Raw genomic sequence first — 144,179 nt, forward strand, 5'->3', positions numbered from 1 at the left:
TTCGTGCTGGATCTTCGCAATGGTGTCAAAAAGGTGACCTTCGTGCTGGATCTTCATCTTCAGGAAGATTTCCACACGAGCCAAATCTGGTGAGTAGGGAGAGTGCGGAATCAGCTGAAACGACACCCAGGAACATCTGATATTGCTTTACTGTATATTTCATAGTGTACATCATACAGTCAGATAGATACTTACCAATGGGATTATACAGTAGGAGAGCACTGAAAGATCACTTAGTATGCTTTTGTATACAGTACGCTATGTACATATTCCTTCTTAGAGGCCTTTTAAGGTTGTAGGCCACGCCTTAAATTAAAGGCGTGGCCTACAGAAATAGTAGTAGCAGTAGTGGTGGTAGTAACGTCTGTGGTCACTGTCTGTGTGGAGTTTCATATGTTTTCCTTGTGTTCATTGGATTTCTTCCTGGTTTTCCAGTTTCTATCCACGTCCCAAAAAAAGGACAGCACATTTTTAGTAGACAGTCGACAGTGGACCATGACTGGTATAAAACACTACTACTACTGCTACAAATAATAATAATAAATATAGCTACAAGCAGCGATAAGTAGGGTTCAAGAAACTGAGGTACCGAAGGTCATAAGAAAAAAAAAGACATCAGGAACATCCCCACACCGAGTTTTTTGTAATATGGTAACGTTGTCTAACAGGAGCTCACAGATAATTGGCAGATGGCGGCCTTGTTTTTTAAGATACGCAAAAATACTCATAAAACCCTATGGCACATTTAACAGAAACACTAAGCGCCAAGTATCAAGTCGATCGGATGAACGGTTGCGTAGTTATAGCTATTTATAAATTTTTTCCTTGTTTAGCGCCACCAAGTGGCAAAGCTGTGCATTTTTTTATTTATATGAAAATTATGTGTGTGAAAAATCGTGCAATATACAAATATTTATACACTTGAAAAACACGACACCCCTATTGACTGATGTTCAAAATTCTAGGACCATGGGTCGAAGATGCCTACAGAGTTTCGTTTTGATCGGCCTCTATTAACCTTGTCTAACAGGTGGCCAAATGTCATTGGTAGATGGTGACCATGTTTTTTGAGTTACGCAATTGTCTACATAAACCCTTATGGCAGATTGGACAGAGACTTTACATGCAAAGTTTCAGGTCAATCGGACGAACGGTTGCATAGTTATAGCCATTTCCCCCCCTTGTTTAGCGCCACCAAGTGGCAAAGCTATGCATTTTTTTTCTTTTACCAAAGATTGAGCATACAGACATATTTTTGTGAGTATCTCATTCCGTTCATAAGTTATAGCCATTTTCGTAAAAGTGGGCCGACTACTTCGAACGTTTGGCAAGCCTTTGCGATGGTGAGTTGAAAGTTACATTTTTTTTTATCATTATTAACAATTCCTGTCTAGTGAACATTGCTACACTGGTTTCGATCCAATGGCATGAAAAACCTATGACTAGTTCGCAAAGTTTTTTTTAAATAACTAATTAATAATTTTCTTTGTTTTTTACCCATTAATATTATTTATAATTAATAATTAATAATAATAATAAGACAGACGCCAGGGGGCGCTAACTACAACCCTCACCTCACATACAATACACTACACACAATAATAAAGGCACATAGTGTTGCCAGGTGTTTGTTTATCCTGCATCTTTACATTTTTGCCCCTTTATCAAAAGTGTGAAAATTAAAAGGGTTTTCTGCATATTAAAGCAGGAGTTTTTTTTTTTACTGAACTTCTAAATAGGTGGCACCTATGAGTCATAAATATATAAATTCTGTCAAATCAGTTAATCTTTTATTTGGGTGTGTCAGTGTTTGTAATAACACAATAATATTTAGGATTTAAATGATTTTTAAAATACCTTTAAGGCACCAGTTGAATGGTTTGTGTGATTGATGAGTCTGGGTGTGATTTGTATGTGATTTGACTCTGAATGCTGTTGTACTTCCCTTTTACAGCAGGAAGTGTGTGTGTGCATGTTTAAGGAAAGGTGACTGATTTACACAAAGACAAAAAGGACTTGCCACACACCCTGCCAAATGAAGAAAGTATTCTTTATTTGCATTCTAGTTTGTTGCATAGAATCAAAAGGAGTATGCATGTATCTAGAACAACATAAGAGACTAGATGTTTCCACACGTTATATACACTCTATACATGCACAAATAATCCAGTTGGACTGTAATAGTCTCTGGGCCCTGCTATGTATCTTTCAAACGGATTTGGCAACCCTGACTCAGCGTGTATTGACAGGGATGATGTTTTTGGACTCAGGACGAAGCCGGAGCTGTCATCTCGATACACACATTGAAGTGAAACACTGATTGTTTTCTCTCGTTGTTTCCAAGATGAATAATATCTGTAAATTAAATGCTCGTCTATAATCAATATGAGGTAAGATCTGGAGCACGTATGCATTGGTGTCTGCTAATTAGCCCCTGGCGCTAGCTAGCAAGCTGTATAGCTAACACTGCAAAAAAAAACATTTTAATATATATAATATTTATGGAGAAAGATTTGATAAACTGCAAATGATGTTATCGGATTATGATCTAGATCAGATTTGGCGCGATCTCAGATTACTGTGTACAAGATAATGATTTATCACACGTGTGGTAAAAAAAAAAAAAAAAAGACTGGAAATTGTTGTTATTATAATATAAATGTTCTGTTTGGCCAAATCTGTCGAAATCGAAAGGCGAAAACCTGTAGATATGTGAAATCGCGTCGCTTTAACTCGTTTTATTGTGTATTTATTGAACATTGATCCGATTCTAACGTCCTTAGGGAAAGAGTCGACACCGAGTTGACACCGAGCCGACACCGAGTCGATACATTTGAGGCGTGAAACTGACATACATTTATAGCAGACTGATGCTGATACTCTTATGCTAAAACATCTTCAGTAAGAACTTTATCTTCCTAATGAAGATGTAACACCTAATACGATATTTCGTGAATCAGACACCAGTCTATCACAAGGCATCATCACACACACACACACACACACACACACACACACACACACACACACACACACACACAGTACAATATCAGAATTGAAATCTACTTGTTTCAGTTCTCATATTTGAGTATGAGTTAAATACAATTATTGTGTGTGTGTGTGTTTGGATGATGTGTGTGTATAAAAGCAGGTTTAAGCAGCGATATGGAATACGATGAGAGACTCGCACGCTTTCGCCAAGGTCACGTCAACCCGTTCGACAGGACTGAAAGTGATGGCACCTCAGACAGGAAGGATCCCCCAAAACAGGGTGAGTCTTCAGATAGGTGACTCACAAGGTCAACGGACAAAGGCACAGCGCGTTGGAGACCATAATTCAATTCTGACTGCTGTTCACCTTGCACCATGAGTCAGATCTGATTAATCACAGATAAGTGCACACTTACTTTTCTGGTCCCGCCCCTAATTTTTAACAAAGCCCCACCCAAAGGTATGTCCAAATACTTTTGGCCATATAATATATTCCCCAGCCCATTGTTATGTACAAGCTATCTCGTAGAAATCTGTCTGTGTTGTAGTTACCAAATCTGTTATACATATGACTGTTAAAGTAGTGAAGCGGATTATGAGTGTATGGGAGTCTGTAAGATGTGAGAGAAGGATATTGCAATGAAACAGGAACAGTGTGATAAAAAACAGGAAGAGCAGTGCTTCCCTCAGCTGTTTCTTTCGCCTGGTTAGACATGTGGCTTATATAAAGACCGTTCCAGACGATTAAATTAACTAGAGCTGCTAAATTAACTGGATTTACTGCGGTACTGTCGAGATCTACAACCATGCTGTGCTGCGACGTCTACGCAGGTACTAATTCACCTCTGACTAATAAACGATACATTTTTGTAGCTGTATAGAAAGGCATAGCAAATCAAATTCAGTGCTTTTAACCTGATTTTGTATTTTCAGTAACCGCTACAGATGCGGAGGGACTGAGATCAGAATATTTGTCATGACCATTGTATTATTTTGTCATATTCATCCACATTTTTCTCACAACTTATTGTTCATGATATTTTCATTTATGGATTAGCAAATGGCCAGACTTTTCGGCTTCTTTTTTTTTTAATGCATAAAATTAGTTTTATTCTTCCTGTACTACAGCCATTTACTATTTCTGAAAGAAAATGATGCCATACTTTCTTTATCCAGTAATAGTCAGATATAGTATGCCTATTTAAATAAAAAACTTCTAGTTCCTCTTCTGTTCTTATGTTATAGAAGTCCACTTATAAACCAGTCATTCTGTCACCAGCATCTGTTGAATTGTATTTAAAAAATTAAATTAAAAAAACTTTCACATCTGTCCTGAAGACATTTATGTGGAGGAAAACATACAGAGCAGTGACACTGAAGACTTCTATTAATGAGATGTTACTACAGGAACTATGTTGGAATGAATGCTATAGTATAAATCTATGCATTAAAACATTTACACATTTAGACGATTTTATAGCCCTGTTAGTTTTTAGCACACGTCCACGTCTTTTTTTGAGTTATCGCTCTCATTCCTGCTGCTGCTGCCGAGCTTAATCATTAAATCACGTCATTGTCACATGCTCCGGGTTTGTGCTTGAGATTTATGTAAGAGGCTGTGTTGATTAAGATACGGAGAGCTCTGCTGCAATAGCCATTGATTCCTGCAGCTGAAGAATGAACACAGGATTAGTCAGCGTTAGTCCAGGATTTAATCTAACATTTTTCTCCTACAGAGGTGAGACCGGAGCTCTTCTTCACAGAGACCAAACACCAAATCTCTGACCGGACCATGGACCTGGGGCTGGCCGAGGACCATTTCTCACGACCTGTGGTGAAGTTCTTTTTATTTTAATCATCATGTTGCTTGCATGCTTGCAGTATTGTCCTGAATTAGATCTTATGACCTCATGTTCTGCTTTCATGCATTTTTTTTTGTACATGTGATTTTCTTGGTTTGTGTCATAGTTCATTTAGCTGGTTTAAAGCTTAAAGCTTGTTTTTGTGTTTTATAGATTTACTTCTTAATTATCAATATGATATATATATATATATATATATATATATATATATATATATATATATATATATATATATAGATATATAGATAAGTAAGTAATAGTTAGTTGGTAGTAGTTAGTATCTACTGTAACGGCCTGAGCAATGTGATTTGGCCAAATATGACTCTTATAGTGTTGATCGCATAATGCAATTTTTTTAGGCACAATGTGACACAAATGCAATATAAAACACAAAAGCTTTTTCATGATAGAGAGAAGGACTGGATTCATCTAAAATTCTAGTCATTTGTTGCCTCTCAGTGTCCTAAATTCACTTCAGCGCAATTAAATTCAGAAAAACTTCCTGAGATGGTATGAGAAAGAAACCTAGTGAGGAACCAGACTCAAACCCATCCTCATCTGGGTCACACCAAATTTCCATTCATTACAGTTCCATTATTGTTGAGGGTATCAATTGGTCACTGAAAGCCAAACTGTTCATGGCAATTGTAGACCTAAACCATGTCTGGAGAATTTACTAGAGACTAATGTTTAATGTGCATTTAAAATCTGGATAACGTGTACATGCATCAGCAAGTTTTCTGTTAGAAGATGTTATATTTAATTTATGGAAGGAGTCTTTATATAGGAACAAAAGTAATAACTGGAAGTCTGTTTTTTTGTTCCACACTATTAAATGTAACTTAAAATAGATACAGAAAAAATACTATATGTTTTCTTTTATGCATTATTGCAATAGTAACAGAAATAAACCTCTGTGGTGTTATTGATTGAATGTGGTAACAGTAATTATACTTATAATTATTTTCCCATAACTCCATCCGTGTAGTGTGATATTGCGTCCTGATTTCTCTCTAGCATTTAGAAACTAGTGATTATAGGTTCAGGTCTCAGTAGATTTGATGTCTCAATGTTGATTTAAACCAATGAGCCGTTCACAAAACCCTTCATATTTCTATTACTACTCAGGGTTCCTTTGTAGCGTCAGACATCGAGCAGCTGGAGCAGACTATAGAGGAGTATAAAAAACAGATCTTAGAGCTGCCGGAACATTCTGAGAGACAGAAGGACACCGTTGCCAAACTCATCCACCTGCGCCTCAAACTCCAGGAACTGAAGGTGTGTTTCAGCATGGTTTTAAATGGTCTAATACGGTATTATTTATTCATCATAGTAAAAATTATTGCTATTAAAATTATTATGACATGTCGTGTCATGTGATAGGACCCGGAGGAGGATGAACCAAATCTGCGTGTTTTGTTGGAGCATCGCTTTTCTAAGGAGAAGAGCAAGAGCGTCAAACAGACGTGTGACAAGTGCAGCACCATCATCTGGGGTCTTATTCAGACCTGGTACACATGCACAGGTCTCAGAGTTTCCAGATCTTTTTATAGTCTATATTTAAGATGTATTTGATACATTCTCAGTGTATAACGAAGTACTGGATGATCTGGTGGGTTTTTTCCAGATGTTTACATGACGCGATCCCGAGATCCCGCGTTATCTACATGATATATATATGATCTACTTGAGTGATCTAGATCTTTCCTCATATTTATTTATACATACATGCATACATTATATAACCAATAGTATGTTTACCCCCTATTTAATTTCCCTTTTAACCCTTTGTATAACAGCTGCATAAAATCACATATTATAAATTCACTGCTTTTTTTGTCTTAAATGACTGAAAAGAACGATATAGCCTCTTTATACGTTATAGAATCCTGAAGAGCCTCCGAGCAGCGGTTGCTAGGCTTCAGAACCATTCAGTTGCATGTTTTTTCCCTTTTTTCATATTACCACCTTTATTCAGGAGGCAGTCTCTTTAATTGAACTTTTATTATCCATGTTTGAAATAACTTCTTGCATTCACAGGTTGTTACTACCGTTGCCATAGTAAGTGCATGAATCTCATCACAAAGCCGTGCGTGAGGTCGAAAGTGAGCCACCAGTCGGAGTACGAACTGAACATCTGCCCAGAGATCGGCCTGGACAAACAGGATTACAGATGTGCCGAGTGCCGAGCCCAGATCTCTCTTAGTAAGTGTTCATAGGAATCACATAATCATGAGATTTTCTTAAATATAGTCATCTGGAAGAAACTCATATATATATATATATATATATATATATAAATATATATATATATATATATATATATATATATATATATATATATATATATATATATATACAGTGAGGAAAATAAGTATTTGAACACCCTGCTATTTTGCAAGTTCTCCCACTTAGAAATCATGGAGGGGTCTGAAATTGTCATCGTAGGTGCATGTCCACTGTGAGAGACATAATCTAAAAAAAAAAATCCACAAATCACAATGTATGATTTTTTAACTATTTATTTGTATGATGCAGCTGCAAATAAGTATTTGAACACCTGAGAAAGTCAATGTTAATATTTGGTACAGGAGCCTTTGTTTGCAATTACAGAGGTCAAATGTTCCCTGTAGTTTTTCACCAGGTTTGCACACACTGCAGGAGGGATTTTGGCCCACTCCTCCACACAGATCTTCTCTAGATCAGTCAGGTTTCTGGCCTGTCGTTGAGAAACATGGAGTTTGAGCTCCCTCCAAAGATTCTCTATTGGGTTTAGGTCTGGAGACTGGACACCAGAACCTTGAAATGCTTCTTACAGAGCCACTCCTTGGTTATCCTAGCTGTGTGCTTCAGGTCATTGTCATGTTGGAAGACCCATCCTCGACCCATCTTCAATGCTCTAACTGAGGGAAGTAGGTTGTTCCCCAAAATCTCGCAATACATGGCCCTGGTCATCCTCTCCTTAATACAGTGCAGTCGCCCTGTCCCATGTGCAGAAAAACACCCCCAAAGCATGATGCTACCACCCCCATGCTTCACACTAGGGATGGTGTTCTTGGGATGGTACTCATCATTCTTCTTCCTCCAAACACATTTAGTGGAATTATGACCCAAAAGTTCTATTTTGGTCTCATTTGACCACATGACTTTCTCCCATGACTCCTCTGGATCATCCAAATGTTCATTGGCAAACGTAAGATGTGCCTGGACATGTGCTGGTTTAAGCAGGGGAACCTTCAGTGCCATGCATGATTTCAAACCATGACGTCTTAGTGTATTACCAACAGTAACCTTGGAAACGGTGGTCCCAGCTCTTTTCAGGTCATTGACCAGCTCCTCCCGTGTAGTTCTGGGCTGATTCCTCACCTTCCTTAGGATCATTGAGACCCCACGAGGTGAGATCTTGCATGGAGCCCCAGTCCGAGGGAGATTGACAGTCATTTTAGCAGAAGACAGTTTAGCTTCTTCCATTTTCTAATGATTGCTCCAACAGTGGACCTTTTTTCACCAAGCTGCTTGGCAATTTCCCCGTAGCCCTTTCCAGCCTTGTGGAGCTGTACAATTTTGTCTCTAGTGTCTTTGGACAGCTCTTTGGTCTTGGCCATGTTAGTAGTTGAATTCAGCTGTATCATACAAATAAATAGTTTAAAAATCATACATTGTGATTTCTGGATTTTTTTTTTTAGATTATGTCTCTCACAGTAGACATGCACCTACGATGACAATTTCAGACCCCTCCATGATTTCTAAGTGGGAGAACTTGCAAAATAGCAGGGTGTTCAAATACTTATTTTCCTCACTGTATATATATATATATATATATATATATATATATATATATATATATATATATATATATATATATATATATATATATATATATATATATATTGCCAAAAGTATTGGTTCACCTGCTCATAAGTATGGTTCCACATTTAGTCTCAATTTGCTATTGTAATTCCCTCCACTCTTCACACACTATATTTCCTAAAATATGAGGTCACCTGACCTTTCCTGTGTGTGTGTATAGAAATAAATATTTATATACACACACTATATTTCCCAAAGTATTGGTTTACCTGACCTTTCCTGTGTGTGTATATGAATATATATACACACACACACACACACACACACACACACACACACACACACACACACACACACACACACACACACACACTATATTGGGTCACCTGACCTTTTCTGCTATATGTGGTTCTTTTCCAAACTGTTACCACAAAGCTGAAGCACACTACAAAATCTAGTGGAACATCTTCTCAGGAGAGTGGAGGGAATTATAGGAGCAAATTGGGACTAAATGTGGAATGCAATGCTCAGAAATCACATACCATACTTATGGCCAGGTGACCCAATACTTTTGCCAATGTAGTGTGCGTATGTATATTTCGATCTTTCAATGACAATAGCGATACAATAAAAATGTACAAATATTTAAAACAATAATAATATATATTTTAGTTTGTGAGGGTATTACCAACTGAATTTTGTGGTGTGTTTTATCCTGTAGGAGGCGTCCCGAGCGAGGCGAGGCAGTGTGATTATACGGGTCAGTATTACTGCAGCAGCTGCCACTGGAACGACACCGCCATCATTCCTGCCCGAGTTATTCACAACTGGGAGTTTGAGCCCAAAAAGGTGACATTCTCTAAAACAGTTTTACTTTGGATCAGGACGATCTGCGCATGAAACTCCTTCATGCGATCCTCATATACCACAGCAATTTGGCGTGTGTTATATGTGGCGTGTGTGCTTGACTGTGCTTAAAAACAAGCCTCGCTTTGCTGTGTGTAGGTGTGCCGCTCATCCATGCGATATCTGACTCTTATGATCTCCCGACCTGTCTTGAAACTAAAGGAGATAAACCCGCTGCTTTTTAACTTTGTAGAAGAACTGGTAGAAATCAGGGTGAGATTTCTGCTGTTATTTTGTTTTATTTATTTTGTATTCATTACTGGAGATCTGTTTCGGACTTGATGTTCTCTCTCCATTTACAGAAGCTGCGTCAGGATATATTACTCATGAAGCCCTACTTCATCACCTGTAAAGAGGCCATGGAAGCCAGGCTGCTGCTGCAGGTACGACTTGACTGCAGTCAGTGCTGCAGATCTAAGACTAAGATGATAATCAGCAGTTGACACCTGAAAGCAAGGTAAAAAAATGTTCAGCCACATTCATACTGATCGAGTACGTTTCTCGGCATGTTCCTCTTTCAGGTGTCGACTCGTTCACTGTTTTATTCCATAAACCATGAGTCAGGAGAAATTAGGAAAATGGCTTTTAGAAAATTGCAAGCAGTGTAAGCCCTACTCTGGCTTGTGGTTGAAACTGGAGGCTGAAAGCATAGTTTTCCAGAAAGTGTTGTCCATGTAAAGAAACGTTCTTTATTTGCCCATTGTTCATTCTTTTGTATTGTATCGTTAAAAACTAAATCGTAAATTGCATCGTTTTTTTTTTTTTTTTTTATACTTACTTTATTTTACTATATATATATATATATATATATATATATATATATATATATATATATATATATATATATATATATATAATTTTTTTATTTGTATTTTTTTTATTTATTTTTTTTTTTTTTTCTTCTTCAAAAAACAGAATTTTCCTCCTGTATGACGTTCCTGAGAGCATGGAAAGCCATTTATAGGTGCTGAAAGGAAGTGAATGAAGGGGGTATACTTAGGCTTTCACTTTGTTCATAAAGGCTTTTTTTCTCCTGTTACAGCTTCAAGAGCGGCAGCACTTTGTGGAGAACGATGACATGTACAGTCTACAGGACCTGATCGACATCTTCAATGGTCGTCTCAGCTGTTCTCTAACTGAGATACACACCACCTTCGCCAAGCACATTAAACTGGACTGTGAGGTGAGATTGTGTGAATTTGTCTCGCTTACTAATCCGAAATAATGGCATTAATGTACATCAAAATGGTTAATTGAAGGTCTTTCTAATTATGTTTATGACGTTCAAGCATTTACACACATCAAATATGAGGAAAGCACCACATTCTTCTTAAATATAATTTTTATCATAGATATCATATATACACACACACACACACACACACACACACACACACACACACACACACACACATACATATATATATATATATATAATTATTATATTTAAAAGATAAAAATTATATTTAAGATGTGGTATATATATATATATATATATATATATATATATATATATATATATATATATATATATATATATATATATATATATATGGTTGATTGCTGGAACTACTGGCTATCGAAAAAAAATCAGTAATGACAGTTTTTCCAGGGTGCTGAGAAGCTCTGCTGTGATTTTACAGTACGACAGCGACCTCTGGAGGCGAATCGCTAACACCACATGCTGTTTAAGCATTGAAATAACATTTTAATTGGAGTGTTGTTTGTATGTTCCAGTATCTATTTTATCGGTTATCAGCAAGTACGATCCAAATTGGTTATTGGTAAAATCGGGCGAACTCTATTTTACACGTTTTTCATTGAGCCATGGATGATATGATCATCAATTATTATCAATTATTAACTTATTAAGAAATCACAGATCAGCGCTCAAAGACGACCACATTAACAGAATGACACTCTTCCTTTCAGCGATGCCAAGCTAAAGGTTTCGTGTGTGAGCTCTGTAAGGAGGGGGATATTCTCTTCCCGTTCGACAGCCACACCTCAGTGTGCCACGACTGCTCTGCAGTTTTCCACAGGTCAGGCTCATTTACATGATCAGCCAAACAATAACATTCAAAAGTTTTTTGTTTTTTTTACCAGTGAGTCATTCTGAAAAAATTGTACATTCTTTCAGGCGGTCATTTCCCGCACACTACATTTAGCATACATCCTTATCCAGGGCAACTTACATTTATGTCATTTATACATCTGAGCAGTTGAGGGTTAAGGACCTTGTTTAATAATCCAGTAGTGGAAGCATGGTGGTGCTGGGATTTAAACTCACAACCCTGCATTCTGAAGATCAACAGCTTAAACACTAATGCACCGCTTTCCAGAAAGTAAACTTACATTTACAGCATTTGGCAGACACCTTTTGTTTAGAGTAACATATCATTGTAATTCAGGCTTAAACAAAAGTAAGCAATGGCAGCGTGGAGATGTTGGGTTTCGAACTTTGGACTTTCTGACATAACCATAAATGTCATACCATTACTACTGAGCTACCACTTTTTTCTTCTCGCTCTCTTGACGAAATTCTGTCTTCCAGCGATTCAAAAACTAGAGTTTTGACACTTGTAACTCCTTCCCTACATGCTACATAGTAAATTAATCAAGACTTTCTGACCAATTAGAATTGAGAATTAAGCAATTCTTGTATAAATCAGTCTAAAAACGTGTACGTTTATTTTAGTTCATTCACTTGGTTTATATCATCAAATTTGTACATTTTAGCCTACACACAAATATGTGTGTATAAATAATACACTTGTTTCTTCTGTCGCTCATCAGGGACTGTTACTATGACAACTCTACGACGTGCCCACGATGCGCCCGGATGACCGACCGGAAGCAGGAAGAGCTGGAGGAGCTGGCAGAGCTTTAGAGACGTGAAACACAGGGGGACGATGTGTTTTAACAGACTCTTTCACTGTGACAGCACTAGAGTCAGTGCTCAAACTTGGCATTGTGTGCATGCTTTTACGTTTACAGGATAATGCCACGTTCTTAGCACTCGTGGTCCCATATTGCTTCTCTGTTTCTCTTTCTTATCCTCGTGTTTTCTTCTTGTCCTGCTCACTTCTCTGTAACACTACGAGAAGACAGGAGAGGCACAATGAGAGTGTGATACGGGGGAACCGGTGTTTCATTGCCCCATACTGCATTCGCAACGAGCCCTGCGAAAACCAGGGACCGGAAACAGAACACTGCTATTAAGTGTTTAAAGATTTTAACAGGTTTAATGCTTAAAACTCCCCCATAATCGAGCCTTGTTGATGAGATCTTACTGTTTTAAGGTGCATTCACATTTTTTTTTTTAGGTTTGACGTTCAGGTTGTTTGTAGAGAATTTTAGTTGTGTACTAGTAACCATCCAAAAAATATAGTCTTATTTTTAGTTACATATAAGGACCATTATTATTTATTTTTATTTCGAACACTGTATTTCATTAGCAGGTGTTTTTTCCTTTTTTTTTTTTATTTATTTATTTTTTTTATTGAATATTCGATTTTCTGATTCGTTGAGCGAATATGTTCTCCTATGCTAATTTAGGTTTCCTGCCCCACAACTTGCAAGCTGATTGGTCAGAAGGCACCAAAGCACTTTTACTTTGCTCTTCATCTTTACATAAAATGTTGCATGGGCACATGGTTCTCTCTTTTCATGCTTGTTTCCCTGAGCATAAAAAAAAATTTGTGAAAGCACCTCTATATGTAAAAGTCGTTACTACAGTATAATACATTTTTGTATTTATCTTTGCATTGTAGTGTCAAAGTCCGGGGCAGTGTGTAATGTGCAAGCAAATTGCCAAAATGGAACATTGACCTTTTCCATGCAGCCTATTTAAAGATGAAATTAAACAATAGTCTGCCAATGAAACTGAAGGAAAAGAAGTACAGGAGGAGTAAAGCTCTGTACACAAGCATACTCGTAAACAGTATGCTATCATTTTGAGGCGCATTAGAATGTAATGTTTAAATGCACTCTTTATTATTTGTTCTAAAATAATATACAATTATGCTGTGCTACCTTTCAGCATGCCACTTGTTTGTTAGATGTTTTTTGTTTTCGTGCTGTGACATGACCGACGTCGTGGTGTCCAGTGTTGTGACGCTATTCTCGTCCGTGCGTGACGCTTACGAAGAACACGAGTAAAAGGAATAACTCTACGCTGTCTGGAATCGCATTTACTGAAGTTTTACAACATTCAACAATCATTCTGAAAGAAATCTCAGTGATGTTCGTAAGCTGAGGTCAACCATGATACAGCAACCCTGGAGCACTGAGGGTTAAGGGTTTTGCTCAGAGGCCCCAAGAGCAGCAGTTTGGTGTTACCAGGGCTTGAAATCATGACCTTCTGATCAGTAACCTAGAGCCTTAAGCACTAAGCTTCAACCTCCCCGTTGATAATTGTAGATAGAAAAGAAAACAAGAAAGATATGAGGAGGGAGGGACTTATCAGCACCTCGCAAGAAATTCCGGACACATTTATTATTTTTCCACATTTTCCCTCAAAAACAAAAATTATTTTTTTGTTTTGTTTGTTTTTTTACCTTTTGAAATACTTTTTGACGAATATAAGTTAAACACATTCAACCCTTTTTTAGGGCATTACTACGATTAAAAGCCTTTCAATACACAACAAAAAGAGGCGGCTTGGTGTTCTCGGTTATTCCGAATAAGGAAGGGATTTATTGACACGTGTGCTCCCACAAACAAATAATGGCTCTCAGAAGGTTCCAGATAGAACAAAATTCTAGATATTTATACGATATGTACCTTGTATGTATAACGGTACAAAACATATACACCATGTAAATGTAGATAAAAAGTGTTTAAGGATATGCTGTGAACAATTATATACAGTTATACAGAAATAATGTCTTTTTCTGTATATAATGATACAGAATATACAGGTTAGAGTGGAAGTGTACAATAATAGTAGTAGGAGAATAAATATACATGCTAATTCATGATGATCATTTTGACTGAACTGTTTACATGTATATTGAATATTATTGTTTGGAAATAATCAAATCAGTTATGTCTGTTTTTCTCGATTTTAACTAGAAAAGGTCATGTAAGGTATTTTATAGCAAAATTGTTTAAAAACAAGGTTTATGTTTATTAATTCATTTTAATAAAAGTTGGTAAAGTGTTTAAAATCGGAGTTATAAAAACACATCATGCCTTGAATAAATAAATGGGATTTGGACACGTGACCAAACAGGCGAACAAAATGGCTGCTTTTTTTTTTCCCTTTCTTTCTTTTTTTGTATACTGAAAACATTGAACATTCATAGCATAATAAAACATTACAAACACAATATTGACTTTTTTGAATGAAAGAAAAAATAAGGAAACCATAAATAAATTGTAGAAATTAGATAACAGGAGGGGTATACATATAATAACAATTTAAAAAAAAAGTAATTTAGATCTTTGTGTATATCCAAAGTTCTGGTTGCTTTCCGACTTGAAAGTCTTAGTAAAAGTTATAAATAAACAGAAAATGTAAACACAAAAGGTTGTGCACAGCAACAGCAGCAGTCAATTAGATGAACAATTTCTGTTTATTTACAAGTACACTCCTGTATACAGTTCTCTTTTGCACATTGTACTGTATAACATACAGTAGGTTTACTGGTGGTGCTGTTTTCTGTGTATGTCCTACACTGTCTTCTATTGTCTGGAGCACTGTCTGGTTTTGTACACGATGAACTTTATGACAATTTACTTCAGTCTTTAGCTTTTTGTCTGTCTGTAGCTCTATGATGTTTTATGTATATATACAGTACAGACCAAAAGTTTGGACACACCTTCTCATTCAAAGAGTTTTCTTTATTTTCATGACTATGAAAATTGTAGATTCACACTGAAGGCATCAAAACTATGAATTAACACGTAGAATTATATATGGAATTATATACATAACAAAAAAGTGTGAAAAAACTGAAAAATGTCATATTGTAGGTTCTTCAAAGTAGCCACCTTTTGCTTTGATTACTGCTTTGCACACTCTTGGCATTCTCTTGATGAGCTTCAAGAGGTAGTCACCTGAAATGGTCTTCCAACAGTCTTGAAGGAGTTCCCCGAGAGATGCTTGGCACTTGTTGGCCCTTTTGCCTTCACTCTGTGGTCCAGCTCACCCCTAAACCATCTCGATTGGGTTCAGGTCCGGTGACTGTGGAGGCCAGGTCATCTGGCGCAGCACCCCATCACTCTCCTTCTTGGTCAAGTAGCTCTTGATGCCTTCAGTGTGACTCTACAATTTACATAGTCATGAAAATAAAGAAAACTCTTTGAATGAGAAGGTGTGTCCAAACTTTTGGTCTGTACTGTGTATATATATATATAAAAAGCTTAAAATTAATTATATATCTGAAGACCCCAAAAAATCTGCTTTTGTTCAAGAATTTTATATGAAGAAGAAAAAAACTATACTCTGAATGCAACAGTAGTCAAAGTTTACATTTTCTTTCTTATATTAAAAAATATTGCATTATATATATATATATATATATATATATATATATATATATATATATATATATATATATATATATATTTTTTTTTTTTTTTTTTTAATTATTAAAGTATTTGGAATTCCTTTTATCTTTTCATCATGTTTTATCCATTTCTATCCGGACAACAGCCACATTTGAATAGACATTACCTAATTCAGATTGTAATTTAATTAACTGATTGCGTTTGCTCAGGCTTTTTTTTTATAAATATAAATTATTTCCTCGACTATTTCTTTACACAATCTTATTTGCTTAGATAATTAACTTAAATTTGTGCGATATATTTAATCTTTGTTATCTATTGTCAGATTACACGTTTATCACTATTAACGCGTTCATTCGATTCTAAAGGACCTCAGGTGTCTATTTATCCGCCTGAACAAAATACATATTTATGGGCAATAAAAAATACAATTCTCTTTTGTATTTAATTCACTATACGACCGTGTTATTAACCTGTAACATGTGCTTTATTTGATATGATTAAAACGGTTTTTATTTGTATTAATTTTTTTTGCAGTGTAATTGTGAAAAGCGGTATGTTTTGATCAGGCAGCACGGGCACCCGGGACCTGCTGTTTACTCGAGTCAGCTACTTTTATCTATTTTGAGTTTCCTCGTCGTTTGGAGGAGACTTTTTTATTTTTGTAGCTGTAAAATGAGTCGGATATTGCGGTTGATGTGTGCAGACTGCTGTAAGTCAGGATTGGAGAGCTGGAGAAGAGGATACAGCGGATTTCACTCGAATTCAGTCAAAGTTTTAAAGTTCAGGGTAAGCAGTTTGGTTTGTTTTTGTTGGCGTTGGCTCCGCCCACTTTCCGGTCTCTATCAAATACCATTCTGAATATTGTACAAATTCAATTTCTCAGATTTTAAGATTTGAATGTTTTCTTGGGTATAATCTGAATATTTTTGTAATAATTTTAATGTGATTTGTAGAGTAATTTGTATTGAGTTAGTAATCTCAGATTGTTGCTCTCAGATTGTGGCCCTGGTTTTGTACAGTTGCTTGTAAAATGTAAATAAAATAAATAAGTGAAAGATGATTTCATGTCACAGGTCATACACCATGGCAAGACTGAGCAGCTGTGTGTGTGTATATATTATATATAATGCCTGGTGTAATACATCATTAAGTACCCTAATCATCCTATTAAATACCTGTTCAGTTTGCTAACATCACGTTTTTTTTTTGTTTTCCTACAAGCTCTCAGACTTCTTAATGCAAGCATGAACTTCTAAACCATAAGTCTCTCAGGCTCAGTTCTTCTGTTAATGTTTTTGGTTTGTTATTGTTATACCTCATTACATTTAATACAATTTCCTCTTGCACATCTGAAGGGGGAGGGGGGGTGTTTAAGGCATTGGATCTGAAGATTATCAGTTTAAATTCTTTAAAGTTTACATGTATAATTAATACATTTGGCATAGATTGGGGTTAATATTGTGTCACGTGTAGTATTTATAGTTCGTATTTAATCAGTTATACCAAGCAGAAACAGCTGTATGAAATGTATTTGTGTGTGTGTGTGTGTGTGTGTGTGTGTGTGTGTGTGTGTGTGTGTATATATATATATATATATATATATATATATATATATATATATATATATATATATATATATATATATATATAATATATATATATACACACACAGTGAGGAAAATAAGTATTTGAACACCCAGCTATTTTGCAAGTTCTCCCACTTAGAAATCATGGAGGGGTCTGAAATTGTCATCGTAGGTGCATGTCCACTGTGAGAGACATAATCTAAAAAAAAAATCCAGAAATCACAATGTATGATTTTTAAACTATTTATTTGTATGATACAGCTGCAAAAAAGTATTTGAACACCTGTCTATCAGCTAGAATTCTGACCCTCAAAGACCTGTTAGTCTGCCTTTAAAATGTCCACCTCCACTACATTTATTATCCTAAATTAGATGCACCTGTTTGAGGTTGTTAGCTGCATAAAGACACCTGTCCACCCCATACAATCAGTAAGAATCCAATTACTAACATGGCCAAGACCAAAGAGCTGTCCAAAGACACTAGAGACAAAATTGTACAGCTCCACAAGGCTGGAAAGGGCTACGGGGAAATTGCCAAGCAGCTTGGTGAAAAAAGGTCCACTGTTGGAGCAATCATTAGAAAATGGAAGAAGCTAAACATGACTGTCAATCTCCCTCGGACTGGGGCTCCATGCAAGATCTCAACTCGTGGGGTCTCAATGATCCTAAGGAAGGTGAGAAATCAGCCCAGAACTACACGGGAGTAGCTGGTCAATGACCTGAAAAGAGCTGGGACCACCGTTTCCAAGGTTACTGTTGGTAATATACTAAGACGTCATGGTTTGAAATCATGCATGGCACGGAAGGTTCCCCTGCTTAAACCAGCACATGTCCAGGCACATCTTAAGTTTGCCAATGACCATTTGGATGATCCAGAGGAGTCATGGGAGAAAGTCATGTGGTCAGATGAGACCAAAATAGAACATTTGGGTCATAATTCCACTAAATGTGTTTGGAGGAAGAAGAATGATAAGTACCATCCCAAGAACACCATCCCTACTGTGAAGCATGGGGGTGGTAGCATCATGCTTTGCGGGTGTTTTTTTGCACATGGGACAGCGCGACTGCACTGTATTAAGGAGAGGATGACCGGGGCCATGCTGCTCAGATTCTGCATCTCACTCAGTGCATTCCAATGAGCTAACATTAGTAGTTTTAGATCTGACTCTATATGCAGAAAATATAATTTGATTTGTTTTTTTGTCAGTTTTTATTGAACAAGAACGGGTAAAATCATTAAAAAAACGTAACATTTCTTGACAGAATTCTTCTTCACATCGAGCAGAAATACGATTAGGACGGGAAGCTTTGTTGCTGTCACAATCACGTGTTTTCTCCACCAAACCACCGAAAGGTATTTATGTTATTTACATGTTATTTATATTAAAAAATATATTACATATTAATCATTTAGTAATCTTATTGCAAATGTGTTTTGACATTTGCACAGGATTTGAGAAGTTTTTCCCGAAGAGATCGTCCTCAGAAACCGGAGGTAAATGATTCCAAAACTTTACCTGAAAGATTAAAACAGACTGTAACCCAAAACATGGTTTGTTGAATAGCGAATCATGTTGATGGAAGGAGTCTCCAGTAATTTTTAGGACAATCAAATTTAGGCTTTTTTTCTTACTTCATGAGAATTAAATATGTTTATAAACAAGCATAAAAACTAGGGATGCACTGAAATGAAAATTATTGGCCGAAACCGAAAAAGAGGAAAGCAAGGCCGAAAACCGAAACACATTGCATTTATGGCTATGACTGTGTACTAAACTTACTAAAATCAAGGCATTTCAATTGCATAAATTAATATTAAAGTTTTAAAGAATAACTCAATTACAAATTATGAAAATATTTATTTATAGCACATTGCAACAATCCACAGGATAAAATAAATTAAAATTCAAACCTAAATGTTTAACTTAAATGCACTCATGTGTACATTAATTAATGTACAGGCCCTCTGGCCTGCTGAAAGGTTGTACAATTAAATATGTTCTTTCATAAAAACAAAGTGCATTCAGAACAAGTGCAACTGCTCAAAGATACAACAATATCACTGGGAAACTTCCTGCCTTTTCAAAAAGGTCCGCCACAGACGGAGTGCGCGTGCTCGGAGGGGTTTTGCTTTTCTGTGCCGCGTTCCTCTCATATTCAGCATAGCGATCGGGATGTTTGGATTTCAGGTGATAAATTAAACCCGACGTGGAGAAAGTCTTTGCAGACGCACAACCTTTCGAAATTTCGGCATTACATGTTTTGCACATCACTATCCGTGGGTCTTTCTCAGATATACTGAAATATAATATCCGCAGACATGTTGCTTCAGACAAGCACGTGCAGGCCGCGGTTTCTGTTTGCGTCATCACAACAAACTGTTTCGGCCGTGTTGTTTCGGTGATCAAAGTCTTTTTCGGTGGCCGAATATTCGGTGCATCCCTAATAAAAACAGTACCTGCATGAATTGCTTTATACCTTTATGTCGATTGTTTTCTTGTATATGTGAGTTTTAGGCGCAAATTAATGCACGTTGTACCATTACAGAAAAACCAAGTGGACCCAAGTCCCAAAAAAGCCGAGGTGGAGCAGGAGACGATGAGAAAAAGGAAGATGGCAGTTGGTGGTCTCGCATCTTACGAGTAAATATCCCCGTAATTGTTTTAATCACTTGTTTTATCTCTGTTAATGTTAATAACATGGAAAACCCATTGTTTTTAACGTATTTGCATCAGTAAAAAAACTGATTTATTTATATGTAATTGTTAGTATGTGCATTAAACTTGATTAATTTGTGACCAATATTTTATTTTGATTCCTCCTCGCTAAACTGTTTCTCGAGCACATTCTCAGCACGTGAATACGACCTTTCGCATCACTACAGAGACCGAGGCGTGTCCTGAGAGTCACATAGAATACAGATTAACATGGCAGAGGTAGAGCTGCATCTTCCTGGCGACAGAACATGGATTTATTTAATCTTTTAAAATTTAATCTGTCTGAACCAAAGAAATAAAAGCAAACTATCTGCAGCATATTGAATTGCACAGCATCATATTTTTTTTTTTGCATCGTACTGCATTGAATCGGATTTTGAATCGGATCACATCGCATTGGTTGCTGCTTCATATGTATCTGTAATGTATTGTGTTGTTTGCTATGCTTCGAGATGTGATATGTAAATCGCATCGGCCTCCGTTATGGAGATGCACATTCCTACTGACCGGCATCGGAAGCTTTAGAAGCAGAAAAAGTAAATTTTTTTGAGTCTCTCATTTCAGAAAGCTAGTGTATGTCATGAAAGACTCGTTAACTGTTACTATAGAAACGGTAACGAGTGAGATAATCCTGCGATTTCCAGTGAGCTGCTGTTACAGAAAATTGATCAACTATCTGAAAAGAGATTTCAACAGCACTGTGGTGCTCATGATGATGATTTACGGAACAGAGAATATAAAGAGACTCAATGTGACGCTCATCAGCTTTGCTAGCTCGGCCTCCGAGCGAACTTCCTGTTTGTGAATATTTGTTATAGTAGGTAAATCTGATAAACCTCATATCTTCCGCTTGTGTAACAGAGAGACATCCCATGGGATGAAAAGAGTTCCTGGAACGTCTTCTTCACAGGAGCTGGGCTGCTGGCGACTTTTCTTTATTTATACCTCAGAGATAAAGGACGAGAGATCTCCTGGAGGGATTTTGTTAATCACTACCTCGCTCGAGGCCTGGTAAGAGACGATTTATTCCGAATTCAAATCAAGGAATGAGTGCTGAAACTATTGACACCCTTCAAATCAGATGATTAGAATCTATATTTCCTAAAGAACCATTTTCCAATATAACTTTTATTTACAGAATATGGCAAAAGTATTGAAGCCCCTTGGGAAAAAAAAAACGAAAACGAGTTTGAATAGACTTTGAGACCCCATGAGATCCCTGAAAGTACCTAAAGTATTGAAAGTATTGATGAAGCCAGTAAAGTTTTGCAAGATCTTGCCGTAGAAAAGCCATACAGCACATTCATATGTTTTAGCTCAGAAGATCATTTTGTATGTGTCATGTAACAAGTCAGGCAGGTGCAAGTGCTGGTGAAAGGTGTTTTATTAAGACAGAAGGCAGACAGATCCTTCAGTATAGCCTTTTGGGGTTTTTATCCATTTTTTGTTACATCTGATTCACACTTTTTTATAAAAAAAAAAAAAAAAAAAACTTTTTTTTTTTTTTTTTGTAGATATCGTTAGAATAGTTTGAAAGTACACTATATGGACGAAAGTATTGGGACACCTGATTCTTCTTGCCATGTGTGTTCCTTTCTCAAGTTGTTTGCACAGAGGTGGAGGCACACAATCGTATATAATGTCTCTGCGTTTATTATTATAGAAGGCAGTCAAATCCTAATTGGCAGGCGGATGCATTAATGTAAAAGAGGTCAGGCAGATTTTTCCGGTGTCAGTATTTTACTTCACTGTTTATTTTTCTGACTTTTTTTTAACTTCCCCTTATTAAAATCTTTACACAAATATCTGTACTTTCCACTTCTTACATTTTCACAACAGACTCGTTACTTTAGTTTTAATCAATTTGGTGATCAATTCTTTTCATTGCGCAGCTTATTTCAATATACCACTGGTGTATCATTTCCAGGCTCTCACGCACAACAGACTAGTTTCTGAAGCTCACAATGAGCAGAGCAGAAGGCAGTAAGAAGTCTGGAGTTAACGTGGATGAGACAGAGGGAGTCAGTGATGTAAACATGACTGAGACATGAGAGACATTCCTGATCCCCTGATCATCATCAGCTTTTCTCTTATAGTTTTTTTATATGGTGGATGTTCATCCTGGATACATTAATTAGATAACAAAATGTTAAATGCTTTAATATTCATATATTAATATGATGTGAGGTATAGTTACCAGCGTGACACTAAAACAGGTAGTAATAATCACTTCTTTTTACTGAAGCATATGTCAGAGCCCTTCTTCTTTACCTTGAGTGAAAAATTTTAGTCAATACTTCAACTTTTACCAGAAACACGAGTTTCTGTACTTCTACTTGAGTGAAGGATGCGTGTACTTTTGCCACCTTTGTCGGGCGATGAGCTAACGACTGAAAGAAGGCGGTATGAAAACATGAACGTGAAGAATCAACATTTGAAAAAAGGGTGCCAATAATTTTGGGGCCGACTGTGAAACCGGAATTTGACCGCTCACCTACAACATTTGGTTTATTGACGGATTATAAAGAAAGCGATTTGTTTTTTTTGTGAAGGTCGAGAGGCTGGAGGTGATCAATAAACAGTACGTCAGAGTGATTCCTGCTCGCGACCTCAACGCATCAGACGTGGTGAGTTATTGGCTGTGCAAAAGTTTGTACACCTTCAGGACACTACATAGACGAAACATAAGGAATGAAACACTGTCAAATATTAACGATTAAACAAAACGCGCTCGGAATGAAGACAATGAATCACCAAACGGATGATAAAAATATATATTTTTTGATCGATTGTGTTCTGGTTGTGTAATGCATCTATGTTTCATGTTTCAAAGGAGATAAAGAAATAACAGCATTTTTATCCTTTTTGTTGTTACATCTAATTTCCAAAGCCTAGTTCATTAGACGAATATGTGATATTCACATTATTATAATACAGCATATCAAAGTACATTATATGGGCAAAAGTATTGAGACACCAAACTTTTCAGAATCAGAATACCTTATTGATCTTCTATGGAAATTGTTAAATTAAATAAAAATAAAAAAAAATGTGTCCACAAATGTTTCTCTATATAGTGAGTAACACTAAGAGTTAAACACCGGGTTGTATTTGTTGGTTTTTTTTTCTCTTCATTTCTTTAAAAAACTATACATATTACATTTTCACACCATTTTACAGATTAAACATTCCTCACACATTTTCCTATCAGATGCTTGAGTTTTAATCTTGACCATTTTTTTTTTTATCTTGCAGAGTCACGTCTGGTTCAATATTGGTACCGTGGACACATTTGAGAGGAATTTGGAGCAAGCACAACAAGAGCTGGGTTTGGAGCATTCACACAAGTTGTCGGTCTTGTACAGCACAGAGAGAGATTGGTGAGTTTGGCCAGTTTATTAGGTACGAGGCAGTACAGTTGCCTGTCAGCTGATATCTCTTATTGCTTCATATCAAAATCGATTTGTCCTTGTATTCTTTGCTAAAAAAAAAATCACACTTGCATATGCAATGAATGCTTGGCATCCTGTTTTAGGAAAACGTGACCTGATGTAAATCAGGACACATATGAGCTCATTATTTTCCTTTTTTTTTTTTTTTTAAGAATTGCATTTATTTATTTTTTTAATTAAAGGATGACATAATGTATTTTTTTTTTTTTTTTAAATCAGTTTACAGTTGCATTTAATGTTGTGAGACATGTTGATTAGAAACTGTAAAAGTGCAATGTATTATCCTTATATTATGGACAAAAATATGGGGACACCTGACCATAAGATTGCTATGTGCTTCATTTTGAGCATCCCTCGCCACATTGAGTCCTCATTTGCTGCTGGAAGAACCTCTACTCTTCTGGGAAGATGTTCCAATAGATGTTGGACTGTGCTTGTGGAGATCTGTGTGAGATTCGTTCAGCTACAAGGGTGTTAGTAAAGTCAGGTACGGGTACTGGGGTTCAGTCAGCGCTCAAATTCATCCCAAATGATTACAATAGCTCTGTAGAAGAAGGTCTTCCACATCTTTCAGCCCAAGTAAAGCATATCTTCATGGAGCTGGCTTTGTGCACAGGGTCATTGTCATGCTGGAACAGGTTTGGCTCTCCTATTTCAAGTAAAGGGAAACTTCCAGGCTACCACATCCAATATATCATTTACACTTGTGTGCCTCCTTTTATGTGGTAACAGTTTGGGGAAGAACCACATATGGCTGGAAAGTCAGGTGTCCCAATACTTTTGGCTTTATAGTGCAGATTATATAAAATTTCAGAAGAAAATGATACACTTTTTCTGCGAATTTTGCAAATATTATTAAATAACTTGGCACATCTCTTTTCAACTGCTCTGCTTGTCCAGGTCGATCCTCGCAATCTTACTCCCAGTCATCGCAGTCTTCGGTTTGCTCGTATTCAGCTCGAAGCAGTGGAAGCCTGGAGGATGGCAGCGCAGGAGAGGAAACAACATCTTCAGGATGACCGAATCCAAAGCTAAGCTAGTCAGAGACAGCATTAATGTCAGGCTGAAGGACGTTGCTGGCTGCGAAGAGGCCAAGCTGGAGATTTTGGAGTTTGTGAACTTCCTGAAGAAGCCCAAACAGTACCAGAAACTTGGTGCTAGGATCCCGCAGGTATGGTATTATGTGAAATAATGTTTAATGAGTCATTTTGACCTCATATACAGTGGTGTGAAAAAGTGTTTGCCCGCTTCCTTTTTTTTTTTTTTGCATTTTTGTGACACTTTAATGTTTCAGATCATCAAACTAATATCAATATTAGTAAAAAAAACAAAAACAAAACACAAGTGAACACAACATGCAGTTTTTAAATGAAGGTTTACTTTTATGTATATAAAAAATAAAATTGCATGGCCCTGTGTGGCAGTAATTAGGCCTGGGTGTGCCGAGAGAAATTGAACTCGGGTGTGATTAACCACAGTTTTAACAGGGGGGCAAACACCTTTTCACACAGGGCCATGTAGTTTTGGATTTTGTTTTCCCTCAATTATAAAAACCTTCATTTTATTGCATGTTGTGTTCACTTGTGTTATCTTTTACTAATATTTAAATTAGTTTGATGATCTGAAACATTGAAATATGACAAACATGCAAAAAAATCAGGAAGGGAGCAAACACTTTTTCACACCACTGTATGTGTGTGAAATGGGTCTTGACTTGGCAGTACAACTACTTCCGTGTTTCTTTTCTTTGTTTCGGATTCCTGAATGTGTTTCCAAACAAGCAGCAGAAGCTTTATGGAGAAACTGCTGGAAAAACTATGCGATAGAAGATCATTAGAAGTTCTTTATTAGTGCTAACTGTGGTTGAAAACCTTCTTACAGGGTGCAGTGTTATCAGGTCCACCTGGCACTGGAAAGACCCTGCTGGCCAAAGCAACTGCTGGTGAAGCAGGAGTTCCTTTCATAACCGTCAATGGCTCAGAGTTTCAGGAGATGTTCGTCGGAGTTGGAGCAGCCCGGGTGAGAGCTGTCCCTTTTTTATTTTTTATTATTTGAAATTTTACTTTATATTTAACTTCTTGCAGCCATATAAAAGTCATATATTCGTCATTCATATCAACAACTTAATTGATGTCGATTTGAGTTTATATATAAACCACAGTCAAACGATTATTAAAGTAAACAATAAATAATTAATGTTATAGGAAAACTATGAATTTATTAATTAGTCATTTAAAATAACGTCAGGTCCTTTTAAAGCACTGTTATTTTAACCTTTCTTCTTTCTCTCGCGCTCTCAAGTTATTAAAAGGCAACTTCTTGCAAAGAAACTGCACTTTGTCCTTGAGACTTTCTCCTATTGCTAAACTGCTTCTGTAACAAAATGCTGACACTGGAGACTCCTTCCATTAAGAAAACTTCCCCATGATGTTAATGCATTCAAATAAATCCATTATTTTAAACTTGTCCTATATTATTGTCCTGCAATATATATATTTTTTTATGATATCATCTTCAAAAACTCGATATTGAGTATTTGTGCTCGTCGAAGCTTTCGAGTGGAAGGTTCACTTATATATCCTTTTGTTTCGTTAAATGCTGTAGGTGAGGGACACATTTGCGCTGGCCAGAAGACACGCCCCCTGTATTCTCTTCATTGATGAGATCGATGCGATAGGCAGGAAGAGGGGCCAAGGACACTTCAGCGGGCAGAGCGAGCAGGAGAACACACTTAACCAGCTGCTGGTGGAAATGGACGGTATGTTTAAACTGATTTTAAAGAAGCACCAGTGACCTCTCCTGGTCACTGGGTGAACTGCAGTTCTAATGACACATGCTTTCTTTTTCTTTTTCATTCTGTACCTGTAACAGAGTCTCTCGATTTCATCCATCTCTCTATCAATACCACTGTGTTTCACTCGCTTCTCCAACTACTGTCTGCGAATCAGTAAATTATCTATGTTAGCTAGCAAGCACTCACTGTTTTTAATGATGACATTATTGAACGTAGGTTTTTTTTTTTCCCCACTCTCTAGGCTTTAACAGCAGCACTAACGTCGTGGTCCTGGCTGCCACGAACCGCGTCGACATTTTAGATCCGGCACTTTTGAGACCTGGACGATTCGACAGGCACATATACATAGGTACAAAATCTTTCTCTTTACTTTTCACACCTTTTTTGCGAGATTACACCCTGAATTTTACCACACAAATCAGTTTTTTTTAACGATATATTTAAACAATATTGAGTTTTTGAACATTCCATTTTACATTCAGTCCCCATTTTCTGTTATAATAACTCCGCTCTTCTGGGAAGATGTTCCAGTAGATTTTGTAGTGTGCTTGTGTAGATTTTTGCTCATTCAGTCATAAAGGTGTAAGTAAAGTCTGGTACTGATGTAGGTGAGTGTGGGTTGTGCTCAGAGCTCTCTTGCTGGAGATCTTCCACTCCAACCCATGTAAAGCATATCTTCATGAAGCTGGTTTGGGGCACAGTCATGCTGGAACAGGTTTGGGTTTCCTAGTTTCCTAGAAAATTTCATGCTGTCACCTCCAAAGATATTATACAATGTGTTTCACCAACTTTGTGGTAACAATTTGAGGAAGAACCACACAGCTGGAAATATATATAATATATATATAATAATTTAGATTGATTTGTCAAAATTAAGATCGGTTACCATGGCAGCTTCGCATCACATGATGTAGAGTTAAGCTCCATGCAATTAAATGGTAAATATAAGGCATAAATTTTATGATAATAATAATAATAATAATAATAATAATAATAATAATAATAATAATAATGATTAACAAGTAAATAAAAAAAAAGGATAGAATACAAAGTAGATTGAAGATTATGAGATTAGTTTATGTAATAAATCTAATATTTAAAAAATAATAAAATAAAAAATAAGGAGCATACGAATATTAAAAAATGCATGAATTTTTTTAAATAATTTTTTATTGTATTTATTTAAAAAGCCATGACTGATTTTCAGAAATTGATTAGAAAATAATTGCTTTAACTTTTTTTCCATGACTTCACTCAGTCAGAGATTTGATTGTGTATTTATAATATGCCTTTTTTTTCAAATTGGAATCTGCATTCAGGGGATTTGCTTTATTTAACTCTGGCCTGAGTTTAGGATTTTGCAAGCCGTGTTTCTGAGAACTGACTCGTTCACTTAAGATACGTTTATAAAGACAGTAATAACTTTCGGCTTCACCCAGAAACACTCGTTCTCTGTGTGTGTGAGTTTTCCTGGCAAGCTTCCTCCCTCCATCATTCATGTACAACTGATTTAAAGAGCAATGCGCTACAGCTGTATTATGTCAGCAGGGATTGCTGTGGTGTCGCGGTGTTAGAACTGATTTATCTCTCGCTGCCGAGAGCTTTTTCTCCACTTCGGCACAGCTGGCTCGGTGGAACATTCCTGTTACGGACATGGAAAAATGGAGGGAGAGTGTGTGAGAGAATAAAGGGAGAGAGAGTGCGGGAGGTAGTGAAAGTACATCTGCTATTCCTGGAGGGGTTTTTGTAAACACCGGGGCTCTTGTGCGCTTCGGAGCGAATGCTTCTCATCATCTTCATCTGGGTGGTATAAATTTTCCTCGCTCCTTGTCTTTTTTTTTTTTTCTCTCCAATTTCATTATTCTTCTCTCCTCCTCTCTGCCTCTTCTGCGTCTCTTTCCATTCGCAGGACCGCCTGATATTAAAGGCAGGGCTTCGGTCTTTAAAGTGCACATGAGGCCACTGAAGCTGGATTCCAGTTTGACCTCAGAGAATTTGGCGAGGAAACTGGCTGCTCTCACACCTGGTTTCACAGGTAAGAATACAACACACAGCTTTTATTTACTCCACATTCCACATGCTCATGAAACAGATAGATTCTTTGTCATATATATATATTTTTTTCATATTCAATATGTATATATATGATATTCATCAATACTATGTAGCATTATTACTGAATACCTTTTTTAACTTATTTGTTTATTACCATTCATACACCTTTAGAAATAGACATTATAGTTTATAGGCACGTGTATAATTTAATTAATAACATTACCGATAGGAGAGTTTAATAATAAATATATTTATTATTATATAGTACATATTGATGCTCAGGGGTGCGCTATAACCATTTATAAAGCATTATTCAGGGTTTTATCTAATTCGAGCAATTTTTAAGCAAATCTTATTAGTATTAATATAGTAATATTATTATGTGTAATTGAAACCTAAGTACAATGAAGATCTTTACGGAGAAACACGATTTCCATGTCTCCATGTTCATGTCAATTTCTTTCCGTTTCATTCGCTCGATGTATTAAAAAATAAATAAATCAATAAAAAATACTTGCTGGAAAAAAATAAAAAAAAAGAAAAGTTTATATAGTTTCAAAAAATATAAATGGATTTCTTTAAATAAATTAGCACATATAATCTAAAATATATTTAATTAGAGCTTGTCGTTTTTATGATCAAACTGCACAAATTAAGTGAATAAATGTTCCGAATGTTTGGAAGGTTATAGTTATAATTGTTATGAATGTAAATACTATCATTTATGAAGTAAAGTTTTTATGAATGACGACCAAAACCAGTCTATACAGTGCATCATATACAGTCTTAAACGTGTGAAGGAATTCTGTAAAGCATCAATGCTTTTAAAAGTGATATACTAAAATATTTCTACATATAAAAATACAAAATATTCTTATTTATATTTATACAGTAGAATTTCTTCGAGTTTTTTTTTTTTTTCCAAAATTATATATTTGTGTTTATGTTTTTAAAACTTGATGTAAAGGTATCCAGTGTATAGAAATAAAGAACATTCCTGATGTCAGGTGGAGAGACTTTTGTTCTTCACAGCTCATGTAGGATTCGTTTTTTTTGAGTATTAACGCCTGTTTTCAGGAGCCGATATCGCAAACGTCTGTAACGAGGCAGCTCTCATCGCGGCACGGCACCTCGGCCCGGCCGTGACCTCCAGACACTTTGAGCAAGCTGTGGAGCGGGTGATCGGAGGGCTGGAAAAGAAGACGAGGGTTCTGCAGCCTGCTGAGAAAACCACCGTAGCGTACCACGAGGCCGGTCATGCTGTCGTAGGCTGGTTCCTGGAGCACGCCGACCCGCTGCTGAAGGTACACGCGGACTGTATGAAGCTCTGGTTCAGTCACATGTTGAATTCAGGGCATGCAAACAGTGTAGTTAGTGCTTTGCATAATATATAATAGTTTCCCCAGTGCAGTATGTTGTAGTCCAAAATTACTATATACTATACAGACCTTAAATAATAATATAATTCATAATAAATTAATTAACATATACATTTAAATATGTAATGCATTAAGGTGAACATCTTTATGGCCCTTAATTAAGAATCGTTTCAGTATAAATTTTTTAATGTAAATAAATAAAGAAACTGTAAAATCTATATGCAAACACTGGAATAAAGACCTGCAAATTTGACTTTGTCCTTATCCAGAGCAAAATACAAATATCTTTTTAACAAAAATTTATGTATTTATTCATCTAACTTCAATACACAGAGCAGTGAAGGGTTAAGGGTCTTATCAGGGGCCTTGCTCAGGGGCCCAGCAGTGACAACTTGATGATACTGGAATTTAAACTCACGAAAGCTCCATCTTTCCTCTTATTTTACAGTTATCCATCATACCTCGAGGTAAAGGTCTGGGCTACGCTCAGTACCAGCCCACGGAGCAGTACCTGTTCACACGCGAGCAGCTTTTTGACAGGATGTGTGTGATGCTCGGAGGACGCGTGGCGGAGCAGGTGTTTTTCGGCAAAATCACCACAGGTGCTCAGGACGACCTGAGAAAAGTCACCCAGTCTGCGTATGCTCAGGTAACTTCTCGTTTAGCATGCCCGGCTACTCAATAATTAGATTTTTTTTTTCTCAGCACCGTTTTTTCTTTTTTCTTTCACCATACACACAGATCATGCAGTTTGGAATGAGCGAGTCGGTGGGTCAGATGGTGTTCGATGTGCCGCAGCAGGGCGAGCTGGTGTTGGAGAAACCTTACAGCGAGGCCACAGCCGAACTCATAGATGAGGAAGTGCGCTCTCTCATCAGCAAGGCCTTCGAGAGAACGCACCAACTCGTCACCGAGAAACGAGAGCTGGTGGAGAAGGTACGACCGTGAACATCTCTGCAAACTCAATTATCAGTAATCTATAAATGTGAATTTACAGGGTGGGCCACGGAAAAGTAGCCTGAATCCATGACACCCGTATTGGAGGCTACTTTTCTGTTGTATATTAATAATTAAATAGATGAAGATATATTTATATATATTTATTACATTTCAGCTACTATTTTAGTATCTTCTAAAGATGCAATACTATAGAAATAAAGATTTTGATATATTTTAGAGGAGTCAATGTGCAGCTTGTGTGGCAGTACAGATTCAGTGTCCTCTAAAAATAGTTTAAAAACTGGCAACAAAAGTAAGTGGACCCCAAGTAAACATGTCAAAACGGACCAAAGTATCAATAGCTCAACAGGTTGCACATTGACTCCTCTAAGATATATCCAAGTTTTATTTCTAAAGTATTGTCCCTTGAGAAGGTACTAAAATGGTTGCTGAAATGTGAATGGTGCACAAATGTGAGATACTGTACATTCAAATCAGAAAATTCTGATTTATATAATCACAATCAGACATCAATCATAATGTCCTCACTCCTGTCTCAGGTGGGGAAGCGTCTTCTGCAGAACGAAGTCCTCGACAAAGCGGACATGGTGGAACTGTTGGGCCCGAGGGCGTTTGGAGAGAAATGCACCTATGAGGAGTTTGTGGAGGGGACCGGCAGCATTGACGAGGACACTAGTCTACCCGAGGGTCTGAAGGACTGGGACAAGGACGGCGACAATGCAGCACAAGGAGTTTATATACCTGTAGCATGAACAGTGCTCCAGGGAGCTGGAAAAGACAAAAACGCACGAAGGAGCATGATCACAGCCGAGCGCAAGGAGCGCATTCACTTTAATTTCTTCTTCTGTTTTTGATTTTCTATGTTAGGGAGAAGGAAGTGTTTTCTGGACTGAGACAAGGACCCGAGAAGGAGGTCCAAGCTCAAACGTCAAAGCATTAAAGGAGATGCAGGGACCGGGATCTTCTCAGACTCGGCACGAGACATCTTTACCTTCATGTGGTCAGAGGTGAAGATTTTAGAAACACTGAAAGATGACTAGCTTGACCACCAAAAATCACACATGAGAAACCTTCTATACGTGAACTAACTTCTGGTGAATTTTCATATGTAAGTTCGTTCACTCCGATAACGTTTTTGCACACGTTAGAGTCGTATGCTATGGTGTCCACCAGGTGCCCAAAAGCTCCAATGTTCTTCCCAGTCCCATGTTTTTGGTTCTGCCAAAATCTTTTTTCTGGGCGAATAGCGAGAGTGATGGAATAACATATCTACTAGCAGTTATCTAGCTTTGAATTAATACAGATTAAGGGAAATAAACGTGTTTTGGTTCTTTTCTTTAAGCAGGTTCTAATGTAGCACAAGATTTGCGTGAACTTGTTTTTGCTTTACTTATAACAGAACGTCACTGCTTTGCCAGCACGCACCAGACGTGGTGATCTACCATTATCCAGATCGCATTTTTAAAGTTTTATTTACGAGTAGGTATTTTTTTCTGCTAGTAACCCAGGTGCAAAATCACTTCAGAGAGCCGGGCTACTTTTTTTTTTTATTTTTTTTTTTTTATTTTTATAAAACATGATTCAGGTCAAAAAGAGTAGGTCATCATTACTCCTCAGGATCCTTTTCAGTAAAGTGATAAGATATTCTGTCTAGCTCATTTCTCAATATAAGTAATATACAATATATGAACAAAAGTATTTTGATAAGTGACTTTTCCAGCCATATGTGGTTCCTTCTCAAACTCAGAGGCACACAATTGTACAGGACGACTTTTGGATGCTTTAGCCTCAAAATTTGCCTTCACTTGAACTTAAAAACTGTTCATGCATGCTCTTCTGGGAAGAATGGAGCTCATTATAACAGAAAATAGGGATTAAATGTGAAATGGGATGTTCAAAATGCACATACCAAACTTTTGGTCAGGTGTCCACAAATTTTTGTCCATATAGTGTATTTTGCATCTGATAGCTGCTTACCCTTTTGGTGCTTTTTCTATTTCATACAAGTCTCTAAAATCAGACCAAGTGACCAACATCTCCTGAGTGAAATTTGGCGGACGTTTTTTGCCGCTTTTGTGAGAATCGTGACGTGAAATCAGAAGCGTCAGGAAATTAAACACTGGGTTTGTTTTTGAAAAACTGTGTTGTGATTGGTAATTTTTATTGACAATTTAGAATCAGGATTTAGCCTTTTAAGGGAGTAACCTGCCTCAGGATCGCTCCAGAAAGGATCATCTAACGATCTCCAATTCCCAGTCAAATAGCATTTGTGCAATACGGTTATTCTGAATGTACAAGGCTGCAATTCGGATACAAATCCATCATATTATGTCATAATTGGACAAGACATGAATCTTCCTCCGAGTTGCTCTGTTTTCTCCCACCTTTTAGAAATATGATGTTTCAGGATTGACTGCACTACATTTCCTGGTACGTGTGTGTGTGTGTGTGTGTGTGTGTGTGTGTGTGTGTGTGTGTGTGTGTGTGTGTGTGTGTGTGTGTGTGTGTGTGTGTGTGTGTGTGTGTGTGTGTGTGTGTGTGTGTGTGTGTGTGTGTGTGTGTGTGTGTGTGTGTGTGTGTGTGTGTGTTTCAGGGATGCAAACCTTTTGGTCTGGTGGTGTAACATTTAGGTTGCATATTGCAATAAAAGGTTATTTAGTTTTGTAAATAGATTAATACAAAATCAAAATTTTTGCACTCGGCCGTATCCTTCGACATTTTTGTCGTTTATAGACTTTATGTCGGATTTTGCCGAAACACTGAAGTAAATGCAGATGTTTTATTTAGGAGCGGATTGCGGAACACAGCTTCTCGCTGTTGTGACCTGTTTGTTTGTGCTGTGACCTACATGCTGTATTTTTTTGTTTTATTATTCGTTATTTTTTTTCTAAACGATGATGCATATTGTACCGAATAAAATTTAACATCCATTATGGAGCTCTGCAGCTCCTCTGGATTAAACTGTATCTGGAAATGACTGTTTCTGCACCACAATCTGCCATTTTTTTCTTAATTTCCCTGACGAGCAATTTTCACAAATATTTGATTTGTAAATGGATAAATAAATGGATTTAAGTTTTATTGTTTATTTTTTTGTGTGAATGATATGTGACAGAAAATCGCCTTGTTACTGACTTCCTGAAACAGCAGGAGTATTACACAGATGTTAAGACACATTGAACATGTACAGGGTCGTTGATGAGATTTGAAGAAAGTGGTGCATTTAATTCATGTGACTAATTAAGAAAAGACCTTTTATTTTTGAAGTTAAACTTAAAGCTGAATATTAGTACATTGCGACTAACATGTATATTACTGCTGCACATACAGGTACATTCAATACTGTATATCTTGTCCGTGCCATCAGGAATGAATGCCCCTGTGCACAAAGCCACACATGAAGATGTTCTTTACGTGAGCTGGAGTGGAAGATCTCCTGCTATAGAGCAATAACCTCCACCCTCAACCTTTGGGATGAATGTGAACTCGGACTGCAACCCAGTACCTGGCTTTACTAACACACTTATGGCAGAATGAATCTCACACAAATCTTCACAAACACATTCCAAAATCTAGTGGAACATCTTCCCAGAAGATTGTAGGTTATTATACCAACAAATGGGGACTAAATTGTTGAATAAGATGTTCAAAAAACACAAAATCTTATAGTCAGTTGTCCACAAACCTTTTTTCATATAGTGTATCTACTCAAAGATAGAAGGTAGTAGTGATCAGATCAAACCTAAATCAGATTTTCAGTCTGATTTCAAATTGGTAAGATGATGAAGCATTGATTTTATTTTGTAAAGGTTAAGACATGTCTGTAGTACACAGTGTTTTAAAAACGTTTCTTGGCATCTCACACTTGGGAGATTGTGTGTGTGTGGTTGTGTGTGTGTGTGTGTGTGTGTGAGAGAGACACCGTCATTAATATACAGGCCTTTCTGCCTTGCTTGATTACGTATTATATTACACTCGCTTCACAGCATCTCTCTGACTCCTGACCCGTTTGTTCCCGTCCCACTGAAACCTTATCTCCAGTATAAACTTTTTTTTAAATGAACCCAGAGAAACGAAAGCCCTCCAGAAGACTCGTTAAGTTGACCTCGTTAGAGCTGTTTGTGTTGCTTTGTATTGCTGCCATAATCTTCTCCCTGCAGGATAAAAACATTAGATCACATTTTATTGTCTTTAGCACCACAGGGTCTGTGTGTTAACGTGGCTCAGCTGTGTGTATCTGTGTGTGTATCCTGGCTGCGTTTCTCTCAAGGTTTTTTGGGCCGTTCAGGTTTGTGATCAGACTCGGTGCTGTCTGAATCGCTGTGGTGCTTTCGGTCGTGTGACTGCCCCAGCTTACTGCAGCGTGACCATGAGGGAGAGCGCAGGTAGCTTCTGCTTAGGTGGTGGTGAAAACCTAAACATACACACACACACACACACACACACACACACACACACACACACACACACACACACACACACACACACACACAAATAGTCAGACTCTAGCTTTCCATCCCGAGATACAACATGGGGTTGTTTCAGAGTGTATTATGAGCATGACCAAGATGTACAAACAATATGTTTCTTACATCAATAGATTTCTGTGATAACAGTACAGGCCTGTAAATGAACATGAATGCATTATATATAATATCAAATGAATACAAAGCGAATAAACAGTGTACTAGTGTTTAAAGAAGGCTTGGACTTTTAAAAAATATATAATTCCATGCTTGTGCAAGCATTGATTGAAATTTAGATATGAAACTTAAAAATATATAAAGGCTACTTTGTGTGATGCATTTACACAATTTTATTGACATTAATTTTTTAAAATCCTTCCCGTTCAGGCCACACACCAGATACAGAGTTTCTGTCATGACTGGGTATTACCACAAGATGTCGCTGTATACAAATAAATTGACAATTTCAGGCTGGAAATTATTTCATTTCTTTTCCTTTTTAACAATAACCAATTAGACACAAAATATTATTTTAATTATAAATTTGATTGAAACCCCCCCCCCTTTACATTCCCACTTATTGCATTGCATTGTGGGATTTCACAAACATAAATATTCTTTTTTTTTTTACTGTCGAAAGAAAAAGGTTTTTCAGGTTGTGGTTCAATTCAGATCCACTGTTTATGTCCATCAAAAAAAAAGAAAGGCGAAAATCCTCTATGTAACATCTAGAAAAATGGCCTAGTTATAATTTTAATGGAATTAAAGTATTGTTGTAGAGTGATGGGAAAAAAACCCTATCTGTGGAAAATATGTAAATAAAAAAAATAACCTCCTAGCTATGGGAAATTGTAAATAAAAAATTATAATAAAAGGTAAATATATTTAATTATAATATGATAGCTGTGAATGTTTTTGTGTGCATGTGGCAGACTCACAGGCTTCACTTTTTGGCCTTGTTGTGCATTGCACTTCACAATATCATGTGCAGATAATTGTTTAGGTAACAACTGGAATTCTGATCCTCTTCGACTTCATTTAAGTATGCGGATGCTGAGACATTAAAGTGAAAGCTCATAAATAGGGATGCTTTAACGTGTTTTTTATTCTCTTTCTCTGGGACTGTTTTATTGTCTCACCATCTTACTGTCTTTCTGTCTCAATTTTGTGACATGATTAAATCTCCAAGATCAAGATTTGCATGTATTATAGCTAGTTTTATGGTTAAATGCAAACTGAATAATAAACAAACCTTTATTTTACAGTTAATTTCAGTGTTTACCTAATTTATAATTTGTATTATTTTATCAACAAGCATCACCTTATTATAGTCAATAATCTCTTCAACTCAGCCTAAAGCTTAAAGACACTCGTTACATGTATAAAACACTTGTTTTGTTGTTATAATTAACGAAGGGGTAATATCCTGCGGTGCTAAACAGATCAGTGTTTATAGTGAACATTCTAAAGTTGCATGTTATTCTTATTACACGAGCGCAGTTTTACCACTAATTACAATTTGATATTAATTACAGAATTTAAATATTTTTAAAGTTTTAAAGTAATTATAATGTTTTAAATTACATAAATCAGGATACCAACTTTTGCTATGTTTCCACACGGACGGTTGTAATTGACGGATGTGTGCATCGTGCTTGATTTGAGATTTGGTAAGACTTATATATATGAGTAAAGAATAAAGGTGTGTTGCGTTGTTTACATTTTTTATTTTGCCTAATTTATATTTATTAATGTATACTTTGCATTAAACGCCTGTTAATGAAATTAGTGCCATAAAAGTTGTGTTAACGCATTTAAAAATATAAATTATTGCTATTTAGACTTATGATCAAAACATCTAAATAGTCAATTCTGAAAATCCCTTGCCCTGTATGTTTAAATTTAACATAATATCCTTCAATATTTTTTCTTTTAATATTTACGACAAAGCACCTTCAGTTGCTTAAAGGCTTCTGCTAAATGCTGGAAAATGCAACAGGAACTTATTTCTATTTCTTCCTGGCATTTAAAGCATCACTCACAGGACCAGCCTCATGACTGTGATGCCATTTCGGCTCTTAAGAAAAACGTACGCAATAAAATCTGTTCTTGTGTTTGATTCGAATGCCATTTAATCTGTCAGAAAGAGCGATGAGTCAGACTTCCAAATGATCCCAAACACTCATCGTACAGTGTGTTGTCAGTGTCTCCTCTGCTTTGTCCCATATGACGGCCGTTAGACAGCCTGAACGCTTCAGCTGATGCGTAGGATTAGAAAATGCTGCCGTAGTGATGGACACACCCGCGCTCAGCTCTAAAAAGAGGAATGACATGACTACAAGTGTATATTTCCACTTTTCATAACACTGCTGAGTAGGAAACAAGATGGCGTCCTCATGTGTATAAAAACAGATGTATAAAACACCTATATTTTATATTAGCTTAAGAATAGGGACGGTAAATTTTAGCTACGTTCAAAATTAGCAAAGAAAACAGGATAGCTTGGTTAAATATAGCAAGTGCTTAAAGCATTATGCTAAGAAAATGATCCCACCTGTACCATAGCTGTGTTTAATACATCTGTTTTTATACATCCGAGAACCCCCTCTTGTTTTCTACTCAGTAGTGTTAAAATAATGGGGGGAAATGGAAGTAAAGAAAATTGTATTAGATTCCAACACAATTCTAGTCATGTAGATTGTTCTTCATTCTCTAGATTAGGCAGTAAATAATTTGAGAAAACATACTGAGGGCATCATGCTAGCACTTGTTATGTTTACTTAGCTAGCCTGTTTTCTTTGCTAATTCCAAGATCTAACAGAGTAGCTAAAATAATAAGCTAGTGTTAGCAAGTCACCTTCTGGGAGATAATGATAAATATTGGTTATATTACATGATATTTTACTTTTAACTTATTGGTCAAATATGCGCATCAGTCCTACAGGGAGTGAATTATATTTTCAGGCAGAATGGCTGAGAGTAATTTTTGACATAAGCGCATTACATACGCTTCATTTAATCTATTTAAACATTTACTCGTATTTTTGTATGCTACATTTAAAAACAGCATATTTTTTCTGCATATTATCAGTACTATAATTATATTCAGCTTCAACCCCCCCCCCCCCCCAAATTACAAACAGCCTCTGTCTGACATTATGTTAGAATAAAATCTTTATCTTTAGATACTAATACATTGAGATTGGCAAGACAAAATATATATATATATATATATTTTCTTCCAACAGCATCCTGAGGTTTTTATACTGTACTCCTTATACAATTATTCTAAGTTTATCTTTACATATAATTCCATGGACATCTGCAAATATAGCTGAGATATAGCAGCTATACACAGTGTGTCTTTTCCTTGCTAGGCTCTTTTTTTGGCCTCCTTCTATAAAAGTATTATAATCGTCTCCTTAGTGCAAATATCACCACCTATATGTAGTCCGTGTGAACGAGTTGTTACTATAGAAACGATAATGTATTAGAGCTAATATCAGCGAGTGTTTTCCATACCTACGTTTCACCATCAGTTTTTTGTTTCTCTACAATGAATATGAACAGATTGAAGCCTCTGAAAAGAAAAAAAAAACATCAATAGTGTGACATGATGATGGTCACATGTTTGGATGACTGACAATGGGTCTGGACTGGGTCTGAAGTGATAGAGTGGTTATTCACACACGTCTGTGTCCTAGACAAGGTCACATTCATGGTGCGACACTCGACGGAAAGATGCTTGATGTTGACGTACTCGTTGCTGTCCACTTAATCCCATTATCCATGTGTAAAAACTTATATATACCAGACAAGCGGCTAGACAGTGGCCTGGCAGACTATCACTGTTCTAATAAAACCATCTGAAATGCACAGTGTGTAGGTGATGTTTGGCTTCATTTGCCCACTTCCTCCTCCCTCTCCTCCTCTTCTGCAAATGCACCTGTGCGGTCAGGAACTGCCACATTTCTCTAGGCTCATTATAGATGCATCTGGTTTCTCATGAAGGGAGGAAACACGCTACATTAGTGTCAGTGTTTAGTCTGGAGACGGAGGTGAAGAAATTTAAGCACGAGTGAGTACTGATAAAATCAGGATTATTATTCATTTTATATAAAGAAGACATGCGCCTGTTTTATTTATTTATTTTTTTATTTTTTTATTTTTTTATTCATTCTCCCTTCAAGAGAGTCTCGACGGAAATTTTTACCTTTTGCACATAAATCTTACAAAATTGTCAAAATTAAAATAGTGGATAATAAAAACTGCTAAATTGTGAATATTGACGTAATCCCAGAAGTAGTTTATGGACCACACTGTATATATAGATGTCCAGTATATATTGCATCACTCAACAATAACACGCCACTATTGCATTTTATTGCTAATCCTGCATGTGCTAATAAACTGGCCTGTTTCCAGAAGCTGACAGGATGATGCACGGCTAACTCTAATAGCTAGCGAGGGTGCTGTGTAATTAGGCGAGGATAAAACCCCTCTTCATTGAGCCTCACTACTGTGAAGTGTCTCTCTGACTGGTTTTTCTCTCCTATGCACCCATTTTAACCCACTCCACATGTCACAATCGGACCCCGTGCTGGGCAATGAAGCTGTTTATACTTCCACTGCATGCTGCGTGCTGAAAAACCTTCATTATTAGCAGCCAGAAAAAAAAGAGACAGACAGAGAGAGAGAGAGAGAGAGAGACAGCAATTTGTGTGACTGATTATAAAAAAATGCAGCACACACTATAGTCGAAAAAGTCCTTAAAATGAGCTCAGTGTTCATTATATTTTCATTGTAATCCCAAATTTAGGCTTGAAGGAAATCCTCTATGTACTTGGCTAACTGAATAGCATCATTTTGCATTTGATAATGCATACTGAGACATGATTTACCACATGCATTGTTTAGTCCCTGACTGTGGCACAGAGGATGATAATTATCTGGTAATAATTGCCGTAAGCGGCATTTTGAGAAAATAATTTCATGCAGAAATTCTTCATATCAGTTAATAGTTTGCCTTGGATCCTTGAAATAATTTTATTGTGGGTTGAACAATTTATTTTCTCAAATTAAAAAGACAAAAATGTAAAAATGCAAACAAATCTGTCTGAATTTTTATTTTTGCCATGCATTATCTACTTCTTGTGTTTTTGCCTTTTACCGAGTTTGTTGCATAGAAACAAACAGAACATGCATATGTCTCAAAAAGCATCAAAGACTACGAGGTGATGTCAAAACGTTTCGAGACTAGCTCTGTTTACATTATTTATCTACATCTTTTGATTTTCTGAAGTGATTTCAGCGAAAGTGATTTTCCGGCGGGAAACTCGCATGTAAGGAAAGCTCGGTGATAAGGTGCATTGTCTTTGTGAAGCAACCAGTTTTTCACACGCCATGATGTAATCGCAGACCTGGTAATGCATGTGGTCAGAAAAGCACTAGTGACACAGCTCTTAAAGTACACAGGACGCACTTGTGGTGCACTGACTTATGAAGGTTGGTGCTTCCTGTGACTGTGCGTGCAGCCTTGTGCTGCCACCTGTTGGCGTGTTACAAAAATCAGTGTGACTCAAAAACACTGCACACCGCAACACTGCATTTGGCATTTTATATTTATGGAAATCATTTTGCTGCCAATATTATTGCTATACCTCTGAAATCTACAGTTCAGGGACATAACACTTTCTGATTGTTTTGTGTATTCTCTTGTACTTGTCCTCGAGAAACCACATTCCATTCCAAATTGCGTAAAATAATGACACTTATAAACGCCACTGGACTTGATTTACATTTGACCACGGACACAAAACTCCACCAAAGCAAACAACTGATTTCACAGTAAGCTGAAAATGACACAGTGGCTGTTAAACAATAAACAAACACTTCTCAAATACGGTGTAAGATCAATCTTTTTTCTTTCTTTCTATAAACACATGAACTCTTCCTCATTTTATAGGGTGCCATTACTTTTGTTGTAGTTGACTGGCTAGTTTTATTGGTCTTATTAGTAAATGTACTGACGATTTTGTGTAGTTTATTTCGTGTAGTGCTTTTGTCTTGTGACAGTAAGCATTTCAAAACACTATTACAGACAAATTTATTGGACACACACACACACACACACACACACACACACACACACACACACACACACACACACACACACACACACACACACACACATGGGACAGATGGCTGCTCTTAGTGCTGTGTGTTTGCTGCAAAGCTGTCATATTTTATCAGACACAGGAGGGAGTTATCTAGAGTTTCCAGATTGGACAGCTTCCAATCCAATCACTATTTAAAATATTCTGTAATAACAAACCATGTGCCTCAAACGACACACAAACATCAGTATTTGGAGGCACACAATTATATATATATAGGGTGTCTAAATGCATTAGCTAGAAATTCTTGAAATTCCTTTATTAGAACTAGGAGACAGGGCATCCAGCGTAAAAACATGTGCCAAATCGAACATGCGGATCACGAATACGGATGATCCTCTGTGGCGACCCCTAATGGGAGAAGCCGAGGGAAAGTTTTTTATTGGAACTAGGAGACCCAAACTAGCTCAAGCATGACAATACCCCTAAACCAGCTCCATGAACGTATGCTTTACATGAGGTTGGAGTGGAGGATCTTCTGCTATAGACCTACATAACACCTTTGGGGTGTTCTAATTGATCACCCTTCACAAGACAATAGAAACATTACTGAATAAACACAAAATTAAATGGAAGGATTAAAATAAATATTGAAAAAAATAATAAATATGACTTTTTGAGGAGGAAAAATAAAACACTGACTCTAGTGAGGGAGATTTACAGGAGGAATTGTTTTCTTTTTGCACACCGGTGAGATTGTTTAAAAGCATGATGTGTGTCCTTGTGATTAATATAAATTATGCTATATTTATTTATATTTCATTACACTGAACTACCAGCTAATTCGAATGCTCCTGTTCAGCTATATTTAAATCTAATGTTTCTGGGCTGTATAAGATTTCCTACACTCTAACATACAATTATTAAAAATGGGTGATGTTACACAAAAAAACTTAAGAGTGTGTAAATGTAGAATATGAGATACTCACTTGCAGGTGATTCTGGGCTTTCTTCATCGGAATCGACGAAAACCTCAGCAAGCTCCTGGTCGGACATGTCTGTGAGCTCTGTCAGGTCAAGCATGTCGAAGTGAACCTCGAGCGAGGAAACGCTGCTCAGAGGCTCTGCAACACAACAGTACCAGGCAATAGTTATGTTTTCTTCTTTAAAAAAAATGACATTATACATTTTTCGATTTATAGTTCCGTTTATGGTTATGGTTATAGTTCCGTATGATGTTGAGGCAAATCTGCAAAACAAATTTGTTGGTCACTTATGTTCTAGCAGCTATAAAACATTGTTCTCTCACTAAGACAAAGTACTAAAGTGTTGTGTTACAAAGAAACAAACTGCTTTTTTATTATTTCTGTTAATATTTATATAAATAATGTAAAAACGATTATAAAAAACATTTAACCAATCAGAATCAAGAGGTTGATCATTTTTTTGTTAGCTAATTTGTGTTTTCGGAGCCTTTCCAGAATCCTGCTGAAAACATTTGCGTATTTTTACCGAATTCTTTCTTGTAGTAGGTTTCTGCATAATAACTGCTTTGAAGCTGCTATCGTTCTCCATCCTGTCTTAAAGTCTTGAAGCTTTTCATGTTGTGTGGGTAAAAAAAGAAGACAAGAAGACAGGTATGGAAACAGACAGACTCCCGAGGCTTTGAAGTTTCCTAATGAGTTTTCATTCCCTGGGGGTGAACCAGACACAGAAGATGAGCTATTGGAAAAAATCTTATGCTTCTAGAAGCTCTCTTTCTTCACAAGCATGCATATGGAATGTGTTCACAGTTAAGGTCGGTCTTAATGAAGCCCAGACTGTTCGATTAGCAGAAGGTGGACAGCTGGCTGTCCTTTTAATGATTGTAGGTGAAGATTGGAAGTCAGTCAATGAGACACATGCTTTGCTCCAAATGTTTAATCAGCTCCATACTTCAGTTTTTTTTTCATATATATCCTGGTAATGATCATGTTGAAGCACATACTGTCTATTTCAAGAAACGCACATTTGTCTTATTTTTTTATCGCAGTATATCCTACAGTCTATTCCTTTTTTCATTTAAAATCTGCAAGACAAGTAAATTCCTGGTACCACTTACAGTATGTATGTTACAGCAGCTCTACACACATAGCAGACATTTTTTTTTTCTCTGGAGAACCTATTAAGATAAAAAAAATAAAAATAAACAGGCTGCCATGTTACTAGGAAACCACACAGCGTAAACCCCTGTCCTTGTTGAAAAACTTCCTCTGTTACTGTTTAGTTCTGACACTGGATACTCGTTTCACACATTATAACTAAACTAAATGTAGTACAAATTTCACTATAAAAAATGTCAACTCATACATATACTATATACACAGATCAGGCATACCACTGTTCACTGCTGGTCCATCCTTGGACCACTTCTGATAGATACTGACCACTGCAGACAAAAAGCGGAAGAAAAGCTCTTTTGTCTAGACGTCACAATTTGTCAAACTCGCTCAAATCCTTACACTTGCCCATTTTTCCTGCTTCTAACATCAACTTTGAGGGGAAAAAATTTCACTTACTGCCAAATATATCCAACCCACTAACAGGTGAAGAGATAATCAGTGTTATTTACTAATTATTACATTACTATGACATTATTACTTATATTTTATAATATACATTAATTGGTATTTGATCGAGTGACAAGTATGTAATCCTGTACCAACCAGCAAGAATCCTTACCACCACAGACCCAAATTAGTCTTGTCCCTTTAAGAAAGAACTCCTAATATCAACTCATTATGTGTATAACAGAGGCTCATCACAGAATCAACCTCTTCCATTCAAACCTCTCCACCACCATGGGCAAGACCAAAGAGCTGCCAAAGGATGCCAGGGACAATATTGTAGACCTGCACAAGGCTGAAAAGTGCTACAAGACCATCAGATATTTATATATATATATGTAGAGAGAGAGAGAGAGAGAGAGAGAGAGAGAGAGAGAAAGAGCAGAACTCCCAGGGGGTGCCCACCCACGCCTGTCTTTCGCTAAACCCCCTGAAGAGATGAGAAAAGTGGTGGGAAAATGATGATCAAGTGAGCTGAAATACAGAAATATAAAAATCACATAAAATGATCTAGCCTGAGAATTCAATTAAGGGAGAATTTGGATTTATGCAGTGGACTTCATCCCATCTTCATCTTTCCCTCTACATTTTAAACAGATTTTGCAGCTTTAACCACACTGCTAACATTTGTTTAAAACACACACACACACACACACACACACACACACACACACACACACACACACACACACACACACACACACACACACCCCTCGTTATCTTCCCTCTCCCCTGCTAACTCACCGGGCTTCTGCTTGAATAATTGATTGCTAACACTTTTTTCCTTTTCAGCAATCTCTAATTTGGAAGAGATGAGGAATGAAGGCTGTTCCTTTCAGAAAATATTATTACATTTCGAAAACAAAAAAAGGGCAAAATACAGTGTGCACACACACAATGATCAAATTTAGCCAAATCATATAAAACATACAAATGGACCTAATTACACCAAGCTTCATTTCTGGAAACTCCTGCTGATGTTGGCAGTCTCAATAATGTACCTATATTCTCGATAGAATCTAATGATGATGAGACTCAGATGTGTTCAATTTATTAAATTGAGAGTCTCATCAGATATTTGTTCTGCCTGTCTGTCTGTCTGTCTGTCTGTCTGTCTGTCTGTCTGTCTGTCTGTCTATCTGTCTATCTATCTATCTATCTATCTATCTATCTATCTATCTATCTATCTATCTATCTATCTATCTATCTATCTATCTTTCTTTCTTTCTTTCTTTAGTGCGTGTGTGGACGTGTGGGTACCAATGAGCCGCAGTACAGATGGAATTGCATGGTGTTGAAGTATGGAATGGTGGCCATGTTGGTTCTTTTCACCCTGAATAAGTCTCCAACCATCCCTACTCCAAAGCAACCCCAAACCATTGAAATTCCATTTGATGGTAGATGTAAGGCAGTCTGATAACATCTTCTTTTCTTTGTCTTACAGAATTTCTTCTGTTAAAGGCAGAAAATGTCAGATTTCTTCCACTCATTCACTGTCCAATGCTCGGGTGTTTTTGCCTTTTACCGATATTGTTGCATAGAAACAAAGGGGAAAATGCACGTGTCGTAAAAAACATTCAAGACTCCGTGTTTCCAAACAGATTAGGCAACAGTGGACCATATTCATAAATATTGGAGGGGCAAGAAGACATTAATTAAAGACAACCATAAACAAATTCAGAGAGTCAAAAGGGTATCACGCATATGGTATAGGCAACAATGTTTTCAACAGACAAATACATCTCACAGTTATAAAAGTGCACTGGTTGTACCGTTGGTGTGAGACAAACACAGAAGAGTTAATTAACCAGAGTATCAGGTTTTAGCTAAATTTCTACCACTTTCATCCCTATAATATCAAATATTAGTAAAAGGGAAACACTTTTTTACAAAAAGGAATAATTCATTTTTAGACTTATCACCAGATTTACAGAGACTTGATAAAGAGAAGCAATAAGTCACTGTTAAAATAAAATTAAGCTCTTTTTAGAGTTAATAGAATCAAGGTAGCTGTGTTTTGAGGTCTGGTTGAAGCTCTGGATGCATCATTACAGAACAGGACTGTGCAACGGAGATCACAGTAAAGATAATAAACAATAATGAGACTCGGGTAGAGCTGAAAGGTCATCATCAGGGCAAACACCGAAACAAGAAAGACACAGGATGAGCTTTAATACTACAGACATTACCCTGGAATTGATATGTGTATATAAGTAGCATAATGTGTTGAATGAAAGTTAGCCACTAGCTTCAGTTTCTCAGTAAAAACAATAAAAGCCACTTAATATGTCAATGTATTGATGATCACGGTTTGTCCTGTGAATGATCTGTATGAGCTAAATGCTACTAAATTTATCAGTTGGTGTATGAGCTCAGATGATTTCGCATGGTTTCTGTGTTCTCTAATAGAACATGTACAACATGTAAGTTTATCTAACAGCTTAGTTGAAAAAGTAAACATTAGCCATGTCACTAGCTAGCTAAGTTATCTGATTACATAGCATCACCGGTTAACTGTGGAGCATTACATGGAATTGTTACTGCCATAAAACCTCAATAACAAGTTATGGACTGGCTAAAGCTGCTAACAAATCAAAATGAATGTGGAAATATGGCTTGTTTCTTTGCTTAAATAGGAATTATTTGTGGTTTAAACCCTTGGCACTTCCTCTCTTATGTCGGTGCATGGCAGGTGCTGGTGCCGACTCGCTTGGGACTGGACGAGTAGATAAAGCCGGGCTTGTTAGTGTTTTTCAATTGCTGTATGTATCACAGCATTAGAGCTTGTGCTTCTTCTGTAGTCGTACAATAGCTCCTTTTAGCCTTGGGCTTTGGATGACCCAGACACTGTGGATAGTGTGTACAAATTTGGCTCAAGTGTGTGAAGGCTTGAGGCAGTTTTCTCTTTCACTTTTACTCCAACCTGCTTTATATCTTAGCGTAGAAAAGAAGATTGAGGATAAAACCAAGGAATGTTAGTGTATGTGTATGTGTATGTGTTCCCTGGCAATGCTTTTCATTACATTTTGGGACGTGCATATATAGGGATTATTGACCAAGGTCAGGGCTCTGTGATTGTGTATTTTCTTCCTGTTTTATTTTAAATCAAATTACTCAATGTCACTCATGTAACTCAATTCTATTTATCCTAATCTAGCCTAGCAAGCTAATGAGTCTAAAATGGCTAGCTACTGTTTGCAGAGAAAAATAGCTAGCTAGATAGTCAATATAATTAATATAATAAAAATAAAGCATCTTTGAGTAAACTATTTATATATGCACAAACTAACACAATGTCTATACGCCTAAACTAACATCTCTGAAATTACAAGAAAGAAAATCCCATCTTTCCGTTATTTACCCCGGAAATCACGCCGTCTGTCAGTGACATGCAGCAGGCTTGGGGTGTGTCCGGGAATCACTCGGTCCTCCTCAGAACCCAGGGAATGATGGGAAGGCTCTTTTGACAGTTCTTCAGACGATGAGGGCTTCAGCAGCTTCTGGCCTTTTTTAGTCTCATCTAAAAAAAAAAATGATATTAAAATGTTTTGCTTAAGTACTACAATTTTTCTGCATGTTAGAAAATGTGCTGTTCGTCACTATTCTGAAGAGAGAACATAAAGAGCATTAAAGGATGAGATGTCTGGGAGCACTGGTGTAACCATGTGGTTCTGCTGAGAGTGTGTATGGAGTAAGAGCTCTGTCATTGTGTGTGTGTGTGTGTGTGAGTGTGTGAAACTATAGATATCATTCTCGGTATAAAGGTCTGATATGCAGGAGAATGGAACCCTGACCTGCACGAGTTCTCCTACATCATTACTGTTACTGTTTATACTGAAGTACATTCAGAAGTGAGAACTTTTGTACTTTTGAAATGTGAAAGAAGTAGGTTTACTCTTTGAAATAGTACTTTTACTCAGTGAATAATCTACTCCAGCCATAAGTGTAAATCAGCTTGCAAAAAGGCATGCATATAAGAGTAAGGCATTTGAAAAGCTTTTTAGGATGCATTGCTGGATGTACAGTTCAGTTCATATATATTCCGTACCGGATTCAGTATTCGAAACTCTTCCTACTCACTTTACATGTGGATAAAAAGAATAGACTGCAAACAAATCTAAAATCCGTACACGCTTCTCTATCACATGTCAGTTTGGCAGAAACAGAAAGATCCCAGGCTGGGATGTGTGTATCGTGTTTGTAGGTTGTGGTGTGTGAGCTGCACTCTTCACACATGACTGAACCTGAATCAGACCTCCCAGTAGCCGCAGTCAGCGGGTTCACCGCATCCAAAACACCATTATACACAAGCTTAACTTCTCTACTATAGAACTAAAGCTACTTTCCTGATCGATCATGTGCAAGCATATTTTTTTAGCCATGTTTTAAATCAAGTAGCCGGGGAAAATCTGAAAAATATTATAGAAAATTCATAATGTGCATTTTTTAAGGAATAAAACATTGCCGGTTTGTCTTTGTAGGAAACTAATCAAGGGCATTGTGTTGTCATTTGGTCCAGTATTAAGCCAAATTTCTACAATCAAACCAAAAAATTTATTTCTCAGAAACCTCTGCATTAAAAAAGACATCAGTCCAGACAACAATCTGCTTCAAGAAAATGCTTCAAGACTTTTTTTTATTAATTTACGGCTGCTGTTGCATTGGATGTTCTCATTTATATGTCGTAATATAAGACGATATATTTATTTTAATTGATTATTCTACTGTTTAATAATCTACAATTATATTGTCTTCTGTGTTTATATGCATATTGATGTTTGTATTCTTTTTTTTTTTTTACAGACAGAACCACACACATCCACAAACAATAAAGGAGTCAAGATTGTAGCTTTGGCATTGATGTGTCACTTCCACAGGTAATTCATCATATGTTATAACATGTTATAGCAGTCTTTCCTTTACCAAATTTTTTTTCTCTCTTGAAATGCAGACTAAAATATGCATACTTTTTACAGGGAAATTTGGAAAAAACTCATATGGCAAAATTTTTCAACAAATGTTTACAAATAGATATTATTAATAGATATTTTCTGTATTACAAATAAGTATCTTCCAACAGATCGCTTCACCGTAGTTACATAGTTAGAGGATTACATTCTTAATAGTAATCCAGTGTCTTTTACAGTAAAAAAAAATTAACATAATATTACAAAATGAAAAAGAAATCAAGGTATTTTCTGATTTATGTGTTTCAGCCCAGAAAGTGTGACGAGGGCAACAATGGCATTTAAATGCTTATTTTTAGCTGAGGGTGTTGGTAAATGAGTTAGTAAAACATTTCCCAACATTTGGTTTGCCCTGGAAACCCATTTAACAAAATCAATGCAGCTAAAATCACTATTTTATTCATTTATTTCATAAAAAATAATTCGAGATTATTTCAAGTTCCAAGTTGATCCCATCTTATAGTAAAATAACACTTTATTTCACTTTACTTTAAATCAGATTTTTCAATTATCAAAACCTGTTGTAATAATGAAGACATTTCTGAAGGATGCTGGTCAACATCACATAAAATAATCCACATCATCCACATAGGATGAAAAGGCTGGAAGGTGTATTTCTATCCTGCAAGACTATAAACATGAGTATATCCTTTTCTGTATATCTGAAAAAGCCTTGACACAAGTTTAGCAAACATCTAGAATGGAGAGATGCCCCTTACCTGGGCTCCCTGCCCCTCCCTGAGCCTCCATCCAGAACACTGAGAGTCTGATGAGTCTAGAGCAGCTGAATGTGTATGTGTGCAAACGGCAAGAGATAATAAGCATCGACTCCCACTGGATTATTACAGTGAAAAGCCACAATCTCTGTTTTCTCCTCCTCCTGTACGCCTACTGGTCCTCCTTTAAACTGCGCTCGCAGCCATTCAGCAATCGGAGGGGGTGGGGGGATGAAGAGGGGGAGAAAGAGAGGGAGAGAGAGAGAGAGAGAGAGAGAGAGAGAGAGAGAGAGAGAGAGAGATTCATTTGTTTATTATATATATATATATATATACAGTGGGTACGGAAAGTATTCAGACCCCCTTAAATTTTTCACTCTTTTTTATTTTGCAGCCATTTGCTAAAATCATTTAAGTTCATTTATTTTCCTCATGAATGTACACATAGCACCCCATACTGACAGAAAAACACAGAATTGTTGACACTGTTGCAGATTTATTAAAAAAGAAAAACTAAAATATCACATGGTCCTAAGTATTCAGACCCTTTGCTCAGTATTTAGTAGAAGCCCCCTTTTGATCTAATACAGCCAGGAGTTTTTGGGAAAGATGCAACAAGTCTTTCACACCTGGATTTGGGGATCCTCTGCCATTCCTCCTTGCAGGTCCTCTCCAGTTCTGTCAGGTTGGACGGTAAACGTTGGTGGACAGCTATTTTTAGGTCTCTCCAGAGATGCTCAATTGGGTTTAAGTCAGGGCTCTGGCTGGGCCATTCAAGAACAGTCACGGAGTTGTTGTGAAGCCACTTCATCGTTATTTTAGCTGTGTGCTTAGGGTCATTGTCTTGTTGGAAGGTAAACCTTCAGCCCAGTCTGAGGTCCAAAGCACTCTGGAGAAGGTTTTCGTCCAGGATATCCCTGTGCTTGGCCGCATTCATCTTTCCCTTGATTGCAACCAGTCGTCCTGTCCCTGCAGCTGAAAAACACCCCTACAGCATGATGCTGCCACCACCATGCTTCATTGTTGAGACTGTACTGGACAGGTGATGAGAAGTGCCTGGTTTTCTCCACACATACCGCTTAGAATTAAGGCCAAAAAGTTCTATCTTGGTCTCATCAGACCAGAGAATCTTATTTCTCACCATCTTGGAGAACTCCATGCGGGCTTTCATGTGTCTTACACTGAGGAGAGGCTTCCGTCGGGCCACTCTGCCATAAAGCCCCGAATGGTGGAGGGCTGCAGTGATGGTTGACTTTCTACAACTTTCTCCCATCTCCCGACTGCATCTCTGGAGCTCAGCCACAGTGATCTTTGGGTTCTTCTTTACCTCTCTCACCAAGGCTCTTCTCCCCCGATAGCTCAGTTTGGCCGGTCGGCCAGCTCTAGGAATGGTTCTGGTCGTCCCAAACGTCTTCCATTTGAGGATTATGGAGGCCACTGTGCTCTTAGGAACTTTAAGTGCAGCAAAAAATTTTTTGGAACCTTGGCCAGATCTGTGCCTTGCCACAATTCTGTCTCTGAGCTCTTCAGGCAGTTCCTTTGACCTTAATGATTCTCATTTGCTCTGACATGCATTGTGATCTGTAAGGTCTTATATAAACAGGTGTGTGGCTTTCCTAATCAAGTCCAATCAGTATCATCAAACATTTCTGGACTCAAATGAAGGTGTAGAACCATCTCAAGGATGATCAGAAGAAATGGAGAGCACCTGAGTCAAATATATGAGTGTCACAGCAAAGGGTCTGAATACTTAGGACCATGTGATATTTCAGTTTTTCTTTTTTAATAAATCTGCAAAAAGGTCAACAATTCTGTGTTTTTCTGTCAGTATGGGGTGCTATGTCTACATTCATGAGGAAAAGAAATGAACTTAAATGATTTTAGCAAATGGCTGCAATATAACAAAAAGTGAAAAATTTAAGGGGGTCTGAATACTTTCCGTACCCACTGTATATATATATATATATATATATATATATATATATATATATATATATATATATATATATATATATATATATATATATATAAATTAGGCCTATGAGACAATGGACCACTATAAATTAAATAACAAATTAAAGATCAAAACTTAAATCTTTAAAATCTTTATAAAAAGTGACCCAGGATGGGTTTATTTAGCAGTAAAATATTATTTAAGTTTATTTTATTTACATAATCTTCATTCAAAATATACTGCTTGTCCAAAAAAACAAAAAAATCACCACCTGGATTTGACTGAGCAAATAGATAAGAGCCTCCCATTGGTTAATTACTGCATCGTTAATTATGTTTTAACTGGCAACAAGTTATTTAACCCTAACTGATGCAGTGAGTAGCTTCTTGTTTCTTAAACAACCATGTCAGAAGACATGTCCTGTGGTCGTGGAAAAGATGTTAATCTGTTTCAGAAGGGTCACATTATTGGCATGCATCAAGCAAAGAAAACATCTAAGGAGATCACTGTAACTACTACAGCTGGATTAAGAACTGCATCAGAACATCATCTTCGAGGAAGAAATGTGGACGAAAAAAAAATGGAATGATCGTGATCGGCGATCACTTAAACGTTTGGTGAAATCAGATCGTAAAAAAACAACAGTGGAACTCATGGCTATGAATAATAGTGAAAGTAAGAGCATTTCCACACGTACAATGTGAAGGAAACTCAAGGGATTGAGACTAAACAGCTGTGTAGTCTTAAGAAAACCACTTATCAGTGAGGATAATCGTGGAAAAAAAGGATTAAATTTGCTAGGGGGCATGAAGATTGGACTCTGATGCAATGGATGAAGGTCATGTGGTCTGATTAGTCCAGATTTACCCTGTTCCAGAGTCATAGGCACATCAGGGTTAAGAAAAGAGGCGGATAAACTGATGCACCAATCATGCCTAGTGCCAACTGTACAAACATGTGGGGGCAGTGCGATGATCTGGGGATGCTGCAGTTGGTCAGGTCTCGGTTCAGCAACGTTATGTGCCCAAAGAATGACCAGGAAGTTCCATCAATGGATTTTTTTTTCTTCTTTGAAGGCATGAGCATATTCCACAGTGAAAGAGTAAATGAGTGGTTCAGTGAGCATGAGACATTATTTTCACACATGGATTGGCCACCAAAGAGTCCAGACCTTAACAACATTTAGAATCTTTGGGATGTGCTTGAGAAGACTTTGCTCACATCATCAATACAAGATCTCAACTCTGGACGGGGATACATGATGTGACATTGCGTGCTGTAATCACATTAGTGTGTGACTTTTTTTTTTTTTTGGACACATTCCGATCCAGTAGGTGGCGCTGGTTTGCCATAAAACTGGTTTGCCTAACCTCTAATAACACCAGAAGAAGAAACGATGACGCGCAATAAGAGCGTCTGTTGTCATGACAACGTGTTGCCTTACTCACAAACAGTGCTGCACGGGGAAACAGCATTGTTACTTCTAGTGATTTAATTTTGCGAATTACAGCAACATAAATCATGGTACGTATAAATAGACTTTTTAGAGTCGAATATTTGATCAAGTTATAAAGTTAAATGTGAAACAAAAGCGTTAAAAATGCAAATGTAGCGTTTTTAGCTAACAGGCTATCTAGCCAGATCTAGCTCTAACAGTCGGTTTGTTAGCCATATAATGTGAAAGTCTAGTTTTTTTTGTTTGTTGAATGAATGTTTAAGGTTTAAATATGGAGTTAGGGTTAACTTCTCTCTCTCTCTCTCTCTCTCTCTCTCTCTCTCTCTCTCTCTCTCTCTCTCTCTCTCTCTATATATATATATATATATATATATATATATATAAATATTCATCTATATGTTTTTATGCTTCAGCCTCCTAAAAAAAAGAAAGCCCCAAAGGCTGCGAAGGAAAAGAGCAGAAAAGTGGTAGATGCACTTCCCACTGAGGAGATGTCCAAGGAGCAGGTAAACTGTCCTACATGTGCAGATTTCCCTTTAGTATAGATCAAAACTGCCACCTTAAACTTTTTTTATTTTTTATATGTTTACATATTTTTTCAGTGAAATGTTAGTTGCTGTTATCGCTAACAATAGGAGCTATAAAAAGTAGTTCTTTGTGTTTAAGAAAAAAAATAACGTTTTTCTTCTTAACTCTCCATTCTCCATCAGCTGGAAGAACACATTGCGCGCCTGCGTGAGGAACTGGACCGGGAGCGCGAAGAGCGCAATTACTTCCAGCTGGAGCGAGATAAGATACACACCTTTTGGGAGATCTCCAAAAAACAACTAGAAGAGAAGAAAGCTGACTTGAGGAACAGAGACCGAGAGATGGAAGAAGCTGAAGAGAACCATCAAACTGAAATAAGGGTATCTAAAATAACGAGCAGCTTCCTTTAGTGACTCAGAGGACGTGTCTAAAAAGGCTTTTCTCATTTATTTATTTTTTTTGTTATTTTTCAGGTGTACAAGCAGAAGGTCAAACACTTGCTGTATGAACAGCAAAACAGCATCACTGAACTTAAGTCAGAGGGAGTGGTTGCCATCAAACTCCTGGAGAAGGACCAGGCAGACAAGGAGAACGAGCTGTGGAAAGGATTGCGCAGCCTGAAAATTGATCTGAGGGAAAAAGAGCTCTCCAATGAGAACCACATCAAGAACTTGAAACTGGTGCGTGCAGGCTGAGGCTCTGTGACACGATGCATGCACAATGCACAAACCATGTAGTTGAGTTGCAACACTAGATTGCAACTCAACTACTGTTTAAGTAGAGATGAAACACTCAGTAAAATTTGACTTCAGTAAAAGTGTCCCTTTAAACTTTGAGTAAAAGTACAAACGTTTTTGCCTTCAAATGTACTGAAGTATCCAAAATACTGATTTATTATAACTATAATGTTCCTGTTATCATAATTGTCACAAGACTTTTTTACTTAATCAACTCAGATGATGTGTAAAGACTCGAATGTGACTCTCAGCACACTGATCTATTAATAGAATGATATTAATGACTCAAACGCTGATTGATTTCTATTACAGTTTGATGAGCACAAAACCTACAAGAAAATTGAGCAAATGAGGTCACGTGTGTTTGAGTCTGGAGTTTCTTCATCATTTATTCCTCTCTAAATGTTCCGCTTGATGTTGAACTGATGCTGAACTGTATGTTGGTGATCAGTAGATGCACCGAGCGCCGATCAGAACACGTGTAAAACAGAGCGTGCGCTCGATCCTGATTGGTGACTCGCTGCGTGTTTCACCAGTTACGTTTTTATCGATATGTAGTGAAGTTAAAGTTTCCCCAAATTGAAATACTTCAGTAAAGTACAGATACGCATAAAAAAAACCTACTGAAGTAGTGAATGCATCTGCGATGGCCATTAGTGTAATTGTGTGATTGGCTACTAATCCCAAAATAGATCCTCTAGTGTGAAGACCAACAAAAAAGTACCAGAGGGACATGAGGGACTTAACGCATACTTTTAGAAATATTTTTAAAACATATACATGTCTATAAAATAAGATTATCTTCTAGGCATAATTATAGGTCAATGTATTCAATAGAATAGATACTAATATGCTTAAAAGTGAACAGGTTTAGATATAGAGAAGAAGTTTCTCCTGTTGTCGGCCCATAAGTTTAAGGGGTGGAGTCTGATCCAGGTCATTGTACCAGGAGCCTTTGCTGCAGAAGCAGATGTCCAGAGGGTGGGGTCTGAACCTGATCCAGGTCCTCCTGCCTAGACAGAGTTGAACTAAAAGTCCAGTGGGTTGGATAAATATGTCCGATAGTTTGAGTTGACTTATAGGACAGGTTGGATCAGGTCTCTGTCCAACCCCTGGACTTTTGCTTGTGCAGCAAGGATCATTATGGTCTGTATTAGACTGCTATACATGCTAGACCTCACCATGTTCATATCCACCCCTTTATTTTTATCACAGAGCCACGATGAGCAAATCACCAAGCTGAGAAGTGAATTTGAGGAAAGATTACGAGGTACTGTGTTTAAGACTCAGACGAAATCTGAAGTGGATGTGGAACACTGTAGCACATCTCAACGCTCTGATGTTTGTCTACAGAAATCGAGGCTGCGTATGAGAAGAAAATGCAAACACAGCGACAGGAACAAGACCTGAGGCGCAAGACCGAAATCCATGAGCTCGAGCAAAGGAAAAGCATCCATGTTAACACAATGATCAAGAACCACGAGAAAGCGTTCAGTGATATCAAGAACTATTACAGTGATGTCACTCTCGGGAACATGAACCAAATCAACATGCTAAAGGTACGCTGCCGAGATCTCATCTCCTGCTGGTTTGCTTTACATCTTATAATATATCTAGAGTTCAGAAGACTTTCTTTTTTTTTTTTGGAGTCGCACAAATTTATAATTGTTTCGCAAAATTCCTATTTTGATTGAAGCATGTGTTGTAGCACGTAACAATTTCATAGAAACTTCAATAGAAGTGCTGTACAATCATTTAGTCATCTACAGTCTATACACAATATAGTCAGATGTCCAAAAACATTTGTCTATAAGGTTCTTATGTTTTTTTTAAACATTCCATTACTCATTTAATCCCCATTTGCTGTTATAATAACCTCCACTCCTCTTGGAAGATGTTCCACTAGATTTTGGAGTGTAGAGATTTGTGCTTATTCAGCCTGTTTAGTAAAGTCAGGTAGGTGAAATGAGGAGGTCTGGGGTGCAGTCACTGTTCCAAATCATCCCAAAGTGTTCAATATGGTTTAGAGCTCTATACTAGGCCACTCAAGATGTTCCACTCCAGTCCATGTAAACCAATCTATCGATCAAGCATTTATGTTTGTATGAACTATGCTTGATTCTGATCCCTGCGTATCATTTAAGCTTTTTTATTCTCTCTCTGGCTGTGAATGTGCAGGATCAACTGGCTGACATGAAGAAGAGGGAGGAGAGGTTGGAGAACGAGATGGCCACAGTGGTTCATCAGAACAAGCTTTTGAAGGAGCCGCTACAGAAAGCCAGTCAGGAAGTGTCTGAGCTGCAGAAACAGCTCACCAACTATAAGAAGGACAAAAACTTACTGGCGGTAGGTCTATGTGGCTTTTGAATCGTGGTCTGCAATGAAGAAGTGCATCCTCACTTTCTACTTAGTGACACTTGGTTGTGTTATGTGATTAATAACACCATATTACTGGCACCATGAGAAACTTGCCAAGCATTACATTGCTTTGATTTAATAAAGACCTATACATGAAGTTTAAACATCTCATTCAACATTTAGGCTCGTTTTGCTCATATAACGTCCACTCTACTGGGAAGATGTTCCACTAGATTTTGGAGGGTGAGATTTGTGCTCATTCAGACACTTAGGTACTGATGTAGGTGGGGTGAGAAAGACTGATGTGCAGTCAGTTTTCCAGTTAATCCCAAAGGTTCAATACGGTTGATGTCAGATCTTTTTTTTTTTTTTATAGCAGATCTTCCACTCCAACTCATGTAAAGCATATCTTCATGGAGCTGGTTTTATCATTTTATTATCATGCTGGAACAGGTTTTGGTCTCCTGTTAAAGTGAAGATAAAAAAAAAAAAAGAATCTAAATTGAATTTAGAACATAATCAACGTTTTTGGACCAATCAGAATTGACAGTAGTGTAAATATTCCTGAGATATCATGATATGGTGTGTGTTTTAAAGAGGTACTGTGTGTAAGCACTAAGCAGACCACAATTTCTAATCGATCCTGTTTCATTCTTCTGTCAGGGGTTGAAAGCACGTCTCAAAGTAGTAGAACAAGAGCAGAAAGACCTGAAATGGGAGCATGAAGTCTTGGAGCAAAGATTCAGTAAGGTAAGATGAGAAGAGTTATTTAAGGCATAACTTCTAAAAAAAAAAAAAAAAAATCGTTCTCCAATCTCTCTTTATCTTTCATTTTCTGGTCATCAGGTGCAGCAGGAGCGTGATGAACTATACCAGAAGTTCACCAAGGCTGTTCTGGAGGTCCAGCAGAGAAGCGGATTTAAGAACTTGCTTCTGGAGAGGAAACTGGATGCTCTTACAGACGTCCTGGAGAAGAAAGAGGCACAGCTTAACGAGGTCCTTGCTGCCTCTAATTTAGAGCCCAGTGCTCTAAATGTGCTGACTCGCAAACTGGAGGTACTGCTGATTACTACAGCACTTGACTTTAGTCTTAAGTTTGTTCTGTGAAGAAAAAAAAAAAAAATTATATACATTGTCCATGCAAAGTAGCAGTTACGCAGAATTACAAATACAGACGGTCCACAAGTTACAATGGTTCGACTTGCGATTTTCCCATCTTCCAATAACGATAGCAATAAACTAAAAATTTGGTCAAAATATTGACTTTTTTGTGCGCCATTTAAACTTCCGTATGAGATGCTTTACTCTCGCCAGGGGTCTGGAGTTCAGTCGTCTCGGGGTTTTTGTTGGTTTCAAAGCCCAGTTTGAACTCTTCTCTATCCTTTATAAAACTGAGTGCGTGTGGCTCCGCCCTCCACTCGCGAAATCAGCTTACACATGATAATCGATTATACATTACGGTAGCTTAAATTGCTCTGTTTTGCTAAATGATGTACTGTAATTTGTAAAATTATTAACAAATTACAGTAAACTACCTCATTCTGATCACCAATTCTTTAAGACAGTGTTCGGCTAGACCACGTCTCAACTTATGATATTTTTAAGTTACGATGGGGTCATCAGAACGCATCTCCATCGTGACCTTTTTTTTTTTTTTAGGATTTCTGTTGGATATAAGCCTCCGGTCTAAATCTCCAAATCTTATTATGATTTCTGACAAAACCTTTGTGCACATTTCAGAGTTATTCCTTTATCAGGTTTCTGATTCATTTTTTTTTCATTTTTGTTTATAGGACGTTTTGGACTCGAAAAATGTTGCCATTAAAGATCTTCAGTATGAACTGGCTCGTATGTGTAAGGTAGGTCCATCAGCAACACTCATATATTCTGATATATTCTTTACATTTATCAACGGTAAACTTTTACAGAAATATATTAATACATTTCAATATTTAATCTTTCATTTATTTTTATTTATTCAATATAATTGAACTCGCAGCCAATCCAGAGATTTGATCAATTTCAGCTTCCTAATCATTTATAATAAAAATGTAATGAAAGCTGTTTTTGGAGGGTAGAATATAAAACAAACCTCTGCACACTCACAAGGGACAAAGTGAAAGTGTAATTCAGTGTGTGTTTGCATCATGAAGCCGTGAATCCGGCAACATGCAGCATTTTATTTCAGGTTATTTGCTATTTATGTAATGAGTTCAAAGGTATATTAGGATCCACATTTTTTCTGAATCCCAGGACCTTTTTTTTGTGCCTTTTCTTAAATCCCAGGAAGTTTAGGCAGAGTGTCAGAAATAAAGGTACCAACAGCAACAGGTACTTTACTATGTTGCTGGGGTAGAACTAAAAAAAAGGTCCCGTATTTATTATGTATCTGCTAGCTGAAATTAATAAATAGTGTTGATAAAAAAAAATAAAAAAAAAACGAATCCTGATGAAACAGAGAATTTCATAGATTTGTTTAATAAGCGTTATTCTTCACGATACTAAATTCAAAATAGTTTGTAGGTACAGTTCGGCTTAAATAGAACTGGAAAGAAAAAAAAAATGGATGAATAAGTCACACCCAAAAAACACACACACACACATGAGACAAACAGGAAATGAAATGACCTCAGTGATTTGCTGGTGTAGATTTGTACATGTAGTAAAAATGGTAGAATCTGCTCAATTCTTTCTTACATACCTTCTGCTTGTTTTCTCCCCCAGGCGCATAACGACCTGCTGAGGACATACAAGGTGAAACTGCAGGCTTTTGGCATCCCAATAGAGGAACTTGGCTTTAAACCACTGGAAAGCAACTTGATGAAACAGAGCCTTGGTCAAGGACCAGCCGGCCTGGTGTCCTCCCCTCTCTAACCTCACTTCTTTAACATGGACCTTCCCTTCATCATATACAGCCCTGAAGCTCTGAACCCGAACCTGGAACTAATATTCTTCCTCCGGCAGAAAATTACTGCTAACTCTCGGTCACTTCCTTTATTATATAAGAACATTTTAAACAGTTTCAGTAAAACGTTTGGAGGACGAGATATTTTGTCTGGTCACCTTCGTTTACCAATTTGTTTGTAAGTCATGGGATCGGCACGCTGCTAGAGTAGTATTAAGTGATTCAGTGTAGGCTAAAAAAAAAAAGCATTCCACACACCAATAAAAACCCCCACCAGTTTAAACTGTTCATGTTGATCGTAATTCATCCCTGAAATACAGACTTAATTGCAAGGTAATATGAAGCTGAAATAATTGATGGCTCTATGATATTTGTAGGTTTTACCTGAGCGTGCATGTGACTCGGGGTAAAGTACTATTCAAGTCCTCTTGGTTTCTGGTTTTCTTTTTTTTTTTTTTTATAATTACACAACAGGGTTTGTATAGGATAGTTTCTTTAAAGCATTTGTAGTAGTTTAGACATAAAATCTGTCTGAATCAAAATTTCTGCTTCAGAAAAACATAATTATATCATCCTAATGGATAAATACTATATATTGATGTATATTAATCAACTTAATAAATTCGTTTGTTGAGGTGTTTAATGCTCACGGATTTAGCTTGGTTTTTGGCGCCACCTGGTGGCCACATTTTTCTTGAACCTCCATTCACCCCTAAATTATTCTAATTCTTAAAAATTGTGTTTAATTGTTAAAATTGAATATGATGGGTTATGGGTACATTTAAGGATGTATTTTATATTTTGGTTTATTGATTTTTCCTCATTGATGCATTAAAAAAAAAAAACAACCAACAACAAAAAAACCTTCCCTCCTTGATGACAAAGTTGTGATTATTTCCTGTGATTGTGGGGACAATTGGTGATATATTAACATTGAGACACCAAACAGAGAAACTAAACGATAGCGAAAAACGCTTTGCAATGTGGCTACTAAAATCTCAGACTTCTTACTTGCATCAGCATCTTACATATATCCAATATACACTATATGGACAAAAGTATTGGGACACCTGCATGTCCCAGCCTTATACGGTTCTTCCCAAAACTGTTTTTACAAAGCTGAAGGCACACAATTGTACAGGGTGTCTTTGGGTGCAGTAGCATGAAATGTTCCCTTCACAGACCCGAACCTGTTCCAGCATGACGATGCACCTGTGCACAAAGCAAACTGCATAAAGATCTGCTTTGCCTGGGTTGGAGTGAAAGATCTGCTGCTATTGAGCTTTAAACCCTGTTGAACACCTTTGGGATGAATGTAAACATTGACTGCACATCAGGCCTCCTCACCTTCTCACCTACATCAGGACCTGACTTTACTAACACCCTTGTGTCTTCCAAGAAGATTGGAGGGATTTATAAGAGCAAATTGGGACTAAATGTGGAACGCGTTGCTCAAAAAAGCACATACCACACATATGAAAATGTTTCAAAATATGTTTATGTAGTGTATATGTAAACAAATAAAACTTGAATGAAAAACGAAAACGCACTTGACCTTTATAGGACACCGTAGCGAACCCGGAAGTGCGCTTTGTTTTGATAGGCAGCAGCAGCTGGAGTCAGTGACATGCTTCATGCAGGAGTGTTCTTCATTTCAATTTAAAGCCTATTAAAGCTTCTTAATTATGGAAGCCGCTATAATTATTCCTAAAGGTACATGAAAATATATTGTGTGCTCTATTTTGTGTTCTTTAACCCGAGCTTGAGCATTTCTGTGTTTTAATACTGCATCCTCTCCCAATGTGTAGAAGCGACGAAATGGGAAATTCGCCAGAAAGTGTGGGATTACCTCGAGGCGAAAGATCTGGCCAAGTTCCCCCGACCTGTGCACCACAGAATCCCAAACTTCAAGGTCACGTGACGCTCTAATGACCACCTAAGTACAATTACATTGCTTTGGTTGATACGAGCATCAAATGCACTCTGAAAGTGTACAAGCAATGCATTTTTTGTTAAGCCTAATGCATTACATTTGTGTCTCAAAGGCAGACACGTGTCCATGTCACATGACCAAGCCCCTGGTCAGTTCATAAACCTGTACTTGTGAGGTGGTATCAAAAATTTAAAAGAAAATTATTTATTTACATTATTTATCTACACACTATCACCTTCAAAATAGTCCCCTTGCACAGCAATACATCGCTCCCAGCGTTCCTGCCAACTTCTGGATTGTCTTCTTTTTCAAACTGCTGGACTCCCATTGCCTTGTCCTAATGTGTGTGTGTGTGTGTGTGTGTGTGTGTGTGTGTGTGTGTGACAGTCCGCGACAGCAGCCTGTGACAGGCTTCCTGTTCTGCAGGTGTTTCAATCCAGCAGCGTTGTCAAAGTGAACCCGGATAAGCCACAGGAGCGAGCTCGCTTCCACACTCTGCATGTAAGTAACTCGTCTCTTGTTTTAATTTGTTTTCTGTCTCTTCAGGGAGCTCCTGGGGCGTGCGGGATGATCAAAGGCTTCGAGTTCTTCACCGAATCTCATGAGGTCAAAGTGGATCCTGATAAACCACTTGAAGGGGCTCGATTAGCAGCTCTGCAGGTGATGTTATGATAAGCGATATGCAAAAAATTAAACACACCAGGAAATTAGCGAAGGAGCGATGTGATGTGATGTGATGTGCTGTGATGGTGAAGCCTGAGTGAAGCAAAGTTGTGCCAAAGTGTCGTGTTCTACTTTGTCCATAGTTACTAATATATGAACAAAAGCACTGATATAAATCTGATAATTTGCAGCAGCAATTTTTTCTCTGAGCTTCTGTTATTAAAAATTAATCAACACCATCTGACCAATCAGATTTCCTTTTACTTGTTCTTGCAAACTTCTCTCACCTTAAATGTGCTATATATTTTACTTCAGGCCGGAAAAACACTGCTAGTCCCGACGCCTCGTCTACGGACAGGATTGTTTAACAAAATCATTCCTCCACCAGGGGCCACCAAGGAGGATCTTCGTGTATGCTCTATGTCCCAGGTGACTCGCACGCTCTCGTACCTCATACTTTTTGTGAGAGTTGTAATTAAATGATGATGGTGGGTTTTTGTGTGTTTAAGGGTGTGAAGGAGTTCAGTGTCCCAGTGGGTTTAGATGCAAGTGTTCACGTGGACCTGGTTGTGGTTGGATCGGTTGCTGTATCGGAGAAAGGTGAACTGCTGCATAATACATGAAATTATTATCTATTTGCTTATTTGTTTACATGTCCATCTATTTTTAGGTTACAGAATTGGAAAAGGTGAAGGATATTCAGACATGGAATATGCCATGATGGTCTCAATGGGAGCTGTGAATGAATCCACGGTGGTTGTGACTGTTGTTCATGACTGCCAGGTCAGAAATCCTTTCCAATACCTCTGCACTGTTGAATTCTCGATCCTGATTGGTCAGGACGTGTTTGTTAATGTTTTATAATATCTTTTGATTTGATTTGATTGAGTAGTTTTTACACAGGTTTATAAAAAAGTACTTCATTTAATACATGATCATTTTTATAGAAACTGCTATACAGCTGTTGTACAGCCCAGTTGTTGCTATGTGTGTGTGTGTGTGTGTGTGTGTGTGTGTGTGTGTGTGTGTGTGTGTGTGTGTGTATATATATATATATATATATATATATATATATATATATATATATATATATATATATATAAATAAAAAAATAAAAGCTGGTGAGTTTATAGTAGAGGTCGAGCGTTTCACCGGTTTTGCAGATTATTCAGCACAATAGTTGATTGATGGAACTATCGGCTCTCTGCACAAACCCATACCGATAGTTTTTCCGGGTTGCGCCTGTTGCCGGAGAGGCTAAAAAGCTATGCTGTTATTACGAGAGCGGCCTCTAGAGGTGACTCACTGACGCCACATTCTGTTTGTTTTGACACATGAGACTGCGCGCTGCCTGGAGAGAGCACAGATGCACAGAGGGCACTATATATTTTTTATTACTTATTATTTATCATTTATATATTTAGATTTATTATTATAACGAAAATATTCATGTTTATTTCATTTAGCACATTTTCATCCTTCAGTACAGTTTTATTTTTCATTATTTTAATGAAGTTCACAATTTTACATGGTTTTTTCTTTTTTTTCTTTTTTCAATCCAGTATCCATTAGAAAAATCAGATGATTAATTGGTTATCAGCAATCGGTATCGGTAAAATCCACTCGGTCGACCTATATTTTATAGCTGCTATTCATTTTTCTCATCAATGTTTTTAAATATTTAATGCAACTATAAAATGGTAAAATGTGACATAAAAAGACAGTCACCTGGACAGCTGTTGATTTATTTTAATCTAAATTGAGATCAGGTGAAAATCTGTCTGAATCTTCTCTTTGAGAGTTCCACAAACATCCTAACATGTCCATCACAAGAACGATCCAAATCTCTTCTCCAGTTCTTGTGTAAAAAAAAAAGAAAAAATAGCAAGATTCCTAAACACTTTTTTGAAACATGCACATGTTCAGTTCAGTGTACTTTGTGTCCAGGTTGTGGACATTCCAGAGGGACTTATGGAAAGTCATGATCTAACCGTGGACTACATCTTTACACCGAGCAGGATGATCAGGACTGAGTGTAAGATTCCTAAACCAAAGGGCATCATGTGGTCAAAGGTAAATCTGAACACACAGAGCACCAACACAGCTTTATTATTATATTCTTAAGTACATAGGATTGCATCTCTGAAGGGCCTGATGTACAGAACTGAGAATTACAAACATCTAAACTCACACAGGATTTACTCTGTTTCCTGTAAGCTACGTTTAAACAAGCAGCATGTTGGTTAAAGCTGTTCATCTTTTCATTTTCGTGCAGAATTAGAAATTAAATTAATTATTTGATTGATTAATTGTTTGTCAGTTAAATACTAAATCAGTTTATTGCTATAGTAATTCATATACTAATACGCAAACATGCAGTAATTATATAAACAATAGGAATGGATAAAATGTGGGGAAAATTTAACTTATTATAAAAACTCTACTTAATCAAATATTCAGGGAAATTTGATGTAGTTTTCCCCTCCCATTGGGGTGTTTTTGCCTTGCAAATCTGGCAACCCTAATCAGGGGGACGACACTGTACTTTATAAACACATGCTTAATTTTCTAACAAATCTCTTATACAGGACGAATTGAATTGATTTCACACACTTAATCACACTTAACTAAATCTTTCATCTTTCATCGTTATTGATCTAATCGACATTTTCCCCTCGTTCCAATACACTGGTTTCTACTCCCAAGAAGAACACCAACATCTCCAGAACAATCTCTCTAACTTATTATTTTCACAAAAAACTACTCAAAGCCTTTGTTTTTTCCACCTTTTGTTTTCGAGGTAACCAAGTCAGACATATTTATATGGACATCCTTATATGGCGCATTTGCTTATGTTGAGTTAATTAGCGGTTGTGTTTGTTATTCGTATCTCTGAGTCACTCGATTCAGCCAGAATCCACAACTATGTGAAGTTTATGACTGATGTTCAGAAGATAAATGTTCTGGCCTTCATAAATGTTCTGTTGTACGTGAAGAAAACGGAGTAGTCTGCTGTGAGCGTATGATTTGTAGAAATATAACGTGAGCAAAAACATCAAATGTAAAGGTGATAAAACTGCATGCAGCTGGAGTTTATGTTCGGTTATTAAGTGTTTGTTTTTTACACTCTAATATAGAAACCCGACAAGAAAAGGGTTCATGTATATTTTTGTAAGTATTCAATCTAGTGTTTTTGGAGGTAATGTATAATACAGGCCAATCAGGATTTAGGTTCATATTGAAAAAAATTTTTGAACCTGTGGGTGTGTGTGACAACCAAACTACTCAAACTCCAGATTATTAATTATTAATTAAAAACAAAAATCAACATAGACTGACTTGTTACACTATTGAAGAAAAGATCTCAATTGTTTATCAACCTCACTGTAAATTTTGACCAGACATAATATCCACATCCATTTTTTTCCATGGACAATGGTTAGTAGAGCATTAGCTTAGCATTAACATCCTATTTTACAGTTTGAACATCTGATTTTAGTCCCAATTTTGGTTTTATAGTAAACTTCTCTAGGAAGATTTTGGAGTGTGTTTGTGGAGATTTGTGCTCCTTAGTAAAGTCGGGTGCTGATGTAGGTGATGTGCGGAGATCTGGGGTGCAGTCAGCGTTCACATTCATCTCAAAGGTGTTCATTAGGTTTTTCCACACTTCCAATCCATGCAAATCATATCCTTCATGGATCTGGATTTGTGCATGGGTGCATTGTCGTCCTGGAACAGATTTGGGTCTCCTAGTTCAAATAAAGGGAACGTTTCATGCTGCCAAAATCCAAAGATGTCCTACACGATTATGTGCCTCCAACTTTGTGGTTAAAAGTCATGTGTCCCAACACATTTGTCCATATAATGTACCATTTATATTGAAAGATAATTTGAATTAAGACAAACATTTAATTCACATTAGATTTAAACAGGTTAATGCTGAGTTAAATAGGTATTATAAAAAAAATCATAATCTATAGGGATTTATAAGATTATGCTTTTTTCCTCTCTTCTCAAAAAATAGAGTTTCTAGAGTTTTCTCTCAAAAGCTGCATTTTCATGTGTGCAGCTTGACGCGGAAATGCTGGGGAAAATTCCCATCCTGAAAAAACTGCGAGACTTGGAGCAGAAGGGCGGAAAGGACGTAACTTTAAAAATGTCCCAGACTGCTATTGTGAAGACCAAACAGATGCATAAACCAAAACCCAGTCCTGATCCAAAACATGACCTGAGGCATGATCTTCCCACTCCAAGGCGAGATCATACACCTGCGTTTATCGGCTCGGGTGAAGAAGCTGAACGTTCTTCGGCTCCTGTTAACACACTTTATGTAGGCGGCCTCCCAGCTGGACTGCGTGTGAGTGAGTTGAAGGGTTTCCTGAAGGATCGAGATGCTGTACCAGTTCGGCTCACATGGCAGGGGGCAGAGCACCGGGCGTTCCTCCAGTACATTGACGAGCGAGCTTCGGATCAGGCTCTGGACGCCCTGCAGGGGCTCTGCATCAACGGCCAGACGCTGCACGTAGAGCGAGCCAAAGGGCAAAACAGCTTCCGTAAACCTGGTGCCACCAAAAGACAGAGTAAGAGTTAACTCAAGGAAACATCTCAAGTCAGGTGGGTTCAGACTACAACATCCACCACAAGCAGTGTCTCAAAAGAGGGGTTGGAGAAAAAAAAATCCAGAAACCTGTCTTACAAAACAATTGATTCTGGATGTAAAAATGAAAAGCGCTTAAGATCCCTGTCATGTTTATTTAAATATTGCTTATTAAATTATTAATATTCATATAATAGTAAACAAAAAAGACCCAATAAAACACAACCGAAGAAGCTGCTATAGGAACTTAATCAAAGATCCTGAAGTGTTTTGTTATTCTCAAACCACACCACTGATTACCTTCATATATTTTATTAAAAAACTATACAATTTACCCTGTTTTTTATTTGTATTTAATGTCTGGGAAAGATGACAAGTCCCGGTTCTTGCTTATATATAAAGACAAAATTATTATTATTATTTATGTATTTTATTTTTTGGAAAACAAAGTTCCAGTAAACTTGTTATAAAACAGTGACTGTTAAAAAAAAAAATAAATAAAAAATGCTGACACTGGAGATTTCACTCTTGTAAAAAAAAAAAAAAAAAAAAATATATATATATATATATATATATATATATATATATATATATATATATATATATATATATATATATATATATATATATATATATAATGTTTTTATAAAAAAAAAAAATATATATATTAAAAATAAAACGATCAGTGCTTTGGAAAAAATGCTCTTAATTCTTTTTATTTAGCAACTAACTTATTTAATTATAACTTTTTTTTATTTAACAGATAACTTTTATTTTTTTGGAAGAAAAAATTTGGAATAATAATAATTAGTTTTTGAATATATTGGGTTCATCTGCACCAGGGTGACCTCACAGCTACAAGGTCTACAGCTTGATCCTGAGCTCGGGATACAGTCTGTGTTGAGTCCCACATGTTCTCCTTCTGTTTTCTCAGGGTTCTCCAGTTTCCTCTAATAAACATGTATGTACTGTGTATGTACAGTATGTGTGAGTGGTACTTTGTGATCTTGTGTGTATTCCTGCCTCACTCATGGTCTGTAATCCTTGAATACATACTGTATTTAAAGACTTTCTATGAGTAGTGTTTTTCTTATCATATATAATTGTCAGGATTTGGGGGCTCCTGCTAGGTTTCTGCTTTAGCTTTTTCCCCCTGTGTTTCCATGTTTTCACCGCCAGATGTCACCATTGTGTCCCTGTTCCCTTAATTAGATACCTATTTTTTCCACCTGAATCCTTTGATTAGCCCTGTGTCTATAAAGTTCCCCTTTTGTCTCTGTTTCTGTGAAGTTTGGTTTCCCCCCATATTTCCCTGTGTAAGTCCTTGGTCCTGAGTTTGCATTTTGCCTTTCTATGTTTTGTAAGGACTTTTTTTATTTATTTATTTTTTGCTACAGCTCCAGAGAAAGACTTTGCATGTTGTTTTTTGAGTTCTGAGAAGACTTTTTCCTTCTTGAATTGTGAACTGATTTTTTGCTCTGTCAATCTGTTGTACTTTTTGGGACCTGATATTGTGGGTTAGATTATTAATATTATTTTTTGCCATTTTCTATTTTTGGGTTTTTGGACTTTCTTTTAAATTTCCAGCTTCGGCTCTGACAGAAAAATGCTGGTGAAATCTGATTTGAGTACCAACATGTTCTTATTGTGTTTTTATTATGCCTTCAAAACAAGTCATGTACTAAAGAAAAAATCTGTTCCACTGGATTACGTCTTGATCTCATTCTCTGGTCTGTTTTACCCATGCCTGCTGTTTGAGAGGGTTTGAGCTTCGACTTGCAGATCCTCCCTCGGGGCCTGCGATGTTCTATCCTTTATACCACACTGAAACTTCAGCTGCCTTTAAAAAAAATCTCACTTCTGTTCTTGAAACTTTATTACTAATGGGCAAATCCTCAAAAAAATCCTATTTTTTTTTCCTTTTCAATAACTCTTGAATTTAGCATGTTGAGAAACAAAATATTTTTCTGGCCAAGGTGAAACTATTTTTATTGTTGTACTTTTTCTAATATGCTTTCGTGCTTCACTGAAAATGCAGTTATGGCCATTTATGAAACTGGATTGTTGAAGGTTTTAAGTGTAGAAGGTCAGAAAAAGACTCGTCTGGTGCCGGTGTAATGAAACGAGTAATGGAAGGATAAGTTGGAGAAGCTGATAGCAAACAGTTTAGTGTTGTGGCTATTTCTTATATACGTTGTCCTTGTAGCTTTAGTGTAAATCTGAACGTCACTAAAAAGCCTGAATTATTAATTGTAGAAATATTTACTATTACTCTTTTTTTTTTTTTTTATATAAATATTCTCTCCATTCTAGTTAAGGGAAAAATTAAATACCATACAATTGTAAATTCTTTGCTATAAATGCAACTTGTTTTTTAGTAGACACCACTTTTGTGTATATATATATATAATGTATATACAAAAGTTTATTTATAGGCTCTAATCTGACTGGATTAGATTTACATCGTCTTCTACAGGTGCCTGATTGAGATTTTGGCAGCATCTGTTTTTTTCCTTCATGTCCGATTCCAGAAAACTTCACCTAAACGTACCTGCTGTTTTTCAAGAATATAACGATTTTCTTTACACTAGTAAAATACGGCAGGTTGATTTTTTTTTTATTTAAAAAATGGAAATAAAACAGGTTTTAGAATTGTGGAATATTGAGCAAATAAAATCACTTGTGTGACACTGAGCATAACTGCTATCGTGTCTAATCTTTTTCCATGTGTGTAATGAAAGTCAGGGTTTGGACAAACTCATGGAGTCTCTGTGAGTCTTCATTAAAGCAAAAAAAGAAAATAAACCAAGTAGACTCACAAATGCATGTCAGTATATCTAGGATTTTATAATCTGTAACTAACAAAATGTATAATTAAATTAGAACGTGGAAATGAGAAAGGACCGCACTATAGATAAAATATAAAGTGATTCTATTTGAAAAGAAAAACTGCTCATTCTGCACTAATTATTATTTGTTTTTTTGCATTATAGAATTATTATGCAGGTATTTAATCAGGCCTGCGGGCTCCATCCTAAAAGACAAATACTTTCCAAGATTTGCTTTGCTTTTTAAATGAATCGGTACAATAACATGATTCATAATGTGCTTCGCTGCTTTTCATGGTATTGAGTGAATCAGGCAGGAATTTGATTCAGCTCTGTTTAACATCAGCAGCAGATTAATGTGTGGTCCGGAGGCAACGTGCCCCAGCTGCCCTGCTGAACGTTAACCTATAAGGGTGTTAGTCCGTCAATTTCACTCTGCAAAATAGGCTTGAAAAATGACAAAGATAACGCAGGGAGATGATATGAGGAGCTTGTTGGCTTTTCTTCTCTCTCTCTCTCTCTCTCTCTCTCTCTCTCTCTCTCTCTCTCTCTCTCTCTCTCTCTCTCTCTCCCTCTCTCTCTTTTTCTCTCTCTCTCTCAGCTGGACTCCAGGGACATCTGGGCCCACTGCATTTTTTTTTTTCGATCAACACTAAGCTCCAAGGTGCCTCATGAACCCAAAATGATTTTTTTTTTCTTTTATTCGCTTCTAGTGCAACTTAATGGCTTGTAACAGCTGCTGTTGGATGAAAAAAAGGGAAATGTTGAGCTTCTTCTGTTTCCAGATTTATGATGTCCATTCGTTGCAGTCCATAAAACCATATGAACACGGATTATGGATTTTAGTTGTCCACACTGACTAAATATGTAGTTTACCCCTGGTTATCCATGCTAGATTAATAGCCTGCTTTTTTAATTGTTTGTTTTATTTAAAAAAAAAAAAAAAGCACAGTAGATTTTGGCTGATGTCTAAATACAATGAAATAAGATATAAATATAAAACATCTGATTTACATTACAGCACTGAATTCTTCTTATTATTATTATTACTGGACACAGGTTTCAACTTTGTCTTGTTTAAGGATTCATTATGTTTTTAGATTCTTATTTTTGCATGGATTTAACTTTACTGATTTTTTTTTTCAATTTGATTATTTGTATTATTATTTGTTATTATTTTTACGATTATTACTATTTAATTCTTTTTTTACTTGTGTTCTAAATCACGGTGAAGTAAATCAGTGGCCTTTCAGCACTTAGCCATTAGGTGGTGCACACACTCCAGCAAAATAATTGACGCTTATTTATTTATTTATTTTGCCATTTTATGTCAAAATGTATTAAAATGTGAACGGATCATCAAAGTAAAAAATAAGAAGCATATTTTTGGAAAAAAAGAAAATATGTTGATTAACGTTTCAATGCTGCGTCTCAGATCTTTAAATGTTTTGAATATATATATATTTATAAATTGACGATTTGTTTAAAGTTAAACAAAACAATCAATTGATATAAAACAAGTCCTGGTGCTATCATGTATGTGCAGCTAAAGATGTGTGGGCTAAAATAGGTTAATTACAACAAGAAGAGTGGGAACTCGGTGACCACTTGCGTTATATTGCATCATTTTTTCCGACATTTTATCCGAAACTAAAAAAGGCAGATTGCTGTTTTCACTTTAATAACTTCAGAGCCAAGTAGGATATCTGCAAAAAATACAAACTGTACACATGTGGCACACACTCGCTTTCTTTCTTTGCGTTTGTATTTTTCTTTCTGACTTACAAAAGTTCATCTTTTATAAAAAAAATAATAAAATAAAAACGTGATTAATTTTTTTTAGATGCACTGATTAGACCTTTTTTCTAGGCACAAAACAAATCTTCAAAAATTAATTTTCATAAAGAAAAAAAATTTCTATTCCCTTCTTGATGTTTTATTTATTTATATCTCTGACTACTGAGAAATGTATAAATAATTATCTCGGAAAACCTGCAAATTTGATGCGTGTAGTTTTGAACAGTTTAATTTCAACTGCATGCCATTGTTTTTTTGTTGTTTTTTTTTTACACAATTCTTTATACATAATGGTGCGTAGATGACCTAATGTCTAAAAGACACGAAAATAGAAAGTAAAAGATGCCTACTAAAAAAAGATATTACCTACAACATATACAATTTTACAGTGCTGGAAAATGACTCGTGTCAATACGGATATACAAAAAAAAATAAAGAGATTAAAATAAAAATAAACAAAAACAAAAAACACCAAACCAACGATTTAACAGTGCTTACATTAAAACCTTCATTTTTTTGTTTACACTGAATAAAAACAGCGTCTTGGCAAATATTGCCGATAAAGCGTTCAATAATGTGGCTATAATTATACAATCTAAATATAAACAGAATAAATAAAAGTTGCGCTTTACGGTTTTTAAAAAAGTGCCTTTGTTTTTCCACGTGATCACCTAATGATCTTTAACACTTTGCACTGATTTCAGACAGAATTTGACTTAGGATCAGAGAGCGAACAGCTTGTCCTGAATGAAAATAATATTTATATAGGCCTATATTAAAAATAAACATCAATAGTTTTACCATTTTTACTGAACAAAAAGAAAACTAAAATCGATCCTGATTACTCGGAATGACAACACGGAAAGTCACTACACTCAAGTGGTATCCATCCGCCAGCAGAGTTAGTACCAAGCGGGTTTTTTTTTATTCTTCCTTTATTTCATTTCTTGGGTTTTTTTTGCCATTGAGATGCAGATTAGTTAAAATTTGTTCGCAGTCTTGTTTGGAAATAGCTTAGAATAAAAAAAAATGGCACACATCACCTTAAAGGCTGTTTGTAAAATGTTTAAGGTACCCGGCTTTTCTTCTGTTCATGGTTTTTGTACCGAGTTTGGATCATTTCGCATTTTTTATATAGTTGCAGCCTTTCATTCTGAGTTTCTTTCCATCCATGACCCCTTCCAGTCCTCTCTTCTTCTTCTTCTTCTTCTTCTTCTTCTTCTTCTTCTTCTTCTTCTTGTTTGTGTGTCTGCATTTTTGTTTTCCCACCGCAAAGGCTCAGTGGCTCCTTTATCAGTGTTGAGTCCTTCATCAGTCTTTAATTCATGACCAGTGCTGTCACATCACACAAGGCTTGATGTCCTGATAGGCGACCTGTTGGTGATGATAATAAGAGCCGCTTCCAGGTGAATGCATGGATGAAGATGTCATGGCGTTGAAAGAGAAGACGAACTCTTTACGGTCGCACATGCTGGGAGACTGGGAATGATATCTGGGAATACCTACAGGGGAAAAAAACAAGGAAATCTTTAAAAAAAAAATGTTTTAATGTATAAAATGATCACAGTAAATCTTCTAAATTAGACTTAAATCTTTACATTGTTCATTTTATTATTTTACATTTATTACTTTACGTACAATAGAGCATTAGAGTACATTAGATTTTATTTCTATTCTTTTATATTACCTGAAATGTATTATTATTATTATGATGATGATTATTATTATTATTATTATTATTATTATTATTATTATTATTATTATTATTATTATTTTGATTATTATTATTGTTTTGATTATTATTATTATTATTATTATTATTATTATTATTACCACCGACATTTTCCATCAACTTCAACGTTCTTGGAATATTTTTTTAAGTAATCAAAACTTGTTGTAACGCGAATAAAACCAGCATGCGCGAACTTTAAACTGGTCCCCGTGCTGACGGTGGATGTGCGATTCTAAAGCCGCGGGTTTCACGTAGCATTTTAATGACACCCGTATCTATTTTGGAGCGGCTGATTACACCGCCTGCAGGCAGTAAGTGTGTGTGTGTGTGTGTGTGTGTGTGTGTGTGTGTGTGTGTGTGTGTGTGTGTGTGTGTGTGTGTGTGGAAGGGCTGGATACTTCAGGGTGGGAGAGCTTTCTCCTAATTGACAGCGCCGTGCTCGCACGCGATTCCCACCGGACCCGGTGCCGCGCGCCCTGCTGCAATTTCTGTAAATTGGCACCTGAGTCCAGGAGGAAAGAGAAGCTACAGGATGCCTTCTTTCTCCTAATTACTACCCACCCTCAAGAAATCACATGCAAAAGAATGTGTATTATCCGATAGATAATTTGCAAAATCCTACGCGATAAATCATTAATTTTTAAAACTTGATTCCAGAATGAATCTGCTTTCATGGATCTGTTTTTTAAAGAATGTTTGGAGTTTTTTTTTTTTATATATAAGTTTTGCTACATGGTCTAAAAGATCCTAATGATTTGCATGCTGTATTTATTAATTTACGCATTTACTTTTCGATCAGTAAAATTTACCTTGAAGGTCGGTCGTGCTGTGTCCGTTCTGGTGCAGATATGACTGGTCCAGAGAGTGTGTTGGTAAGCTGGGCTGTAACGGGTTTGCCCCGGGGTTGCACGGAGACAGCGGCTGCTGCTTAATGTAAGACGCTCCGTTATTAAGCGACGCGGACGGCGCGGGCGCCCAAGCCGAGGTCGTGCTCGAGTAGACGGGATGCGGCTCCATGACTCCGCCGCCGGACAACAAGGGCGAGGCTGAGTTGTCGTGATGGGGATACTCGCTCCCCGTGGACCCCGTACAGTTTCCCATGTAGGAATGTCCACCGTTGGCCGACAGATGAGACATGGAGTGTCCAGCCAGGCCCATTCCTTCCATGTTTCCTGCCAAATGTCCGTTCATCATCCCAATCCCGCTCTCTAAGGACAAACTATTTGGCGGGCAAGACAGGCCTCCGCCGCTCCCCTGGAAATTGTAAGACTCGGGTAAGTGGTTAAACCCGAGGCCGTTCATCATGCTGTACATGGAAGGCTTGAGCGCCTGACATTTGCGCCGGAATCCGCGTGGTCTGCGCCGAAAAGAGCCCTCCTCGAACATGAACTCGCTTGCAGGGTCAATGGTCCAGTAGTGTCCTTTCCCTGGCCGCCCGAGCCCCTTGGGCAGCTTAATAAAGCACTCGTTTAAGGACAGGTTGTGGCGCACGGAGTTTTTCCAGCCCTGGTAAGAGCCGCGGAAGAACGGGAAGCGGCTCTGGAGGAACTGGTAGATCTCACTGAGCGTCAGACGCTTCGTCGGTGAGCTCTGGATGGCCATGACGATGAGCGCGATGTACGAGTAGGGCGGTTTCTCAGGACGCCTGATGCCGGCGTTGGTCTTTTTGGCTTTGGTGGTGGAGGAGGCCGCGTCCATGGCCGCCGATTGAGCGTGCGTTTTGTCGGGCGCGGACATCGGGCTGCTTTGGGCAGGAGGCTGCACGGAAGGCTGCTGGACCTCGGCCGTCATCGGTTCTTTGCGCGCGACACGGCTTTGTTATTTTATTTATTTATTTGTTGTTTTTTTTTTTATATAAGGAAAATCCTCCACCTGTAGCGAGATCGCTGAAACTTCGGAATCCAACAGTCAACCAGATTTTATCATGACCCAAAAAACGCGTCAAAAGATCCTGAAAAAAAGCAAAAAGAAAAGGAAAAAACCCGCAAACACACAGTGGACGTTTTGTTCGGTAGCTTCACTGTCCTCGAGTTGGAAAAGTCCTGCAATGGTTCTGTCCACAATCAACACAAAAAAACGGATCTTCTTATGCGGCTTCGGTTCCGTCTGGTCTCATTCGCTTTGCTGATCGCCCTTTACTTATCTGTGGCCATCAGCGCCTAGCCAAGCTCCTGACCATCACGAAGACGTCATGAAGCGCGTAAGGAACCGCCCAGTCTCCTCCCAGTTTCTTCCCCACGCCACGGGGTGGACTCACACCAACATCTGGCGTCTCTGCGTGAAGTTTTCTACTGTTAGAAATCCGCTTGTCTGTTCGCATTTAAATAATGGCATAAAATAAAGAATGTTACAATTATCACTCAGAAATATTATTTTTAAGGTTTTGCTTTGCGTTATGAAGGAATTCAAAACCTACAAATAACACACGTGCAATATTTTAACATTTTAAATTTAAATATTTCTCTCCTTTAGATTAACCTTGCTTTTATAAATATGATCTATATTTATATTTTTGAATTAAAGTATTATTTTGTTGCTCGTTATAACAGCGTCTCATCACACGTAACACATTTGCATATATTGCAACTTTGTCTAACAATAAATATGTATATATACACAGTATAAAAAAGTTTAATATGCATAAAATATTTATTATATATATATATATATATATATATATATATATATATATATATATATATATAAAAATAAAAAATTCTAAATATTACCCATATTCACAAGAGCACGCGGTCCGATTTCTTTTTAAGACAGACAGGAACATGGGCAGGATGTTTATACTGTCAAATGTAAACATTTTCTCTGGCCTTCTTTAAATAAAAAATCAAGCAAAAAGCCGCACAAGAGCCGCTAATACGCGTTCTGAGGCAATGCGTCCGTTTTATGAGGCGCAAACTATTTGTGAATCTTTGTGTTGTTGTTTTTTTTATATATAAATGTGGAATTGAAGCCGTAGATCATTCTGCCTGAAGAACATTTGTAAAAAGCCGGAATTCGGATCTGCACTTGCTTTGAGAAACTTTGCAATATGAAGACGGATAAGCGGTGAGTCAGTTTCACTTGTCACCTGAATTCGGGCTCAAATGTAGACTTGAGTTTATTCGTTTATCTAAATATGAAAATTTGTATTAAAGGCAAATTTTTAAAAAAATAAAATGCAGTGATGCAGATAAAAAATATTTAATAATAATAATAATAATAATAATAATAATAATAATAATAATAATAATAATAATAATAATAAATAAGATTGTTTTTTATATATAATTTTTAACATGGATATGTTGAGAGAAACCTTTAAGTTATTTATTTTTCCTGCTGTATATATTAAAATCAATCTGGGTAAAAACTGATCTTAGTTTCGGCACAAAAAACCCCCAGCAAAAACCTTTACCCTTGCACAAAATGAACAAAATAAAGAAATATGGATTTATAAATAAAATAAGAGAATTTTAATATATTTGCGGCACCGTTGTTTTTTTTTTCTAATCCAGATTATTGATTTTATAGTTATATATCATTTACATATTATTGCAGACTTGCCACGAACCCTTTTCTTTTTTCTCGGTAAACGGGTGCCTTTTTTTTTTAGCTACTTGCAATCTCTTTGCTCATTTTACATCGTGCATGACGTGATCTACTGACCCTCGATTATGATGTAGGGTTACATATAAATATACACCCCTTTGTCCAGCGACGACAGGCCATTAGGGCTGAACTGAGCCTTGGGGCTGGTTGTAGTGACCGAAACCCAAGTAACGGAGTGTATATTGATAGAACCGAACTTCACGTCCTCAGCGCAAAAGACCATTTATCAGCGCGCAGGACCACCCAGTGTGTACAACCGGGAAAGAGGGAGAGAGAGAGAGACAGAAAGAAAGAGAGAGGGAGAGAGAGAGAGAGACCCGTTCGTTCGCTTCCCCGCTGCGTTTAATTAAGGTTGATGACTTCATTCCTTGAGGAACCCTCTGGTTTCTGCTCTGCATCCAGGACTTAGCACGTTCTTATCACGAAATATCACATCAAAACTGCCTCACGTGCCCTAATATTCGTCTCTAATGTTCACACACACACACACACACACACACACACACACACACACACACACACACACACACACACACACACACACACACACACACACACCACACAGGTTGCCAATAATGTCAACCAATCAATTCATTTCTTAATTTAAACATTGCACCTGCAAATAAATATTTATTTGTTATAATCACTGCTGGGCAAAAAAGAGAAGCGTTTAATGGTCCAAACAAGAAAATTAGCAGGAATTAAACAAATGCATTCCTGAGACCCCGTGTGTCATCATTTACTCGTTTACTTTTGCTGTTTGGGGAAAAGCGAGAAACATTTCACTTTCACACTCACTTCTAGATTCTTCTGGTGCGCAGAGAAAAATTCACGATCATGAAGTATATCCTTTATGACAAAAACATAATTCTAATGTTACATCAACACGTTTGTTCTGCTGTTCCTGATTGAAATTCTTCAACACTGGACGGAACAGTAACAATTATTTCTGTAAAAAACAAACAACAACAAAAAACGCTGTTTAAAGATCTTATCTCAAACATATTTCATTACTTTTTTCATTATTGATCATTGCTTTACAGACCAGTGATTTCCTGTAGAGATTATGGAAAAGCGTTATAATATAATAATATGATAATATAATAATATAATAATATCATATTATAATATTTTGCCTATTTACTTTCGAGAAATTTGCTTCTGCTGTATACAATAATAATATCAGATTTTGCATTAGAGGATCAACCTGTAGCTTCTACATATCAATTATCCTTCTAAATATATATCTTCTCAATATAGCTGTCTAATATTATATATATATATATATTTAATAGATTCTGTATACGAAAAAGTTACAGTAATATTGTTTTATATAAACAATCTTTTGATTATGTTTAAAGATGTTATTGTTATTATGATGCTTACAAATCTATTGAAAACGGATCACACGCGTTGATTATAATAATAATAATAATAATAATAATAATAATAATAATAATAATAATAATAATAATAATAATAATAATAATAAGTGTTTTTTGGTATCTCCATGCGCTTTGGATCAGGCGCACACCCACTTTATCCAGAGCGCGCACATTTTCCATGACGTTCTCTAGTGAAATATTTGACAGCACTTGGAGATTCACCTCATGCTCACTCTGGAGTTCTTCGTGCTCGCCTACTCAGTTTCTGAGCAACCACAAGTTACGCAATTCAGACGCGAAATTCCGCGTGCATCAACCAAACAGCTCAAATACCTGCATGATTCTTCAATCATTCAAGTTTCAACAAGATCTTTTGCCTGGATGATTTTTTCGGCAATGATTCTAATGTCACCACAAAACCTTATGCGCCGTTTATTACCCCCAAAACAACCCGGGGGTAAATTACAACGCGTTATAAACTACATGCGTGTAATACAGCGTATTATTCATCATTCAGAGGAGAACATGCACCTGAACCGTGTACCTGGAACTAAAAGTAGGATTTGAATCATAACTATATAAAATGATATAGATTCTAGATTATAGTCTAATCTTTCTTCCAGATTATAGTCTAATCCTGCTTCCAGTTTATAGTCTAATCTTTCTTCCAGATTATAGTCTAATCTTTCCTCCAGATTATAGTCTAATCTTTCTTCCAGATTATAGTCAAATCTTTTTTTCAGAGAATAGTCTAAACTTTCCTCCAGATTATAGTCTAATCTTTTTTCCTAATTATAGTCTAATCTTTCTTCCAGATTATAGTCTAATCCTGCTTTCAGATTATAGTCTAATCATTCTTCCATATTATACTCGAATCTTTCTTCCAGTTCATAGTCTAATCTTTCCTCCAGATTATCTTTCTTCCAGTCACGTTGTAAGTGCAGCAAAATTCTGATGTCAATCCAAACTTTGTGTTTTTGTTTTTTTGGTGTGTTTTAGACAGTTTGGTTTATACCAGTTTAAACTGGATAGATAGATAGATAGATAGATAGATAGATAGATAGATAGATAGATAGATAGATAGATAGATAGATAGATAGATAGATAGATAGATAGATAGATAGATAGATAGATGGATGGATGGATGGATGGATGGATGCATGGGTCTAAGCAGCACTTGCAATCTACTTCTACTACAATAATTAAATTATAGCAAAATCCTAGTAAAAGTGGGAGAAAAAAATTAAATTGAAAGAAACGTCAGAAAGAAAAGGAGAGATGTCGAGCGCGCGCTCGGAGGCCGTGAGGTTCACCAAAAGGGTGCAATGGAAATGTTTGAAAAGTCCCATGACAGACTGATCCGTCAAATGAATGTCTGCTTGCTGGGCCACAAGTTCACTCTTTGACATTGTGCCCAAATTCAAAACGCGCAAAATGCAGCCGATGCACGCAAAGTAAAAAATAACTAATAGATGTTTTTAAAAAATTATTATTATTATTATTTGAAGCTTCTGAAACGAAACAAATCATAAAACGTTTTCTTAAATATGTCATCAAGACAATTCAGGCGTGTGCATGTAAAACGCTCAATCATGATGTAACATTTAGATATTTTGCATTATAGGTTTGGAGATTTCGCGCAATATTCACGCAGTATAAATTTCGCACGTGATGACGCGCAGATTGCAAATGCCAATATTTGTTTCTCCGAGTTGCTTCACTGTCCATCACTGAGGTGAAATCAGAAAGGAGCTGAGGCAGAAGGTGCCCACTCCTCCTCCTCCTCCACCTCCACCACCTCCTTCTCACTTTCCCTGGCGCAGTAGGTGGCCGTGTATATTTTCGTTCAAGCGGTGTTTATGTGAATGAAAGAAAGAAAGAGAAAAAAGAGGGCGGAATTGCACGCGCGCGCGGCTGATTGCGCGTATTGGGCGGCTGGACTGATGTGAAGAGCTGCTCCACCCATCCGAGCAATCAGCAGCTCAGCCAATCACCCCTGAATGGCTTTTTAATTTCCCTTGGCAGGAGCTTCGGCTATTGGCCTCTTTTCTGTTTTTTTGGCGTCCAAATACTGAAAGACAAGCAGGAGGTTTCTGAACTGTGGCCCATTAAGAGCGGGTCATCATTCATTTATCACAGCATCGAGATGGAGTTGTGCAGGAGATGTGCAGAAAATAATAATCATAGAAACAAATCGGTGATGTAGCGCGCGGATCACTGAGCATTTCTTAAAGATCTGCGGCTTTTCTCCCGGAATCTGAGATCTGAGAGAGTTTCCAGGAAGTTACGATGCTAAATCGAATAGCAAAAAAAAAAAAAAAAAAAAAAAAAAAAAAAAAAAAAAAAAAAAGAAATCATATTCTAAATTAAATTTTTTTTTTTTAACGTAATAATAGATTGATAATATAATATAATATAATATAATATCAAAAATAATATAATATAATATCAAAAATAATATAATATAATATAATATAAAAAAATATATAATATAATATAATATAATATAATTGAAATTGATTTGTTTTTGCACTTAAAGCTTTCACGGCATAGTTTTTCCTCTCGCGAACAGCCATTAGCGAAAAGTAAAAAGACATAAATAATCTTTATAAGAATAGAATAGAATTGAATAGAAAACAATACATATTAAACAACAGATTAAAAAAAGACCAACATATTTATATACTATATTTTTTGCAAAAAGAACAAGCACACACACAGAAATCTAAATAAACGGTAGTAATCTAATCTAATCTAATCTAATCCAATCGAATCTAATTTTGTGTAGGAAAAGAACATAAGTAAAATCTTTTTTTTCAAGTAGCGTATCACTTCATACACAGTAATTTGCCACAAACAAGTTAGCAAACAAACAAACAAACAAACAACCAACCAACCCAGCATGAACCAAACCAACCAACCAACCAACAAACCAAACAAAAAAACAAACAAAAAACTTAAGTGAGACATCAAACCACAGCAATAATCGAATCTAATTACATCTAATCTAATCTAATAATTTGCAAATACAAACATACAATAAACACACTAATTGTTGTAATTCGGATCTAATATCTAATCTAATCTAATCTAATCTAATCTAATCTAATCTAATCTAATCTAATCTAATCTAATCTAATCTAATGTATTGTCAGATGTAACCCTAATTTTTGCATAGTATTGTTTCACTTCAACCACAAATCGAAGCACAGCAATAATGTCCTGTAGAATAATATAATATAATATAATATAATATAATATAATATAATATAATATAATATAATATAATATAATATAATATCATATAATATCATATAATATCATATAATATAATATTTGCAACAAGAACCAAGAAACAAACACACACACACACACACACACACACACACACACACACACACACACACACACACACACACACACACACACACACACACAAATACACAAAACAATCCACAAAACAATCTAATTTATCCAACTAATCCAATCTAATCTAAAATCAGACGTAAAGCTAGTATTTTTTTTACGCAGCTTTTCATGTTCAGTCATTTGCACTCATTTTCCAAACATCCCTCACTCTTTCTTTTCCTCCCTCATCAACACGTTTGTGTTTCAGATTTGGTAGAAAGTAAGACTAGTGTGAGGAGTGCAGAGGAGTCTTCGGGGTGGTCTGAAGTGGGTGACATGGCCATTGATCATGTAGATGTTGCACTAAAACATACATGCAGACTGAAGTGCAGAGACGACCCTGAGTACCTCCGACTGACTCCCCTCCAAAAATACCTTTATTTTCCTCCCAAGCATTCAGTTCTAAATATATGTACACAATTATCATTATTAGATTTGTTGCCTGTTCCAAACCTCAGATAGTAACTTTATGAAAAAAAAAGTTTTTGTTTAGAATTTGTTATTTATTTTATTCTATCTAATATATAAAAAATGAATAATTAAATGACAATAAATTATTATCATTATTATAATTATTATTTTAATATATAGTGTAATATTAGACAACAACTTATATGTATAATTTTCTTTTGTGCATTTATGGTTGTTTTTTTTAAGTTTATTTTCTAAGTGCTAATATTCTCTCAAGTTGCTTACAGACAATGCTGATATTGTATGATACAAACATTTATATGAATATTTATCCTATCAGAAATGCTAAATAATTTCAATCAACTCCTTATATATATATATATATATATATATATATATATATATATATATATATATATATATATATATATATATATATATATATATATATATATATATATATATATATATATATACATATACATACATATATACAGTATATATAATAAACATAAATATATAATAATCATAAATATGATTTTTGACAGTAGGAGACTAAAAGAAGTCAAATAAATAAAGTGTAGTGAAGAGTGTTGAGGATTTGCAGCTCTGAGACTATTAGTAATCAGTAATTCGAGAGCTTTAAGTTTGACAAAAATGTTCACATATCAAAAATCTTCACAGTAAGATCCATGATGGCTCTTTGTCCAGGATGACCTAACAGCATCAACAGAATAATCCTAATCCTAATGCTACTGTAATCAAGGCCAAGCAGGTCTAAAGGGTTTACTTATAATGAAAGAAAAACAAAAACAATCTCCAGCATTCAGTTGATTTTATACGACAAACTTAAATCAAGTGGTCACGAGACAGAAAGGCGGTAAAGAGTTGCTAATTGATGTGATTTATATATTTCTTTGACATACATTTATGTGTTTATTACACTAATACATGAGTTTCATATTTTTAGGCAAATCTTGCATAAATACAGCATCTTTGCATTCATCTAGGAATCTTTAGCATTATGTGAACTCTTTTTAAATGTTCACTGTGTCACTGTTTGCCTTTCGCTCACAAATCCTTATAAGAAATCAGTGCACAGACAGACATGATATAACAATTATGCATGTTTACGTCTCTTTTTCCAACTTTTTCAACCTCGGCTTTCACAGTACGGTCAGCATTTACTGTCTTGTCACATCATTTCGAGAAGAAAGGTGTACTGTTGCAATCTGCGGCAGAGGATAAACAGCACAATGTAGACACTTCTCCCTCTGTCTTGCCTTCTTTCTGTCTGAGATTGACACTTTTACTCAGTGTTTTGTTGCCGTCTCAACCCCCGTCGAATAAAACACAGCCTTTCCCATGGCATTGACACAACAACACCGCAGGCGTGGATCTACTGTGAGCCACAACACTGGAAATGGCCATGAGGGAATGATGAGAGAAAAAAAGAAAGAAAGAAAGAAAGAGAGATGAAAAAAGAAAAGGAGAAGAAGCCCACGCACTTCTGTGGTGCAGGTTAGACTAATTTGGGTCTGACTGATTTGAGGCAGATGAGAGCAGCTCTCCATACACTCCGTAATTTTTTTTTGTGTGTAATCCAGTGGCTTTTTCCCACTCTCTCCCTCTGAAGGAGGATTTTCCTGCGGGGGAGGCGATTCGGAAAAAGCAATTAAGAATTCCCAAACAGTTCACAACAATAGGAGATGTCGTGGTGCGGTGCCTGTTTTCAGTCCCTAAAGGTCTTCCTCTCCAAGTTCGACTATTTTTAAATCCACTTAAAGAAGGAGCAACAGAGTGATTTGGTGAAAAGACTGGAGATGGTTGTAGGTGTGGGGCTTTTTCTGTGATAAGCAGATCGATAGCTTGATTGATAGATGAGTAGGTAGATCGATCGATAGATATATGTATAAACACAGGTGGAAATGAAAAAAAAACCCAGTCAAACCCTTATTTCTATAATTTATCTAATAAAAAATGTTTAATGAGACTGTATCTGTTAAATACATAAAATAAAATAATAAGATAATAAAAAAATACACTCTCTAAATTTTTTTTCCTATTTTATAAAAAAATAAAAATCCAGACAGTAAGAAATGTCTGTAGCTTTTACTATCTTTTAACAGCATTAGTTCCGTCCAACAACATACTTAATATTAGTACAGAACAAGTTTTATTTGCTGAGTATTTCAATGAGTTTGAAAATCAATAAAAGATCATTTATTACTGTGAAATTTGACTTTCTGCTAATTTATCCTATAGGTGCACAAACTTTTGCATTCAACTGCATGAATTCCAATATACAATTAGAAGTCAAATATATACAATATTTCTTTGGTCATATATACTGTATATTTGCATATATATGAGGTACAGGCACTGAGTATTCTGATATGCTTCAAATGCTGTATATAATATTAAAATATGTGTTATGACATCATAAATCTATAGAGCATTGAAACAAAGCAAAAAAAAAAAAGCACAGAAAAGAAGGAATTCCAAAGAATTGGTAATGAAATGTATGTGGGTTTGTAATGGCTGCTCCCTGCAGCGGAAGGCCGGGGTGGGAAAAAAAAGGGTCTGAGAGCATTTCCTGCTTCGAAGGGGGTCCAATTGATGCATCAAACCAAACTGGCATCATGTAACACAGAGGACGCCAAGGCGCAGCACTCCACATGCAGACGGATAGAGAGAGAGAAAGAGAGAGAGAGAATGAGAGAAAGACAGCTCGACGGAGAGCCAGATCTATTTTCCTAAATTAGAGGGAACAGGCTCGATGAGGAGCTGAGATTTTCAGGACATACCACGACTAAACATAGTAAATATTACTCAAAGAGGCAACAGAACGCTCTTCAGTTTTATGGCTGAGAGTTTGCAGATGTTGTCCAGCCTCCACGGAACATGCTGTTCAATTGCATTCAGATCATTTCTGCATTCATTTAACATGACATTCATACAGTATGTACAAGAACAACGGGATTTTTTTTTGGACTCATTATTGAGAACTGTGACTGGACCTACTTTTTCCTTTACATTGTCATTTCAGCCATATAAATTTATATATATATATTAAGGGTGTAACGGTACACACAATTCACAGTTTGATACGTACCTCAGTTTTTGAGTCACGGTTCGGTTAAATTTTAGTATGTTAAGGGGAAGAAATGCAAAACATAAAATGGGTTGTTATTTTATTTTAACGCAATTTACTGTTATTAATATTTGTGATCATTTGTGAACATTTGAACAGTTTACATTTTTAAAACAATTTAAAATAAAATGTCTGCTTGGTTAAATTATATATAAAATAATATTTAATAACAACTTAAATTAATGCATTTCACATTTTTTTATTATATTGATTAAATTGAGTAATCAAATAAATTGTTAAAATTCAATTAAATTAATTGTCATTTTTTGTATTGAATTAAATTTTTTTAGACCCCATTTAAGTAATACAGATGTGTATGTAAGTGTGTGTGTGTTTTACATTTAATATTAAATTTTGTATTACAATTTTTTTTGTATTTAATAAAAGATATGTTCTACTTAACTGTTCTGCTTTTTTTCAGCAGACTTTAACAAATGTCTTCATTCCTTCCTTCCATCCTTCATTCATTTACTCGCTCGATATGTGAAATTGTCAGGATTTTCTCCTTTTAAGAAATCAATAGCGAATCAATAGTGGTAGGAGGTGGCTAGCGGCTAACGCTAGTGCTATGGATTCAAGATTAAATCATTTTTTATTTGCCACAAACATAGTAATATGCAGGATACATCTTACAGTGAATTAAAAAGGTGGAAAAAAAGTATATATATTGATTTTGAAGCGTTTTTTTTATGCATGCGCAAAACAAATGTTATGTTATTACCAGTACCGAGTGACACTGCGCTAACTCTGGTTTTTTTTTTTATACACCTGGCATTGTTTTGTATGTTTTCAAGTTTAAAAATAAATAAAAACATGCGCTCAAAGTGCGAGGCAGAGACTAAACAAACTTGCGGTGCGTTACTTTTAAATATACTATATTTTTACTTTCAACTTTTTTTTTAAACGAATGCATTCGGCACGTGTGTACCGAAACAAAAGCCCTGTACTGAAAAATAGAATCTATATTAACACTTAACACAATTAACACTTAGCATAATTACAGTTAGCATAAACCAAACAACACAATACAACACAACGAGACAATAAACACAGTGACAGGTCGACACTCTCTAGTACAATAGATGTGTGAGTGCACATTTTTTTTCTAAATAATAATAAATACTGTACATTACATGAACATGAATTGGTTTAGTAGCAATTATATGTGAAAAGGTGTCCTTTAGAGTGTGTGTGTGTGTGTGTGTGTGTATGTCAGTCCAGCTCCTTTGCACTAATGAACAAATGGCTTGTAGAAAGAAACTGTTATACAGTCAGAATATGAGGACCCGAATGCCTCGGTACCTCTTTCCAGATGGCAGGAGGATGATAAGTGTGTGTGAGGGGTGTGTGTGAAGTCAGCTACGATCCTGGTGTCTTTGCAGATGCAGCATTTTGTGTAAATGTCCACAATGAAATCAAGAGAGACCCTGATGATCTTCTGAAGTCGATAAAAACGTGATCACATTACATAGAAAACGTGAGAATATTAAGCAATACATGAAGAAAAATATCTTGCGTATCATAGTTGTAGTGCATGAATCATATAATCATAATAAGTAAGCAATAATGAGGTCAATGAATCACTTTGTATCGTACAGTATGTTGGGGGGGGGGGGAGGATGATTCACCTTGAAGAATTATATAACGTGTAAAGAGTCGTGAATGAGTTATATGTAAAAAGAAAATAATAATCATGTGGAAACAAGTGAAACGTGTAAATGTATATTCATGTACTTGTGCTAAATCTACATTGTTAAGGAAAATCACGTGCGCGCACATACCGAATTGTGAAAAAAAAAGCACACACACGTGAAAGTAAATGAATCACGTGTAATTAAAATCATGTAAAAATAATGCAAAATCGTTTGAAAAAACAATAACGTGAAAATGTCTCATTGGAGTGTGTGAAGTGTCAAAAATAATCACAACATACTTTCGCACAACTGGTTCTGTCTTTATCATTCTGAGACTAGAAATAAGTTGTGGAACGAAGAGCAGTTTAAGAGGACAGGACGTGTTTTGCATGTTTGTGTCTGCTGGGGAAATGTGTGTGCAAGATCACAACACACACACACACACGCACACACACACACACACACACGTCTCCTGGCGTGTCGACAACCTGTGCCTGCTCCCTGCCGTTTGTGTAAATGTCACATGGAGCACACAGAGAATCTTGAGCCTGAACCCGTCAAAAGGCTTTTTATTTCCACCTGCTCCAGGCCTCTTTCCGTTGGCCTGCTCTATAACAATGGTGCTGGAAAAGCCGCGAGAGTGCTCTCTGACAGGAGCACGATTGATGCTGGATTATGTTTGGCCCCTCTTCAGATGGGCTCCAACTCGGGAAGCGCTTCCCTCCCCTTTTCCGCCACCACCGCTGCTCTTAAAACACACAACCCGAGTCTGAACGTCTGACAAAAAATAACCCGTTTGCTTTAACGTCTTACTCTCCACACACTCAGAAGTCTAATCTAAGTCTAATCGAATCCCAGGAGTGGAACGGTTTAATCTTCCGATTCCCATCTCACCTTTTTTTAAAATATATGTTTTTATGTTTTAGATCTAATCATGACGCTGCTTCTCAGAGCTGATCCCAATCCAGAGATGGAAGGAAGTGCAGGTATGTGAAGTACCAGCACACAGGTTACCGCATCAGGTCACGCTTCGGACCATTGACCCCTGATCCCAGGCGTGTGTTTATGCCTTGTGATTGATTGGATAAATAGTGATGAGTCATATCCCTGAGTGTGTTTATATTACAGAGTCACGCAAGGAAGGAAAAGAGCTATGACCTGCTAAAAGCCAGCGGGAGACAGATAGAGAGAGAGATAAGTTATTAAATGCTACCTATTAATGTTCATGCTAATGTTTTTCTTTTGTAGCATTTGGATAAGTATATTACTGCATTAGGAGGAAGAATGTAACCAAATACATTGTAAGGACACAAGTTGTGGGATACTTGACTTTCTTAACCACATGTGGTTCCTTGCCAATGTTGGAGGCACGTAACTAACCTAAGAGACCCAAATCTGTTCCAGCATGACAAAGCCAGCTCCATCAAGATCTGCTTTTCATGGTTTGGAGTGGAAGATCTCCTGCTATAGAGCTTTAATCCCTATTGAACACATTTGGGATGAACCTGTCTGCACCCTCCTCACCTTCTCACCTACATCACTACCTGACTTTATTCACACCCTCGTACTTGAATGAATATCATTCACATCTCCACAAGCACACTCCAAAATCTAGTGGAACATCTTCCCAGGAGAGTGGAAGTTATTCTGACAGCAAACAAGGACTAAATGTGAAATGGGATGTTTAGAAGTTCAACAAACTTTTGTCTTTATTGTTCAGATGTTCCAAATTTTCTAAATAAATCCCCTTTGCATAAATGTTCCTCTTGACCGTGTCTTGATTGTGACCTGCATTGTTCTCATTCATAAAATGAAAAAAAAGGAAAGAAAGAAAGGTTCCACCAAAACCCAAAGTTCTCAAGCGCTTCAAATTTAGCTCCTAAATATTACGCAAGACGTCAGCGCTGAAGCTAAACCCAGAAAGCCGCAGAGCCTGCGTCTGTGATTAAAACGTAATGTCCTGCCCTTGCGCTAGACGCTTATTACAGCAGAAGTGTTGAATGAGAGCCTTCGTTAGCTTTACTAAATAAACGTGCGCAGATGTTCGAAAGTTTACTTCGTGTTTGTTCCTTCTCCGTTTGAAGACGAAGCGCAGGAGCTCATTAGCGACCTGTGAACACAGACTAATACCCTTCTCTGTAACTAACTCGCTCACACAATGAAAGAGGTAGCAGCTCTCATTTTGGGTTGTTTTTCCCCGAATTGTAAGGTCCGTCACGGAGCCTGATTTATGGCTGTGTTTATCACCGTGTTATTAAGTAATCAGAGTACACCGCAGTTGCTCTTCAAATCTCCTTAATTCCGACTAAAGTCCTGAGATTACGCTTTAATTAAAGGTCCACGTGAAGTGCTGTTTACTTTCTAAGAGTCGTCCTTTATTGCATACGTGGTAAAAACATGTTTATATATGTATTGCATGCCTTGTTGGGTAAAAGTGACCCCTACATAGAGCGATGTTTATTTGCATGTTGACGGATTAAAAGGAAGTGCCATTGGGATATTGTCATGGCCTGGACATGTTTGTGGAGATAAATGAGGAAAAAATCTTGAATCGTGTTTTATCTGTATTATAATAATATTCATACGAGAAGTTTTGAAACAGAACACTTGAAAGCATGCTGTTCTGGGACAATTATCAACACCGAGGTGGCACAATGTGAAGGTCAAGTACCACCATGAAATTACTTATTTTCCAAGAACAACACAATCCGAAGTGTTTTTTTTCACACAATACGGTATGTCATGTTTATAGTCGCGTTTAATGTTGTGGGACGTCTTTTACAAGTTTGGTCCTCTTATCATTTCTGTTCATTTCTGTTGATCTTACAGCTTTATCTCTAACTGGTCCAGAGAGCTGACACTGGAGACTCCTTTCAGAAGTGTTATTAAGAGTTCAAGGTGTTTTTAGCTGTATATACAGTACAGACCAAAAGTTTGGACACACCTTCTCATTCAAAAAGTCTTCTTTATTTTCATGACTATGAAAATTGTAGAGTCACACTGAAGGCATCAAGGGCTATTTGACCAAGAAGGAGAGTGATGGGGTGCTGCGCCAGATGACCTGGCCTCCACAGTCACCGGACCTGAACCCAATCGAGATGGTTTAGGGGTGAGCTGGACCGCAGAGTGAAGGCAAAAGGGCCAACAAGTGCCAAGCATCTCTCGAGGAACTCCTTCAAGACTGTTGGAAGACCATTTCAGGTGACTACCTCTTGAAGCTCATCAAGAGAATGCCAAGAGTGTGCAAAGCAGTAATCAAAGCAAAAGGTGGCTACTTTGAAGAATCTAGAATATGACATTTTTCAGTTGTTTCACACTTTTTTGTTATGTATATAATTCCATATATAATTCCACATGTGTTAATTCATAGTTTTGATGCCTTCAGTGTGAATCTACAATTTTCATAGTCATGAAAATGAAGAAAACTCTTTGAATGAGGTGTGTCCAAAATTTTGGTCTGTACTGTATAGTCAGCATGCTGTACAAACCCCAGTGAAAACACTCACACAATAGAAACAAGAGAAAGCCGTTGTTACTATAGAAACAAAAGATTTGAACTTTTTCCCCAAAGAAATTGACTGTTTCACTTATAACGATGATTAAAACGTCGGGAGAATCAGTTTTAATATATGAAACGTTCCAAACTGCAACAATCCAACTGTACAACACTGTCACATAGTGATCTCCTGGAGCCCCTGGGGAACTTGTTTTGGCTCATTTATTAAAAAAAAAAAAAAATACATTCTTTGGTGCTGTGGAGTGGGTCATCCTTTTTTTACACAAAACAAACCCTCACACTGCTCACAGAAGGTTTCCAGGTGGTCGCTTTTTGCTTTTTGCTTTTTGCTGTTTTTTCTTTTTTGCTCTATTCATTAAAAAAAATAAAAAATGACATAAATGACTCTAATTACAGACTTGTTTAACCTGTGAGAGTCCCAGGGCATCCATTTTTCACTCTTCTATTAGTTACTGAATGGAGTGAATGAATGAGATGAATGGCTGTATAGTAAGCTGAGATTTTTAGGGGTTCAAGAAAGTAAAGAACGTCACAACATATCACATATTGCATTTGTGGTTTCATCACCGTCAAAAAAAAAAAGACTTTGAAAAATCCTTCAGTATGACATCCACCTCGGCTTAATCTGCTCTCTGAGGCTTTTTGAGGCTTTCTCTCCGGTGTGTACTGTGAAGTAAACACATTAGCCTGGCATGAACGCCAGGCATCAGGGGCCGAGAAAGTGCCGTGGCACCGCTGATGGAGCCTCCACTCCAAATCTGGAGAATGACACCAGTGATGGATAGCCATTTGGTAATGGGCCATGTATTAGACCGAAAAGGCAAGTTTTAAAAGCTCAAGCTCATTTCTTTGTTCGGCTCGATTTGATACGAGGATTAATCAGTCCAGCAGATGTTTTTTGTACAAGTGAGCAGGAATGAGCACTTCATAGTCCATTAATTATAGAGGTGAATTAAGGAAGGTGTTTAGTGCTCATTGGCTCTCAGCGTTAAACGTGAATCACACGGTTTTGAAACATTAATTCAAACAATTCACTGCAGATGTGTTGGGTTTTGAGATTTACTGTATTAAAAAGCAAGACGGCAACATTTTTTAAATCCTAAATAAACATAATGAATGCATTGAAAAATAATAATTGTCGTACCCTGTATGTATGTGTATGTGAGAAATAAAATTTGATTTGATTTGAAAATCTATGGTCAATTAAAGATTTAACTTGTGCAAGGACTCATTTAGATACATTTCTTAACAATTTATTTAAAGTGCATGAAATCTAGCTGTTTTTTTTTTATCTGTAGTTATGTCTTTGCTTATAGGCCTTAAACAGACTGTAAAATCGTGTCACTGATAAAAATAATTGTACCAAAATATGTAAGAGTGAGTAAGAAAATACATATTATTTCTAAATAAACAAAAACGAGTGAAATGTTAACTTTAAAAACTATTACATTTAATAACTATCAATTGTGTAATTGGTGCCATTTTTTGGAAACAAAAACCTCGTGTCCAGAACAAATAATCTTGTATAAAACAAGTACGTACTATTGTAAATATACCTAATTAGTAGCAAAAATATTCATAATAGTGTACAAAAAATCTCCGGGTTTTCTTTTACACCTAAATGTCTCTTCTTGTCTCTCTTGAGAAGGACCTTCCTCAAACCCCAAAAAAGTATCAAGGAGAACCATTATTTCCATTCATTCATTCATTCATTCATTCATTCATTCATTCATTCATTCATATTGTTTTATTTATAATTGTATGTGGTTTCTTACCTATTTGTTATTTATTATTTCAGTAAAAACTGGAGATTAACTTGTAAACGATTTGCTGGTTCGCATGTTAAGACTGAGCTGGGAATAAAAAAGAAAAAAAAACATTGATATCTGACCTCAAACATAAATAACGTTACAATTTTGAAAAAAAATTTTTTGCTATATTGCGATATTTTTTTATATTCTGTGCAAATTATATGGTGATTTCTGTTTTTAGTTGCATTTCTAAAATTTATTCATACTTACATAAGAGTTATTGAAAGCCTTATTTCTATACCTTTATTACTTTAATAATCTCAGAATAAATGCAAAGGAATATTTAAGCAGGAAAGTTTTTTTTTTATTTCACAACTATACATTTTTTTTATAATTCTAATTTTTTTAGTGACATAGCGACCCCACCAACGTGGAAGGGAAGTTTTCAGCAGAACACAAGGGTTGACAGTAATACCTCTACAATGTGGAAAACTCATAGGTACACTTAAAGCTTTCCATGTTCCAGGCTCTGACATTTAGGAATAACTTTAAGATCAGCAATATTAAAAGTTACTTCTGTGATACTGTTTTAATTCCTATGTGTTGTTTTCTTGTTAGTTTTGTTTGTTTTAGTCATTGTTAATTGTTTAAAAAATGTTTTTGTCTTTTGCTGCCTTTTTGTGCCAGGTGACCTTGGTTCAATCAGTTTTGTCCGGGTTTAATAAAGATTACCTAACTAACTAACTAACTAACTAACTAACTAACTAACTAACTAACTAACTAACTAACTAACTAAATAAATAACTAAATAAATAACTAAATAATTTTTTTAAAACTAGGAACCTATAAAACATTTTTTCATTGTAAGACGGTATATGTAAACAATAAAATCCAAATGATTGGTCATTTTCTTCACAAGATGTGAAATATGAAATAAGCTGGTACTTGGTGTTGGAGGTTCTCAAGAAAAGCAACATTGCAGAAAATGTAATATTTGAACTTTAATATATTACAGCTTACTTGTTTATTCCTAATGAACCAGTCTTGTTTGATGGACAGTCTGTGAATAACAAAGAACCTCCTACTCTTGGTGAAGAACCTGGATCTTTCTAGGCCTTCAGATGTATCTGCTCTTTAGATGGGTCTACTGTCAACCTGGTTCATCTTGGAACTCTTCTGTCCTTTCCTCTATTCTCCCCAATACATAGAACCAAACTTCACTAAGCTGTCAAAAGAATTTGTTATATATACACAAAACACAATAAAATCCTTTTTTTTATGTATATAGCAGCTTGTTTGGAAGCTGGGGTCAGAGGGTAATGCCCTTGAGTAAAGTAGAGAGGTTTAGGGGGCCTTGCTCAAGAGCCCCTCAGTGGCAGCAACCAACGTTGAGTAACAAATGCCTGTAAAAGGATGTTGACCTTTAAAATATATTTTTGAGGTTCTTTAGATAGAACCTTTCACCACAAGTACATCAAAAGAACTTTAGTGGTACTAACTTAGCTACAGGCACCTCTGATGAAGGTCATAGTTATGTGCTATGAACACACTCTTATATCATGTTCGAAAGCATTACAGAGGTATTATAATTTATAAGGTGTTATAAGCAGTGCCGGAATTGAGTCAAGTCTTATGGGGGTCCCCAGTTGTTGTGTAATTCATATATTTTTTTTTCAAAAATAATCTTGGGGACCCCCATAAGTCTATTTTTTTACTTGTAATGGGGAGTCCCTAATGCCTAATACCCCCCCCCCCCCCCAACTTGAGCACTGGTTATAATGTGTTATAATGCTTTATGCTCTGTGTAACATGCATTACAGACAATGCATCAAACCTTAAATGTAGCTTTTATTAAATATTTATAACAACATTCATAACACTGTATAGATATGTTATAACATGTTATAGTAATTTTACATATTGCATTAGTAGAAAGTGACAAATAGATGATTCATAAGAGACTTTATTGGGTATTTGTGGGAAAAAACGTGTTATAAGCACAATTTATAAAGCATTGTGCTCACAGTTTATCATCTCGTGCCTATAACAGGGTGCATAATATGAATACGAACGCATTATAATGGGTTATAGGTCATTATGAACGTTGAACATGTCATGGAATTACTATTTATCGACAATCCTGTCAGCTATGTAACGCAACTAGGATTTTTTTTATTACATAGCCGTCGTACTCAAACACACACTCACACGTACTCAAACACATTCACACACACACACACACACACACACAGTCCCCGAGGTGAAGTATCGTCTTCTTCACGCCGGACAATCTGCCGTGTCTCGATGAGGTGACTCACGCTGGAAGCCTCGTAATGATCCCAATTTCGAGCATTTAATTTGTTAAATGTAACTGCCGAAAAACATGGCTACACTTTACTTGCCATGTTTACCCAAACCGGTTCTGAGGGAAAGAATATATTTCTCCTTGAGGGTTGCATGGTTTTACTCTCATGAAAAATACAACTTTGTTACTAAAAAGAATAAATAAATAAAAGTGGTTGTGGGCAGCGTGCTCTGCAATACATCAAAGTAGCTGCTTGTGTTGTCCATTGACGCAGGCCTTTGATTTGAGGCGAATTTAGGGGAGGGAAAAAGCCCCTTTCACTGGAAATGTAATTGCTCTTGATTCGCATTGTTCTGCCTCCCCTCTCAGCCCACCTACAACACATGGGGAGCAACGAGACCCAGTGCTGCTGGCATCAACGAGTAAACACTGACTGACACACACACACACACACACACACACACACACACACACACACACACACACACACACACACACACACACACACACACACACACACAGACAGCACAGTCTGGCAGTACAGCTGGTGGGGCAGAGGTCATTTCCACACACCTCCTCAACCTGAACACAGCAAAATTCCTCAACACACGTGAACAGGACGACGTGTGGAATTCTGAATCTGGAATGAGGATCCTAGTGTGTGTGTGTGTGTGTGTGTGTGTGTGTGTGTGTGTGTGTGTGATAATCACTATTTGAGTCCAAAGACATGAAAATCTGCATTCATGTGGTCGAGCTGTAATCAGGTCTATCTTCTTTTCTCAATAGAGAAGCCGTTCACACGTCACCAATCACACACGCATTGCACGTGCAGGTTTTAAGAGACGTTGAATCTCACACGGTTTCGTTGTGCACGTTTTATTTTTGAAACTTGATTTACACTGTGATTTTTTTTTAATATAGAATCATTATGACGTGTATTCAATGTTAATATTTTGAAGTGTTGTTCATTTTTTTGTGGAAAAAAAAAATATTTTCACTTTTCTTTTTACAATTTATTTTAAATAATTCATTAAGCAATCATTTCTACACGATTCATTTATTTTAACCTGAAATTGATTAACAATTAATGAATTCAGTGAATTTTCTTTGAGATGGAATTTCTACATCATGATTTGTTTGTGTAAAAAAAAATCATTGAAAACAGGAGATTATTGTTGTGAGAATATTCATTTTTAACGCAATTTCTTTTTTAATGCAAATAATTAATTTTTTTATGACTTTTTTTCAAAACAATTTTGTCATGTTTTTCATGATTGCATCATTTAAGTTAAGAATTAAGATTTTATTCATGATTTTGCGTTATTTAAATAATTTTTTTAACAACATTTTTTAGAACTTTCGTGATAAAAAAAAAATTCATACTGCACATAATTTAATTGAATGAGTTTTCTTTCAGTGATTTATAAAGTATGATTTATCTGATACACATTCACATATTACTTTTATTTATTTTCTTTTAATTAAAACATCTATCTTAATACATCTATTTAAAAAATTTACTTTATTCACAGAAAAATGTCTAAATATTTTGTACTTTCTCCCTGAATGATAAAGTTGACTTCTTTCCTTTCACTTTAGCAAATGCACAATTTGCATACTTTAATCACTATTACAGATTGATCATTAGTATTTCCAGACACTTAAAAAAAATAGATAGAGGCATTTTTTCAGCTCTGTTTATTACACAAACTCATGCAAGACTAATTCCTGTGACATGTTCCTTATCACATAACCCTCCAGATAGATCATGTACCTCTTTAGCATCCCACGATTACGCTCAGTTCCTTTCTTAGGTTGCATCATAGTTTTCTTATTTTGTGTGTAAGAATAGTAATTGCAAGACGATGCCGGGTTTGAGTCATTCCTCCGTACTCACATGCGTCCGTGTTTATCCGAATTACTGCGATGTCCTCTGGCACGTCTCTATATGAGACTTTACTCAGGGGGGAAAAAAAAAGAAAGGGTAAGAAAAAAAGAGAAAAAAATGTGCCCTGGTAGTGGTTTGTGTGATTGGAGAAATTAGAAGACTTGCAGAAAGAGCTGTGGAAGAAAGACTGCTTCTTTTTTATTTCAGCTGGTACCTCGAATTGTGGCACTCGAGGGAAAGGTAGGCATCAGGGCCAGACCCTAATTGCAAAACATTCATAGTTTTACCGTGGGTTCTGTTGAGAGGCGGGTTAGCGGGCACCATGCCTGCAACCTGTTTAAGTTGGCACCCTAAGTTGTGTGTGTGTGTGTGTGTGTGTGTGTGTGTGTGTGTGTGTGTGAGTGTGTGTGAAAGGAGTACTATAAAGCTTTGCTTTTCTGGAGGTGATTCACACTCGCTGGCTTTTTCTGTTCTCTCGGGCTAATTACGGTGATTAGCCTCCGAGGCCAACTCATCACGCCACATGACTGAGCACATTGGCATGTCCATTTGTGGTTTGGGAGGAGGTGTGTGTGTGTGTGTTTGTGTGTGTGTGAGTGTGAGTGTGTGTGTGTGTGTGTGTGTGTGTGTGTGTGTGTGTGTGTGTGTGTGTGCACCCAGGTGTATTTGATCATTTTCTTCCTTTTTTCCTCATCAAATCCTCTCCAAATTACCACCTCATGATGGTTATTTAGAATTCAGTATTGTACTTATGCAGTGTCTGGATTCAGTGAAGAGACAAAAAAATGGGTTTCTTTTTTCTTTCAAAAAAGTGGTTCTGGTCTGGTTTCTGTTTAAAAACGACATAAAAAAATTCGCCTTCAGATACAAGATCGGCAACATATACGGACGAAAGCTTGCGGACACTTGACCAAAAAATTTTTATGTTCTTGATTTTGGACATTATATTCCACATGTTTTCCCCATTCACTCTTATTATAAGCTCCACTCTTCTGGGAAGATGTTCCACTAGATTTTGGAGTGTGCTTGTGGAGTTTTGTGGAGATTCATTCAGCCACACTGGGGTGCAGTCAGTGTTCACATTCATCCCAATGGTGTTCAATAGGGTTTATAGCTCTATATCAGGAGATCTTCTACTCCAACCAATTTGTGCATCCCAAACTTCCTTCACAAGTGTGAAAACAAAACGTGACTCAAATCCAATCAACTGGATTAAACGAGTCCTCAGATTCTATGGTTTATTGATTAGATATTAGTTGCTACCTGCAATTATATATGATTAGAGACATTATTGATAAAATTAAAGCTTGGAGGGAAATTGCAGACATTGTTAAAGCTTCTAGTGGGATTGCTCGGCTACTAGTATTGCTAGTTTGCTTTGCTAATCTAAGAATGCGTCTAGAACAAAGCCAGTGATGTTGCTAGTAAATTGAACAACCATTTTCTACACATAACTCAACATGCCTTTAACTAGCTTTAAATGCTTATAGATAAACTAATACTGTTTCTCAGAACTGAAATGAAAATAAAGCCCATGAAAGGCCAAAGTGACACGCATTTCTAAAACATCTTCAAACTATACTAAATAAAGTATTCAATTAATAAGTATTACATTTTGATTCAGATATTATCTACAAAGCTCTTTGTTAAATTCTAATGACCCTAGCTTTAAATTTAATGTCTTCTTTAATTGGTTTTTATATTGTTAAGGCAAGGGCATGCTAAGTTTTGCACTTAAATAAACATACAGTGCAAACCTGGAGTGTCAAACTGAATTAAATGCAGGAATAACACAATTAATATGCTAGTACAAAACAAGAAATGTGTATTATTTTCTTTAATTACAGCCAATGAGTAGCCTGTGTGTCATCAGAGCGTCTGGCGAGGCTCTCAGCATGAAGTTTTTGTGTGTGTGTGTGTGTGTGTGTGTGTGTGTGTGTGTGTGTGGACACTAACAGCCTGCTTTGAAGTGTATGCTGATGTATGAATATAAGAGATTTGACATTTTTTCTTTGGTTGTTATATTTTTTTGCTCACAGTGAGCGGAGCAATGTTATTCCTGGCCCCTGCTATCTGAGGAACCTCACATCCATTTTTCAGCAGGTTCTTTCAGTGGTCTGTTTTCTTTTGTGTTGTTTCATGTTTGCCCTGAGGAACATTTTCAGAAGCCGGCCACTGTTTTTCGGCTGGCTCTCGACACAGATTTAGCAGAAGGATGATGAGTAATGAAAGGGTGTGAAGGGGCAAACATACTTGCAAATAGGGCTGGAAACCGGATATGACATCATGGGACAATGTTAAAATGTTCCATCTCTTCGTGTGACACCTCAAAGCAGGCAGTTTCTCCTCTGATGCTGTGTTGTATAACATGGGACATTAATATGACAACAGCATAATCAGTGCTTCTTCCATCTTAGATTTTCTAAAGAGGTCACGTATCAATCGGTCACAGGTCTTCACGTGAATGAAACTTTAGAACACGATGAAATGTGACATTTCTTTGCGCTGAACTTATGTTTAAATAGAAGTCAATGGTAAAAACTGTGTAATGTGTGTGTCTTTATAACACACAAAAGCTCTGCCCTCTTCCACATGCATGTACTCATAGATACCTAAAGTTGTTCTGATTGGTAGGAAAAAAAAGTAGGCTGTAGATGGCTGTGACATCATCATGATTTACAAACTCATAATTTCCTGATAGCTAAGTAAATATTGTTGTGTTTTACTAATCATGAGACAATGCTTTCATGACTAATAGTTCATCAATAACCACCAAAATTCTATTTATTTAACTTCAATTCATGTTAATGCCACAGAATTAAATCCAATATAATTTCTATAGCATTCCTAAGAACAGACATTGGACATACAGACAGAAACCTAGACAGAAACCAGACTCAAAATGGCACCTCATCCACATTTGTGTGACACAGAATGTTCATACATTTCAATAGAGACTTGAGCACACACAGTTTTTTAGCAGTTTTAGTCTATTGCAACAATCAGCCATACACTGTAATTTCAAACGTTTTATTTTCCCCAAATGTTCATATGGACAAACTTACAACGCAGCTAGAGATAAAGTAGAGTTTCGATGGAGAAACATAAGACATGCATATACACAAAAACAGTCATCCTTTTTACCTCAAGCATGCATTGAAGAAAGTCTGGGTTTGCATGCATTTGTTTTCCAGATCATCTCAATGTATTATGTGAGCAGAATAATCATTTTGTTGCTTCAATTGCAGGTCTATAGCTGGAGGATTTTCAGCGTAGAATCTGACATTGAAGACAGACATTACAGTGCCGTCTGTTAGAGAATTCCATCAAGATTGTACTGGAGCATGCAACAAGTAATAATCGTAAAAGCCTGCTCTTTGAGCAAACTAACTTTATTAAATACGTCTATCTGTTTGTCATAAAACATGTAGAAAGAAGCATCTTGGGTAAATGATTGTAAAATAAGTAAAAGAAAAAAAAAAACCACAAAAAAGAGTTGTATGTCGGAGAGCGCTGAATCATTTTCGCAGCTGAAAAATGTAACTGATTTCCATTTGGACTCTTTCGAGCCAAAATTTCGACGAGAGCCGAAAAGATGTTTTAAAATATTCCCAGGCCCAGAAGCCCCTCTCTGTGCAGCTGTACTGTAGGTCGAATGCTGCGTCAGACTGTACACAAATCAAAACCGGCTTTTTTAATTCACATCTGCGGCTGCTCGCATGCCAAAAACACCGGCTTTCATTAGCCTGACATCAGAACCTCGCCTGCCTGCCTCGGCGTACTTCCTAACCGAACGTGTCGCTAACGAAGAGTTTGCGTGTTTGTTTGTGGGGAGAAAAAGAGAGAGGGAGAAGAAAGTAGACGGAGAAAAAAAGATAGATTCGATATATTGGAAGAGTAAAGCAGATGGTGATATTTCATTACAGCGAATTGAATTCTCGTCTACGTTGCGCGGTTATGTATTGGGTTATGTATTTATGTACTGGCGGTGCCCGGGTATGAGCGCTCCAGTGCACGCTGCTGTCAGTCAGAAAGCCTCTGGAGGTTAACTCTTCCGCTTGCGGCTGCTTTCAGGGAGAAGCAGGCAAACCATCCTGGAGTGAAATGGGAGGAGGGAACTGTTTGGCAAGCGGTGCCGAGTAAAACTCTGCACAATATTCCTGCTTCATGCTTGAAAATCAATAAGCAGGCCAAGCGCTGCACGCGAGACCCCACACGTCGATTCCCTTGGCTCGCCGGAGACCCTGCGCTGCGCGGAGTGAACTCTGCAAGAAAGAGGATCGTTTTTGCATGTGTGTGTGTGTGTGTGTGTGTGTGTGTGTGTGTGTATATATGTGTGTGTGTGTGTGTGTGTGTGTGTGTGTGTGTGTGTGTGTGTGTGTGTGTGTACAGGATTACATTTTGTATGTGTTTGTGTATTCGGTCACATTTTCGTTTTCCTGGTGTGGAGCCAGTCACTGCCCCAATGTCCTTGTATTTAAGTTCTAGGTATTTGTGTGTGTGTGTGTTTGTGTGTGTGTGTGTGCTGGCGAGCCCACGATGAGTGTGCTGCAGTAAGGGAAATAGCTGTATAATGACTCATCTTCTCCCTGGCCTTTTCCTCTTGACCATTCGATACAAGTGGACTCTGTTTATACTTCCACTGCTGGTCTCGTGCTCATGATTCCCAGCCTCTTCGTTTTGCCCATAAACAGAGGTCAGAGGTCAGGTAACTACAACAAGACCAGATAAACACCTGAGTCAGGCTGCTTCACTTTGCTCACGCATGTCCCCGCTTGGTTTATGCCATCAACTGTTCTGTGTACGCACGTCCTGAACGTGTTTCTGCGCAGAAATTGTAAAGTGTAAAGAGGTTCAGGTCAGAGAGCTTGATTTGATTTTAGAGGATATTCCTTTTCCCTTTTCCAATCCTTCATTCATGTGGAAAAAGAACAAATATTTTTCATCTTTTAAAATTGTTTTCTTACAGTAGCTTATACTAGAATTTCTACAGCAAGTAACTTCTTTTGTGGCTGTAATTACAATTTAGAGCATTAATGGAACAGCTTATGCTAGCTTGCTCCTAGCATATAGCTAGCTAGGTGAGGTAAAATATAGCTAGCTTGTGCTAGCTAGCTGGACAAAAGTAGTGGAACACCTGACCTTTCCTGCCATATGTGGTCCCTCCTTGAAACTGTCACCACAAAGCCGGAGACACACAATTGATAGAACGTCAACATACTCAACATAGAAGGACTTTGATACATTTTTTGCACTTGAACTTGGAACCCAAACCTGTTTCAGCATGGTGCTGCCCCTGTGCACAACGTGAGTTTCTTGAAGATCTGGTTTACATCATTTTGGAGGGGAAGATATCGAGCGGCCTGCTATAGAGCTCCGATCTCAACCACACTGAACATCTTTAGGATAAATGTGAATGTTGATTGCACCCCAGACTTCCTCACCTTCTCACCTACATCACTACCTGACTTTATTAACACACTTATGTCTGATGAACAAAATGTCCACAATCTAGTGAAACATCTTCCCAGAAGAGTGGAGGGAATTATAAGTGCAAATTGGGACTAAATGTGGAATGCGGTGCTCAGAAAGCACACACTACCATGCTTATAAACAGGTGTCTTCACAATGTTTGGCAATATAGTGTACATTGCTAAGGGCAAGTCTATGTTATTCCAGATGGATCTGAAAATGATATTTCTTTGTTATAAAATTCTTTGTCTACACTGGAGTTTTTAAACTTTTTCCAAAAATCGATTCCATACTGAAACAGCTGAACATTATTGAGTTATTGTTGCAGTTGTTGTTTTTAAATTAATTGGTCAAATGACTGTGTCTATATTACTAGAATAAAAATGCTACCAGTCTAATCATAGGTCTAGGTGAGGTAAAGAAGCCTGGGGTGCCATCAGTGTTTCAATTCATCCCAAAGATGTTCAGTAGGGTTTAAATCAGAGCTCTATAGCAGGAGATCTTCCACTGCAACCCATGTAAAAATATCCTCATGGAGCTGGCTTTGGGCACAGGGGCATTGTCATTCTGGAACAGGTTTGAATTCAAGTTAAGTGAAAATTTCATGCTACCACATCCAGAGACATCGTATATAAATGTGTGCTTCCAACTTTGTGCAGTTTGGGGAATATATATTTTTGAATGAAAATTGAGAATAGAAACTTTCTTGATTTTTTTTTTTTTACATAACACAAAACATAGAAAGGTATAAACAGGATGATATGTGAGTCTTTAAAGTTAATATAAAAAGTTGCTGTGGTGTAAAAGAACTTAAATAATACATTTCAGTGTTATTTATTATAATAATAATAATTATCCTGTAAAACCATGGCGCTGTGTGTGAAAAGCTCAATGGATAAGACTTGGTTTAATGGATCAGAAGTTTGGGGGTTTCAAGCCCCTGGACTGCAAAGCTGCCACTTTAGGGCCCTTAAGCAAGGCCCTTAACCCCTAGCTTTCTAACAAACTGGGATATGCAAAGAAAGTATTTCACTGTTCTGTACACAGGTAAAATATGTCCACAGGAAACAATGACATCACAAAACATGTATTACTCAGCACTGATTTGGTGGCAAAGAAAATAAGGTTGGGTTAAATTCACTCAATTATAAAGTAGTCCTGCATTTCCATAAAGCTTAGCACTGGACTTCGTTCTCCTCAACTGGCACTGGTGCCCTATTACCTCGTCCTATGTTGGCAGCTTATATTTAGTCTGGAAATTAGTGCAGAAAAATTGCCTTCATCTGCCAATTTTTGCCACCCGTAATTTCCCCCCACCTCATGTTTCCACAAGCCGATATTTTCCTTTATTGTACTTCTCAGAAGATTGATGACGGAGACTGATTTAATGCGTGTATAAATGCATCTCTGCATCCTCATAACTTATCCAGTCTGATGGAGGTTTCAGGACAAATGGACGATTTTATTAAAGCTAATTATTTCCCTGATTAGAGCGCCATGGCTCCTGAGAAAGAGGCGCAAGTTCGGCGCTCAGAGCCTGGATGGAAATAAACCAAACGGAGTCCACCAGAAATATCTGGATCCTGTGGAGATAATATCATTATTCAATAAATCATCAAAGAAAATAACAGTCATGAAACTTTACAGATATATAAACACGCCACTGATCAGATGGTTTTATTTTATAAAAAATACTTTAATTGGTAGATGTAGAAACCTCAAATTGTAACATCATTAACAGAGCATACCTGAGATCTTCTCCAAAGTTCAAGCTTACACTCACTTGCATGGGAGTGTTTAGTGTTTAGAGAAAGTATGTAGAATGGCATGTTTGGTAAGCCGTGATACAGGTGTTTCACGCTGATCCAAATGAACTCCATCAGAGCGAGAAAATTGAAGTAACATGGTCCGAATCATAGTGGAACTATTGCTTCACTTTGCAACAGCAGCACTGACTGTTTTCTGGTCTTTATTGCACACACTGACACAAAATATATCATTTGTTTTGATATTTAAATAAAAAAGGTTCAACTAAAGTGCCACACTATATGGACAAACGTTTGTGGACACCTGACTACAAGATTTGTATGTGCTTTTTGAACATCATAGTCCTCATTTACTGTTATAATAACCAAGTAGAAGATGTTCCACCAAAAGTTTTTGATTTGTGATCATTTACCCAGGTACTGATCTAGGTTAGGTGAGGAGGCGTGGGGTGCAGTCAGCGTTCACAATCATCCCAAAGGTGTTCTATAGGGTTGAGCGCTCTATAGCAGAAGATCTTCCACTCCAACCAATTCAAAGCATAACTCCATGAACCTGGATTTGTGCACAGGGCATTTGTCATGCTGGAACAGGTTTGGGTCTCCTAGTTTAAGTGAAGAGAAAATGGAATGCTTCCAAAAGAAGACATCCAATGCAATTGTGTGATATATAAGATTTTTGTGGGTTGAGGGAAAAAGCACATATGGTGGGAAAAGTCCATACAGTGCACCTGTTTCTGTAATTAAAACTTTAAAGTGGATGTGGACTAAACTTCAGATAATAAATGGCAGATTTATGAGTCTCTTATAATTGATCTCAGCTTGTGATGTGCAACTGCTTCATTTTAATATTCTTTAAAGAGAAAATTCACTGGTTTTATTTTTTATCAAGCAGTTCCTAAATATAATGCTGTTCTGTATGTTTCTTTTCTTCAATGTGTTCTTTGTTTGTCTGGCAAACCTCTTATCTCTCCGCTTGCATAAAGAAATAAATCTCAATTCACTCTCATTACTTTGCATTTTATTGTGTCTCGCTGAATCCCACCTCAAATCTCACCCAGATGCCCTCGAAAACGTTTCTGGCAGGTTTTCTAAACAAAACGAATTAAATAAAAGGCCTCCTGCACGTATCTGGATTTGTATCTGTTTATTTGTCCACATCCCTTTTTTTTTTTTTTTTAAGGTAAAACACATTTCAAACAGAGATAATGTTTCCTTTAGAGCGTTTAGTCTCAGCACACTAAAAGTCTCTATCAATAAATACATCATGATACCTGTTCATTAGGACAAACACTAGGAACACCATCAGTCTAAAAACTGCTGGGGAGAATATAGTTTAAAAAGTATTTTTGTTTTCAAAAGAGAAGTGCTTATCTAGGTTTTTTTCCGGAAAAAGAGGTCTTTAGATGCTATTAGAAGACTGCTAGTGACACACAGCATTTCTGACATCAAGTACAAGTTTGTTTCATTACCTTGTTGCCAGAACAGAGTAGAGTCTGGAAGAAGGTTTTGAGAGAGATGGAAAGATCAGTCAGGTAGAGGTTGAGGATCAGAGGGAGGTGTGCTTTCCAAAAAAACAAAATAGACTTTTCAAGAAAAGGGTCATTAAAGGTTATAAAAAACAATATTCACTCAGAAATGTTACCTGAATACATTCACACACAAGTATTTCCACACATTCCTCAAGACTGCATTATTCTAATTTTTTTGAAGATCTCAGGAGATTAAGTAAAAAAAAAAACAACCAAATAAACAAAAAAACGTACGCCAGTTTGGCAAACAGTAAAGGTCTCAGGTAGAAGCCAATATTATGCAAACTCTGAATTAGTAGCTAACTGTGTGGTAACTTAGCTGACAACATACAAACATATGCAAGCTAACATTATCGAGAGAACTTTACAGCACATTACTTTAAAATATCAATAATAATAATAATAATAATAATAATAATAATAATAATAATATACACTTATACCGTAACACTGTTAAAATCTTGATTCTAAATGGTCAAATGGTCTTTATTAATATTCTATTGCAGCAGCTGAAGCAGTACATTTATTTGAATGTACTTAAATGTGTTTTTTTTTTTATATAATTATAGCCCAGACAGAGATGTAATTATTGATATTGAATTATTGTTTTCTCTAAAGAGATATTTAGCATTTAGCGTTTATTTGAGGAGTCTCCAGTGTCAGAACTTTGCAACAGTGAAAACAACGGAAAGATTTTTAACATGGCGAAAGTGTTCAGGAAGACCAATTTTTTTTTTTAAGCACTACACCAAATGTGTTATGCTTTATCCATCATGACCGGTATCCAACTGATAGACAGAATTCAAAGTTTCTTTCAGAGTCTCAGCGCTGTGTTAGAGAGATGCTGTGTTTTTTCCTCTGAAACCAGAGCTATCAGGTTAACTAGCAAGCCCCAGTGTGGCAATTTGTACATTTCCTCATGTGCAATTGTAGGAAAAATGGATCGTTTGACATGGTGCCTGGTGCATTGCTCACTCTGTCATTTTGCATATAGATCACTTTTCATTGGTGTGTTGCTGAAGTCTAGAGTGATGATTTAGACATCAGGGTCACACCGCAGAGACCCTTTGAAATTTCTGAATGTTATAATCAAAATAAATGAGTGCGTCTAGTGTGAGAGGAGACGCTCAGTCTGATTGGTTCTGTGATGATACAGTCTGTCGGGCAAATACACACACACACACACACACACACACACACACACACACACACACACACACACACACACACACACACACACACACACACATTTTACCCATGTCTTGATTGAGCCTGTTTCACCTGGATCTTGTTAAGTAAAAGTGCCCCCAAGTGACCTTTGTTTAGTGAGTTGTGATACTTTACAGCTTTAAAGGCTCTTCAAGTTTCTCACTCAAATAAAAATTCCCCCTTTATAGTCAACTTCTATTGACCTCTAATATTTGGCACAATGGAAAAATAGTTTTTATAAAATCTTTATTTAAACACACTTATCCATAAATCACACAATGACACATTAGCCACACTAACACAGCATAACTCATGTTTGAATATCCAGGGACAATCTGACTTTCACAGTCATACAGGTTTCTATTCTTGTTCTTCTTCAATTATCAGTTTACTGATAATATTTCTCTAGCAAGCTAGCTGTTTTCATTGCTAATGCCATTTCAAACTATCAGCTGAACAGAGCTAAGTGACATAGAAGGATGACCAATATTTCATGACTACAGTATGAAAATATCTTTGTTAGTTTAAAGGCTTCGCTGTATCAACATGCCTTCTGTCGGAAAAAAAAAAAATACAGTATCTGGACAAAAGTATTGGTTGCCAGAAATATTTGTTTTTTTCCAAAACTGCTAGCACAAAGTTGGAGGCACACAATTGTATAGGACATCTTTGGTTGTGGTAGCATGAACTTTTCCCTTGACTTGAACCAGGAGACCCAAACCTGTTCCAGCATGAAGATGCCCCTGTGAACAAAGACAGCCATGAAGACATGCTTTACATGATTTGGAGTGAAAGATCTTAATTGGCCTGCTACAGAGACCTGACCACAACCCTACAATGTTAACTGGACTACAGGCCTCCTCACTTCACCTCTAGTGGAACATCTTTTCAGAAGTGTGGAGGTTTGTATAAGAGCAAATTACTAATGAATGTAAAATGTGATACTCAAACATCTAATGTTCAGGTGTTCACAAGGTTTTGTACATATACACATATAGTTTTTTATTATTATAACTCTAAAGCTGAGAAACAAATTAAATAAAAGATCTTATGTACTTAAAATCAGCTTTTTGGAAACATACAGAGATCTCAAGCATCAGTTTTAAGAATTTATTTTATCATATAATCATTGAATATCATCTGTCAAATATAGAACTACTAAGAACTGGCCAAATCCCAGTTATCTAATGACAATGATCCAATATTCCAATGGAAACACAGAACAGTAACTTATTAAGGAACTTTATAGCTTTGCAGAAAAAAAAAAACTTATTAGGTCTTTAAAGGTTTTGGACACACATGTTCCTTCTACTGTTATAGGAAGACAAAAACAATATGGTAGTTGTTCCAGTGGTCAAAGCCATGAAAATAGACAATTGAGATATATGATTTTTGAGCTAAATGTAGAATAAACTATATAGCAGGTCATAATAAATTACTAGAAATGTCTTGTACAAATAGTATAAAGATCTATAATTTCTGTGAAAGGCATAAAACATAAAAAATATCAACTTTTTACCTCAGATGTGTCGAGTTATGTGACTAAAATCGCATTGAAATTGTACCTAGCATCCACCAACAACTAAACTTTGGTCTCATATTGAAAAAATGAAAACATTTTACTTGAATTTCCGAATACAAGACTTGCTGATTATTCTCATGAGCACTGTATTGAAGGTCTTTGGAAAAGGATTTGACCCATGAAGCTCCCTCTCTAAGCTGGTGTCGGATTAGCCACTCGTTTCTATAAGACTTTTGGCATGTTTCGTCAAGTTCCCTGCCATTGCGCTTTGAGATGACTGCTGTAATCCGTCTGACCTTCAGTGCTAATAAAGTATTAAGCTCTTGTGAAGTGTTTAGTGGTGAGATCTTTGCTTGGCAGACTTACCAGGATCTGAAGTTGCATATTATACCTTCGAGAGGAAGAGAGAGACCCAGCTGAGACGAGGTCAGGAAGCAGTGTTTGGTATGAAGGATGAATTAGAAGTGAGGTGTGTGAGAGGAACAGCACACTCGGTTCAGCTTCAGGACACATTGGGGAAGTGTGTGAGTGAGGGAACAATGGTGTGGACGGTCTTTTTGGGTCTTTTCATTAGTGAGCATGTTGTGCAGGCAGAACCCTGGGACTTGCGTACATGACTGGGTTTGGGATTCTGGCCATGTATATTTAAAAAGACCAGAAAGAAAAACTGTCCACATAATTGGCGCTTTCGAGTATTTAAAACACTCAGATGAGCATAACCGAGTCAGTGATGAAAATATGTCATAAATGATTACGTAAGCGGCTCAGAAACAGCTTTAAAACTTGCACATTGATGACAGAAAAGCAGAAATGGTAAGGTGAAAAAGGCTTTATATGTTTTTATTTGTTTTTGGGCTCTCAAGCAAGATGCTAAACCCTCATCTACTTAGTTATATAACTCAATGAACTGTGACTTGAAATTTGAATCAATGAACTGCTTGGAAAAAAGCATCTTCCAAATTGTAAAAGTGCTAATGTGAATGCAAAGTAACAACCTGTAACCAGTAAAACACAAATAAAGTCCAGAGCACGTACATAGAACACTCAGTCACATGTTTCTTCCCTAAACTGTTTCCACAAAGTTTGAGGCACGCAATTGTATAAGACGTCTTTGGATAAAGTAGCATGAAAATTTTCCTTCACTTGAACTAGTAGTTCCAAACGTGTTCTAGCATGACGATGCTCCTGTGCACAAAGTCAGCTCCATGAAGATATGCTTCACATGGGTTGGAGAGGATGATCTCCTGCTACAGAGCTCTAACCCTATTGAACACCTTTGGGATAAATTGTAATGCAGACTGAACCCCAGACCTCCGAACCTCACCTACAACAGTACCGGACTTTACTAACACCCTTGTGGCGAAATGGATTACTACAAGCACACTAAATCTAGTGAAACATCTTCGCAGAAGAGTAGAGCTTATTAGAGTTAACAGGGACTAAATGTGGAAGAACATACCAATCTTATGATCATGTGTCCACAAATTTTTGTCCAAAGAGCATGGTTTTTCCCATATTTCTGAACATTTCTCCAACTTTCAGGCAGTGTTTTGAAAAACGTTTCGAAACCCAAATTTTTTTGCATTTTCATATCTGAATCCGCGTGGACATAATTCCTAATTCTACAAAAGCGCAGAGTTTTCCTTTTCTTTCTCTTCCTTGTCCAAGGTTAGATGTAATACATTTTGGATTCTGTGCTTAAAGTCTTTGCCCAAGTTTGCTTCTCTATTAATCAGCTCCAATATGTCTGATTTCTTGGCATGTCGTTTAGCAGCCCAGGCCTCGATGCCGTGAACGTCTCGTTTTTCTGCTGAGCTCCAGTTACGCCTTGTGCTTGTAATTAACATGCCTTCCCACTCAGTGTAGATGCATGGAGACAGCTGATAGTGTTCCTTTTTTCCTCTCTGTGTGTAATTTTGTACCGTCTCTTCTTTCTTCTCATTGTTTCTGAGTGCGTAAATGTGTGCGTTTGTGTATGTGTCACACAGCATTATGCTGGCATGATAAAGAAGTTCAGACTAAAAAAATCATTTAGATTCAATGTAGCTGGTCTTGGGGGTTATACAGGGTCTCATGGGTGGCTAATTCACACCGGTGGATATAATAGTGAATCGCACATTATTTTGCAAAATGCTTTAATTTTTTCATCGACAGTGTACATGTGTAAATTTCCGCTGTGGTAGAGCTAGTGATAAAATTAAGGGAAAAAAATCTTGATAAGGTTTTGTTTTATAAATCTGGGCAGATAATATGATTTGAAGGGGGAAGGGTTTGCTTAGTGACTAAGAGGTTTGACCCATTATGTTAAGTATTTTTTTTTTACATTTAGATCTTATATAAATACCATAGTGTAGTGGAGAGTTGGGCGTAATTAAATTCTCTTACAGAATATGGCATACAGAGCATTCAAGTAAATGTTAACATGAATCATATGCTTGCGACTTGGGGCATAACGATTCACTCCGTTTGCCATTTGATTTGCGATGCCAGCTTCAAGATTTGATATTATTTGTGTCTCAGAATATTTGGAAGAACATTTGAAAGGGTTTATTTGTTTTCTTAAAAACATAACCAAAACCCAACCAAAATATAAATAAAAAAAATAAAATAAATATATAGAGCTCCAAAGTTGACTAAAGTTGGCTCTGTAGATCTCAGAAGCATTTACTATGTTACTATTAAACATAGTAAAAAAAACTAAAACATAACTAACAAAAATATATTGAGATATTCTCATATTTTGTTAAATAAACAAAGCTTCTGATCCAAGAAAAATGACTGACTGAAACATAGTGAACTTGAGTCTGAGGTGTCAATTTGAATGTAAATGAAGCTCCAAAGTCGGCTAAACTGGCGGATTTCTGCTGCTTAATTCTTAAGCTATGTCGGTCTCAATGGTACTATTAAAGTATGTTCATTTAACAAAATACCATATTATATGTCAGTCATTTTGATATAAAGTGAATGGTTTTATAAATATGTTAAATATTTTGCCATATTTCAAAGGGAGTAGGTCCATCTCATAAGTTGCAAGCAAGACTTTTCCTTGTGATACACTTCAGTCCAGGACTAGTGTTGTTACTGGCTCAAAAGACAGAGGCTTCTAAAATTCCAGGTCAAAGTTTACCATGCTGCAAAGTGAAACTAACAGTTAACAGAAGTAAATACGTGTCTTTGATGTCCAGCCTCCTTTGAAATGAGCTTTTCTGCTTTGTTGGTGTCCAGTCTGACTTTTGTTTTAGCTGAGAAAGCAGAAATTGTGCAGTTTTCAGGTGTCTCCCATATCTCCTTTGCGAACGCCATGACTAAACTGTACATGTTGGCTGAAGTTGAGTCACTCCATGTGCCTGGATGTTCTCTACACTTCACATTTCAAGCCATCTCTTTCCATACAGCTCTATTTCTGTTGAATATGCTTACATTACCCGGGTGTTAGAGATAGAGACTGTGCACACCAAAGAGTCCCCCTGTTTAAGTCATTCTGCCAAGTAGTATTTGTAATGCAGCCCGGTCATAAAAGGACAAACAGAGCTCATCTTTGGGAGAGTAATTGGCCTGGGTGCAGATGCCAAGTCCATTTTTTACTCCAGTCAACATTTTTTACATCTTCTCTCTATAGGCTCACTGCACTCTGATTGTGTCAAGTTCAGGAAATAGTCATCTTTTACTGGCACCCTAAAAGTAATAAAACCATCACATGACATCTTCTGTGTACAAGGGACCGAATTGCTGAGTTCTCATTCCAGAGGAACAGTCTGGATGCAGACCTAGCAAAAACTGACTAGCACATATGCAAATACAAGCCTCCTGAAAAAAGGTCCCCTGTTGTTTTTTAATCACAGGCTTTTACATAAATGGTTTAGCTGAAGGTATTGCATCAGACCAGTGACTCGCTACATGGCTAGACAAGTGAGTTCACAAAGAAAAGATTCCATATTTTTTATTACTGATCAAACACAAAATGTTTTTTAAAGACAGAAAAGTGTGTTTAAGTTTAGAATATATGTGGCTTATTTGTTGAGAATTCTTGACACCCAGTCTAAAGTTGTAGCACCAAAATTACGTTATAATCACTGCAAATGGTCTGTTTTATAGCCAGAAAAGAAATATTAAAGGATACAATTTCAATCCTGCCATGCGAGTTGCTTATCTGTATCTTGGTAAGGAATTTTACTGTAAATTTTACTGGACTTTCCTCAAATTTTCTCTTCTCTTAGTCATTAATTGATTTTGTCACCACAGCTCCTGTTGTTTTTACATCCTATTTATAAAAACTGCTGTGTATCATTTCCAAATCCCTGCAGATGTGCTGACTAGATCATAAAGGCTAATTGAGTTAGAAAAACAACCACTGCATTTGCACTGGAAAAGGTTAGCTTTGCTTGTGCTCTCTTGTGGACTCAGCTGAGTATATTTTAATCATTTATTTCTGCATAGCACCTTTCAAGAGTCAAGTTCCTGTTCTAGCAAAGTACAGAACATAAAAATCACAGCACATCGATTGTCTTTTTAAATAAAATGTTTACTGTTAACTTCAGATGTTCTGCTGTTTTATAGTGTGGTTGGTTTCCAGAGGTATAAAGATCTCTCCATATGCCAGACTGGTGCTACTAATGTAAAATTAGTGCAAAGTTATTAATAAATAATGTACTATATTTTCGATTATACACAAAATCATGAATCTTATAGAGCAAAGGTCAAAAAGGGACAAAAAAATGCATTTAAAGAGGATCATACCGCAGAGTCATCCTTTGGAGAACGGTCGTTCAGAAATTGTTGATTAGTTCTATATATTTTTATGGACGGGTCAATAATTTGTTCTAGTCATAGGTAATGTAAAACTTTTTAGGCTGTTCAAAGAACAACAAAAGAAAAGAAAAGCACTGCTTTTGAGGAGGGTCATTGCACCACCTTGTTGTTGATTTAGGAGCGCAATTCTTTTATACTAGTCGAAATGCAAAAACCTTCAACTATGAAGAATTCCTGGTTCTTGCAATACTTAAATTGTAATCAAGCCCTACGCTAGTCATGTGATCAAGAGCAGCCATTTTGAAAATCTTTCTCTCCAAAAAAAAAAAAAAAAGCTGTTTAAGCTTTTATAGCAGATTCATGGATAATTCCAGAAGCTCAGAAGGATCGCCTGAATCTCTGAGTAAGGTTTAATGCCTCTAACATGCTAAAGTTCCTTGAGCAACAGTTTGGATTTCCTCATCATGACTTGACCCGAGTGGAGAAGTCAAAGCCGCTGTGCGTGCGCTCTGTCAGCCGACTTCAGAGTTTAACCGCAGGTTGGCAGCGGTAAGAGCTGCGTAAACAAGCTGTGGCCTTGCCGAAACATATTCCCAGTAATACACCAGTAAGCCCCGTGCTTGTCTCTGCTTTAGCGTTCAAAAGTGCCCTCGGAGTTTTGTGAAAGGATCAGGAGGCCCGATTCTGTGGAGGTTTGTTTTGGCCCTGCTCTTTCCATTTCACTATGGGCTGCAGCTGTTCACGGTCTGTGCGTGTTTCCCAATTAAAGCATTAATCCAAATCAGTTAAAATGATGGCACGCGGAGGAAGGACGCCCACGAAGTGTGCTTTGTCTTTCTCTGTTTCTTTCCCTCTGGTAATTGCTCACCAAGCATTCCTCAAAATGAGCATCAAAGCCAGGGGTCTGGTAAATGTGGAAAATCTGAACGTGAAGAGCAAAAAGAAAAAAAAGGGAAAAGAAAGTAGAGAAATTAAGGCTGGGCTTCGGCTTTCTTTTTCAGCGTACATTTTCCCCCCGCAGCTCACTATCTAGCAAATGAGGTTGGATATGTTTTCCGATTTGTCCCCGCCATTTCTGGGAATGTTTCTATATAATGGGTCACGATCAATATTTAGAACATTACAATACAAAATTCCTTTGTGTCTTTTCTACGCCGAGGTTCCCGAGCTGCGTTCTTCCTCAGCTATTCGGCAACTCTCAATTTTACTACTGATCGAAAGTGTGATGACGTGAATGTCGTGGAGTGGAACGGATGCGTGACCCGAAAATGTCCTCGGAAGCGTTGAAGTGTAAGAGGACATCGCTGAATATCTTTCTGTTTACGCGCGCCTCTCGTGGACTGCACACGTCGCCGAGGATGAGGTAGACGGAGGCCATCCTTTCTCCCTTGTTAGTCTAGATTAATATAAACACGTAGGAACGAAACCTAGGTTGCACCTCTGGCAAAGTCAGAGCTAAACATCCTCAAGTCCTCGTGCACACAAACACACGAGTGGGGCTCTGAATGTCACTTCACGCAGCCCCCCGTCTGGTCGCTCAGGAACACCTGCATATTCTTTCACTTTCCTGTGACCTGAATACTACAGGCCTGGGACTTTCTATTTATAGACAGGAACAGACAAAACCCTTAAACACCAAGTGGATGAATATGAATAAACGATAAAGTCCATATGTGTCGTGTCAGACCACAGATGATGTTGGATAAAGTTGGACATGCTTAACGCAGTAATCCTCCTTCATAACACACGACTGTGGAATTCAGAACTCGAGACTCTGTCGCTTTGTGTACCCTCAAGTACTCGCCAGTGTATAAGGTAGATAAGTCTGTTCTTAAAAAAAAAAAAGCGATGTATATCTTAGCATATCTTAGCAACTCATTTTTTTTCTCTGGTTGAAGTTCTGGGAGGTCGGACCCGGTTAAGCTCTCGTGGCCCGTGTTATGCGTAGGAGGAATGTGATAGACAAAGCTTGCTTAACCCCCCCTCCCTCCCTCCTCCTCCTCTTCTCCGTCGGACGATAACAGTGAAGATTGGAGAGAGGATGAGGGGGTGTTCGTTCGCCACAATGTGAAGCGGCGATAAGGAGGAATTGGAATGGCTGTGGACTGGAGAAAGAGTCCAACTTCTATTGTGGAAGAAAGGCAAGTTCCTGAGGTAGGAGGGCAGGAAGGGCAGGGAAAGGTGAAGGCCGAAAGCAACATTAATTACTCAGCCGGGGTCATAAAGCACCTGTCTGAGGGGTGACACCAGAATCTTTGTTCTTATCATGACTTTGAACAATGCTCTTCCATTTCTTCTGCCATAATGGACGCCATAATTGATATAAACCTTACCAGTGTAAATGTCTAATGCACAGTTTTAGCCCAGATTGCACTCAGGGTTATCACAGTCAGGTAAGAAAAAGTAACAAATAAAAAGATATGTAATTAAAATAAAAACAAATCTGGACAGTACATCACTGGTGTATAAATGAGACTAACTAACTTTTAAAACCGAGCATTATATGTTTATAAGATGGTAAAAACGATTCTTGACGCTACCTATTTACTGTTAGAGGAACCTCCACTCTTCTGGGAAGATGTTCCACTAGATGTTGGAGTGTGCTTGTGGAGATTTGTGTAGATTCCTTGTGCTACAAAAGTGTTAGTAAAGGCAGTTACTGATGTAGGTGAGGTGAGGAGGCCTGGGGTCCAGTCAGCATTTACATTCATCCCAGTAGGTTTGAACTCAGAAATCTATAGCAGGAGATCTTCCACTCCAAACCATGTAAAGCATATCTTCATGTGCACAGAGGCATTGCCATGCTAGAACAGGTTTGGGGCTCAAGTCTCTTAGTTCTAATGAACAGGAAATTTCATAATACCAGATCTAAAGACTTCCTATAAAATGGTATGGCTTCAGCTTTGAGGTAACAGTTTGAGGAAGAACCACATGTGGCTGGAAAAATCAGATGCCCCCATATTTTTGCCCATATAGTGGATTTTTGGCAGGCAGTTTTTTACACTGATGTAGGAATAATTAGTGATGAGCAATTTTAATTAAAGAAACAATTATTATGATGTCATAATTTCACACCTTAGTCATGCATCTTCCTAGGTAATTGTGACTCAATGAGAGAACAAAAAATACAAAATATCTTTTTTTATTTATAAACCAGATGTTGTAATCCTCTTATTGTTATTTATCTGGATACATATTTACCTTTTTGTTCATAAAATTATATAAAATTTAATTTACAAATAGCAGATTTTGTTCTTTTATATATTTAATTAAATGACCACTTGTTAAATTTGTTGACATTTTTATTTTTATTTTATTATTTATTCTATTTATTTGTTCACATTTATTTTTATATTGTAAGTATTTAGATTTTAAATGGAAAAAAAATTATAAATCTGCTAGTGTCAATAAACAAAATAAAACATTAAAAATTTTTTATTTATTTATCAAATAACTAATAAATAAACAAAAACTTCAATAACAAAAACTGTTGGAGTTTTTCTTTTATTCATAAATCTCTTATAATCATAGTCTTATTGTGTTTTTTTATTATGATGGAATATTTCATGCATCATAACCTTTTCTTTAAAAGACCTGTAAAATTTTTTATATTTTTTTAGTTATTTTGTGCTTAGTTTCAAATGAGAAAAAAAGCAAAAAAATCTGCACGTGCCAATAATTAAAAACATTACTGCTTATGTTGTCATTTGTGTTCATGTTGTTTGTTTCGCTAAAGATTTTTTTGCTCTGTGTGTTTTAGCCTCAACATTACAAAAGAAACATTTCCTCGTGCTTCTACCCAAACATATTCATGTTCTTAAACACAAATGATACAATTTGCTTGTTATTTATGCGTAAACGATGCCTGTGTGCGTTTCCAGCAAACACGCTGCAAACGTTTTCTGTTTATGCTTGGTTTTTTTTTCATTTGCAAACCAGGATGGCTAAATAATAATGAGTTTGCCCTGAAAGTCCGACCTGGATAATATTTTCAAAATAAAAACAAAGAGATAAAAAAAATTCTCAGAATTAAAATCTGTAATTAAAGAAGCCACGAGTTTTTCCCGGTGTCTCAATGCGCGACTGCGGCTTCTAAACCCAAGTGCTTGAAGAACACAAATATTTACACGATCGTGCAGGTTCAACCTCTCCGTTTTCAGCTCCAGTCTGGTTCGTGTGCTCAATGTAGGAGGAATCTCAGAAACTCATCTTGACCTGGAAATTGTTTGGCCTACAAAGTAGCTGGAGCTGAAAAGTAAAATAACACCATAAAACATCTTCAAGTTCCTCCGTGACGCTGCAGTAAATTTCAGACTGCCACAGATGTGATTTCAAATAGAAGAATGTTGGATTGGGATTGTGGGATGCTGTTCATTTAGTGTTTTTTATTACATAATATTCAAGAAAAATCTCTCTCAATGTTTGATTACATTATGCCAATCTAAAAGTATATATACTATATATATATATATATATATATATATATATATATATATATATATATATATATATATATATATATATATATATATATATATGAATTTATTACAAGAAAATGGCATTAAGAACAATTTCCATGTCTCGTTAACTGCTGAATTAATATTTTATATAAAGTTAATATCTACTGTATATAAAGACATCAAGTCAAAAAGGTTATGATTCCCAATTTTGCTGTTCTCCATTTTCACCCCTGGACCCTAGAAACAATCTGATCCACTACAGTTATCTCTGTGCATGTTGTCGTTTTCAGACCCGACACGAGATTTTGGCTTGCTGGTGGGTCGCTTTTCTGCGTGAGAAACTTTCAGCTCGTCTGTTCTGGGAAAGTAACACTTCTCCCTCAAATCCCCTGTCCCCTTCTCTACGCTTTCTCCTCTTGCCTTCCCTCCACGGCCCTGCACTGTAGTTTCACTGAACAACGTCAGGGAAAATAATACACCATGTACATTACTGTAGGAAACACCTGCTGATGGTTCAGTGATCTTATTGTCCCTCAGCGTCGGGTCTGGACTCCTGCACAGCTGGGAGTTAATCACACCTCGGGCTAATGAGACTCGCTCCAGAGCAGAGACGAAACCCAAACATATTTGCGAGATTCTGTACTGAGTAAAGTTCAAAATTTTGAGATGAAAGTAAGAGGGAAAGAAAACGCAGAGAAATCGGTGTTGGGTTTTCGTGAGACGCTCGGGTCGAGTTTGAGAACGAGGCCGATGGAGGATATTTTTCTCTGTCAGGGTTTGCAGGAGTCGCTACAAAGGAGCCAGCTGTCAGGCCTCATGGAACCTGGCCTCTAATTAAAACAGTGGAAAATTAGATAACTCCGCAAATTCATCACGGGCGCCCCGAGCCGTCAGAGCTCCGCTGCTCCGGGGGGCTGCCACCCACCTTTTGTTTACACCATAGAGACTTGGCCCCTTTCTGCTGTGTGTTTTTAAAAGATTTTTTTTCTCTTTTCTAATGGGCCACAAGGGCTTGTCCTGCATGTCCCCTCGTCTCAGAACCCCCTGGATGATTGAGTCCCTCTTTTAATCCTGGAGTGAATTCAACCCTCGCCCCCATACTGCCCTCATTATCCCTCCTTCATTTATTAAGCGCTCTGATTTGATTTCATCTGCAGGGAATACAAATGTCTTTGAGATCATCCAGGCCGGGCCCATCCTGTCTACTGTGGTCCTGTTATCACAAAACAACCATATAAAAAAAAACAGTTCACGTCCGAGCCGTTCTGAGAAGATCAGGTGCAATGAAGAATGATATCCAAGCTCTTCATGGTCAACCTCACATCATCCCTCTCCTTACGGTTTACTCCGACCTGAACCGCCGACGGCCTGCTTTCCCAGCTGACGTTTACAGTACGGGCCACGTGTAAACCGAGAAAAGGTGCTCTTAAAATAATAAAGGGTTTTGGAACGATAATTGTTTTAATGGGGTTACACTTAATCTGTCATGCTGTAAAACACAAATAAATGGTGCACCAGAGAAACGTGAGCGTCCCGGCCAAAAACATTAGAACCTGAAACCAGAAAACAGAACCTCAAGCTCCCTGTGAAAGCACACATCCTGTACGAAACATGGAATTATTACGGAATAAAAAACTTCACGGGAAAATAATCAAAAACAAGGTTGTGTGATGCGGATCAATGTGAAGGTACTGTTACCCCTGCCATGAGTTTTTATCAAAAATTATACAAAAATAATGTATTATAATAATAATAATAATAATGTAATAATATATTAATATAATAATAATAATAATAATAATAATAATAATAATAATATAATGTATATATATATATTGTTATATTATATTATTATATTATATTTATATATATATATAAAAAACATAATTTGTATTTTTTAGATCAGATTATATTAAACTTTATTGTCATTGTGTAGAGTAGGGTTAGGGTTACAAGCACAAGGCCAATGAAATCCATTTAGCATTCAACGAGAAGTGCAAATAACAAAATATTTATATTAAATAATAAATAAATCTCATACACAAAAATATGCATGTGTGTATATATATATATACAATATATTTTATCCATTTGTAGTTACTTTTTTAATGGCGTGTACTCATAATGTGTTATAAATGCATAATGCTTTTTCATCCCTGTAATATGTCGGGCTGAAATTCTTGTAAGTACATTCATAAAATATTGTTATGTATTTTATATCTGTATTCTGATTCATTTTATTTATTTATTTTCTATTACAGAAACGGCGATAGTAGTTTCAGCTACAAATACACATCATGATTTCTTTATTATCTAACATGCTATTATTTTTATAGTAACAGTCTATCGATTGACACGAGTTATTTATGGACATTTATGGAAGGAGTCTGCAGTGCCAGCTCATTTTTTGTCATTTTAGATTTTTGTTGTTTTTTGGTTTCTGTCTTAGAAACTCCACAGGGGAGACAAAAGTGTGCTATAAAAGGATGGTTTATAGATAGTTTATAAATGTTTATATGTTACAATTTAACAATAAATGGACAAGATTTTCAATAAATAAAAATGCAATAATTGACAGGTTATTGTGGAATAAGAGAAATAAAACATGCAGTTGTTACAGGAAAAGGTTATGTGAGTGTTGATTATTGTTACAGTAGAAACCCAAAAGTTTTGCCTCCTACTGCATTAACAACATTGTGATATATTTTCCTTTAAGCATTTTTAATGATAAAATAGTGAACAAAAAAAATAATAATAGCAGACAAAATCATGGCCATTCACGCTAGAGCAGCTATCAGCAGGACTTGACAATCCTGTAGCAGAATTCTGTCCTTCTTTTTTTTTTTTTTTTTCAAGCATAAAAGCACATTTTTTGGGTTTGGAGAAGCTGCTGTCCCTCTCCATCCCCTACATGGGGGGTCTGACCCGGTGGTCTGCTTCCCTTCTACAGAGAGGCAGCTCCATGTAAACACAGCCCCAAGCGCCACTCTTTATCCACCTCCCTCCCTTTTCTCTCCTTCCTCCATCTCTTTTAACACACACACACACACACACACACACACACACACACACACACACACACACACACACACACACACACACACACACACACACACACACACAGCTCCTCCAGCTTGAGTTCAGTGACCTGGCTGGATTAGGAGACGAGTGGACAACTCCTTCTCCTCTTCCTCGTCTTCTCCATAGACTCGCTCTCCATCCTCCGTGCCTGTACATGTCTCCTGCCGTTTGTCACAGCGGCGTGGTTCACCACAACTTTCACGTTTCAGCCAACTCCTTTGAACGGTTCAGCGTTGTTTTTTTTCTTCTCTGGATCATTTTCATTCTCTAAATTCATCCCGTCAGCGGCGAAACTATTGGCACCTTTCAGTAGAACAGGCAACAGGATACACAGTGATTCACATTTTCCATTTAGAGACTTTCAGAACATGCTCAGCTTCCCACTAACAAAAACATATTTACCAAATAAATTTATATTTTCTATTTTTTAAAAAAAACACGAACACACTTTTGTAATTTTGCAAACATATTGGCATGAATAAAAAGAAAAACTTCTGTGATCAGAACATCTATATGACAAAAGTTTGGATTCGGCAGGAGTTCCTAAAAATATCAGAGTGCAAACTAGAAACACGGTCATTTCCTGTTATAATGCATTTATAAATCATTATACACTGTATAGCTTTCTTTATTCTGCATTACACACTGTTTTAATAAATATTAAAGTTAATTTCAAAACCAATACCAATAACAATTTCTTGCTTACATTTGTTACTGTGAATGGCATATGTACACCAAAATGACCTAATGTATACATAACCTGATATAATGCATCTATAATCCTCTATGAACACCATTGGAAGAATTTCTGCAAAGGCATTATAGCCTATTACTCCCAGTTTATGTTGCATTTATACAGAATGCAGTATAAGCAGTGTTTAATTTTGAATAATGCAGAGAACATACTTTCACAATGAAATTCTTCTTCTGCAGTTGTGCACTTCTGTCCAGACACTCAGATACCCAAATACCCAGACATCCAGAGACCCAGATACTTAGACATACAGACACTCAGATACCCGGATACCCAGACATCCAGACACTCAGATACCTAGACATCCAGACACCAAGATACCCAGATGCCCAAATACCCAGACATCCAGACACTCAGATACCCAAATATCCAGACATCCAGACACTCAGATACCCAAATACCCAGTCATCCACACACTCAGATACCCAAATACCCAGTCATCCAGACACTCAGATACCCAAATACCTAGACATCCACACACTCAGATACCCAAATACCTAGACATCCAGACACCCAGATACTCAGACATACAGACACTCAGATGCCCAAATATCCAGACATTCAGACACTTAAAAACCTAGAAACCCAGACATCCATACACTCAGATACCCAGATGCCCAAATACTCAGACATCCACACACTCAGATACCCAAATACCCAGACATCCAGACACTCAGATACCCAGATGCCCAAATACTCAGACATCCACACACTCAGATACCCAAATACCCAGACATCCAGACACTCAGATACCCAGAAACCCAGACATCCATACACCCAGATACCCAGATGCCCAAATACCCAGACATCCTGACACCCAGATACCCAGACATGGTGCAAAATGATTATTTTTTATTAACTTTTATGTAGTAAAAAAACAGCAAACACAAAAAAGACATGGCAAGCAAAAAAAGCTAAACTGTAAACAATATAAATATTCATAACAGTGTCATATTGGGAGATATTACACATAAAGTACATGACCATTCAACTGATATCAGGCTATACCTCAATCAGAGTCTATAGGATTAAAGAAGCAATGTGTGGAAGGTGGAGTGGGTTGTGTTATTGGTCTGTGATTGGTTTAGGATTATAACTGAAAGCAAGCTCTTTATTAAAGCAATATAGTATAAGACGATTATATTACAATAAACAAATGCTTGCAACAAAAGTTGCATGCTAATAGTAGGCTATGGTTGTATAACATAATAGTCCTAGTTTTAGGATTCTGTGGACAGAACAGGGGTGTAATATAGGTTTTATTAGTGCATACATTTTTGCACTAGACTGGCCAATCAGATCTCTTCATGACTTACATACATTTTGGATCACATTTTACCCATTTTTTACTTTTGACATCAGTAAAATTGTCATAAATTGAATATAAAATTCTCATAAATTGTCCTAAAATGCCCCAGAAATATTTAACATTTCATACTTTTTGCTGTCAAATCTAATTTATGTAATGTAATTGATTTAAATCTGCCAGAATACGGAGAAATCATGGAATGTAGTGGTTTTAGGGAAACCGTGATGCCATGTCTGTGTATTTTTTTGAGTGGGACGGTCGTAAAAGAACCCTACAGTTCCTAAACATTCTTGCCGTAATTACATTTTTAAATCATTTTGTGTGTTTTCATATCTGAGGTTCAATAAAAACATGATATTGCATGATGGCAGATGTTTTTCTGTAAATGTAAAACCTAAAAAAATTACAATCGCCCTGCTTTTAAAAATATTTAAGATTTAAGTACATATTTATTACCATCAGAAAGAATTTGTACACATTTCAAAAAGATCTGTGGGTAAATCCTTGGTATATATATATATCAGATAAAAGGAGATTCCTGGCCTGCCTCAACATGGACCACATAGGAAATAAAACAAACATAATAAAAAATTCTGAAACTCTATAGAGTTATCGATTACTGATAATAAATACTGATTTTCTGATCAGAAAGGTAGAGCGAGCATCACATTGAACACTCCCTCTCTTTCCCACTATGTCCTCTGTATTCTCTCTCTCTATATATATCTATAATCTCTATATTATTTTTGTTTTGAGAAACAATGAATCACTGCATTTAAACACAGCTGTGTGCTTAAAAAAAAAACAAAAAAACTTGCAATTTATGTAAAAACAAATATAAATTCCCTGCAGTTGTTTCTGTTCATCGAAGCGAACCTGATGTGTGCTATAGGTGCTAAGAATAGTGCTGAGAAGATCCCATCTGTCTTTGACTACAAAGCCTACACGACTCTTCTTCATTCTCCTCCCTCACTAACTCGTCTCTCCTTCGTTCTCATGCTCTCCGTTCGCACTCTCGTTCTCCCTCTCATTCCCCGCCCCATGAAATCCAGTTGCTCTTTCGTTTCTGTTCTGTCAGCCCTGATCAGAGCGAATGGAAGTCAGCGAGACTTTCTCCAGCTCACACAAAACAGCTCTTTGAAAGAAAAAAAAAAGTCGAAAAAGAAGAAGTGGTGGGAAATAAACAATATGGTGAGATCAAGAGTGTTTCACACTAGGAATAAATATTTGTAAGAATGTGGCTGTAACACGTGAAACACACATGGGGAGGAGAGGGTCGTTCACTTACTCCAATCAGTGCTCTCTCTCTCTCTTTCTCTCTCTCTCTCTCTCTCTCTCTCTCTCTCTCTCTCTCTCTCTCTCTCTCTCGTTCACACACTTGCATACACACGTGTGTACATATAGGATGAGGAAGGCCAGAGAAATCAGGGTCGTCATTTAATCTTTTTTTTCTTTTCTTTGCATGGCTGTGGTGCATGCAAGCTTTTCTCTCCTGCAGTGTTTTATTTCACGTCTGTGTTCAAAAATGAATTGTAGATAAAACTCGTTCATCATGTTGATGTTATACGTGGCATTCGATCGGGTTTCACTGGTAAAGATGCATCTTTGAACACAGATATTTTCTTCGAGGTTCTGAAAGATTTTACATTTTTATTTTCTTCTTAAATTATTTTATAATTAGGAGAGGTGGTAGCGCAGTGATTAAGGTATCACCAAGGTGCCATTTTTGGGGCCCTGGAGCAAGGCCCTTAACCCTCTGTACCCCAGGGGGTGCTGTATTATAGCTGACCCCAATTCCCCCCCCCTTCCTACACCACTGGGATATGCGAAGAAAGAACGTGCTGTAGTGTACATGTGACAAGTATAAAGCAAGTTTTCCTTTTCTGTCCAACTCATATTAATCAGTTTATGAAATCCAATAATACCTCCTAAACGTCTATAAGTAACTCGTTTTATTTGACAGCGACACCGAATTAAATTCTTCAACTTGACTGGTCACTTTATGCAATTTAAAATCACAAATGTATAATTACCCACTCATTCTTATACGTTTTTGCTTCTACAGTGCCAAATCTTTTACATCGGGACACTTCTAGAGTAGATTCCAGAGAATTCTGCGTGGAAATGATCAATTAAAAGCAAAAAAAATAAATGTATTCTTTATGAACTGCTTGTTCAATACTTTTGTCCATTTTTGTTGAGTTCCTCGATTTCTTTTTTGTTTTGAAAATGAAAAACTATGAAATATAAAATAACAATGAAAACTATGAAATGATGAAATAACTGTTTCAAACCTATTTTGGCTCAAAATGTCAAATATTCTAAATTTGCCTCATTTAATTGCCTCGTTTACCCCAAATGTGGAAGAACTGATCAATTATTAACTCATAAACATCAGTGGCACTCCAAGAAATTCATATGGATTACTATGTATTTTTAAAGCAACGAGAGTGAAGGACATGGAAGTCCCACACGTCCTCTTCTTACAAAGTAGGAAATTAAAGGAAAATACAAACACATATATGTAATAAAGTCGAGTAAATGCTAACAAACCTATTCTTTAATATAAAGATGCGTCCCAATGTCCCCAACATCACAGCAATTTGGCAAAAATTTCATCTGATTATTTTATTAAAGAATAAAATGTTGTGCTTTTTGTCAATTTAGAGTTATATTTAGTGACTTGCTCCAGTTTTCACTTGCTGTAAGAGCTATAAATAAGTGTATTTGAAGACACAGTATCAGAGACTTTGCTTTTTTGTGTGACATTTTATTTGGGAATCTTTTATTTCATTTATTTTTTTTGCAATTAAATTTTTATTTATTTTTGTTCAACCTATTGCTTTAATTCAGGTAAAACCTTATAATGCCACATAAACCTTTATTAGTCATTCTCCATTATGATTAATCAGAAGGTGCTGATTTACAACGTGACGAGTCTCCAGTGTCAGTGATTTTTAACGCTGTTTTCCAACATGCCATTGTTTTTTTTTTTATTTATTTTACTGCTCACTAATGTCAGTGAAATAAAATCTGGGGAGGGAGAGAGTGTTTGTAGCTGCTGTAACGTAAGTGAGAACAGGAGCAAATCTGTTGTGTGGATATTCCACAGCAGTAAATGTAACTATAAATGGATAAAAAGTGTGACGGCTCAATCGTAATTTAAAATCAGAGGTATAAAGGGTATAAGAAGATGTAGAAAAATAATGAAGGTGCCATGGTGTGTGTGTGTGTGTGTGTGTGTGTGTGTTTGTGTGTGTGTGTGTGTGTGTGTGTGTATGTGTTTGTGTGTGTGAGTGTGTGTGTGTGTGAGAGAGAGAGAGAGAGAGAGAGAGAGAGAGCGAGAGAGAGCGAGAGAGAGAGAGAGAGAGAGAGAGAGAGCATTGCATTTTTTTGTTTGACATTGTGCAAGAGTTTATGTGTGGAAGCGACAGCATTGGATATATGTACATACACATGTAATTGACGTGTGTGTGTGTGTGTGTGTGTGTGTGTGTGTGTGTGTGTGTGTGTGTGTGTGTGTGTGTGTGTGTGTATGTGTGTGGTATACTGAGCAGTGTAATCCTGTTTGCATTAAGCAGAGATCCCAGCTGCCATGCTCAAGTGCTAAACTCCGCTGCTGCCTTATAAGGTGCGTTGTCTGCTCCCGGACCTGACACAGGGACACGGCGTACACACCCAGCCTGGGCGGTCTGTCTCTTCTTCACACACTCCATCCTAATGTCCCCCTCTCCCTCTCTCTCTCTCTCCGCATATCTTGTTTGTACTCACAGTCAACCAGTAATGAAATATTCTTGGATGGCACACAGTTTCTTCTGCATTAAGGAAACGATTGATTTCTGAAAAAGGATGAAAAGGGAAGGAGATAAATGAATGGAAATGAGTCAGGGTGAGAGAGAGAGAGAAAAAGAAAGAGAGAGAGAGAGAGAGAGAGAGAGAGAGAGAGAGAGAGAGAGAGAGAGAGAGAGTAAAGAAGGCACGAAAGAAAAAGAGATAAATGCTGTAAGTAATACAGGGATGGAAGGAATAGTTTTAGATTTAAAGAAAGAGGGAAAGAAGTTGAGTTCCCGCAGTGGGCACCTGCATTGAGTTTATTTAGTGTTGAAACTCAGGCTGCTGATTGGTCAGTGTGAATAAATCACACTGTGTCATGCTGTAATGGGAAAATAACCAACTACACACACTCGTGACAATGCAGAGTCTTTCTGGAGTTGATTTTTCCCATAATGGCCATAATTTATTTATTAATAAACAAAACAGTGTACTTTTTATCTGTTTAGTGGTGCATTTTATGTTTCCTTTACATTTGGCAGACACCCTTATCCAAAGCGATGGGTTAAGGGCCTTGCTCAAGGGCCCAGCAGTGGCAGCATAGTTGTGGTTGAGATTTGAGCTCTTAATCTTCTGATCAGAAGTCCACTATTTTAACCACCGAACTACAGCTTCCCTAGCGCCCCCTCGCCTCACAATGATTGTGGAAGTCATTATCTCCTGTTCCCACTTATGTTAAAGCAGCTATGAACAGTTATAAGCATTTCCTGTTTCCTCGATTGGGATAATCCATAAGACAAAAAAATGCTGATTGTCACGTGTTAGCAAGAAAATATAATATATAAACATGTGATTTGCAGCAGTGCTACTATCAGAGTAGTGCTTAAGTTCTTACAGGTACATAATAAATAATACAATAAATAATTAATAATAGCGGCTCTGATTGAAAAGTAAGTGGTTCAAACCCCAGTATTGCCAAACTGCCACTCGGGCCCTTAAACAAGGCCCTGAACCTTCTGTGATCCAGGGGCGCTGCACCATGTCTGACCCTGTGCTCTCACATCGCTGGGATATGCAAAAAAAGAATCTCACTGTGCTGTAATGTACATGTGACATGTAATATACAAGTTGCTGGGAGATCTATAGGGGAAATATCTCTCTTCTCTTTTCCCTCAGTTTTTTTTCGCCTCCAGTGCACACACTCCCCACCTTCGCCCCTCGTCTCGAATGTTTCTCATCAAGTCTCTGTCTTCTGCTGAAGCTCAGGATGGTGTTAGTGTGTCGGGTCACACAGACCCTGAGAGCGGGATGATCAGCTTCTATAACACGAAGAGTTTCCTCTCTCACTCCTCAACACAATTTTAATCACATTCAATAATGACTTATTGCTTATTAATCAGATTTCATTCTTCGATCCAAATATTCGAGTCTTAACTCAAGGAGGATTCTGAGATCATTTGGGGCGAAGCTTAATCATATTAAAGAATTCAATTCAGTTCAATTTGCTTTGTATTTGCATACATTACAAAAATAAAAAGAACAAATTCATACATGAGTCGTATATAAATTATATCCCTATTGATATATTGATTGTAAGGAAAAAACTTGAACTGAAATAATATGAGAAAGAAACTGTGAGTAAAACCAGACTCAACAGGAAACCCATCCTCATCTGGGTGAAATCCGGAGATTCATTCATTGTATAGTTTCATCATGGTTGAGGTTATCTGCTGCTCATTGACGGAGATTTGAGTGCAGAAGTGTTCAGTTGTAGATATAAGCCATTATAGCAAACTGTTCGTTTTAATTACAGCCCAAATACATCATTATGGTTTCTGAGTAAAACCATCCATTTTCATTTACAGCATTTGGCAGACACCACTAATCCAGAGAGACTTACAACTGAGCAGTTGAGGGTTAAGGGCCTTGCTGAAGGGCCCTGCAGTTGCAGTTGAGTTGAGTTAAGGCATTGGGCTCTGTATTGGAAGGTCTCAAGATTACAGAGCCCAATGCCTTAACCAATGAGATACCTCCACCTTACTTCCAGCTCTGCAGTTGAGGGTTGAGGGCCTTGCTCAAGGGCCAAGCAGGGCAGCTTGATAGTGCTGGGATATAAACTCACAACCTATTGATCAGAAGTCCAGTGTGGGGGCATCCTCAGCAGCAGCAAGTGATGTTCAATGTATGGGAACTCCATTTAGATCAGGAAACAGGAAATAACGTGAAACTGAACTAATCCGCATGTTGCTGAAGTGTGACAAGTTTCCACGCTTGATCCACCACACCATGGTTTGGCTAAAGCAAAGATGCAGACCAGGAGAACCAAGGATCCGTTTTTTTATACTCCAAAACATTATTATTATTATTTTTTTATTTACATATCAAATGAATATACTAAGTCCAGAAAAAAAAAAAAATCAATGTACTGTTACACACTGCAATGTAATGTTCAATAAACACCATGTAACAAAATCTTGCTTTACAATGTTCAACAAATCCTAACCCAAGGGTTAAAAATTTTCTATTCATTCAATGCTAACTTTGTCGTTTAAAGGTCAGAAAATCTTCTTCCAAGCGCAACGTGTAGTATCTGGCTTTTCCCTACTTACTTGAGTAACTGTAGTGAGTGTGTTTACTTTGAGCTTCTGTCCTGCTGTGCAACTCTACAGGTCGGAGGAGCACAAATTCACAAATGTGATTTATTCATGTGTATGTGTGTGTGTGTGTGTGTATATGTGTGTTTGTCTGGCCTAGGTTGATTTGAGCTGTTTACTTTTCAAGGCACTTTTCTGCTTACTTGGAGTTCAGATAAGGATTTGCTCCTAATGCAGCTCTAATGCTCAGGGCTGTCTGACAGTTCAGGTGATTGGAGCTGATTTAGAGGAGTGTAAAGCACTTCAAGAACATTATTACTTACACCAATGTAATGCCTGTGGGGTTGTCACCAGCTCTCAGCTGCATGCTTCCAGATGTTCGTACCTGTGCCGAGATCCCGCAAAAAAATAATACAGCTCTTGAGGGAAAATTGTTACCCAATGCTGGAAGACAAAAGCTCTTTATTCTTCAGAGCGATCTGATCTGATCAGGGTGGCAGTGAATCTGGAGTTTATGGCACATACACATTAACACCTTCATTCACACCGAGAAGCAAGTAGTCCACGTAAAGCAAGAAACTATTTTTGTAGGCAGGAGGAAACTGGAGAATCTGACATAAACATGAGGAGAATTTGAAAGTAATCTGAGCTCAGGATTCAGCCCTGAGGTTTAAGACTACACCAATTCATACGCTATAATGACATTGTCATAATGCAGCATTACAGAAATAATTTGATTAAAATGTCAAGTTTAAATTCATAAATGTGTTTATCCCTAATAAGCAAGTCAGAGGTAACAATGGTGAGGAAAAAACTCCCTGACATGATACGTGGATGGAACCTTCAGAGAAAACAGACTCAAAAGAGAACCTGTCCTTGTAAGTTCTCCAAACTCTGGAATCTGAACTAATTTACCATTTAACTTATGTTCCTCCTCAATAAAGTTCAAATTATTGCAGATTTTCCTTGGCCTATAGTCTGTATCACTTAGATGTTACTCACTGCAAAATAAAATTAACAAGAAAATATTGAATGACACATTTTTTGAGACAATTATCTTGTTCTCAATTCTCTATTACAGTTACTCTTGGTACTTGCTGAAAAGAGCTGGAAAAAGAAAAAGTGCAGGAACTTTGGTCTTCATTCAAAAACTGTCTGATTTAACGATCCAGAAAGAAGTATTAAAAAATAAATTTTGTTTGAATGTTAAAATTATTCGTAGGTAAATGGACGTTTCCTCCAGACATTCTGCCTGATCTCCAAAACGTATTGCTCAATAATAAGGAGTGAAGCTGCCTTGGAAATCTTTGGGTGGACAAATGATGGGGAGTTAAGGAATGGGCTTCAAAAGTTATTACGCAAGTACGATGAGTCACCACAGGTTTATGGAGAACTCCATAGCAACCACAGAGGTGCCAGCCAACCTCTCCAGTAAAATCTTCTTTACTAACGTCAATAAGTAATTCATCATTTAAACAAGTTGAGAAAGTTTAAGTTAAAAATTCTAACTAATAAAATAATTAGAAAATGTAAATATTTTTTTTTATTCATTTTTTGAATATAGAATAGTTTTTTTTAGATTTGGATCGGAAATCAGCATGTCCTATCGACCTGTAAACAAATAAAACTATCATACTACAAATAAGTCATATTACATTCATAAATAACAAATAACGATTGAAAATAGCAGAGCTGGACTGTAGCAGAACTTCTGCGGTTCCTCGTGCTCAGCTACATCGCTCGAGTTCAACCAGCCCTGACCAGATACCCAGTGGTCATGTGACTGAGTAAGCAAAAGTAATTTTTGAAAACAACATCATACGCCAATCAGAGTGTTGTTTCGCAGACAGGTTTACTCTGTGGGTTGTGTTACATTCTGAAAAATAGATAATTGTAATTCACAAAATATACACACCTCTGGCCAGCTGTTTATTAAGTAACATTAGACATGACTATTGTATGTACTGTATTACTCTTTTGTAATGGTCCTGGACTTATGGTATTTCTTTAGTCTCTATAGCTATCCATATATCTTATCTATCTTATCAGTCAGTGGGAGGGTGTCAGAAGGCCACCAGCACCGCCTCAGCCTTTGACCCCTGACCTCAACTCCTCACCTCCCACCTACCGACGTGAGCCAACAGCAGGGCTGCACTCTATCAGTGTTATTGAGTGTTGTGTGATAAGCCTGGTAGCTGGCGTGTCTTGAGCCAGTGGCCTGATGTATTGGCCGCTTGTGTGAGGAGGATAAGACCAATCCAGAGAACACGGGTCTAATTAGTCCGCTCACTCAGGCCCTTGTCAGGAATGTCAGAGCCCTGTCATTAAGCACTCAGTCCACTGAGGGGGCCACTCAGCACATGGCCCAGGGGGTGTTAAGGAAGGATCTGCTGCATATCACCCTGGTACACCAATGCCAGTAAGATTAGAGAAGCTGCAATTGTTTTTACATTGTAGGTAGAATTAACTTCTTAGAATAAATCGTTTCTTAGTGGTTTTCTGGAAACTTTTTTTTTCAGTAAATCTTTTTTTTTTCCTTTTTTTTTCCTTTTTTTTTAGATAACCATACATGCTTTGAAAAAATACTATTTCTTACAGGCTCTTTGGATGATTGTGTTCTAGCATTTTTATTTGAGATCTACTAAAAGGGAACCCACTAAAAGGAAAACTCAGTGGTTCTTGAGGAATCCTTCAACATCCTATTCCAGATATCGTCCTCATCTGCTGGTATAATAACCTCCACTCTTTTGAGAAGATGCTCCACTAGATTGAGTGTGAGATTTGTACAAGATTCATTCAGCCACAAGGGTGTTAGTAAAGTCAGGTACTGATGTTGTTGAGGAGATGAGGCCTGGCATGCAATCAGCGTTCACATTCAGCCCAAAGGGATGGGTATCTCTGTACATCATGTACATCATATCTTCATTGAGCTGGCTTTGTGCTCAGAGGCATTGTCTTGCTGTAACAGGTTTGGGTTTTCTAGTTCAAGTGAAGTAAAAATGTCTTGCTATTAAATTAAAATATGTCCTGTGCAATTGTGTGCCTCCAACCTTGTGGTATCAGTTTGGGGAAGAACCACATATGGCTGAAAAAGTCCAATACTTTTGACAATATAACGTATGAAATCCCAAATATATAAAAAAATATATGAAATGTATATTGTTGTCTAATGTCTAATATTTTTTTCTATTACAATAGAAAACATGGGTAACAAGACATTGTGGGGGGTTGGGATAAACTAATGAGAAATCAAATATTGTCAGGGGAAGAGATTAAAATTTAGTTTCAGATTTGCTCCAAGCAACAGTTAAAAAATTTGAAGGCAATAGTCTAGGGTCATTGTTACTTCACCAGCTCCTCGATTTTACCATATAGTCCATAGCTTTGCCCCACAGTGCACAGATTTGCCCCACTATTCACATGTTTGCTTTGCCCCCACAGTTCACAGCTTTGCCCCACAGTCCACAGCTTTGCCCCATAGTCCACAGCACTGACCCACAGTCCACAGCTTTGCCCCACAGTCCACAGCACTGACCCACAGTCCACAGCTTTGCCTCATAGTCCACAGCACTGACCCACAGTCCACAGCTTTGCCTCATAGTCCACAGCACTGACCCACAGTCCACAGCTTTGCCCCATAGTCCACAGTACTGACCTACAGTCCACAGCTTTGCCCCACAGTCCACAGCTTTGCCCCATAGTCCACAGCACTGACCCACAGTCCACAGCTTTGCCCCACAGCCAACAGCACTGACCCACAGTCCACAGCTTTGCCCCATAGTCCACAGCACTGACCCACAGTCCACAGCTTTGCCCCACAGTTCACAGCTTTGCCCTATAGTCCACAGCACTGACCCACAGTCCACAGCTTTGCCCCACAGTTCACAGCTTTGCTCTATAGTCCACAGCACTGACCCACAGTTCACAGCTTTGTCCCCACAGTTCACAGCTTTAACCCACAGCACACAGCTTTGCTCCCAATGTCCACAGCTTTGCCCCACCCTGCAAGCTAGATAGCTCAGTAGATTAGATGTTGGACTTCTGATTGGGAGGTCTTGGGTTCAAATCCCAGCACCACCAATCTGTCACTGCCGGGTCCTTGATTAAGGCCTTTAATGCTCAATTGCTTAGCTGTATAACTGAGATAAATGTAAGGGCAAATGCTGGAGTAACTGTAATTTTTTTTTTCTGTATGGCAATTCACCAAACTCGATGCAAAGCGAAAATAAGCATTACCAGAAGTAAGTGGGTTTTTCTCACATATTTTCCCTTCAATATATAGAGTTTGTTCGGATTGTTGTTTAATCTTAAAGAGCAGAAAAGTGATGTTTTTGTGTGTGCCACCGCAGCAAGTGGAACAAAATCTGTAAATGCTAAAGTTAACTGAGAGACTTGATCAAGCAGTGGCCTTTTTCATCGGCCCCTAAATCTCACAGCCTCCAGGGGGGACAAATGCTCGTCTAAGTGCTGACCAGAGACAAGGCGTCAGAGCATTATGTTATTTTTAGGCCAGACATATCTATCTAAATTATCTCTCTCTCTCTCTCTCTCTCTCTCTCTCTCTCTCTCTCTCTCTCTCGTTCTCTAACTTTGCTTCCTCAGTCTTCTCCTCTTTCTCACTCCCCCACATATCTGCTCTCATGCCACTGCTGGATCTCTAACATGCTGGCATTCGTTCGCGTTTTATGCTCATGTTTTCAATAACCACAGTCCCTTTATACTGAGAAGGCTTTTAAACCCTCAGGAAATTTCTTCATAAAGCTTATTTTACATGAGAATGTTGGCAAACAAAAATCCCCCCCTACATGATTAAGACTGAAAGGTATTCTCTGTAGCCACCAATCCCCAATTGTGTGTCTCCCATGGAAAATTCCTACACTTTATTTCTGCACTCAAAAAGGAAATGCATTGGTAATAGGGCTGCATTTTTTTTTAAAGAAAAAAGCAAAGGATCCAGTGGTGCCCCTCTCATTCTCTATGCTAGGCGAGGCACGGTTTGAGATGGCCAGTGCCCTGATTTGTGAGATTAAGGGAGTTTAATGAACCCATGGGGCCTGTGCAGGCCTTCTAATAGCCCATTTTTATCATCCTACGACTTCCTCCAGCTCTCCCTGTGGAGAGAAGGAGGAGGGACTCCATGGTTTTGTTGGAGCCCAGTGATAAAAACCTTGGCCTGGGTTCACAGGCTGCTGGGAATAGCCCTAGCCTCAAAGTTTTTTTAGTGTTAAAATCTAACATCAGCCTGCTCAGACTTGGGGGACTCTGACAGCTTTAGGGGTACACTAGGGAACATACTAGGAGAGGAGCAAAGCCTATGGGTACTTGGTCAAGAATCTTAGACAAATTGTGGTATCTTCTTCTTGACAGTATCATTGCTACATGTCTTCATTAACTCGTCCAGCTGTGTCCTCATGGGAAGGTTGGTGTACTCGCAACTCGCAATTTCTCCAACCCCCTAAGTTGAGAAGATTGAGTAGCCATGACCAAATTTGGCTTGTACTTCACCATATAATCGTGACTTGACTCCGATGCCACATTGCTGTTCCAAATGTTTCTGTGCCTGTGCTGTTTCACTTTAGCAGTGTAGCAAAATGTGACCTCTAAGGAACTCAAATGTGTGGGCATGTGGTGCTTGTCCTCAGTATGAAGCATCTCCAGAGAATACTTCAGTCGGAGGCTTTCAGGGAAATGTGTTGCTAGGAGGCTGCTGTGAGGAAAGAAAAAGAAAAAAAACAAACAAACAAAAAAAACAAAAGCAGAATGCATAATTTCTCAAGCTTGGCTCCACATTAAAGGAATTGTTCATCTCAGAGCATCGGCATGCTGGGTGCAACTGAGACACTGAGATGAGCAGGCATGGGGCCTTTTTTTATGAGCTACTCTGAAAAATCCCTGTCCCGCTTCCCACGACGCTCTAACCAGCGTCACAGCCTCTTTAGAAATTAAGAAGAAGGAAACGGGGAGAAGACGGGCAGATATGGAAGTGGGAGGAGAAATTAAGACACAGTAAAAAGGCACTGAGAAATAGAAGAGAGAGAGAGAGACTACCAGGGAGGCTTTATGGGAGTGAGAGATGTGGACCATAAGGAAGGGTGAAATGACCTCCAGGGAGAGCTGGAAGATCTCTGGCCCTTTGCGAATGTGCTAGCGTATCCGGCTTTACAGCGACAGTTGGAGCGATGACTCCAGTTCTCCAGTGATCATGCTCTCCAGGGCAAGGACAGAGCGATCAGGAAGTATTAGCAATCGCTGAAAAAGCCAAGCGCATAGCAGCAATGCTGTTTTCTCCATCTTCTGGCATGCTTAATAGCAGAAGTTGCTCCAAAAATAGCACTGATAAGCTTGTCATAAGTGTTGCGTTCAAAGCTGCACTTTGTCTAAAGTCCATGCATCATCCTGCAGTACATTCTCACATGGCCTGCTTCTCTTTAACATGTTGAACTCTTGTTTCTACTATCGAAGGGCATTAAGAGTAGAAGAGTTGTTCCTTTCACATGCCTCCTTCTTTATCACTTCCGGGATCTGTCACATCAGATTCAGACCTCCATCACACAGTTGGATCTCGCTTCCGGGAACGTTTGTCTAATACACCCTAGCTTTTATTTTGGCTTTACTGCTAAGGAATTCTGAGCAAGCATGACTCTGTGAGATATACCCTTATTTACTATTGCTCAATCTAGACTGGTGTGGAAACTGTGGAAATTTTTCTAGCTGAGTAACTCCAGCCCAGTTCTGCAGCACATGCTCTTCAAATTCCTATTCATCAAATCAGGGCTCGATTGCAAGCTAACTGCTAACACCATGACTAAACTGTTTATTAATTCATCTCATCGGTAATCGCTTTAATCCAGTCGGGGGTCACGGTGATCCAGTGCCAACTCACTGCTGCCAAAACAGGTCCTATCATCTGTTAGCATGTTTTATTACCAGATAATTCTGATTAGCTGATTCGCTTCTATAACAGTAGCTCTAAATAAGTGCAGCTACATATCATTTATGCTAATCGATGATCGTTTGGAACGCAACAACAAACACGGGACATTGTACTGTAGATCCTGCATCTAATCTCAGACAGCTAATAACTATTATTTATTAATATGATACAGCTTTTTGAACTTTCTCATTAACAGCGTTGAAAGAAGTCCCCATTGTGTTAAATATGTAAAACACACTTTTCTGACATTTACCTACTTTAAAGGAGTATGTTAATGGCATGTTATTATTCGCATGTCCTGTCAGTTTTATACCATCCTCTTCTACATGGCGACAAGTACTATAGTCGCATTCACACTAAAAGGAAAAAAATCCACAAAAAGTGTTGCTAAATATCCGTAAACTCATGTGAACACTTCTCTGCTTGTTCTGTAGTGTTTGCTGAAGCTGGTGTTGTCAGGAGGAGTGAAGTTTCCTCCGGGATTCTGAATGTTGTGGTAACAGAGAAGCTCATGTTGAAGGCAGATGTTATCTGGACTGTTTGAACAAGCCAGGATGGATGGGTGGAGTGAGAGCCTGTTGACCACACTCGTTCTTTTTTTCAGGCTTTGAGATTATGATAAGAGCATGCTGACTTCAGCATCTATCCATAAATCTTTGTCTTATTCACCATATTTCTCCCTCCCACTCATCTGATTATAGCTAGTTACAAAGAAAACATGCCTGAGCTACAGTACACTAATTTTAAAGAATTAAAGGGGTGATGGGTAAAAATGGAGCTCTAGAATGCAAAGCCAAATTACCATCACATAAGGATAATTTATATACTAGCTACAATCATATTCTATTCTTTTCCATGTACATGTAGCACAATAAAATCACATGATTAGCTTAGCATTTGCTAGTTCCTATCCCAGGTCAGTTAATTAGAAATAGTAAAATGAAACCTGATTAATCTGGTATTAAAAGTTTAATACCAGAGTTTGCATACAAACACAATTAGCTTGCTTAACTGCATTAATGGGTATAATTACCGTATGTTATCTCAACTGTTTAATTTTTTGTAGTTCTTGTTTGTTTTTTAGAGTAATCTAGCTTGTGAAATAGCTTATTAGCTTACTAGTTTTCTAGAACTTACTTGTTAGCTACAAAGTCTTTGTTAGCTTTGTTACTAGAGTTAGCTATCCTAGCTAATTTGCTGTTAGATTGTTTGGATAATGTATTGATTATGTGAGCCTTATTTGTTATCTACATGAAATAAATTGCTGTTCCAGCAGTAGCTCAATGACAGTTACCACAACATCTTTCTATACCATTAAGAGTTTAAATTCTTAGAACCATTATGATTTTCAGAGAAAAGAATCTTTTGTTGTTCTTTTTCTTTTAGCACTGTATTGGCCATGCTCAATCTTCTAAATACTGAAAACTAAAGCAATGTTAGCAACATTACTTGAGTCCGATAAATTAGCTCATTAATGCTTCAATATTTATCAGGTGGACTTGAATTTTTCGGCATTAATCCTTTTTGCTACTAGTGTTTTTCTATGTGCAAAGGTTTGCATGCTTAACGAACAAACCAGCTATCATTAGCTTAGCCTGATTCATTAGAAAGAATCCCTTAAATAGCTTTCTAGCTAGGTTACACGCAGCATTACATACTCGCATACTGAAGATGTTTTTTTTCTAAATCTTAAAGTTGGGAAAGCTAGCTGAGTTAGGCATCACTAACTGTCTTACAGTTACCACAATGGATTTATTTAGCGTTAGAAGGCTGATTTATAAGCAAGATACGTTTTTTTGTTTTCTTTTATTCTATGGGCCTCCTGTCTGACTGACAGAGGATGGCCAATAATTTAGATTTTTTTTTTTTAAAAAGAAAAAATTATGTAGAACATTTTTTTTGTACTATCAATCCCTATTTACAGAAATTTGTTTAAAAGAATTCAAAGTCTAAAAAGTCTATTTGATTGTTGTGACAATAATTTTTTTTTTAAATCCTTCTATTAATAAAAAATAATAAAACAGATATATATATATAATTTTTTCTTTTAATTATTTTTTTTTTTTAGTGAAGGGAGGGCTGAATACTTTCCAAATGTACTGTATATATTTCCAAAGACACTGCATTAGTTGTAGCATTAAGCGCTAACCGTTTCTCTCCTGAGGTTAATTTCCCTGTCAGTACATCATAATGATCGAGTGGAATTTAATGCATCGAGTCATTACATATATTTATCATATATTCTAATTACATTATGTAATAAAACATGATGGCGATGCAAAATTCCCTCGAAATGACTTCCTGGCACGTGTGTTTTTCAAAAGCTGCGTCGGGTCCCGGCGAAAAAGACAAGAACGCTGTTGAACGAATTCTATTAGAGCGCAAATTACCTTTAATAATAAAAGGGCAGGCAATTACGTTCTCTATTACGGCAGTGTAGAGGTGAAGCTGTGTGTGCACAAGGGGCAGAGGCTAACATATGGCTCAGCTCAGCACAAGACCTCCTTAATAAAGCTAACATTGTCATGACTGATGTATGGCAGGGTTGTAGTGGCCACTGAAAGATTCATTTGTTTTCCCAATTAAGACGGAGCTAAAAAAAAAAAGTAGAAGAAGAAGAAGATGAGAAGAAGATGAAGAAGTGAGAACCCTGGGGAGGGAAGTCGAGTCGGTGGAGGGTTTGTGTACTCTTCACTCGGCAATGTGTTAGGGATCGGGGTTTGGATGAGTGCCAGGACGAGCCTGGGAGTCGAATTGGGACCCCTCCCTCCGTATAAACTTGTCTGTCCCCCCTACTTTTTCCTCATCCCTTTTATTCCTCATTTGCAGAGTAGCCAGGAATCCCTTCCCCTGAGGAGAAGGAGGAGGCCTGCTTTCATGTGGGGAGCCGAGCACCGGCAATCAGGGAGCTAACCACACCGACTAACTCCCTGTACTGCTCACAAACATGTGCTCACTCACACACACACACACACACACACACACACACACACACACACACACACACACACACACACGCATGTTTTAAATACTTTATTCGGTTTCACATAGGAGACAAACGAATCAAAGAGAACCAGATATTCGAGCGACCACACACACGATGATTGTAGAAAATACCGCCAACTCTAATGAGGGCATTCAGAACATGTATGCTTGTTTGTTTTCAACATGGAGAAGTTGCTTTGCGTGCTTTATACTCCACACACACTCACATACAAGCGCACACACACACACACGCGCATGCACACGCACTGCTCCTCCTTATCAGACAAAGCATCATGCGTCATCATGCCTCGCATTCTTCTCAAGGCTTGGTACTTCTCAGGACCACAGCACTGGAAATAAACAGATATCCAGGGCTGGGAAGGGAACACATTTCAATTTTATAAAAGAGCCAGATCGAGGAAAATTGGGAGGCCACAGACAGTGTAATGGCTCCCCTTTGGCATTGTTTTTTGATTCCTGGTTACTTAACTATCTACAAAGAGGCTCTTTGAACACTAAGACTGTTATCTGAGTAAATGGTGGCTGCTGAAATGGGACGTTTATCCAACATGACTTGGGTTTTTTTTTGTCTATTTGTCTTTATTTATTTAATTCAGTACATTAAGAGAGTGACTTTTGTTACAAACCCCACAAAAAAAGCTACAGTATAGAAATAAAACACAACCCCACAATAAAGTGGTGGCCTGAAGTGACTTACGATCCAAAAATAAGGTCCTGAAGCATTTTTTTTAAACAGCAGCCGCCATGTTTGCTTATTTATTAAACAATCACATCATACTTGTGATCCTGGTATATTAGACGTTATTTAACAAAGAAAAACATCATTCAGTGGGATGTTTATAATCTCCAATGTCACTACATGCTCTATGTGCACATTTAATCTATAAATTCCTGTTTATTATGCGGTTTGTTTTAACGTTTAGTGCTGGTGGATTCTCTGTTCTGACTGAAGGTTTTGATTATTTTTCTAGAACAGGAGCTTCAACACTGTCGTTCCTATAGTACCAACTGGTTCTAAAAAATTTCAAAAGAAATTTGATTTAACAAAGAATATCATAACATTGGCAATGTTAAAGTTTACACTATATATACAGAGAAGTATTTAAACACCAGGCTTTTCCAACCCTATGTGGTTCTTTCTCAAACTGTAAGCACAAACTTGGAGGCACACAAGTGTATAGGATGTCTTTGGAAGCAGGAGCATGAACTTTTTCCTTCATTTGAACTAGGAGACTCAAACCTGTTCCTGTGCTTAACATAGGTTAAAGTCAGTACCTACATCAGTACCTAACTTAAATAACAACCTTGTAGCTGAATTAATCTCATATATATATATATAAAATGTATTAATTAATTAATTATTTTTTGTTAAATTAAGAGAGTGATAAAGTATACAAAAATCTAAAATATAATTTAATGTAGATATATATATAAAAAAATATCTATAAATATATATATATATATAAATAATTTTTTTTATAAATTGTATATATTTTTTTCATTAATTTATGTTTTTAGACAAAATAAAGAGATACAAATAATCAATATACAATTGAGATAATATTTTAATTATATATACTGTGTATATATATAATTTTTTATATATTTTTTTATTATTAATTTATGTTTTTAGACTAAATGAAGAGATACAAATAATCAATATACAATTGCTATATGAAGTAACTATGAATTTGTGTAAATCCAGCAAGTTTCTGGCAGCAGGGTTTACAGCTAATTACCGTTATTTTGTAAATATTTGTAATCTAAATGTTTAGTTTGTAAGTTCCACACTAAAGTAATTTCCATAAAAACAAAATGTTTCCAGAGGAAGAAGTACATTTAGAAAAGTTACATGAAAGCCTACTGTAACAGTGTAATTAATTGATATTTGCTGAACAGTCTTTTCTCTTTCGTTTCTAACGATAGTGAACAATCACACAAGTGCCACTGCTGTCACTTCAGCCAGACATAAGCAAACAACATGTAGTTAATGTCGTTCGTTCTAGCAGCTACTCAGAGGCACTTGTGCAGACTAAACAAGCCATTGTTCTCGTACATTCATCAAACCCAACATAAAAAAAGGATAACTAATGAAATTTCTTCATCAATGTCCATTAACCAAATCCTGAGCACTTTATCATACGTACAGCATGTATGTTTAAGTTAGCGAACTTTTTTATTCGCTTCATTAGTTAGATTGTTTGTCTCTGCGTTACATATGAAACAACAATATGCTTTTTTTCTGTTTACAAGACAATGCTTGTAAATCTGAATCATGAGTCACGGCCGCTTGTGTCACGCCAGAGAAACAGATATCACACCTCCCTACATGAGTATGACTCACGCTTTCTGTTCTACAGTAACTCCAAAAAATGATACATCGTAAAATCTTTACGGCTTTTTTTTCACCGTTGTTTTTTTCCAGCTAGCGGAGAAACATCTCGTTATCATCACCATGACGATCCTTATCGAGACGCCACCACAACAGTTTCAATTGTTACATTCTGAGCTCTTAAATTAGACATTCAGAAAAACAGAATGCACTCAATGTCACATGATTTTGGAAATCCTAAGAGGCCATGCGTTGTAATGTTTTTTCTTCTTGTTTTCTCGTTATCACGAGTCATTTTTCTCTCAAACAATGTTTTTTTTTGTCAAAATCACAAAGTCGTTATCAAGACAAAACAACTCGAGAAAGAATAAATATTAGAATGCATGGCCTCTACGTAAACCTTCGTAAATGATGGTACAAAGAGCTAAATATCCATTCCTTTTTTATTTTATTTTCTAAATCACCACTTCATTGACTCAGGAATTCATCTGGAGGTTTTCTGCAATTAATATTGACATAGTTGTAAATATAGCACTATTTATTCACCCCTAATTAATCACTGCATCTACTAACATCTACCAAAATACACTATATATACAAAGGTTTGTGAACACCTGAGCATAAGATTGATATGTGCATCTTTTAAACATCAGATTCCACATGTAGTCCCTATTTGCTGTTATAATAGCCTCCACTCTCCTGGGAAGATGTTGCATGAGATTTTGGAGTGTGCTTGTGGAGATTTGTGTGAGATTTATTAAACCACACACAAGGGTGTTAGTAAAGTCAGGTACTGATGTAGGTGAGAAAGTGAGGAGGCCTGGGTTGCAAGGTGTTCAATAGGGTTGGAGCTCCATAGCAGGAGATCTTCCATATACATCCAAACCATGTAAAGCAGATCTTTATGGACCTGGATTTGTTCAAAAATGTCATGCTGGAACAGGTTTGGGTCTCCTAATTCAAGTGAGAGGGAAAATGTCATGCTGCAGCATCTGAGGACATCCTGTACAATTGTGTGCCTCCAGCTTTGTGGTAACAGTTGGGGGAAGAACCACACATCAGCTGTCCCAATACTTTTGTAATTTCTTTTTGTAATGCGCCACAATTACGTAATTTTTTTCCTTATTATTTGAAGGAAATTCAACAACACTGTTGTGATGTTTAGACTCAAATTGTACATGTTGTAATCCAATAAGGGGAAAAAAGGTAACAGAAATTTGAACAATTATGAGATGTCAAGGACGGTCTTCTCTGCTTTCGTTGTTCAAAAACCTTGTGAAAGCACGAAAGGAAAAATCCGAGATGAGGAACGTGATCCCACAGGCCGGAGACTGGACTTGTCCTCGCCGCTAAATGGCACTTGGCAAGGTTGAGCGCGTTGCCTTCCACCTGTGGTCAGATGCTCACGTGAGGCGATTCAGGTCAGACCTTTTGAAGTGAGCGTAAATTAGCTGTGAACACAAACATGACACCGTCTTCGGGTTTGAAGGCCTTGAGTCAGTGAATAGAGGCGTTCACCGGCATGTCGCGCACTCACCTCTAAACTCCACTTCAGCCAAGAACATTCGACCTTCGTCGTCTGTTCTGCTTAAACAGCTTCCTCCTTTTTCGATCGATTTCAGTCTGCCTGTAAGTGGCAGCTGTTAAAGTAACTTGGCAACGTCGGAAGCCAAGCCATAATTCACTGTTTCATTTCACTGTCTAGAGCTCATCACATCCTGCCAAGAGCCGTGCAAAGGATTTGATGGAGACGTTTTCTATGAAATATCACTTTTTCAACATGCAGGAAGTAAAAACCATCCAGCTAAAGTGCTATCCAGACACACTTACGAAGCTAACCTTCTTCTGAAACTACCCAGGTCTGGAATTTATGTAGTAAAAAAGCAAGAGGATGTAAAAGGAAATGGTTTGCGTTGAGCAGCTTTTTGTGTCCGAACCGTATCCGTTGCTGAAATGTGTCTGTGAGGTGTGAGCTTTCACCAGAAAAGCCAGCAGGTTCAAATGTGCTCACTAGATTCTACTAGAAGATGCTCAAGAGATCTCAGGATGTTTATCTCACTGCGAAGAAGTTTTTTTAATCACTGATGGTGCGTCAGTGTGTCAGGATTTTGTCTTGTTTACGGCTGAGTGTTTCAGAAGTGAGCATGTACTGTATGTGTAAACGTGGTCAAGATCAACATGAAAATCTAGAAAACATGGGAAAGTATTGCTTTAATGGTCCACATTGCTTGGTCTTTTTTTGTTTTGTCAGAAAGTCTGGCACTTTTCAGCACTAACCCTGACCAAGATCTGTTCAACAGAAAGGATCTACTTGATTGACAACAGATTTTTCAGCCCATCTGTAACCATTGTAATATCTCCCTATTTATTGTTTTACATAATACTTTGTAATAACCTGCCAGCTGTTTTACATAACACAAATACATGATATCATGCTTCTCTATAGAGTAACTAGCTAAAGTGATTTCTTTTTATTGACCAAACATTTTATTTACTCTACATTACAAACCATGGACGTTAAATGTCTCCTCGTTAATCTATTTCTGGAATACGCAGCATGGGTCTTGCTACATTCACATAGGACTACCTGGGAGTGCTTTTAATATGGCCAGCGAGTGGACAGATTTTACAAGAAGGACTAGATTTGAATGAGTAGAAAATAACACTACTTGCTCCATAGTAAATCCCTGTATAGATCTTATTATTGAAGCTATATTCCGAATAAATCCAAACACATCACCGTTGCCCTCCAGATATCAGCATTGTTAGGAATTAGATCGGGTTCTATTGGATCAAGTAAGGGATCAGTTAGACGCTGCTATTGTGACGTCTGATCGCAGAGATCTTGTCATGGATTGTAAGCACTTAGCTACTCGATATGAACTGATTGGCATCTCGTTGTATATAAAGCAGATCGGCATCGTGGCCGGTGGTCGGATTCAGCCGAGCTTTGAGGAAGTGCAGGTTTAATCCGATTTGCTGTCACACTGAACTTAAACCTTTTTACCTCAAATATTTACACGCCAGAGAAACAGCCATCTGAACCTGCAACAATTCCCGCTACTTTAATGAGATGAGGCAAAACAAATTTAGATGTGTGTAACTACTGGCACACACACACACACACATACACACACACTAAAACACACTATTGGAATCATTGCTGAGTTTCTTCCTGACTCAGGAAGCGGAGTCAAATTTCTGTGGTCGTCCCGCCGGACTGGCTCCTGTCTCTCTCTCTC

The 144,179-nt window shown here is 37.2% G+C and overlaps 5 protein-coding genes and 1 pseudogene across 11 annotated transcripts; 4 read left to right on the forward strand and 2 right to left on the reverse strand.

Annotated features, from left to right (window-relative positions):
• Positions 1 to 2,201: 2,201 nt before the first annotated feature.
• def8 (differentially expressed in FDCP 8 homolog) lies at positions 2,202 to 14,902 on the forward strand. Of its 4 annotated transcripts, XR_014535486.1 has the most exons (13): positions 2,202 to 2,390; positions 3,152 to 3,271; positions 4,728 to 4,825; positions 5,982 to 6,131; positions 6,237 to 6,378; positions 6,894 to 7,058; positions 9,385 to 9,512; positions 9,669 to 9,782; positions 9,872 to 9,952; positions 10,612 to 10,752; positions 11,502 to 11,611; positions 12,366 to 13,512; positions 13,734 to 14,902. XR_014535486.1 is itself a non-coding variant. In XM_083553071.1 (12 exons), exons 2-12 carry the CDS (start codon positions 3,166 to 3,168, stop codon positions 12,457 to 12,459), a joined length of 1,329 nt encoding a protein of 442 aa, XP_083409197.1. In that variant the 5' UTR covers positions 2,202 to 2,390; positions 3,152 to 3,165; the 3' UTR covers positions 12,460 to 14,902. The 4 variants fall into 4 exon arrangements, 2 of the variants coding, with proteins under 2 accessions (XP_083409197.1, XP_083409198.1); XM_083553071.1 differs by having other exon boundaries at positions 12,366 to 14,902; XR_014535487.1 differs by lacking the exons at positions 2,202 to 2,390; positions 3,152 to 3,271 and adding an exon at positions 3,651 to 3,822.
• Positions 14,903 to 16,646: 1,744 nt separating this feature from the next.
• Positions 16,647 to 34,112, forward strand: LOC310732420 (mitochondrial inner membrane m-AAA protease component AFG3L1-like; annotated as a pseudogene). The gene is made up of 17 exons (XR_014538165.1): positions 16,647 to 16,874; positions 18,938 to 19,028; positions 19,125 to 19,169; positions 20,222 to 20,316; positions 21,253 to 21,402; positions 22,944 to 23,018; positions 23,647 to 23,771; positions 24,744 to 25,014; positions 25,725 to 25,862; positions 26,448 to 26,601; positions 26,879 to 26,986; positions 28,547 to 28,672; positions 29,770 to 29,996; positions 30,520 to 30,720; positions 30,813 to 31,007; positions 31,571 to 33,521; positions 33,625 to 34,112. The product of XR_014538165.1 is annotated as a mitochondrial inner membrane m-AAA protease component AFG3L1-like (transcript).
• On the reverse strand, positions 34,098 to 50,127 carry LOC310732549 (dysbindin domain-containing protein 1-like). Its single transcript, XM_083553197.1, has 4 exons — positions 49,906 to 50,127; positions 47,581 to 47,739; positions 42,603 to 42,737; positions 34,098 to 35,445 (listed from the first exon to the last, which is right to left on the reverse strand). The coding sequence occupies exons 1-4, from the start codon at positions 50,009 to 50,011 to the stop codon at positions 35,297 to 35,299; spliced, it is 549 nt and encodes a 182-aa protein (XP_083409323.1). The 5' UTR covers positions 50,012 to 50,127; the 3' UTR covers positions 34,098 to 35,296.
• Positions 41,016 to 67,367, forward strand: mthfsd (methenyltetrahydrofolate synthetase domain containing). 3 transcript variants are annotated; one of them, XM_083553084.1, is made up of 8 exons: positions 61,416 to 61,553; positions 61,649 to 61,752; positions 62,161 to 62,274; positions 62,752 to 62,865; positions 62,946 to 63,036; positions 63,107 to 63,219; positions 64,384 to 64,509; positions 66,506 to 67,367. In XM_083553084.1, exons 1-8 carry the CDS (start codon positions 61,526 to 61,528, stop codon positions 67,025 to 67,027), a joined length of 1,212 nt encoding a protein of 403 aa, XP_083409210.1. In that variant the 5' UTR covers positions 61,416 to 61,525; the 3' UTR covers positions 67,028 to 67,367. The 3 variants fall into 3 exon arrangements, with proteins under 3 accessions (XP_083409211.1, XP_083409210.1, XP_083409209.1); XM_083553083.1 differs by lacking the exon at positions 62,161 to 62,274 and adding an exon at positions 62,320 to 62,433; XM_083553085.1 differs by lacking the exons at positions 61,416 to 61,553; positions 61,649 to 61,752 and adding an exon at positions 41,016 to 41,068 and having other exon boundaries at positions 62,033 to 62,433.
• Positions 53,251 to 60,703, forward strand: drc4 (dynein regulatory complex subunit 4). The gene is made up of 11 exons (XM_083553053.1): positions 53,251 to 53,380; positions 53,726 to 53,818; positions 54,023 to 54,220; positions 54,314 to 54,520; positions 55,793 to 55,847; positions 55,931 to 56,136; positions 56,756 to 56,923; positions 57,599 to 57,685; positions 57,782 to 57,991; positions 58,729 to 58,794; positions 59,660 to 60,703. Exons 1-11 carry the CDS (start codon positions 53,378 to 53,380, stop codon positions 59,807 to 59,809), a joined length of 1,443 nt encoding a protein of 480 aa, XP_083409179.1. The 5' UTR covers positions 53,251 to 53,377; the 3' UTR covers positions 59,810 to 60,703.
• A 4,538-nt stretch (positions 67,368 to 71,905) lies between the features above and the next one.
• On the reverse strand, positions 71,906 to 75,669 carry foxf1 (forkhead box F1). Its single transcript, XM_083551723.1, has 2 exons — positions 74,200 to 75,669; positions 71,906 to 73,160 (listed from the first exon to the last, which is right to left on the reverse strand). The coding sequence occupies exons 1-2, from the start codon at positions 75,179 to 75,181 to the stop codon at positions 72,997 to 72,999; spliced, it is 1,146 nt and encodes a 381-aa protein (XP_083407849.1). The 5' UTR covers positions 75,182 to 75,669; the 3' UTR covers positions 71,906 to 72,996.
• Between the last annotated feature and the right edge of the window lie 68,510 nt (positions 75,670 to 144,179).

The sequence above is a fragment of the Silurus aristotelis genome (assembly GCF_946808225.1).
Source record: "Silurus aristotelis genome assembly, chromosome: 10".
In the NCBI taxonomy this organism is placed as follows: Eukaryota; Metazoa; Chordata; class Actinopteri; order Siluriformes; family Siluridae; genus Silurus; species Silurus aristotelis.

What these genes read in the sequence shown, in the direction of transcription:
- drc4 (XM_083553053.1), top strand. An exon ending in ACCATCAAACTGAAATAAGG is followed by an intron (nt 54,221 to 54,313) that starts GTATCTAAAATA and finishes GTTATTTTTCAG; the next exon opens with GTGTACAAGCAGAAGGTCAA. An exon ending in AGGACAAAAACTTACTGGCG is followed by an intron (nt 56,924 to 57,598) that starts GTAGGTCTATGT and finishes TTCTTCTGTCAG; the next exon opens with GGGTTGAAAGCACGTCTCAA.
- def8 (XM_083553071.1), top strand. Translation starts at nt 3,166, where the DNA reads ATGGAATACGATGAGAGACTCGCACGCTTTCGCCAAGGTCACGTCAAC. An exon ending in ACCATTTCTCACGACCTGTG is followed by an intron (nt 4,826 to 5,981) that starts GTGAAGTTCTTT and finishes ATTACTACTCAG; the next exon opens with GGTTCCTTTGTAGCGTCAGA. An exon ending in TGCTCTGCAGTTTTCCACAG is followed by an intron (nt 11,612 to 12,365) that starts GTCAGGCTCATT and finishes GTCGCTCATCAG; the next exon opens with GGACTGTTACTATGACAACT.
- mthfsd (XM_083553084.1), top strand. Translation starts at nt 61,526, where the DNA reads ATGGAAGCCGCTATAATTATTCCTAAAG. An exon ending in CGCTATAATTATTCCTAAAG is followed by an intron (nt 61,554 to 61,648) that starts GTACATGAAAAT and finishes CCCAATGTGTAG; the next exon opens with AAGCGACGAAATGGGAAATT. An exon ending in GTGTATGCTCTATGTCCCAG is followed by an intron (nt 62,866 to 62,945) that starts GTGACTCGCACG and finishes TGTGTGTTTAAG; the next exon opens with GGTGTGAAGGAGTTCAGTGT.
- foxf1 (XM_083551723.1), bottom strand. Translation starts at nt 75,181, where the DNA reads ATGACGGCCGAGGTCCAGCAGCCTTCCGTGCAGCCTCCTGCCCAAAGC. An exon ending in CAGCACGACCGACCTTCAAG is followed by an intron (nt 73,161 to 74,199) that starts GTAAATTTTACT and finishes TTTCCCCTGTAG; the next exon opens with GTATTCCCAGATATCATTCC.
- LOC310732549 (XM_083553197.1), bottom strand. Translation starts at nt 50,011, where the DNA reads ATGCTTATTATCTCTTGCCGTTTGCACACATACACATTCAGCTGCTCT. An exon ending in GGGAGGGGCAGGGAGCCCAG is followed by an intron (nt 47,740 to 49,905) that starts GTAAGGGGCATC and finishes TTTTTTTTTTAG; the next exon opens with ATGAGACTAAAAAAGGCCAG. An exon ending in CAGACGGCGTGATTTCCGGG is followed by an intron (nt 42,738 to 47,580) that starts GTAAATAACGGA and finishes GTTGTGTTGCAG; the next exon opens with AGCCTCTGAGCAGCGTTTCC.